The 130,181-nt window shown below is 44.9% G+C and overlaps 2 protein-coding genes and 1 long non-coding RNA gene across 7 annotated transcripts; 2 read left to right on the forward strand and 1 right to left on the reverse strand.

The window, feature by feature from the left end:
- Window positions 1-9,490: 9,490 nt before the first annotated feature.
- SAE1 (SUMO1 activating enzyme subunit 1) lies at window positions 9,491-39,625 on the reverse strand. 2 transcript variants are annotated; one of them, XM_077285514.1, is made up of 9 exons: window positions 39,389-39,625; window positions 37,541-37,652; window positions 32,981-33,154; window positions 30,807-30,949; window positions 24,371-24,470; window positions 19,525-19,630; window positions 13,055-13,199; window positions 10,033-10,102; window positions 9,491-9,943 (listed from the first exon to the last, which is right to left on the reverse strand). In XM_077285514.1, the coding sequence occupies exons 1-9, from the start codon at window positions 39,478-39,480 to the stop codon at window positions 9,848-9,850; spliced, it is 1,038 nt and encodes a 345-aa protein (XP_077141629.1). In that variant the 5' UTR covers window positions 39,481-39,625; the 3' UTR covers window positions 9,491-9,847. The 2 variants fall into 2 exon arrangements, with proteins under 2 accessions (XP_077141629.1, XP_077141630.1); XM_077285515.1 differs by having other exon boundaries at window positions 39,254-39,438.
- A 3,000-nt stretch (window positions 39,626-42,625) lies between these two features.
- ZC3H4 (zinc finger CCCH-type containing 4) lies at window positions 42,626-71,282 on the forward strand. Of its 4 annotated transcripts, none has more exons than XM_077285517.1 (14): window positions 42,626-43,055; window positions 55,553-55,763; window positions 55,953-56,063; window positions 56,195-56,402; window positions 56,573-56,718; window positions 57,777-57,870; window positions 57,967-58,085; window positions 59,193-59,294; window positions 59,645-59,756; window positions 63,893-64,002; window positions 64,426-65,198; window positions 65,289-65,509; window positions 67,922-68,158; window positions 68,543-71,282. In XM_077285517.1, the coding sequence occupies exons 1-14, from the start codon at window positions 42,958-42,960 to the stop codon at window positions 69,919-69,921; spliced, it is 3,921 nt and encodes a 1,306-aa protein (XP_077141632.1). In that variant the 5' UTR covers window positions 42,626-42,957; the 3' UTR covers window positions 69,922-71,282. The 4 variants fall into 4 exon arrangements, with proteins under 4 accessions (XP_077141632.1, XP_077141631.1, XP_077141633.1 ...); XM_077285516.1 differs by having other exon boundaries at window positions 42,626-43,042; XM_077285518.1 differs by having other exon boundaries at window positions 42,627-43,024.
- Window positions 71,283-84,085: 12,803 nt separating this feature from the next.
- Window positions 84,086-91,106, forward strand: LOC143805824 (uncharacterized). Its single transcript, XR_013221339.1, has 3 exons — window positions 84,086-85,644; window positions 87,291-87,379; window positions 90,569-91,106. It is a non-coding gene; the product is annotated as an uncharacterized LOC143805824 (long non-coding RNA).
- Window positions 91,107-130,181: the final 39,075 nt, after the last annotated feature.

Consider the following 130,181-nt stretch of genomic DNA (forward strand, 5'->3'; position numbering starts at 1 on the left):
CGCGTGGCGAGTTTTATGTGTGGTGCCTTTTGAGTATGTGCAAGTTTTGTGTGAGGCAACTTTTGCATGTGTTGCAACTTTTGTGCATGTGGCAATTTTTCTGCGTGTGGCAATTTTTCTGCGTGTGCAAGTTTTGCGTGTGGCGAGTTTTGCACGTGTGGCGAGTTTTGCATGTGGAGAGTTTTGCGCGTGGCGAGTTTTGAGCGGCGACTTTTGTGTTTCTACTTTTATGTGGCGAGGTTGGTGTATGTGTGGTGAAATGTGCACTGAGGGTGGTATATGTGTTCGAGCACGTGGTAGTGTGTGGCGCATTTTGTGTGTGTGTTCATATCCCCGTGGTGGTGTGATTATCCCATGTTGGGGCCCCACCTTAGCAACTGTACAGTATATACTCTTTGGTGCCATCGCTGTCATTCTTTAAGTCCCCCTTGTTCACATCTGGCAGCTGTTAATTTGCCTCCAACACTTTTCCTTTCATTTTTTCCCCATTATGTAGATAGGGGCAAAATTGTTTGGTGAATTGGAAAGCGCGGGGTTAAAATTTCACCTCACAATATAGCTTTGACGCTCTCAGGGTCCAGACGTGTGACTGTGCAAAATTTTGTGCCTGTAGCTGCGACGCCTCCAACACTTTTCCTTTCACTTTTTCCCCATTATGTAGATAGGGGCAAAATTGTTTGGTGAATTGGAAAGCGCGGGGTTAAAATTTCACCTCACAACATAGCCTATGACGCTCTCGGGGTCCAGACGTGTGACTGTGCAAAATTTTGTGGCTGTAGCTGCTACGGTTCAGATGCCAATCCCGGACATACATACATACATACATACATACACACACACACACATTCAGCTTTATATATTAGATATACCTGTGTGTCATCTCACCTATATATAGTATATATCTGTGTGTCATCTCCTGTATATAGTATATACCTGTATGTCATCTCCTCCTATACATAGCATATACCTGTGTCATCTCCTCCTGTATATACTATATACCTGTAGGTAATCTGCTCCTGTATATAGTATATACCTGTGTGTCATCTCCTCCTGTATATAGTATATACCTGTATGTCATCTCCTCCTGTATGTAGTATGTACCTGTATGTCATCTCCTCCTCTATATAGTATATACCTGTGTGTCATCTCTCCTGTATATAGTATATATCTGTGTGTCATCTCCTCCTGTATATAGTATATACCTGTGTGTCATCTCCCCTGTAAATAGTATATACCTGTGTGTCATCTCCTGTATATAGTATATAGCTGTATGTCATCTCCTCCTGTATTAGCCCTCGTTCACACGTTATTTGGTCAGTATTTTTACCTCAGTATTTGTAAGCTAAAATGGCAGCCTGATAAATCCCCAGCCAACAGTAAGCCCACCCCCTGGCAGTATATATTAGCTCACACATACACATAATAGACTGGTCATGTGACTGACAGCTGCCGGATTCCTATATGGTACATTTGTTGCTCTTGTAGTTTGTCTGCTTATTAATCAGATTTTTATTTTTGAAGGATACCAGACTTGTGTGTGTTTTAGGGCGAGTTTCGTGTGTCAAGTTGTGTGTGTTGAGTTGCGTGTGGCGACATGCATGTAGGGACTTTTGTGAGATGAGTTTTGTGTGGCGACATGCGTGTAGCAACTTTTTGTGTGTCGAGTTGCATGTGACAGGTTAGTGTAGCAAGTTGTGTGCAGCAAGTTTTGCGCATGGCGAGTTTTGCGCGTGGCGAGTTTTATGTGTGGTGCCTTTTGAGTATGTGCAAGTTTTGTGTGAGGCAACTTTTGCATGTGTTGCAACTTTTGTGCATGTGGCAATTTTTCTGCGTGTGGCAATTTTTCTGCGTGTGCAAGTTTTGCGTGTGGCGAGTTTTGCACGTGTGGCGAGTTTTGCATGTGGAGAGTTTTGCGCGTGGCGAGTTTTGAGCGGCGACTTTTGTGTTTCTACTTTTATGTGGCGAGGTTGGTGTATGTGTGGTGAAATGTGCACTGAGGGTGGTATATGTGTTCGAGCACGTGGTAGTGTGTGGCGCATTTTGTGTGTGTGTTCATATCCCCGTGGTGGTGTGATTATCCCATGTTGGGGCCCCACCTTAGCAACTGTACAGTATATACTCTTTGGTGCCATCGCTGTCATTCTTTAAGTCCCCCTTGTTCACATCTGGCAGCTGTTAATTTGCCTCCAACACTTTTCCTTTCATTTTTTCCCCATTATGTAGATAGGGGCAAAATTGTTTGGTGAATTGGAAAGCGCGGGGTTAAAATTTCACCTCACAATATAGCTTTGACGCTCTCAGGGTCCAGACGTGTGACTGTGCAAAATTTTGTGCCTGTAGCTGCGACGCCTCCAACACTTTTCCTTTCACTTTTTCCCCATTATGTCGATAGGGGCAAAATTGTTTGGTGAATTGGAAAGCGCGGGGTTAAAATTTCACCTCACAACATAGCCTATGACGCTCTCGGGGTCCAGACGTGTGACTGTGCAAAATTTTGTGGCTGTAGCTGCTACGGTTCAGATGCCAATCCCGGACATACATACATACATACATACACACACACACACATTCAGCTTTATATATTAGATTATATTACATTTATATATATTTATACGATTTACATTGCATAGCACTCGTCCGTATTACAGTCTAGTGTGACTCCGGCCTTTCAGCCAGTCAAATACAGAATGGGGGGAGGCTCCTGCTGCAGACAGTCGTCTTACAGCCAGTCAAATACGGAATGGATGGGGGTGGGTAAGATTGGCCACGCACATTATATAGCAGTCAGCAACTTTGTCTCAACTCCTCATAAACAACTGCTGACAACTAGACGATCAAGTGTCATCGAAATTTGGAGATTCAAACCCCACATACCTATGGAAGAGAAGCTGTCAAAACCCTCAATATCAACGCTCAATCTTTTTATTCTGCTGTGAGATACTGTAGATCCGGCAGGGACGTTCTCCAACCACCTTATGTAAAACGCATGCACGCTCGGCCATGCAGAGTGTGCACGTATACAGCTGTTAGTAACACAAGCGTCCCTCTTTCTGCAGACAGCACAGGACAGACAAGAAGATAATTGGGGCATATTTATGATCCTGTCTGAACTTTCGACAATGTAAGCTTAGTCTAGACTAATTTAAAGGGAACCTGATGTGATGAAGATGGTCTCTGATCAGCAGAGGGGATGTTAGAGTGCAGATCAGATTGATATGCCGTACATTTTGTGAGAAAACGTTTCAGTAAAACTCGCATGTTATTCACTGACATGCCTTAAAGTTTTAAGTATAGGAGTCCAGTGGGCGGTCCTACTAGTAAGGACTGCCCACTGGACTCCTACATACAAACACAAGGGATTTTTGAATAAATAAAATACAAGTTATATAAGACTGTAGGAAAAGATTCAATATATCATTCTTCTCGGCTGCTCCTTCTCTCTATCATGTGGTCCACATTGCTTATGTAATGTGAATAGGTTTCTAGGAATCCCACCATTTTTTTTTTTAAATATCTGTATTCAAACAGGTCTCATCCCATATATCAGCCCCGTGTAAATACAGGTGGAAGGAAACCACGGTCTCGCCAGATGTCGGCCCAGCAGTTAGAAATGTTAAAATACTTTCATTCCTTTTTTTAAATAACAAAATTCAGCTTCCATTGTAGTTTAATCAATAACCTCAAAAATGGATTCCTCTAATTTGCCCAAGTGTAACAGATATTACATCTCACAAGACTCAAGAAGACTTAAATTATGGGCAGGAGCAGGGAGTTGTTTTTTTTTTTTTTTTTTACATAAACAGCACCACACTTGGCCATGTCCGGTATTGCAGCTTAGTTTCCATTGAGACAATAGTTCAATACCACACACATTGTTGTATTATGTACATATTGTATCTAATTTATATAGAGAAGGTAAAGGTGCCAGAATACGTCATATATAGAACACTGCTGCTGTTTGGGGAAAAAAAAAAAAAAGTGCCCCAAAAAGTAAACTTTTTAATAATTTGCTATAAACTTTACAAACAATGTAAAAAATGCTGCATGTGAATCCATCCCAACAGGGCGGCTAGGAAGGGGTTTCTATATTAGAAAAACAGGGAAGCTCAAGAAATATGTCTCCCCCTCTCCTCAAATCTCTGGTTTTCTGCTTATCAAAGTCATGAATTGGGTAAAGGTGCAGGTTTCAATGTTCAAGCTTGGGCAAACAGGTAACATATTGGAAAAACATGGCTGGTTACTTCCGAAAAAACAAACACCAAAACAGCGCCCCATCTGTGTACAGGTTATATGTGGTATTGCAGCTCAACCCTGGATGAGATGGAGAAGAGATGCAAAACCAGACATAACTTATTAACGTGTGGTGCAAATTTTGGAAGAAGGACTCCTCTAAAGGAACGTATAAAGATACGTGGCTACTAGTGATGAGCGAACATGCTCAGATAAGGTGTTATCTGAGCATGCTCGGGTGCTAACGAGTGTCTTCGGCATGCTCAAAAATTAGGTTTGAATCCCCGCGGCTGCAAGTCTCGCCACTGTTCGACAGTCGCAGGGATTGCCTACCAAACAGACAATCCCTGCATGTGTTGCCGCTCTCTAACAGCCATGCGATATGCAGCTGCGGGGGACTCGAACATATTAATTGAGCACGCCGAAGACACTCGGTTAGCACATGAGCATGCTCAGATAACACCTTATTCAAGCCCATTCGCTCATCACTTATAGTTGCCCAAAGTTTCAATATATAATTTCCTGCCATGACAATATGGCTGCAAAGATGTGGAAAAGGAATATGTGTCCCAGCCGCCAGCCTCAATCGGCGCCATTGGTGGCGGAGCGGAGCGCTCAGCACACGACCCTTACGGCTAAACAATATGAAAATTACCAGGCGAGGCATAATGTTCCCGCGGCAGACAGCCCGCCTACGTCTTTGCAACTAGACGAGGGAGCAGAATTAACCTGTCTTTCGAGAGAACAGTGAGTCACGCGTAGAAGACATAAGGATTCTTTAACCTTACATAGCCCGACTCCATTACATACGGCTGGGGGATTCGGAGCAGCCATGATGAGGACGGAATGACGACAGCGGCGGCAAAAAGGAGGCGAGGAATCAAAACGGTAAATGTGACGACGATCGTGAAGTCTCCATGGATGATCGGCGGGTGCAGCAGCCTTGGAAATGCGGAATATTCATCTTTCCAAAACTCATGTTCATTCCACCGCTGGCATCATTCCTTAAAATATTCTGAAGGATAGTTGGTTAGGTTTTCTTGGCCACCAGTTGACATTACGTTTTGATAGCAGGCGGCTACATTTACCCAACAATGCAGACGAGCTGAAGGCTGCTATCAAAGCAACCTGGGCTTCCATAACCCCTCAGCAGCACCACAGGCTGATTGCCTCCATACCACGCTGCACTGATGCAGTAATTGATGCAAAAGGAGCCCTGACCAAGTATTGAGTGCATTTACTGAACATACATTTCAGTAGGCCATTTCGGATTTTAAAATCATTTTTCAAGCTGGTGTTATAAAGTATTCTAATTTACTGAGATAATGACTTTTGGGTATTCATTGGCTGTAAGCCATAATCATCAACATGAACAGAAATAAACACTTACAATACATCACTCTATATATGAGATTCATTTTTTGTATTGAAAAACTGAAACATTTACTTTTTGATGATATTCTAATTTTGTGAGAGGCACCTGTATAGTTTTAGCTAAAGAGCATTTTTGCAATTGGGTTTCAATAAACATTTTGCCTTCTACAGCCATTGTCTGGTCTTTTGCTGGCTACAGAATGAGATAACTAAGAATCCATCAGTGAGCTCCCACAGACAGGAGTTTATGACTAGGGGTGCGTGCGCCCGTAGACTTTTTCAGATGAATTCCACATGAAAAAAAGCACACCGTGTACGTAACCTTTACAGCAAAAAAAAAAAAAAAAAGGTAAGAAAAAGTATAAAACATATGCACTGCAATGTCAAAACGACTTGCTGTGCGTACATTCTGTCTTATTGAGCTTCCTCCAACTACTCTGAGAGCCGTGTAGCATCTATAGAAAGTGACTTCCGCTTGGAACTCACAAGTATAAAGTTACAAAATTAAAAAAAAAAAAAAAAAGCAAGCAGCAGAAAAAACAACCAGAACACAAAAGACTAAGATGCAGGAAAAACACTGCCTAACAGACATTGTGGGCATATGTCAGGAGTACATGCACACAATGTCTTTTTCAGGAGGATTCAGCTCCGAAACTCTCCTGAAAAAGCACTGGCGAAACTCAAAACAATGAACACATGCATGTCTATGTAAAAAACACTGGCCTTTCATATGTTCAGACTTTTGAGCGTTTTTTAACCTCTTCCTGTTTCCAAAGATGCAAAGTGGTTAAAAGAAATGACCCGACTGTTCCTCAGGCGTTTTCTGTTTGGAAGACGTTCCTAATGGAAAGACTACAAAAATGCCACAAAGACACCCAAGGGTTTATTGTACGTCTTTTTGAGACTCCTCGTCTGATATTACGCTATGCTTTATTCATGAATTAATGGATTTCCAAAACACGTTAGAAAATCACCCAATGTAAAAAAACAAAAACAAATAAACCCTAAAAAACTAAAAATACAATATAAATAATAATTATAATGTCTCATGTCCATTTGAAAAACTAATTTTTCATCTCTTCCAAAAAATTGTATTTTTGAAAACGACGAGTATTGTAGGTGAAACCCCTTTAGGAAAAATGGCATTTCTTTGGGGAGTTTTTAGCTTCCTAAAGCGGTTTTCAAGAATTTTTCTCTCCCTGAAATATATATTTTTGTTTGGATAGGACAATGCCTAATTTGGAGCAGATTCCTTCAGGAAACGCTTAGGAGATGCGGCGTGTGTGTGTGTGTGTGTGTGTGTGTGTGTGTGTGTGTGTGTGTGTGTGTGTGTGTGTGTGTGTGTGTGTATATATATATATATATATATATATATATATATATATATATATATATATATATATATATATATATATATATATATATATATATATATATATATATATACACACACACACACACACATTATACACACACACATTATATATATATATATATATATAGCAATTTTTCAGGCAATTTTTGGAACAGATCAGCTTCAAAAGACTGTGCGCACACATCCTTATCTTCCTTCTCTTACGTTCCTCTAAGCGGATATATGACCGCAACGTTCAGCTCTTTCATGTTGTCAAAAATCCGCTGAGAGGAGCTCAGAAGAAGAAAGATGAGGTTATAAACGCTTTTAGTCGGAAGGAGCTCGCTGACGGATCCTCAGTTAACTCATTCTGCAGCCAATAATAGATCATGGAATACAAGAACTATAGAAGGCAACAAACGCACATTTTTTAATCAAAGCCAAAAAGGGGCGACAAATCCAAAAAGGAGGTCAGACAGAGCACAAAGTGACTGCATATTCTCCAACTCAATGGCCCAGTCGGTGGTTTCGCCAAAATGCTGTTTTTCAGGGCTACAGGCAGAAGCCATAACAGAGACACTGTTTCATGCCAAAGACGCAATGTGAGCCGGCCTTCGGCAACGCCATCAACAGCAGATTGGTGGTGGTCCGCTGTCCCTTCAGAGAAAAACAAAAAATTGAAAACCCCTAGGTACACTGACCAGAATTTTTTTTAAAATTAATTTTGCAGTTTTCCAGTACACACAGCATTTTTTTTTTGCAGTATCTCTGAAAAGTTGTTGCAGTTTTGCCCCATTCCCTTCCAATTGGATTTTCAATGAAACGTTTTAGGAGCAACTGTAAAAAGGATCCGTCAGCAGGTAAAAAGTGGCCAGGGTTTGGCAATACCTGGTACTGCCCTGCTCTATGGCCCCATCTGCTGCACCCAATGTACTAATTTATATGGACATTGCCAAGGGGGCGTGGCTTACCGGGTAACTATGCAAAGCAGCCAAAAGACACGTCCCTTAGAGAATGCTATGAGCGACGGCCCCCTTGGGTAAAGGCCACCAATACCTGGATATCGGGCGCCCTAAATAAAAAGACCATAACTCCAACCCCTGCTATTCTCACAAGCAATGATTGCAAAGCCCCCCTGTGCGAATATGGGAGTGCGGGAGTCTGCCACCAGCGCTGCACTCACTGTCTGAACATGAGAGTGCGGGAGTCTGCCACCAGCGCTGCACTCACTGTCTGAACATGGGAGTGCGGGAGTCTGCCACCAGCGCTGCACTCACTGTCTGAACATGGGAGTGCTGGAGTCTGCCACCAGCGCTGCACTCACTGTCTGAACATGGGAGTGTGGGAGTCTGCCACCAGCGCTGCACTCACTGTCTGAACATGGGAGTGTGGGAGTCTGCCACCAGCGCTGCACTCACTGTCTGAACATGAGAGTGCGGGAGTCTGCCACCAGCGCTGCACTCACTGTCTGAACATGGGAGTGCGGGAGTCTGCCACCAGCGCTGCACTCACTGTCTGAACATGGGAGTGTGGGAGTCTGCCACCAGCGCTGCACTCACTGTCTGAACATGGGAGTGTGGGAGTCTGCCACCAGCGCTGCACTCACTGTCTGAACATGAGAGTGCGGGAGTCTGCCACCAGCGCTGCACTCACTGTCTGAACATGGGAGTGCGGGAGTCTGCCACCAGCGCTGCACTCACTGTCTGAACATGGGAGTGTGGGAGTCTGCCACCAGCGCTGCACTCACTGTCTGAACATGGGAGTGTGGGAAGCTGCCACCAGCACTGCACTCACTGTCTGAACATGGGAGTGTGGGAAGCTGCCACCAGCACTGCACTCACTGTCTGAACATGGGAGTGTGGGAGTCTGCCACCAGCGCTGCACTCACTGTCTGAACATGAGAGTGCGGGAGTCTGCCACCAGCGCTGCACTCACTGTCTGAACATGGGAGTGCGGGAGTCTGCCACCAGCGCTGCACTCACTGTCTGAACATGGGAGTGTGGGAGTCTGCCACCAGCGCTGCACTCACTGTCTGAACATGAGAGTGCGGGAGTCTGCCACCAGCGCTGCACTCACTGTCTGAACATGGGAGTGTGGGAGTCTGCCACCAGCGCTGCACTCACTGTCTGAACATGGGAGTGTGGGAGTCTGCCACCAGCGCTGCACTCACTGTCTGAACATGGGAGTGTGGGAGTCTGCCACCAGCGCTGCACTCACTGTCTGAACATGGAGCGATTTTGCTCCCATTGATGGTGGTCTCACCCTGACCCATTCAGAACACCATATCCATAAGATCCTACTCTGGAGCATAAGTCTGCGTTCACACAATTACTATTTACAGCACATTTTCCTGCTGCAAAAAACCCAAACATGCTGCATAAAAAAAAAAAAATGACTTTTGTTCCCATTTGTGTCAATGGGTGAAAACAGCTTCTGCCGCTATCTCTGCAGATCGTCATGTAATTTTGGGATACTGATGGGGCCACCTGAGCCGTGGCAATGTATTATAAATTTAAGGATAAAGACTCTTCATTACGATTTTTTTTTTTTTATTATTGAAAATGAAAAAAAATAAAAATCAGAACAGCAAAAATACAGCCAGTTATATAAAAAACATCAGGAAAAAAACCGCATTGCGGATGATGCGACATTTCAAGGTTTCCCAGAGGCCAGAACACATTCCACTTTCCTAGAGCCGATGTTCACCAAAACCTTCATTCGGCATCTTTATTGGAGAATAAAGAGACCCGGAGAGAACGTCGCGGCTCGGCGTCGTGTTTGCAGTTTTTGTTATTCCTGTAGGTGATGACCTGGGGGGTGCAATAAGGCTACAAAAAGTGGCGTAATATTGGTCCGAGCGTCACACATCTCCCCATTCACCCTCAGCGATCACCACTTGGCCCCCAAACAGTCCACAATGCCGCTGCTCTTGAGCCCGTCGAAGAAGAAGAAGTTATTATGTGGGGGGTCCCGCTGGGAAAGAGCCTGTCCACGAGAAAGAATAGGAAACATAGTAAGTGACCCACCGAGATGCTGGAGGGTCCGAGTCTGGATGTGTTGTGTGCGCTCAGTACCTTGACCATCTCTTGGCCCAGAACACCACCTACGACCGCACAGACGGGAGCCATCTCAGAAAAACAATAGCTGCGGGAAAAGGAAAAAACAAAGACAGAATTACAAGGGGTACATATCCCCGGAAATGTGTGGTAGTTGCCGCTCGCACCTACCTTTAGATGAAGAAGTGGCCACACGAGCCCTAACTATAGCCCTGGCTATAACTGAGTGTGCACGGTAGAGTTGAGCAAAGTGGACATGTCAGTAGACCGTGGCGGCGCCCTATGAACCGCCTCGCACCTGCTCCTTTAATAGTAGGATCAGATGGCGCAGTGTAATGATCAGAAGAGGCGCCTGGGATGGAGGAAGGTCGCAGGGCTCTGGACCGGGCCAACCATGGACTACCGACATGGCCACCGGTGAGAAACTGGTCTGCAAATCCATGAATATGTATGGCTTTTGCTGCAAATTTTCCTGGTTCTGTGTATAGTTATGGAAGAGGCGAGCTCGAATACTACATTTGGGTACTCGCGGCTGTTTGACAGCTGCCAGTTTGTTGCGGCTGTCGAACAGCCGTGAGACATGCAGCCGCGGGACTCGAACATAGTAATCGAGCACGCCCGGATAACACCTTATCGGAGCACGCTCACTCATCACTAACTTGTTACCTCTCCCTCAGGATAGCCTCCATTGACCCCAAGGGAAACAGGAACTTTTATTCAGGCTTCTACCTGCTCACCCATTTGGATGGCGGCACTATTTTTCTTCAAAAAATTATGCAAAATTGAATGACAGTGTCCGTAATTGTAAAGTGATGGGTGCCGTTTTCACGGTGCATCGAGTGCCCACCTTCAGATAATATATGGGTATGGGGGATATAATGGAGACTCTTATTGGTGAAAACTGCAAAAACTACCCCAGCAGTGTAAAATCCCACTACCACCAAGCCCCCCAATACTGAGCCCTTTTCACCCCTCTGCGCTCACAAACAGACAGGGGTCTTGTCGCTGCGGAGGGCACTTGTTCCTGTGGGTATCACACGCACGGCTGGACACAATTACTGGTATTGTAGTGGGGAGTGATGCCGTACGAGCGCCACATGTGGCCTGGCGCTCACAGCTGGGATGATGAGACCTTACATGACGCCGTACGGTATTATTATCATCAGGCGATATTACAGTGTGTAATGCTGCACCGCGGAGCAGGACAGTTATAATATAGAGCTTTCAGCAGCAAAACGGTGGAAAAATGAGTGCATTTTGTGCGTTATGGATTAGCTGCTTCATTTCATTCATTGCCGTATTTAAAGGGGACCGGTCAGCATTAACCCTTTGGATAGAATACATCATGACTTTAAACGATACTTTTAGTGAAAATATTCAAGGAGCTGCACTTGTCGGGACCAGGAGGAAGACGTTTTACTCCCTGACTGCAGGGGCGGAAAGAGCTGCAAGAAAGCAGAGAGTCTGCTACTATGATCAGTCCTCCTTTATGGCTTTTTAGTTACCCCCGAGGAGGGCAGGAATTAAACTGTGGTCATTTTATCACCAAATATACAAATCATTATTTTTATATATATATTTTTATTGTAAAACTTCAAGCTATTATAGAAAATTGCAGGAGGGTGCACATGATTGCAAAGTGCTGGGTGACATTTTGACAATTGGCTACTTTTGGAAAATTTGAAGGCTATGGGCGAATTATGATGACGTGTTTTTAGGGCATGTCAGAAGTATTCGGACCGGCTGCAGGTCTACTAAACCAAACTCAACAGGCTCATATACAGTTATGGAGCTGCCGAGTCACGTGGTCGGTTCTGGACATCGTGGTCCGCACTCGGGCAGTGAATATCCAAGTGTGAAAGTTTACTTCTTTCCCCAACTCTATATATATATATATATATATATATATATATATATATATATATATATATATATATATATATATATATATATATATATATATATATATATATATATATATATATATATATATACACACACATATATACACACACACACATATATATATATATATATACCCCAGAAATAAATCAATAAAAAATGCACTGTTAAAAACAGGCTAAGATACTCCAAACTACAATAATATACAAAGAGAAAAAAGGGAGTACAAAACTGCCCATGTATAAAAAGTATATCAATTATTTTTTAGCTATCAATATAATCATAAAATCACCACATACATGATTGTAAAAAGATTTTTTCAAAGACAAAGAAAAATATAGTGAAGGACACAGAACAGAAAAAGGTCTGACACAATTGCATATATCAAAGGACTGGGAAGTCAGAGATCATAGTATATATTCCATATTACACCGCTATCTAACCACCATGAACATAATCAAAGTAAAAGAAGCATAATGCCAATGTGGCTATATCCCTATACACGTGACTGAGGTGTAGGCAGTGCAAATCCTTATATCAAAATATAATCTCACCCAATGTCGTCCAGGCAATAGGTCAGACCACGCAGCCCCAACGCGCGTTTTGCGTGGGCTTCCTCTGGGGGCTGTGCAAAGGAAATGCGTGTTGGGGCTGCGTCCTCTGATATATGCAATTGTGTCGGACCTTTTTTTTGTTCTGTGTCCTTCACTATATATTTCTTTGTCTTTGAAAAAATCTTTTTATAATCATGTATGTGGTGATTTTATGATTATATTGATAACTAATAAATACTTGATGTGTATATATATATATATATATATATATATATATATATATATATATATATATATATGTATATATATATATGTTATATTTTAATACATTTATGCTACTATAAATATAATTTATGTATATATTATATTTATAGTAACATATTTATATTAGAATAAAGGTAGATATTATGAAAACAATTTTAATGAAGAAAAAGAGGTGTGTATGTGTATATATAATATATATTATATACATTAGAATACAGGTAGATATTATAAAAAAAAAAGAAAACCATATATGGTACATCCCTGTCCTTTATTGAGGGGCTTTGTGCGGCCCCTCTCAGAATCTCTTTGGGGTGGTATACCTTGCAAAGTCTTCGGCCAGCAGTTCGGGGTTGACCCCCATTGAGTCCAGCAGGTCGTTGCGGATCTGCAGTAACACTTCGCAGTCCCCCTGGAAGCTGCCGGGCTGGGGGTCTCTTCCCTTGTCTGTGCGGAACTTCATTATAACTGTAGAGACAGTAAGGATGGGATCACTAGATTATAGGAGAGAGGACATTATATTTTACCTTTACAACTGGAATAAAGCAGATTGTGGAGATATTCGGATCCACAATGAAGGGACTTCTTCCATTAACTCCGAATTCCCAAATAGGGTATGTGGAAGAGAGGTTTCTATAACCAAGAACCCCTTTAATAGAGTGTCCCAGCCAGTCACATTCAGCTAGATCAATGTGGCTGTGACAGGGACCCCCACTTGTCCCACCAGGCTGGAAGACTATCACTACAAGTTAGAATGGAGCTGTGGTCTTGTGGCTGAAGGATTAGGTGTCCCTTGTTCTCAAGATTAGTGATCGGGCTTCCCATTCATCTATCCAGTAGGCTTCTGGCTGGAATATCCCTTTAAAGAATTATCCCCATCCCCATAGATGGATATTGTTGGATAGAGATTGTAATAAGAAGCACTTTTGCAATTTACTGCTTTTTAAAACATGCAGCCGTTCTGGAGCTAGTAACACTTTTCTTTATGGCCCGTTGCCTAAGCAACCGACCACCCCTGCCATTTTGCCAGAAAGCACCATGATGAAGCTGGCCAGGATTAGGAGGTAACGTCACGCTCCAGCGATCCTGATCCAAACAGTGCTTACAAGCTCAAAAGAAAACAGGTTGGAAGCGCTGCACACATTTTGCTGTCTAGCAGCGGTGGTCGGTCTCCTAAGCAATGTGCAGTCATCAAAAGGAAAATGTTAATATCTCAAAGACGGTTAAATATGTTAATAAGCGGTAAATGGCAAAATCACTTGTATTTAGAAGCACCATCCATCTATGAAGATGGAAACATCCCTTTTAGGGACTTTGGCCCATTCAATTTCCTAAATCCAGAAAGTAATGGGCCTCATGGGTTCATATGTTGACGTGATCAGCCTTTTGGACGTATCCATCCTAGACTATTGTCTGGTGACAGCCTCCCCTCCTCCCCTGCAGACCGATTCTAGACACTGGCGGCTGACAAATGCAAATTTTACATATGCGGACGGAAATTCTGAGCCGCATTTATCATGAGAGATGGTGGAGATAAAGTCCCTGACGTGGGAGACCACCATCGTCTCATAGCCGCTGGATCCAGAAACAAACAGGAGGCAGCGTGCGGGGGTCTCATGGCTGCACTGCCCCCTACTGGTAACAGAAGAGGCCGAGCCTATATATAACTGCATTACAAGCAAGTCATCCTGTAACTTTAAGTATTAAACATTCCAACCATTACTTTAAATCAAGAGCCTTTTTCTTAACAAAAAGAAAATCTGGGTATAAGGGGAAAATTAGATTCATTTGTAAATAATCCAGATTTCATAATGGCCCCCGGAGTGCCTAAAAGGGGCCGACATCTTACATTTCCTGCAGCTCGTTTGTCAGCTTCTCTGTACAGACAAGGACAGAATGTGCAGAGCCATCACAGAAGCTAGTGTACGCAGCTCTCCTGTCACTCCCTGGTTATTTTAGAAAGGGGCTAAACAGAATCAACTCCAAAACACTACACAAAATCTATGATCTATATTTTGAATTGATTGACATTTAGTCTTGCCGTCAATTGGCTTCTCTTCCCCTGCCCACCATATGCGCGTGGCTGACTGAGCGTGCACGAGGCTTCTATGGGGAAAAAAAAGGGTAAAGACGCCCGTACATGTCACATCAATGACATCTATCTCCCCCATAGACTGACCGCTCAGCTCGGCCAAGGGCTCGTGTGGTCAGTTCAGAAGACTTTGCTCCAATTTGCAGCTGCCATAAAGCGCACACCTCCTCCCTCATGATCTATGCCAAGGAAGCATAAAGTTTTCCTCTCCGAGGGCCACATTGCATCACTTCCAAGGGCCACAATAAAAGTTAAAGGTCATTTCTGCCTCCTGGTTATAAAGGCCTGATAGATTGGAGTCCAGAAATTGGAATCTGCTCCTAAGGGAAGAATTGGGGTTCCCTTTCCCCCTACACAACACTCCGGAAGAAGGGGGCTGTGAGGCATGTGGCTCTGCCTTGTAAACTCAGCAATGGGGAGAGCCACAAACACCGATGTTAAGATCTACGGGCTGGACATAGATCTGTCTGAGAATTTTCCTCCAGAGCTTATTTTAATGCAAGGACGGTGTTACCAGTGTGAGACATGTAGATGTGGAAAGCAGGCTGTCAGCCATTACATGTCTCACACTGGTAACACCTCCTTCCATTTACAATAAGCTCTGGAGTCTTGGGGAGATCTATGTCCGGCCCAGAGATCTTAACATCTCATTCACATATTAAGAAAAATGTGGATTCCTCAGGAATAAGACATCGGATCACAGATATCAAGGTATCATTGTATTCACCTTCCTATGACCTACATGTCCATATAGACAGCTGAGGAGGAACAATCCTACTGACACATTCCCCTTGTCTATGGAACTAACCACAACTAGAGGAAAGGTAAACTGATTATTTTTTCCCCCGGAGTCTATCATTTTTGTATTAATTGCAGAAGAGCAGCGAGGTCCCGGGACAATACATCCACACTCCGCCCTGCGCTCAGGTTTCTCGCCCCTCTTGTTTATGCTCATCTTTACTGTGACCGGGATATTATTCATTGTTCAAGTGAGAGGAAAAAAAATAATTCAGGACACATGCCCAAAGCAAATAAAGTAATGGAGTCTGCTGGGAGGGAGTGGTGGCATCTGTCTTATCGCTTCCCCCAAGGCTTAGACGACAGCAGCGTGAGGGCATCCAAAAATAACAGCAGCTTCTCCGGCTCATCTTCCAGAAAGGGCAGGTCCCGACCCCCCGAGCACGTGCCGTCCCCACCTCGCCCGCTGCACAGCCATCCTGCAGAAACAATGGAGGCAATATCTGCCTGCAGAGGCGAGGGGAGGCAGCGGGCACGAGCCTGCAATACTGAAGCTTGTGCGGTGCAAGAACTCTGCTTGCTGTCAGTTCATAACATTCTGCAGAAGCTAAAACTCCATCCATTGACTTCTATGGGGCTCAAGTGCTTGTTCTATGGATGTATCTGAACATCCGGACATCTATTAAAGTAACCACTTTGAAACATCTTTTCCTACAACTCGGCAGTTCCTCGGTTATTCCTCCTGGAAAATGGGTGCTACCCAGGTCATTCATCTACACGCTTCCTCACTATCCAGTCACAACTAAGGGTGTGCGTAGGGACGCAGCCGCTGCACAAGGGGAATCGGACCACCCAGATCATTTATTCATGTATTTCCTGGAGGAATAACAGAGTGATGCAAGGAGAAAAGAAGAGCTGACAGTTCACACTGCTCTTAGGGTCCTTTAAATATTATGGGTGGCACATCCCCGTAAACCAGGAGAGATGCACGTCCATAAACGACCCAAAGCTGCAGTTGGATGAATGAACTTGTCGTCTGATCGCCGCCATATTTACACAGACCAATGATCAGTATTGGTGGCAGGATGGAGGCTCTGGATGACCTGGTGTAATATTCAGAACGTGGCTCGGAAAAAGCAGAAATGGCCCAAATATTCACATACATTTGGAAAGTCAATCAATGGAATAGGGTCCCGACCCCCTATACCTCCGCGGCAAGGCCGAGGCACTGAGCATGCCCAACCTCCGCTCCATCCCATCTCCTGTGGCTGTACAGGGAACTCGGATGGTGGGTTGCCATTGTGAAAAAAAAACATAAAAAAAAAAAAAAAAAGCTGCTGCCGATGAAGCTGTAGGAGCAGCGGTTACATAGACCGGTCAAATCTGCTGTACTGTCCTAGAATCGCTGGTGCTCTCTCTCGCCCTGCCTGGACTTGCTGGGCGACAAAAACGCCCCAATTGATCCACTAATATAGACACCACTGGACCACAGGGATGGGTGTGAAATTTTGCTCAAACCTGAACCTGGAATTACCCTTTAAGAGCTTGTGGAGCGAGAGCGGCTGAGGCTCGGGAGGAATGTCCGTCCAACCCGTACCCCTCCTGCAGGTCCCAGCACAGGAAACCCAGAATAGCGGAGCAGGTGCACGCCACACCCGGGCCTGGCAGAACACAAGGACGCCCTTCAGCTTCGTTTCGGAGTCCAGTTGCCACGTGGGGGTGGAGTGGGCCTGGCAGACGGCGGCAGGAAGGAAGTTTTATAAACATGGACAAACATTATGATAAGACAAGAAAAAAAAACCTTCGTATGTCAGAGCTTCAGAAATCAGGCAGCAGAAGGGGGCTGGATACCAAGGAGCATACACTGCAGCTCTGCCATACGCCCGTCCTACAGAGATGGCACCAGAAGGCCCAACAAATGCCCCACACTGGCAGCACATACCTGCAGCTTATCCAGCTGGATCCTACATTGGGCAGTGTGGGGTTTCACTTAATTTGGGAACCTATGGGCGACATACGCTACCATATACTACAGAGGCATACTTCACACATCGTGAGAGCTTATCCACTGATTTGTATGCGATATCAGGTTCTGTTCTGACATTTTGTGTTATTCCACAGTGTTGGAATATAAAGTACCCACTGCTCCAGAATCCAGTGGTGGCGGCTTTACACCACTCCTTCCGACACTCGGCATTGTGCTTGGTGATGTAAGGTTGCATGCAGCTGCTCAGCCATGAAGCTCCCCCAGGGGTGCAGTTTGTGCTGATGTTAATACCAGAGGAGGTCTGATGGGGTCATCACTTAGCGACCTCGCCCTCTAACTTTACGTGGTAATGATTAACCCCTTAACCAGTTCAAGACTGGGACATTTTCACCCCAGGCATATTTTTGGGATTTTTCGCACATGCACTTTTAACAGTTCTAACATTTTTTTTAAAATAATTTTTGCCACTTTCTACTATTGTTCTTTGCAATATATCTTTCATACCCCATTTACCATGCAGTAGTATTAAATTATCATCATAAAAGAGATTTATGTGTCACTGATCCCTGCAGGCAGGAGCACGATGGGCTGAAGCCAGGAGAGTCACCTCCCTCTATCAAACACTTTCAATGTCGTGATCGCTTTTGAGTGCAGCATTTAAAGGGTTAAACTGCAGGCAACGGTGGAGACTCTGCTGCCAGCAGTTGCGGCGGGGGTCCGGGCTGTTTATCACCTGCAGCCTTTAGCCGCCATCTTTTCGACAATAGTACTTACAACATCATCGTGACTAGTAGATCAGTCATGGTGCTGGAAACAGCAGCCCACTTCTGATGGGTATAGCCGTCATTAAGAGGTTAAGAGATGCACCCCAATACTTTTTATCCACATAGTTTATCAGAACATTGAAATACCACACAAACGTATAATTCGACTCTGGCAAGTAGCCAGCACCCCCTGAAATCTATTCTATACTTTCAGGATGACAGATGCCCCAATGTGCCACGGACTTGGTAATAAAAGTGCCGTGACCATCACTAATCAGACCAAGAAATACCAGCGTCCTAGCCGAACCGAGTAATACCAGAGACCTAGCCGAACCGAGACCTAGCCGAACCGAGACCTAGCCGAACCGAGACCTAGCCGAACCGAGACCTAGCCGAACCGAGACCTAGCCGAACCGAGACCTAGCCAAACCGAGACCTAGCCGAACCGAGACCTAGCCGAACCGAGTAAAAGCCGAGACCTAGCCGAACCGAGACCTAGCCGAACCGAGACCTAGCCGAACAGAGTAAAAGCCGAGACCTAGCCGAACCGAGACCTAGCCGAACCGAGACCTAGCCGAACCGAGACCTAGCCGAACCGAGACCTAGCCGAACCGAGACCTAGCCGAACCGAGACCTAGCCGAACCGAGACCTAGCCGAACAGAGACCTAGCCGAACAGAGACCTAGCCGAACAGAGTAAAAGCCGAGACCTAGCCGAACAGAGTAATAGCCGAACCGAGACCTAGCCGAACCGAGACCTAGCCGAACCGAGACCTAGCCGAACCGAGACCTAGCCGAACCGAGACCTAGCCGAACCGAGACCTAGCCGAACAGAGTAAAAGCCGAGACCTAGCCGAACAGAGTAATAGCCGAACCGAGACCTAGCCGAACCGAGACCTAGCCGAACCGAGACCTAGCCGAACCGAGACCTAGCCGAACCGAGACCTAGCCGAACCGAGACCTAGCCGAACCGAGTCATAGCCGAGTCCTAGCCAGTTTTGTGGTCAGAATACACAGGAGGAAAAATGAAGTTATAACATAGCAGCCATAGGAGGAAAAATGTAGTTATTACATAGCAGCCATAGCCATTTAAATGCATGGACGTCCACCAGACTGAGGATCGCTCTACGTTGGGGACTTTCTACTGAACCCTCCTTAAAACACTATATAAAAAAGTTTTCTTTCTAGAAGCTCAGTATCATCTAGTACTTACCTTGCAAGAGGAAATAGTCGGCGGGCGTTTTCTTGAGCGCAGCTTTGGCTTTCTCGCTGTTCCAGTCGATTTCCAGGGCGTCCTTCAACTGGCAGAACTCTACTTTCTGACAAGGACAAAAAAAAAAAAAAAAGCGGAGAAGTTTTTGAGTCGCGCTGGGAATGTTTTCTCGGGAAAACTTGAGCTGACTGTCATTTTTAAGCAGAGGCCTCCCCTCCCCTTTGCGCCCCCCTCTCAGCTCTTTAAAACATTTAGACAGCGAGAGGAACATTGATTGGGGCCGCTGCAATGTCACTGGTGGATAATGAGACTGAGCGTTCCCGCGGCTGAGGACATCGTGCTCTACTTTCTCTTAGACTTTGTTTTTCGCCAACTTTATACAGTTACAATTATTTTTTGACAACTGTGACAAATTTTTGGATAGAGCAGGGGGTCTTCAGCTGGCCACCGGCACAATGATCAATATTCAACATCGTCATTGTTTAAAAGGGGGGTGGCCCACTATTGATAATCCATTTATATTAGAAGGGTCTTTGGACTATAAAATGATTGCCAAGACTCTAGAGATCAGCTGCAATCAGGCAGCAAGGGTTAGTTATCCCTGCAGCGCCTCCGCAGGGAAAATGAAGAACTGCACGCGGTTTTAATCTAACCATGTAATGCTGGTCCTCCAGAACTGGTCATTGAATGTTCAGGATCTCAGGATCGGTGGGGTCCCAGCAGTCAGACCCTCACTCATAAAAGACTTCTGTGGGAAAACCCCGATAACTGCATAAATCAGCAGAATTATCTGTGCATCTTTCACAGGGAAAAAAAAAAAATCCAAGTGACTTTTTCAGTTCAATTCAACTTTCCTTTCATATTTGACGAGCTCCTCTCGACCTGCGCTGACATAATCCCCCCAGATACAACAAAGCCGCCTCTGTTCCCCGTCCGGCTCGGCCCCCAGGTGGATTGACCTCTTGACTTGAAACCTGCTGCTTTAATAGTGAGGATCGGGGGCGTCTGTGAACGTCTTAGGAGTGTACGCGTCGGCAAACAACAGGTCTGCTAGACGCTAATGAAGCCCTATTGTGGATGACAGTAGCCCGGAGGAGAACTCGTCCAGACTTCACCGGCCGGGTGACACAGGATCCGCCTCACTGGGAAAGGTGAACCAGTGTCATCGGTAATGATGCTCCCAAGATGAAGGTCAAGATTACCAATGAATGAAGATTTTTACCAGGAGACGGCGGAACATAATTATCGCTATATTGCCTCATTAAGATGTGATATGACAACACAACAATTAACACAGGAACAATTACTACATTTTTTTTACTGCAAACTGAATAAAAAAAAAAAAAAAAAACCCTACAAGATAAAGGGTTTGTCCTCTACTAAGTATTAGTCTACAGCAGGCCCCAGGATGGTCTTAAAGTTATATAAAAAAAGATATTCACACTGGATCCCCGCTGTGCCTCTGCAGTTCCCCAATGGTCTACTTACTTCCTCTCCCGGCAAGGAACTTCACATGACTGCTGCAGCCAATCCACGACCACTGATTGGCTGCAGTGGTGAAGTTCCATCCAAGTTAGAAGGCAAAGCCAAGATTCATTTCTGGCCGTGATGGAACAGTACCGCCATCGATAATCGGTGAGTGCTGATTGGCTGCAGCAGTCATGTGATGCTACGAAGCAAGTAGACTGGCGGGAGACATGGCGGCAGTGTTGAGAAACACCAGGCTTACAATAAGGTAATTTGTGGTTTTAATTTATTTTACAGTTCCACTGTATTTTTTCTATTTGACCTCCGGATTGTTATCACTAACGTCTGTTCCCTATGTGCAGTAAAATACTGAGCGGTCGCCGTCTTCTGCTGTTCCTGATGTAGCTCCATTGTGACCTGCCGGATCGCTCCGGTGTTGGCTAGGTGGACCGGAAGCCACTTCTACTCATGGAGAGCCAGAACGAGGATCTCATAGACTTACACTGAGCTTGTGACTGGTCAGGAGCTGTGTTCACAAGATGCCGGAACGGGACCGGTGGGACACCAGGAAGAGCAGAAGACTAAGGGCAGGGGACAGAAATTAGTGAAATAAATAAAAAATTAATAAACACTGGAGTGGTGCTGTAAGTCCGCCATTGGGCCTTTTGCAGAATAACATTTTATTAGTGGTCAACCCCTTTAAAAGTCGGTCAGTTCTTCTAAAAGGAGCATTTAGGCTACAAGCCAGGAATCATTCCCAGCACGACATGTGCATTTTTCTGCAGAATATGTTGCATGGCTGCTGCAGATTTCTCACATTCAATTGCAAAGTGTGAAATATAGATATATTCAGATATAATCTTCTGCAGATGTATCACGTGAAGACCCACAGGAAAAAAGAGAAGAAAAGATGGAAACTCGGGGCATTTTTAAGTGCACTTTTAGTAACATTTTTGTTACATTAGTTACATGCATTGGCTTATAAAATTTTTCAGGTTTTCAAGACTAGAAGGAAAAAAATGACAACAAACCATAGTCATAGTCAGAGATGCTTGTAAAAAGACAATCCTCCTTCACTCCCCCCAAAAAACAAAGCACCAGATTAAATGCTATGTATAAATCCAACCTTAGAGGGGCTCTCCAGGACTACCGTATATTAATTTGTTACTACGTGGCTGAGAACTGACATGCAGATGATTGCAAACTACCTGATTGTTCTGTCCAGCGCCGCTCTCTGCCGGCACAAAGCGGTCACTCATGGCTCCTGACGGCGATTCCGTGGCTTCCGCGGACGTCATTTCTGGGGCGTAACTGCTGAAGTCATGCTGATTGACAGGGTGTGATTGCTGACGTTATGCTCACTGACAGCCAGATCCCCGCAGTTAGGCAGAAGGGAGTCAGCTGTCAATGAGCATGATATCCGCAATCATACCCTGTCCACAGCTCCCTACTGCCTAACTGCGGGGAGCCAACTGTCAATGAGCATGACGTCAGAAATCATGCCCCGTCACCAGGAGCCCAATAGAAGAGCTGCGAATTGCTGGCAGGAGCGGTCAGTGACTGTTCTGAGCCAGCACCGGGTAGGACAGGCAGGGAGTTAGCAGCTACCTATCTCTTACTGTTTTGGCTCATAGTAAAATAAATAATTTAGTTCTGAACATCCCCTTTAAGAGCCTGGTCAGGATTACATTAAAAAAAAAAAAAAGTGTTCTGTCTGGTACCGCAGCGCTGGTGAAGTGAATACTATCATAAACCTGGGGAGTTTTTGCTGCCGATATACAATGCATTATCTCCTTGAGAGCTAATGATTGAGCATGTGGAAATACAATATGCCCCATCCTACCATTTCCCATATCTACAAACAGGAGACAGTCAGGACACCTGCATGCAGAAGATGGTCCCACCAAATTAGTGGGTTTGGTGAGGTTCATCTGACATGTATGGCCACGTTTAGCTGTTTAATATGGAGCGATTTAATGGCCAGATAATATCCCCAGCGGCCATCCTCACTTGCATGTACTGTACATAAATGATTGGCATTAGTAAGTAAATTGCTTCATTAGCTGCTCATAATTAATTACCTGGGCTATAAAATAAGAAAAAAAATCCATTACAAGCTCCATCAACAGCAGCTTAATGACAGTTTCTGGGCAGCAACTTTACTTTCTATAGAGCACAAAATAAAAAAAAGCAAAAAATAAATGAAAAAGACAAATCTGTATAAACAGTAGATTTGCTGACTACACAATGAAAAGTTTGAGGGTTTTGCTTCTCTAAGCCAATGTGAGCGCGGTTACTCGTCCCCTGTAATACATTACTAGTGTGGAATAAGCAGTACGCTGCCGCCGGTCCGGAGCCTCTAAATTTAATAATGATGTCACCCCTGAAAATCCCCAAGATGGACTCCCAGCAATAACACAGGTGAGCGTGCTGCGCTCCACGAGACTGTCAGTCTTTTCAAGCGTGCGAGCATCGAGGGAGTTACGGCCCCGCCGAGACAAGCAGCTAAATTGCAAAATGTTCCGCCACCATTGTATTCTTCCAGGCGGCGCGCTCGCTCACCAGTGGGGAATAACACACACATCCCCCGAGCGGTTCTATAATTTAAATATGTCACTTTGCGAAAGCCGTCAAGTAAAAATGAGCTCCTGTTTGCAACACATAAGCATTCGCAGCACCTAAGGCGTCCTAATTGATGTCGGAGAGGAAGAAATTAATGAGGGGGGCGGCGCTGTCCTTCACTGCGGAGATTACATAATAGTACCGCCAGATAAAACTTTCACGGAGTCTACAGAAGAAGGCGACGGCCTCATCCGGTGACCGCAGACCCCCCCATTACGGCCTTCATCAGTCATCTGTGAGCAGGTCGGACCGCCAAGGAATTTTGCCTTCGGGTTTCTCAAGTCCTCATTCAGTGAGCACAATGCCGTTCCGCTAATTAGAGAAAATCAATACTAATACTATCACCTTAACCCCTTAACGTTACAGTGGGGGGGAGGAGGGGTAATTTACCATAGATGGAGAGTAGGTGGAAAAGATTATATAAATCATAAAATAAAAAATGGCGGAGCAAATTATAAGTCCACAGAATATCTATCATGTTGGAGAATTTCCACCTCCAGTGGATGTTCACGCACAGGTCTCCGACCTCTCCCTCCCAAGGATCAACAGCGCTAGCAGGAGATCTCGGAAAAGGAAGCAAGTCATAGAAGAGTGACCTGTCAGTCATTGACAAGAGGCCGGCGGTGGGCGGAGAAAGAGGCCGGAGAGCTGAGAGTGCAGGCCAAGCCCCCCACATTTAAGGCTCATCTGCACAAAGATTAAGATATGGATTTCTAAAAAAATCAATGTGAGGTGGGCGCGCTCTGGCACTTCTTACCTTTTTGATCATTGTGCTTTCTGCAGCATCGATCTTCGGCTTTTTAGCTTCTGGGCCGTCTTCAGACTCCTGACTGGTTTTTGTAACTTTCATCTTCTCCCTGAAATATTAGGATTTTTTTATGCTCCGTATAAATCGAGAGGTTTTAGAAAAATCTAAATTGAACAGTTCTAAGAAAATAAATTACAACCCCAGTTCCAAAAAAGTTGGAACTCTCTGCAAAATGTAGAGAAAGCAAAAATGCAATGATTAGGAAATCTATTATCGCCATATTTTATTCACAGCAGAACACTGAACAGATAAGTAGGTGAACGATGGACAATTTTCCAGTTCAGTTGAAAAAATTAACTGATGGCAGCAACAAATCTCAAAAAAAAGTTGTGTCCGGGCCGTGTCCACCCTTGTGGTGCCTCTACTCTTTTTAAGAACAGTCTAAAAACATCTAAGTAGTGAGGAGACAATTGCTGAAGTTCTGGGAGAGGAACATTGTCCTGTTCTGGTCTGATATTGGATTCTCGCTGATCCACACTTCGGGGTCTTCATCAAATTTTTCGTTTCTTAATGCACCAAGGTTTTTCTGTTGGTGAAAGGTCTTGACTGCAGGCGGCCGGTTCATCATCTGAATGCTTCTTTTGTAGAGACATGATAGATGCAGTATGTGGTTTACCGTTGTCTTGCGAAAATATGTAGGGCCTTCCCTGAAATAGACATTGTCTGGAAATAGCAGATGTTGCTTTAACAACTCTATATAATGTTCAGCATCGATGGCGCCTTTCATAACAAGCTGGATGGTCCCGTTCCTCGATAACAAGGTGGATGGTCCCTCTCCTCGATAACAAGCTGGATGGTCCTTCTCCTCAATAACAAGCTGAATGGTCCTCCCTCTCCTCGATAACAAGCTGGATGGTCCCTCTCCTCAATAACAAGCTGGATGGTCCCTCTCCTCTTGAATTTGCAGGATACGGCATCCATTGTTTCCATAAAGAATATCATATTTGATTCCTCAGACCACAGAACAGTTTTCCATTTTACTTCAGTCTATTATAAATGATCTTTTGGTCTAGAGAAGATGGCAATGTTTCTGTATTGTGTTGATGAATTGCTTCTTTGCATAATACAGGTTTAATTTGCATTTGTGGATGGCACAGAGAACTGGGTTCACTGACCATGATTTCTGGAAGTATTCCTGAACCCATGCAGTGATTCTCGTGTTTAATGCAGAGCTGCCTGAGGATCACAAGCATCCAATACTGACAGTTGGCTTTCTCCCTTGTGCACATGTATTTCCCCAGAATCTCTGAATCTTTTAATATTATGTACTGTAGATTGTGGGATATTCATAGTTTTTGCAATTTTAACTTTTTATAAAAAAAAAAACTGGCTCACAATTTTTAGACGCAGTAGTTCACGGATTGGTGGACCTCTGACTACCTTTGCTTCAGAAAGACTCTGCCTCCCTAACATGCTCTTTCTATACCAGTTTTGTTGAGAATTGACCATCCAGTCGTTTTATATCAGTACCACTTACTTTTTTCAGCCTCTTGCTTACTCTGTCCCAACTTTGAGATGTTTTGCTGCCAGCAATTTCTAAATTAGTTAATTTTTTCAAGTGAAATGGAAAATTGTCCAATGTTCAGCTTCTAATTTGTCGTGAATGAAATATGACGAGAAGAGATTTCCAAGCCATTGCATTCATGTTGTCTTTGCAATTTACTCAGCGACTCACCTTTTTTTTTTTTTGGAATTGGGTTTGCACAAGACTGTACCCCGAGCTATGATCATATACTGTGTCCCCCCATTTGAAGGACAGCGCGAGTACCCCACAGGGCTATGGCATGTACCTAGGATAGGTACACAATTGAGTAACCCTTTCCTATCCGTACAATATACTGCCATCCTTTCCCTGCTGTGCTGGGTGGCTCCAAAGATTGGTAGATGCATCGGTGACATGGAGATATATAGCTGTATAAGACCATGACTCGATGACGCTTATCATAAGCACGGGAATAGAAAAACACGAGTGTAGACTGTCCAGTCCTGCATCCATAGCCACAGACATCCACAGCGCGAGAGTCTGGCAGCCTCATCTATACATCACAGACCACATGCCCCTGTAAGAAATTAGCCCCAGGGGGTCACACAGTCGGGAACACATCGGGACCTTATTGGAGTCAGTGATCGCAGGGGAAGGTGAGAACAGGACACCGACCATCACATCACGGGACCCGGCGCGTCAGGGTTTATGTTCACAGACACAAGATATCAGGCGCATCACCCACTAAAATATTTAGGGAGTTGAAAGAGATTAACCCCTTAAGGCTGCGGCTAGTTTTAGTCTTAAAAAGTTCATTCTCATCATCAAAAGTGATCCCCTATTCCCAGAATCGATGATAGCTTACAGATCGGTGTGAGGGTCCGTCCACTGGGACCAATCCTAGAGAATGGGGTAGGAAGTGGGGTCCAATCGGAATGGAGCAGACGCCACATTAACTCTTTACATGACCGTCCAGAGGTAAGCGAGGGCTGTGCTTGGCTTCTGACAGCGGATCTATAGAGAATAAATGTCGGCTCCCCTTCTCTGGATTAGTGGGGGGCCCTGCCGGTCTGACCCTTCCCGATCTGCAAACTATCGATCCTTTTAATGCTGGGAATAGCCCTTTAAGGATACTGTACATACCTTCCTTGATTTATTTTAGTCTATTTGAATGGAAATCCTGGTATGGGGTTTTTTGTTTTTTTTTGCAGTTTTATTACTTTACTAAAAACGTTAAAAAAAAATATATATTTGACTTTTTTTTATTTAGAAGTAAATTAATTTTCTGGGGCACACAGGACTTGTGAATTCGGCAGAGTTTTTCTCTCTCCCTTTGCTGCAAGGTAAAGTTAATCACATGTCAACTCTAACCTCTCAGGGAGTAATTGTGGGATCACAGAAAACCTGGGCTTTTACCAGTTGAAAGGCTGTAAAAAAATGATGGCTACTTTTTGTAGAAACAGCTCCACTCCTGTCCAGTGGCTGTGTCTGGTATGGCAGCGGAGCCCCATTCACGTGAACAAGGTTGAATATAAGGAGCGGCTGCAGTACCAATCACAGCCCGTTGACAAAAGTGGAGCTATTTCTGGGGAAACAAAAGGAGCTATTAAACAGCTTTTCTCACTAAATAGCATGGATCGGTGTTGGAGCAGTGATTTCTCTCCATCAGTCCCATGAAAGTGTACAGGGCAGTGGCTGAGCATGCTCCATTTACAGGAGGGATCCCTGGACTTAGGATTAGTGGGGTCTCAATGATCACTCATTATGTATTATACCATGTATTTATTGGAAAAACCCCAATAATGTCAAAACGTAAAAGGTGGACATTTCATACACCCTGGACCATCATGAGATCGGCATCACAGGGCCGAATCAGACGGGGTAGATTACGGCGTACTATGGACAGACGGCCAGGAGACCCCGCTGCATCACTGCACACTTCTCCAATTTGGTAATGAGAAGAGTGGATTTTGGGAGCGCTACCTCACCCAGCGAGCTAAATTCATCCTAAGAAGGCCATTTCAGAATATCTGCTTGGCAAATGGACGGTCCCTTTAAGTTGATTAATAACCATTTCTTAGCTTTTTATGTATTATAATATGGGAGGTGGGATTGCCCTTATGTCAGACTGTCACCACTCAACCAACCAGTCCTACTAATGCTAATATGAGACCTGATGAGGCTGGTGTACCTACCGTGAAAATCAATGTAAGAATGGCTGTGTAATTCTTTCTGAAAGTTTAAACTAACCCCCACTTCCCACCATGTGAATGACAATTTCTCAGCGTCCCACCTCCCTGCTGAAATCTCACACTGCTCAGTACAAGCTGCAGCTGTCAGTCCGGCTGGGTGGATCGAGACTGTCTACACTTGGACTCTCCCACACTTTAACTGGACTCAATATCCTCATTTTAATATTAGAATTACACACCCATGCGGACATGGTTTTTCACAGTAAGTACACCAGTCTCATTAGGTCTAAGATATCCATTTAATGATGTATGAGGTTTGTAGAGAAAATTCTGGTGACAAATCTGCATTGGGTTCAAGAAAATATCAGTCTAGCCCTGTATGTTACAAAGTGGAAATATTAACCCCTTCACCCCCGGAGCTTTTTCCGTTTTCGTTTTTCGCTCCCCTCCTTCCCAGAGCCATAACTTTTTTATTTTTCCGTCAATTTGGCCATGTGAGGGCTTATTTTTTGCGGGACGAGTTGTACTTTTGAACGACATCATTGGTTTTAGCATGTCGTGTACTAGAAAACGGGAAAAAAATTCCAAGTGCAGTGAAATTGCAAAAAAAGTGCAATCCCACACTTGTTTTTTGCTTGCCTATTTTGCTAGGTTCACTAAATGCTAAAACTGACCTGCCATTATGATTCTCCAGGTCAGTACGAGTTCATAGACACCTAACATGACTAGGTTATTTTTCACCTAAGTGGTGAAAAAAAATTCCAAACTTTGCAAAAAACAAAACAAAACAAAATTGCGCCATTTTCCCGAGACTCGTAGCGTCTCCATTTTTCGTGATCTGGGGTCAGGTGAGGGCTTATTTTTTGCGTGCCGAGCTGGCATTTTTAATGATAGCATTTTGGTGCAGATACGTTCTTTTGATCGCCCGTTATTGCATTTTAATGCAATGTCGTGGCGACCAAAAAAACGTAAATCTGGCGTTTCGATTTTTTTTCTCATTACGCCGTTTAGCGATCAGGTTAATGCTTTTTTTTTATTGATAGATCGGGCGATTCTGAACGCGGCGATACCAAATATGTGTAGGTTGGGGTTTTTTTTTATTGATTTATTTTGATTGGGGCGAAAGGGGGGTGATTTAAACTTTTATATTTTTTTTATTTTTTTCACATTTTTTTTTACTTTTTTTTTACTTTTGCCATGCTTCTATAGCCTCCATGGGAGGCTAGAAGCAGGCACAACGCGATCGGCTCTGCTATGCAGCAGCGATCATAAGATCGCTGCTACACAGCAGAAATGCCGGTGTGCTGTGAGCGCCGACCACAGGGTGGCGCTCACAGCCACCGGCGATCAGTAACCATAGAGGTCTCCAGGACCTCTATGGTTACAATGTACAAGCATCGCCGACCCCCGATCATGTGACGGGGGTCGGCGATGCGCTCATATCCGGCCGCACGGCCGGATGCGGTAGTTAAATGCCGCTGTCTGCGTTTGACAGCGGCATTTAACTAGTTAACAGCGGCGGGTGATCGCGATTTCACCCGCCGCTATTGCGCGCACATGTCAGCTGTAAAAAACAGCTGACATGTCGCGACTTTGATGTGCGCTCACCGCCGGAGCGCACATCAAAGCAGGGGACCCGACATCTGACGTACTATTACGTCAGATGTCGGGAAGGGGTTAAAGAAAAGTGATAATCCGGTTTCAGAAAATATATGTTGTAGATGCCCTCAGTGCTGAGCCGGCTGTCCATCAGTGCTGGGACGTGGGTGACTGACGCCACGCCGCTATGACTGAAAGCCGGAGGCTGCTGGGAGGAATAAAGTTAAATCCCCCCCATATATCCAGGCTTCTGGTGCGGCTGCACTGATGTAGAACGCTGATAACCCAATAACTGCAAGTTAAAAGTGTTTAGGAACATGACGGGTTCACTTTAATGAGCTTTGAAATATCAGGGAAAAAACAAAATTAATCTACAGACCGAACCCAAGAAAACAAAAAGCAAGAAGAGCATACACCCTGAAGCAAGCAAATGGTAACAGGACATGTAAACAACATCGGGGGACTTCGTTATTGCTAATTTGAGTTAAAAAAAAAAAAAAAAAAAAGCATAAACGCCATCCCACCACGACAAGGTGAACCCATATAGGGGCGGTCCTACCTGCCTCTGGTATTAAAACCTTACCTTCTGTCAAACGACCTCAATGTGAAAAAGAGCAGAGCAGGACAGGGGCCTGACGGACCCCCATCCAAGGGAAGATATATAGATGAAATATTTAGCTCAGAAAAGATGGAGCCATGCAGCTTTGTGCAAAAAAATTACAGCAAAACCAAAGAAATGAGCCGGACTATAAGTTGCTATATGTGCAAAGTGTAAGAGTTCGTGTTTTGTTCTTGGGTATTGTCTGTGAAATAGTCACAGTGTGAACGTACTCTTAGACTTTGCACCTATAGCAGCTTACAGTTGGGCTCATTTCTTTGGTTTCTCCTCTACAGTTTGGCTGGTGGAGTGAGGCATCCCCAAGCTGACAATACTGTATGGACGGAGGTGCGATCGCCTGAAATATCATCCCCGGCAGTATAAAAAGAAAACATGATTGAGACATATAAATGGAAGTAGCCAATCACCGGGCACAACTTGCCATATCCTGAATCAGCACTCCTTACAGACATTTTTATTAGCACCTTTAAGAAAGGAGGTGGCCGAACTTACTCAACAAACTCATGTGCTCCGAGGTCAGCAAACGTGTATCCATGATAGCCAAAAACATCCCCCATGAAGAACTTGATGCCTTTTTTGTGGCAGATCTGGTTCACCTTGACTAGGAGGTCCCGGGAGCAGCAGGTCAGACAAACCTGGAAGCAGAAACCAGACAATGGAGCTGGATGTGATACATATATTACATGACATGGCGGGACATCGTCACATCAAGATGCAAAGGTCTCGAGAACAACTCTGCTGCGATCTGGCCAAACACTGTGACCCCCTGCCTTCCAGGACACTTCCTGTTGTTGATCTTTATTTCCTCCTAGACACAAAAATCTGGCACCAAACTGGAAAAAGGAGCAGGGGCTTTATTATTATTATCGAGAAAGACGTCCCTGTCAACACTTGTAGAGTATGGACTCGGAAAATGGTGCTTCCTCCCATAACAATGAGCGGCCACCATTGTTCTCTCCGTGCACAGAGGCTGCACGTGCGCACAATTAGGACTTTCCTTCTACTTCAGAATGAGCTTTTCATTGCTTCTAATAAGGGGCCAACATGTGCAACCTTTTATAGATTAGGAAGTCACATTTACAGCAATGCCAAAAACAAACCTGAGAGCAGGTCGGGATAGATCCCAGAAGGCGAATAGTCAATGCAGCAAGAGACCTGCGTAATGTTATGTCATCTATGACCTGGAGCTTTGGAGATATATTTTGACATGAAATTTTCAGAAGATGTTGGTAACAAACCATCCAATCCACACAAAGAAATCAAACGATAGATGTCCATAAATTGTGTGTATTAATGAGAAATGACACAGGGAAAAAGTATTGAACCCACTTACTGATATGTATTTAATACTTCACACAAAAGCCTTTGTTCGTGATGAAGCTTCAAGACGCCTCCTGTACGGAGAAACTAGTCGCAGGCATTGCTCAGATGTGATTTTAACCCATTCTTCCACACAAACACTCTTCACATCCTGAAGATTCCGTGGGCTCCTTCTATGATCTCTGAGATTTAGTTCCTTCCATAAATTTTCTATTGGATCCAGGTCAGTGATCGGCTCGGCCATCCTAGCAGCTTTATTTTCTTTCTTTGAACCCATTTGAGAGTTTCCTTGGCTGTGTGTCTGCGATCATCATCTTGCTGAAATGCCCACCCTCCTATTACCTTCATCATCCTGGTAGATGTAAGCAGATGTTTTTCAATGTCTCGGTACATTTGTCCATTTATCCTACCTTCAATCACATGAAGTTTTCCAGTGCCGTATGCAGAAAAGCAGCCCACACCATGATGTTTTCACTGATAAACTTCACTGTTGGAAATTGGTATGGTACTTTGGGGGTGATATGCAGTGTGTGGTATTATGGCATCCAAAGAGTTTAATTTTGGTCTCATCTGACCGGACTATATTCAGACTATATATATTTATATACACACTCACTGGAACCTTCAGTAGTTTATAAATTCCTCTGTAACCAATGCTACAAGTATGTTTTGCAACAATAAGGTTGCGAAGGTCTTGAGAAAGCTTACTGGTTTTACCCTTGATGAGATGTGCTTTGTGTGGCACCTTGGTAATGAGACACCTATTTATAGGCCATCAGTTAAGCCAGCTGATATATTATTTGTCATTAAGTCGCAGGATTGGTTTCCAATCACTGACAGATTTCAGTTAGTGTCATGACTTTCCATGGCTTTTTGCTTCTCTCTTTCTTCATGTGTTCAATACTTCTTCCCTGTGTAATTTCTTATTACAATTGACTGAATTTAGGGACATATATGATTTGACTCCTCTGCCTGTGTGGATTGGATGGGTTGTTACCGACATCTAGTGAGAATTTCATGTTAATAGCACTTTTAGAAATATATTTACTTAGAAAATTGGTGATGTGTTCAATACTTATGAGTGCGGTGTTTTTATAAGGAAAGTGTTCCATCCACTCTCTGGACAGTGACTGACAGGAGTGATAAACTAAGTTTCCATTGTATTCTTTCAGTCCACCTAGTGGCCAAATGGTGCGGAACTTTTTTTTGCCATTTTGGCTTCTAGGAGGCCCCTATGGTTGTAATATGAGGCCCTTACATAGAGCAGCACATTAAGGTGACAGATGGCGGCAGCGGAGGATTTTATGCACAGTATGTATATGAAATGAATGGTGGATAACACTCACTGCATCAAAATCCTTAAAGAAGTCCTCTTCCTTCTCTTCAATGTTGTCTTTATTGACGATGACCTCTACCATGGGGTTGAGATTCTGCGCCCGCTCCAGAGAAGCTTCTGCCCTGTTACGACCCTGGGATCCAGTGGGGATCAGGAACTGAGCGTGAGAATTCTCCGAGGATACCTGAAATCACAGCCTGCGGTCAATATACTGACGGACAGATCGGGAGCGCTGGGCGCACATCAGGACCAGTAACATGAACCGATCACATTTTTACTGATCACATTTCCTTATTGCTTGTGAATGGGCATCCCACATCGGTCGCTATATGGGGTAATAACCCTGCAAAGGATCCACTAATCCTGGGGATTCCGACATTGTTTTTTCATGATACATTGTCCTTTATGTTAGTGCTAACTGTAGGTTAATCTGTTTTGTGATTGTTTAATATGGGAAAAAAAATTAGAATAAGCAATATGCAAACTTTTCATTTACAACCGTGCAAAATGATTGATAAATACCATTCCCCTCAAGTCTACTGTACAGCAGCATCATTGTTCTTTAAAAAAAAAAATTGTTTTTAAAATTTGGTTAGGATTTTAGACGGTTGGAAATTTGGCAGCAATTCTTGCATTCTCAAGGAAATTGTATAAAATTGATTTATTTTTTGGAGCAAATTCAGTACTCGTGTGATTTTAAAAGGGGTTTACAAGTCCTCCCCACCCATAAATAAACCCATCTTTATCAACTGCACCCCTAAAAATATTCAAAACCTCAAAGAGTTTGCAATTCCTGTGCAGAACGTGAAGAATTAGCAATGAAATAGGTTTTGTTTTATTCCCCACTAAATTGTAGCTTGAGCCCCAAATTTTCAACTTAGTGTGGTAAGCATTTTTACACCACTGGCGCTTCAAAGAAATGCTTAACATTGGCTGCAAAAATTATTATTTTTTCACTTCAAAATGCGGTTTTAGCCCCAAATTTTCTAATTCTCGCAAGAAGTAATTAGGGGGGGGGGGGGGGGGAGTGATTCCCTCCCCCCCCCCCTCCACAGTATTTTAAGCAATTTCCCCTGAATGGGTTAAGCATGAAAGGCACGCCATTTGGAGAGCAGATTTTGCAGAAATAGGGAACCTAGTTTCATTTGCAGAGGTAGCAGAATAATGGACGCTCCCCGTAGGGGACGCTACACCCTCTCCAAGGAATTCAGGTTATATAAAATTGCTTAAAAAATAAGCATCAATGAAATGAAAAGTTAAGGGAATTTTTGCCTACGGGACTGGTACAATATCCTAGGAGCGCAGGAAGCCACAAGGAATGTAACATTTCCTTTCCTGCCCTATTTTGGATCTGCTACTGGGAGGGAGACCATTAATAAAAGTATTTCTGAGAATTGCTGATCAGACAATTCCATAACATTTTTATGTACCAGCAAACCATGGCGGCTCTTGTGGTCTAAGACAAGTGTTACTGAAAAGCTAAGAGGGCCCCCTTGTGGCAGAGATAAAGAACACACCATGTCCAGGACTTGGCCAGTGACACCTGGATGTTCGCACTGCAGAGAGGGGAATCCGTACAAATCTAATAATGAGAAAAACTGAAATCACCTTGAGGAGCATAATAAAAAAAAAAATTTAGTTGTGCAAGTGTGAACACCCTCTTATAATTTGGGATGTCTGTGTTCAGAATTAGCCAATCACATTTGCCCTCATGCGACATAGTAGTCAGTACACGGCTGCCATCACTCACAGCGCTTCTGATTAATCCCATGTAAAAGTTTCATTGTTCTGACATTTTCTTAGCAGCATGATCTGTAAACAGCTTACAACACAGCAAAGGGATCTCATTGCTAAACGCTATCAGTGTAGAGAAGGATGCAAAAATGTTTCCAAATCATTAGATATACCATGGAGCACTGTGAAGACTCATCAAGAAGTGGCTTGAATATGGCACAACAGCGACATTACCAGAGCTGGACATACCTCAAAAATTGATGAAAAGACATGAAGAAAATTGGTTTGAGAGGCAGCCAAAGAGGCCTAACAGCAACATTAAAGGAGCTGCAGGAATTTCTGGCTAATAATGGTTGTGTACTACATGTCACAAAAATCTCACATATTCCTTATATATGTGGCCTGTTGGGTATTTTACCAAGGTGGAAGCTTTTCCTTACAAGAAAAAAAAAAACATCCAAACCCAGCTATGTTTTGCCAAAAACTACATCAAATCTGTCACAAGCATGTGGGAAAATGCATTATTGTCTGGAGTCCAACGTAGAACTTTTTCACCGTAATTTCAAAAGGTATGCGCAAAGTCAACAATGTGCATCACCAAGAGAATACCATACCCACAGTGACGCATGGTGGAGGCAGTATTATGCTTTGGGGCTGCTTTTCAGCAGGTGAAAAAAACTGAAGCTTTAGTCAAGGTTGAAGGAATTGTGAACAGTTCCAAATAGTCAATTTTGCATCAAAACCATCAGTCGCCTGCTAAAAAGCTAAATATGAATTTCACTATTTAGCACTACAACGACCCAAAGCGACCTCCAAATCAAGAATGGCTTCACCAGAAGAAGGTTGCAGTTTTGATATAGCCCAACCAGAGCCCAGACCAAAATCCAATAGAAAATCTGTGTGTAACCTGAAAAGGGCGCTGTACACAGGAGATTCCCTCACAATCTGACAGATGTACAACTGCAAGGAAGAGGGGGCAAAGATTACCAGTCCTAGCTGTGCCGTGCCGATAGACCCCAACCCAAAAAGACTAAAAGCTGCCTGAAATTCACAGGGAACTTCAACAAAGTATTAGCTTAAGGATGTGCAAATTTATGCAACTACTTTATTTTAAGTTCTTTATTTTTCTTTTTTAACCTGAAAAGATTTCAGTTTATTATTGAATACATTTGGGACAGATTATAGGGGAAATTAGAGGTGAAACAGTTCTGAAATAATTATTCTTGGGATTTTATTTTACAAGCCAAAAACTGGGCATTTTTCATCCACTGTACAAGGATGGTCAGATTACCTACACTCGCAATAAGCAGATATTTGGATGGGAGCAGCATCTTCCTAAACTAAAGGAAGACATCAAAAATGGGGTTTCAGTCTATAACAAAATCTCACTCTTGTAAAACTTGCCAAAGTTACCAAGAGGTGCACGAATCTCAACACTTCGGGAGTTGTTGACAATTTTTTTTTTTTTTTTACTTTTTGTAAGATCCATAACTTTTTTGTTTTTTTCAACCACCTATGTGGTTTTACCCACTTCCTTCCCTCCCCCCAAAAAAATCCAAACCACCATGATCATTTCCACCATTGTCCTTTGGGTTTTGTTTTGTTCTTATGACGTTCACTTTGTGGAAAAACTAGAAAGTTGACTTTTTACTACAGGTCTGTGGGGTTATGGTGATACCTATTTTTTTTTCTTACTTTTTCATACAGTACAGACCAAAAGTTTGGACACACCTTCTCATTTAAAGATTTTTCTGTATTTTCATGACTATGAAAATTGTACATTCACACTGAAGGCATCAAAACTATGAATTAACACATGTGGAATTATATACTTAACAAAAAAAGTGTGAAACAACTGAAATTATGTCTTATATTCTAGGTTCTTGCAAATTGTCTCTTCAGAGAGGAAGAGGACTAGAACTCTAGTGCCACCTATTGGAGGTAGCAATCCTAACAGTCAATGTCGACCCCTTAACGAGCCTTGTCACATGACTTAGGATAATAGCCAAACCAGAATCTCAATTTGCAGACACCGTGAGTTTCAATTTTTCCCCATTTTGGTGCTCAAACAGTTTATTTTAGTAGCTCAGACAATTATTCAAATTATGCATAATATATATATATAAAATTGTCTAAGGGGTGCTTCTGCCTTTCTGTCGGAAGCTACCGTCATGGAAATCCCACGTCGTTGATTGGACTCGCCAGCTGCCTGTCATGGCTGCCGCGACCAATCAGCAACGGGCACAGTCCGATTAGTCCCTCCCTACTCCCCTGCAGTCAGTGCCCGGCACCCGCATACTCCCCTCCAGTCAGTCAGTCACCGCTCACACAGGGTTAATGCCAGCAGTAACGGACCGCGTTATTCCACGGGTTACGCACTCCGTTACCGCCGCTATTAACCCTGTGTGACCAAGTTTTTACTATTGATGCTGCCTATGTAGTAGAACACGTGAACACTAGATGTTGTCAAGGGGTTACAAAACTTGGTGCATTTTTTGCCTGTTTTTGAACTAGAATCTATGCCGGCTTTAGGGAAGATTTCTGGCAATTTCTACTGTAAATCTTTTGGCCACAGCACGCCTTGCTAGGTGCACTTGTCAGCCAGCGTCAAAGTGGGTGAAAAAGAAATAAATAAAAAAAAAATGGAGAAAAAAAATAAATAAAAAAATAGACATTTTTGTGCATTAGCAGAACTGACATCAATCCTCCTACAGTTTGACTGATGCCACCAGGGCAGAACATTTGGTAAGGTTTTAATTTCCCAAAAGCTTTCCGATCTCATAAAGGGTAGGAGAATATAAGGAAATGTGTATACAATAAATCACTCGGTACTTACCTCCTTATGATCCATCATGGTCAGACCCTTCACTCCGGCCAAGATGAGGTTCTTAGCCACTTCAGCGCCCAGTCCTCCAAGCCCGACCAGGAGGACCTTAGATGTCCTAAGTCTGCAGAGGAGAAAAAAAAAAGGTGATTAGTTTGAGGAATCCAGACCCCGGATACCAAACATAGGATACTCCACTAGTAAACCTGGCTCCCCTCCAGCTCTTCCCCCTCATCTCGGAGGTGGGCGCCACAAGGGGATTTCTTTTGGAGCATGTGAAGCTTCGAGGAGGCTTCCACATTTTTAGACATGATGATCTTCAATCTAATGGTCCCATGCCCTGAGTTCACACCGTTGTCACATACGTCGTTCACTGCTCCTTGGGCCGTTTTTCAATATTACCAATTTGGCAGAAATGATAAAGGACAGATTTAGGCAGCGGCTACACAATATGGTCAGGGGGCGATGGAGCTGCTGGCCAGTGTAAGAGCAGCACTTCCAGCCTCTACTGGGGAAAAAAAAAAAAGCTTGTAAGAGCTGCCTAGTTTCAGTCACCGCTGCTACACCACAGAAGTGGTCAGTAACCCAGGCAACAAGCTTGTAAACAATAAAATCCCTCCGTACTCCGAGAACAAAGTGGATTTCTAATGTCAAGCAACATGGAATAAGTCACAGTGCTGGTTTAATTCCCGGACGCTGGCCTCGAAAGATCCAAGGAGTCGGCCATCTTTGATTACAAAGGAAATATTGCGGCCAAGAACCTCTGAAGTAGCAAGAAGTAAGATGCAAAGAGGCGATGATGTAAGTAATAAAGCACATTTACACCTGCCCATAGCTGGAGGGTCTTTCCCAAAATCCCACGTTACCCCCTTATCCTTGGGTTACGGGGAAATCTCGCTGATCGCTGAGACCCACAATAATCCCGAGATCTGGAGCCCGAGAGCCGGACCTGGCAGTAACATCCTGAATGTAGTAGAGATGCTCAACCCCTGATCTTGGGACTAGTGGGGGTCTCCGCAGTCAGACCCCCAGTGACCAGAAAGTAATCCCATACATCACGGATTGGGGATAACTGGTAATTTATGGAAACCCCTTTATGGCGGGCATATGTAATGCAAACCTTAAAGGGGTTGTCCGGCCTCTATGTGACTGCAGACTTGAGCATCCATCACGCACACTGTCCGCTGGGAGGATTCTCCAGAACCAGGAGGTCACATGACCACTAGTATACTATTTGCTTATTCCCGGCCACATTCCGACTAGACGTCGCTCAATTCACCTATATTACGTACGTCTAGTCGGCACATCACATCCTTGTGTGCACCCCCAGAGAATCCTCACAGCGGACAGCGTGCGCATTGTGAGGAATCAAGTCTGCAGTTACACTAAGGCCAGACAATCCCTTTAAAGGAAACCAATCCCCTAAATACCAGCTTTTCATACAATTCGGATGTACGAGGGTCATCTGTAGAAAGTGCAAAAACTGTAGCCTAGTTGCAGCCAATGACTTCACGGGAGGTTATTTTTTATTTTATAAGGGGGGGTGCACTTTATTTAAAAATGGGGAGGTCAAAAAATAAATAACCCCTTTAATAAAATACAAAGAAAACAAGATCACCCTGACAACCAATCAGAGAACAGCTTTCATTTTATATCTTGCTCTTGAAAGATGAAAGCTGCGCTGTGATTGGTTGCTATGGGCAACAAAAGCGGTAGACAGGTTACCCAGTATCGGAGCCCGGCAGCACAGCCTCCTCCTCAGTGAGCACATGTACAACCTGACGATCGGTCACTGCTGCAGCCCATCACACGCAGCGCAGCATGAGCCCCCGTGTGCCTGCTATACAAGATTACAATCACCTCCTCTGAGCCTCCAGCCCCCAGAGGCGGATCTGCCGGTCATACTGCGCGGCCTCCTCCTCACTGATCACCGCCTCCTCCTTTTCCACCATCTTTTCCCGGTCCACACACACCGAATGAATGGACGACAAAAAAGGGGGCGGGGTCTGTTACGTCACTACCCGCCAGCCGGACACGTGACCTAACCCTAGCGCCCGCCTTTTCCTCTCTGTGTCACGTGACTGGTTGCCGCGTTCTGATTGAACTCTCGAGTGGTCGATCCGTGTATGGGGTCATTGCGATGTTGATGACCAATCTGCTGAAAAGCGTGGCCTTAAAGGGGAGCTCCACTTATGTTTTCCATTATAGACCTAAAACTTGTACTATTTATTAGTAAAAAAGTGTCTGAGCTACTTTTCCATTAGTCCAAGTCTTAGCATCAAGTTCCTGACTGCGCCCTCTGGCGGCAACCCTGGGTACTGCATGCAATATGACTATCTGGAATTTCCCGACTATTTATCCATAAATGTGGGAGTTCGGAATGCTGATCGCGTGCCGAGGATTTATTTATTTCAGTACGTTTTTTATTTTCTGTAAATTCCATCATTTAAACTCCAAGACGCACCTAATTTCTGTGCTGTAGTTTTTTTTTCTCCCCTTCTCCTAAGAGCCATAACTTTTTTATTCTTCCTTTTTTTTCCAGGACAAGTTTTAGCTTTGGATGAAATCTCTCATTCACTGAAAAATGGGGGAAAAAATCCATACGTGATGAAGGGTGGAAGAAATAAAACCCAAGTCCGCCATTATTTATTTATTTTTACGGTGATCATTGTCCGTTAAAAGTTACAATTCTCCGGGTCAGTACGGTTACAGTGATACCAAACTTGTATACTTACACCTTGTTCACATGATCAGTATTTGGCCAGGATTTTACATCAGTATTTGTAGCCAAAACCAGGAGAGGAACAATCAGAGGAAAAGTATAATAGAAACATATGCACCACTTCTGTATTTATCACCCACGGACGTTTGTGAAACCCGGAGGTACGTCACAGTCCATATATAATGATGGCTCGTCCATGTAAGGGGTTAATGAAGGGTTCTGGTTCTAGCAGGAAAATGGTTAGCAGAAAGTTTCTACAATCCTGTTCTTTATGTATCCATTCCCCACAGCTGTTAAGATCTCTGCTTGCTGTCACTGAAACAAGAACATTCATAGTTGTGTGCAGCACGAGTCCTAATCACATGACTAGGAGAGGTTTTATCCACTGACAGTAAAGAGTTAAAATTCCTATTCAGTGACATCAAGCAGAGATGATGAAAAGAAGGTGACAGCTGTTCACACTGGGCGCAGCTTTACTATCTGATCCCTATGATGGTGTTGTGTTATTTAACCACTTATATGCCACTATCAAGCTTGGACAGCTGCAGTTTAAAAAAATAAACTAAGTGTGCTTTACTCATCCTCATTGGGTCCAGCACTGAGTCTCCACACTGCTCCAGGTGTCTGTTACTGCCTGCAGTGCAAATGTCCCGTCGACACCCCTGCAGCCGATCATCTCTGTCCATGTCCGATTGACTGCAGCATTGTCAGAGCTGCAGACAGGAACAGACACTGGCAGCAGTGATGTAGTCTTAGCGCTGGACCTGGGGAGGGTGAGTAAAGAATGTGTTTTTTGCTTCTTTTTTAAACAAACTGCAGCTGCAGGACAGGGATTTTTCCAGAAACATAAAATGCCTTTAAGAGGCATATTGCAATACAGCGCCCATCGCCTCTACGCCACACAGTCACTGGGAATTGGTTGGTTAGCATTGGTGATAAGGTGTTATCTGAGCATGCTCGTGTCCTAATCAAGTATTTTCAGCGTGCTTGAAAAAAAATGCTTGAGTCTCCATGGCTGAATGTTTCCCGTCTGTTTGACAGCTACAAGACATGGAGTGATATTCTAACAAACAGGAATCCCTGCATGTGTTACAGCTGTCGAACAGCCACGAGACATGCAGCCGTGGAGACTCGAGCACTCTGAAAATACTCGATTAGGACCTGAGCATGCTCAGATAACACCTTAGCTGAGCACGCTCGCTCATCACTAGTGGGCATATATCTTTGTACTCTCACGGAAATAGTCAGATTTTTTTGTATGAACTGCAATACTGAAATATTTTAATATATATATATATATATATATATATATATATCTCCTATGTTGGGTATCACCAACCCGTTGCATCATAATACCATTGTCATTACACAGTGAACACTATAATAACATAACCCAATAATAACACTGGAAGATTTCCATTTTTCCACCATTTCACCTACATTGGATTTTTTTTTCCCTTTTTTTTGTTAACAAAACTTTATGGTAAAATGAATGGTGACATTCAAAATTACAGCTTGTCCTTTGAAAAGAAAAATCCTCATACAGCTTGAAAAAACAAACAAACTAATGCTATGGTTCTCGGAAGAAAAAATTGTAAGAGCAGAAACAAAATTGCTCTGGAGTTGAAGAGGTTGTCAGGCTTGTGACTCCTCACACTGTGTGGATTCTCCGATGCTGGGAACGTGGCCACAAGTATGTGCTTTGCACGCATGCGGTCACCTGCCGACTAGACGTGTGCGGCCTCACATAGTACAAGTGAATGGAGCGAGGCCGGACGTCTAGTCGGAATGTGGCCACAAATATGCAGATCAGTCTTGTGGTCACATGATCCTCGCAGTGAGGAGTCACAAGTCTGCAGTCACATGGAGCGACCCCCAAGCCCAGAAAACCCGGAGTGTCGCTGATAATACACTGCTGTTATATAAAGCTGCACAGGACAGGTGGAGATCGTTTTTCATTCTAGTTTCTGAGGCGTTTTTTATAAGAACTCAGTGTGAACACACCCTTGGGAACAACAATGCGTCTGCCTCATTAATGTGCGGCCTCGGCATGTACTTTTAGATAGTTGTCCGCTCTGAGTCGAATAGACGCCACGCTCGCCACCATTTTGAGCTACTAGTTCAACAGGTTCGTTGCTGAGCCCTCAGCCCGCCGTCACACATGACCTTCCTCGACCAAAACTTTTTTCTAACTACAACGCCCAGAATTCCTTGCGTCCTGACGTCATCCCAACTCCACCAATCGCCCTTTCCCCTTTCCCTAGGCTCCGCCCTACAGCGCTCTCCTATTGGTTCCCTTCCCATTCTGACCAATCACGACGCTCCCCGCCCCCACTCTCCGGAAATAACCGAAACGTGCGTCACGTTCGGAGAGCGGCCTCGGTTGGCTTTGTGACGTCACCGGCAAGAGCCTCCTCCTCTCAGTTCTCCGCGGTCGCCATCTTGAGTCTGTCGTCTTCTCACTGCGCCACGACACACGGATTCACCTTCTCCCGGGGAACTTGCAGCCCCTTCCAATCCCCCCATCTGTCCTCCTTCCCCACCCCTCATACCAACACCACCTCACCCGAGGCCGCAGTCTGTAGAGGGGCCGCAGTGAGCCCACCTGACCGCCGTGTAACAGTGCAAACCACACGTGGATTCATGTGATGTAGCCAAGTGACAATAGTCTAATGGTGTAATATGGCCGTGGAGGGCACCAGTGTCCATGAATCCTCCTCCCCAACATCAAACCATGAAAGTGAACACAACCTCCTCTTCCTCCCCGCCGAAAGGTCGAGTAACGTGCCAGTGTGTGTGTCTAGAGTAAGCCTTGTGTCCGCAGGTGTGGGGGGCTGGGCTGGGCTGAGGGGGCTGCCTGCCAGCAGGTAATCTGTGCCATTCTGTCATGTCTGTGTCCTTCCCGACACATCTTTATAGTCTACTGCTCTCTAGTAATGTCTGAGTATAACCTGTCATGTCTAGGGGGCTGAGGACACCCCCTTTAAGTCACCCCCTCCCAAGTCCACCCCTTACCCCCCCCCCCCCACTCCCTTTAATTTTACATTATTCTATTGCCTTGTCGTGAAGGGGTTAAGTCTTGTAACCTGTACTCTCTTTGTCAATGTTGTGCTGGTACAAAAAAAAATGCTGTGAATGATCTGCGGGAGGCGCTACACGGGCCATCTTGAGTGGCGCGAGCGGGGTCTTATTTTCCAGGAGATGGGCCCCCTTCCGTGTCTTCACAATCTCCGCTTCCTGTCCGAGCCGCTAAGACTGGCCCGTGTAGTCCGGAGACTTTGGTCGCATTTTATACAGGTGAGATTTGGGAAAAGTCAACTTGGCGGAACTTGACCCCCAGCTTTATGACATGCAACCAAAGCCGCCGCCTTGTGCCCCCCTTCAACCCTCCCGGGCTTTAAAGGGGTCCTCTAGTGTTACTGATTGTGAATCCAGCCATTGTGGGCGAGGAGAAGCCCTTTAAATGTTACTTTTTATGATGTGTTTTCAATATCCGTCCCAATCGCAGGGTCCCCTCATCTGACCACCTTATGTGAGGCCGGTCGGCTCAGATCAGGGGACCGTGTGACTAAAGATGAATAATTTGATTTGTGCAGAGGTGACTGGACGCCAGACCAGGGGAGCATGAATCAAATCGCTCATTTGTCCCGACAGCTAATACTCCTGAACCATCTATATTTGGGCATGTGTTCCCCATTGGGGAGAGGAGAGTAAGCCGCTGCCAGAAACACCTACTCTGTAGTCTTCTGAGAACAGAAGGATCAGGCTTTGAAATTCAACATGCCCCATCCTTGTTTCCCACAGTCAGGAGAGACCCCCGTACACATGAGATGTTTGGGCGACCAAAGTGTAATGTGTTAGGGAACCTTAACGCATAATTTTTATTTCAGAAATCATTACTACACATGAAGATAAACTTTGTAATAGATCTTATCAGAAAAATCTGCTTCTGTCTCCTTCTGGACTGATCAGTCATTCACAAAATTATCAGTTCAAAGTCTTTACTTTAATGTGATGGGAGATAGCAGTGACTGGTAGACTGTGGGGAGGGAGCAGTTAAGAGGCAGAGCTCCTCCGTCTTCATAGAACCTTATCAGCACCAACTGCCATATTTTATCTCAGTACTGTAACAATCTGTTTTACCAAATACAGAGTGTACTCTTGAATTGGGAATGAACAATCAATCCAAGAGGAGGAAGAAGCAGATATCTGTGATATGAAATATTACAAAGTATGGAGTTCTCAAATATAAATGAAACGAGGGTGACTGTTAAAGTCCAGTCTGTGGACAGCATGGTATAGAGCGGGAAAAGCTGAGCAAAATGATATATAGCATTGTAGGAAAAGATTTCAGTATAACTCGTGTTTTATACAATGAATTACCTGATGTTTGTATACAATTGAGTCTCGCAGGCATTCCTTGTAGTGATTGACAGCTGTAGGAGTCCATTGCCGGTCTTACTAGTGATTGACAGCTGTAGGAGTCCAGAGGCTGGGCCTACTAGTGATTGACAGCTGTAGGAGTCCAGAGGCTGGGCCTACTAGTGATTAACAGCTGTAGGAGTCCAGAGGCTGGACCTACTAGTGATTGACAGATGTAGGAGTCCAGAGGCTGGGCCTACTAGTGATTGGCAGATGTAGGAGTCCAGAGGCTGGGCCTACTAGTGATTGGCAGATGTAGGAGTCCAGAGGCTGGGCCTACTAGTGATTGGCAGATGTAGGAGTCCAGAGGCTGGGCCTACTAGTGATTGGCAGATGTAGGAGTCCAGAGGCTGGGCCTACTAGTGATTGGCAGATGTAGGAGTCCAGAGGCTGGGCCTACTAGTGATTGACAGATGTAGGAGTCCAGAGGCTGGGCCTACTAGTGATTGGCAGATGTAGGAGTCCAGAGGCTGGGCCTACTAGTGATTGGCAGATGTAGGAGTCCAGAGGCTGGGCCTACTAGTGATTGACAGCTTTGTCTGCACAGTGATAACATGGAAGACTGTCAAACAGTGGACTCCTATAGCTTTCAGTCACTAGTAGGACCACTCACTGGACTCCTATAGCTATCAGTCACTAGTAGGACCGCTCACTGGACTCCTATAGCTATTAGTCACTTGTAGGACCGCTCACTGGACTCCTATAGCTATCAGTCGCTAGTAGAACATCTCACTGGACTCCTAAAGCTATTAGTCACTAGTAGGATTGCTCACTGGACTCCTATAGCTATCAGCCACTAGTAGGACCGCTCACTGGACTCCTATAGCTATCAGTCACTAGTAGGACCGCTCACTGGACTCCTATAGCTATTAGTCACTTGTAGGACCGCTCACTGGACTCCTATAGCTATCAGTCGCTAGTAGAACATCTCACTGGACTCCTAAAGCTATTAGTCACTAGTAGGATTGCTCACTGGACTCCTATAGCTATCAATCGCTAGTAGGACTGCCCACTGGACTCCTATAGCTATCAGTCACTAGTAGGACCACTCACTGGACTCCTATAGCCATCAGTCACTAGTAGAACTGCCCACTGGACTCCTTTAGCTATTAGTCACTAGTAGGATTGCTCACTGGACTCCTATAGCTATCAGTCATTATTAGGACCACCCACTGGACTTACAGATGTCAGTCACTACTAGGACTGCCCACTGGACTCCTATAACTATCAGTAACTAGTAGGACCGTCCACTGGACTCCTATAGCTATCAGTCACTAGTGGGACCACCCACTGGACTTACAGATGTCAGTCACTACTAGGACAGCCCACTAGACTCCTATAGCTATCAGTCACTAGTAGGATTGCCCATTGGACTCATAAGCACCATGTATTTCAATGAGTAAAATGCAAGTTTTGCTGAAACTAATCTCACAAAAATATCTGTCGATTTGCTCGTGTCTATAACTTTCTGGCTGCAGATCAGAGGCCCATTTCCATCATGTCGGGTTCCCGCTACCTTCCTCCTGTGGCATTAATGTGTTTGGCAGTCGTTATTGCTCGGCTACATACTCGTGGTGTATACATTGCATTATCTGGCAGATATGTAACCCTCTACTGTCCTGATTCCTTGCTGACGGAGGAATATGTGGTGGGGATGACTCCGGGATGGATTACATCCTCTTGGCACGCTCAGACCCCTATATGGCCATGTGTCCATGCCCTTTATATAGAGCGGCAGGCGATTTCTAGCAGTGTGATCACTAAAATAGCTGCAGATCATTACCTGGATTGTCAGTGCCCACCATGGCAGGGTCACTAGCATTATGTGCCCAGGAGTCACCCATCTACAGTAATGATCCTTGGAGAAGCAGTGGGCAGCATGTGGCGCAGGGTGTTGGCACATTTGCTTCCTAGGTTTATCTGTTCCTGGGAAAGCTGGGAATGTCTGCCTTCATAGCCCCGTCTCCAGCTTTTCCAGGTGAGCCTGGTCGTTATTGTGCGGCAGAGTCTCCGGTTTAGGTTTGTGTCAGAGGCTTTTGCTTGGCTGATTTCACCCCTGGGGCCTCAGGAGCAGTGGCCTGCTATGTGATGTAATAGCAGTGCAATGCTGAGGCCTGGTGTAAGAGAACAGGAGGGCTTTGTCATTGGAGGCGGCCAGGCCGCAGCAGGAAGGAGTGAGAATAATCAGGAGGGTGTCATGTTTGGAGAAAGGGGTTTTCATCGGATTCTGGACTGGACGTGGCTCTGAGCTTTAGGACTGCGCTGTAGAAAGGAAGGACGCTTTGTCACATATCGCTGCCTGGCTTTTGTGATCTGTCCAGCTGTAATTTCAAGACCCCCATACACATTAGACTAAAGTCGGCCAAACTCAAAAATTATCTAAGATATTTCGAGGACTCCCGACTATCCACCAACAGAGAAGGACCCAGCCTCCTGAACTTCAGCTTCCAATCCTTATGTTTGGCTCGGAGATATGTTCTCTATGAAAGTGCCACAGTCCGAGGTCAAGAACAGCCCAGTGCTCCTGTGCATGGGTGGGGGGAGATGATTCTCGGCCCAGCGATCATTAGACTGATGGCCATCTTGTGTATGGCGAGCTATATGACAGGCATATTAGGGGCTAAAGGATTTGTCCAGTTCAAAGAAGTCACTTGCTAATGGTTGGGGGTCTGACCACTGAGACCTGTATCAGTAGATTGGGAGTGCTTTATCCCTGCAGGGGAATTTTTATCTCCGTTAGAGACTGAGTGACAAGTCGGACTCCCAACCGGCGCTCCATTCTTTCTGTATGGGGCAGCGCCCAGCATCCCTATAGGCAGTGAATGGAGCATTGGTCGGGCGTGTGCACTGTCGCTCTACTCTAAGGTTCACATTGCGTTAGGGCACTCCGTTTAGCGCATACGCTAGCGGATTGCGCTAACGCAATGTCCCAAAAAGGATCGTGTTTGGCGATCCCGCTAGCGCAGATGCCCGATCTGCGCTAGCGAGGAACGGACCTCGGACACTGCAAGCAGCGTTCGAGGTCCGTTCGAAAATAACAGGACATCGCTAGTGCATGCCAAAAATGGCATGCGTCAGCGATGCGTTAGCGACCCGTTAGCACATTGCGGTCAATGGGTGCGCTAACGGACCCGTTACATAGCGTTAATTGCGACAATTGCGCCATGTAACGGAGTCCGCTAGCGGACACTAATTAACGCAATGTGAACCTAGCCTAAATGTGGTTCCAACAAATAAACCTTCCCCGCTCTTCTAATTGGTGCAGTTGCCAGCAGTCGGACCCCACCGATTTAAAAAGTTATCTCCTACAGCAGGGGTAGGGATGGCCCTCGATGACCTTTTATCCGCCCCCTGGGGCAGATTTCCGGAGACCACAGTGTTTGGGCCGGCAGCTGTATTTTGATGTCTGCCGGCCCACTGATTTCTTCTTGCTCTGTAAGTGCACATAATATTCACTGCTGAACGCCTTGGTGCTTGCAATGAACGGTTAGGTCCAGACCCCAGTGCCAGTATGTACTGTGTGGGCAGAGTTGGCGTGCAATTTGTACTGCCTGGAAGGGTTGTATAAATCTCCAAATGGATTGTCAATCTTTAGAAAAATGATTCCTCACCTCTGCTCTACAGAAATGTTGATTTATGCCTCCTTATTTGTTATCTGAGAGATAAGCTGCAGTCATGTCCAGTGGTCCCTTATCTACCAGTCCCTAGAAAACAAACAGTTGAGTGTGTTTGGGGGGATATGGGGTCAGCCCCCTTATTTGTCTTGGCGTTGACTTGTTTAGTAAAAGTTGAAAATGTTTTGAGTTGGTGCATGGCAGCAGTTTACCTTGGCTCCTCGGTCATCTCATCCATATCACCAGCATAGTGTAGAACAGCCTGGATAGTTCTGTTCTTAAGTTTGGAAGTTATCCTCCATTCATAGGATAGGGGACAACTTTCCGAGAACCAGTCCTGAGAATCAGGGCTGAATGCTCGATCATACGAACTTTCGCTACATCCATTCTGTATGATGTCGCTGGAGAGAGCCGAGCCTGGTGTGTGGCTGGTCTTTGACAACACCATGATCAAGCACTGCTTCATTGTTTTGGTTCTTTTTAGAGCGCTGCTTCTCTTCTATTCTAATTTACTGAGATAATGACTTTTGGGTTTTCATTGACTGTAAGCCATAATCATCAACATTAACAGAAATAAACATTTGAAATAGATCACTCTGTTTGTAATGACTCTATATAATGAGTTTCACTTTTTGTATTGAAGAACTGAAATAAATTAACTTTTTGATGATATTCTAATTCTGTGAGAAGCACCTGTATATCGTTGTTTGTGCGACAGCTGCCTCATGTGTGTTCCAAAGTGATCTAACCAGTCACCAGGTGGCTTGTGATGAGGCCCGGCTCACAAGGGGCAATTTGGGACAGTTTGTTTTTTTTCTTTACTAGGAGTGGAGGACACTGATGCCAGGGCAGTACAGTAGCCCGGCTACCTGTCCAACAGGTATCATATACCGGTCTGACAGTAATCAACATGATTCCCCCAACCCCACGCACAATACTTGCTGGGCGTCAGGTAACGGTAGCTATGTGCCACCCAATGTGCAACTGTCTGATGCCCAGCGGGTCTTGCTGACGACTATCGGACCAGGGCACAATACCTGCTGGGTGTCAGACATGACCTCAGTATCTGTTCAGCCCTTAGGGTACCGTTACACAGTACAATTTTGATCGCTACAACGGCACGATTCGTGACGTTCCAGCGATGCATTTACGATATCGCTGTGTATGACACGCTACTGCGATCCGGATCCCTGCTGAGAATCGTACGTCGTAGCAGATCGTTTGAAACTTTCTTTCGTCGTCTAGTGTCCCGCTGTGGCGGCATGATTGCATTGTGTGACACAGGTTGTATACGATGTGCGCACAGTAACCAATGGCTTCTACATCGCAAATACGTCATGAAATTATCGCTCCAGCGCCGTGTATTGCAACGTGTGACCGCAGTATACGACGCTGGAGCGATACTTATACGACGCTGCAACGTCACGAATCGTGCCGTCGTAGCGATGAAAATGGCACTGTGTGACGGTACCCTTAAGTGCACAAACATCTCTGCCACCCCAGTATCTGATTGGAAAGGAGAGTTTGCCCTGGCAGCCTTATTAAGGTTATGTTGATGTGAGTTTTTTTTTACCCACAGCAAAAATTTTAGCAGATTAATCTCGTGAATAAGGCTGGTTTCACACTTGCGTTTTTGGCCGCTGCGTTTTAGCGCTAAAAAACACATGCGTTTTTTTTTTCTATACTTAACATTAAAAACGCATGCTTTTTTTGCATGCGTTTTGACGCGTTTTGCAACGCATGCGTTTTTTTATGTGTGCGTTTGTTTGCAGAAATGCAACCTGTAGTAATTTCTAGCGGCGTTTTTTTGCCGCAAAAAAACGCATGCGTTTATTCGCGGCAAAAAAATGTATTGCTGTCTATGTAAACGCATGCGTTTTTAAGCACATGCGTTTCTATAGAAAAACACAAGAGAACACAAGAAAAAACAAGAAAACCCTAAACCTAACCCTAAGGTTAGGATCCCTAGTAACCCTAGGGATCCTAACACTTACCCTAACCCTAGGGACCCTAACCCTAGCCCTTAGGGTTAGGATCCTAACCCTTAGGGTTAGGATCCCTAGGGTTACGGTTAGGGTTAGGATCCCTAGTAACCCTAGGGATCCTAACCCTAACCCTAGGGATCCTAACCCTAACCGTTAGGGTTAGGATCCTAACCCTTAGGGTTAGGGTCCCTAGGGTTAGGATCCCTAGGGTTACTAGGGATCCTAACCCTAGCTATTTCTGTTTATAGTGGGTTTTCTAGTTGATTTTGATGATTGGCAGCTGTCACACACTTCTCAGCATGCGTTTCAAAAACGCAAACGCAGGAAAAAACGCATGTAAACGTGTCAAAACGCCGCGTTTTTTTCTGCATGCAAAAACGCATGCGTCTAAAAAACGCAGCGTTTGCACGCGTTTACATGCGTTTTTTCACCACATGCGTTTTTTTTTTTAAAAAAAACGCTGCAGATCAAAACGCAAGTGTGAAACCAGCCTAAGAAAGTAACAACCCATTACAATTGGAGATATAACTGCATGTGGTTTTAATGCATTTTTGACAGGGCAAATCCAGGGGTAGATCCCGAAAGAAAGCGTAGTATAGAGGACAGAATTTACAGGTGCCCTGTGTGAACCCTGACATGGCGAACTGTCTGCTATATGGGATGTTGTGGCCAGGCATGGCGGACTGTCTGCTCTATGGGACATTGTGGCCGGGCATGGCGGACTGTCTGCTATATGGGACGTTGTGGCCAGGCACTGCGGACTGTCTGCTCTATGGGACGTTTTGGCCGGGCATGGCGGACTGTCTGCTCTATGGGACGTTTTGGCCGGGCATGGCGGACTGTCTGCTCTATGGGACATTGTGGCCGGGCATGGCGGACTGTCTGCTATATGGGACGTTGTGGCCGGGCATGGCGGACTGTCTGCTATATGGGACGTTGTGGCCGGGCATGGCGGACTGTCTGCTCTATGGGACGTTGTGGCCGGGCACGGCGGACTGTCTGCTCTATGGGACGTTGTGGCCGGGCACGGCGGACTGTCTTCTATATGGGACGTTGTGGCCGGGCACAGCGGACTGTCTGCTCTATGGGACGTTGTGGCCAGGCATGGCGGACTGTCTGCTCTATGGGACATTGTGGCCAGGCATGGCGGACTGTCTTCTATATGGGACGTTGTGGCCGGGCACGGCGGACTGTCTGCTCTATGGGACGTTGTGGCCAGGCATGGCGGACTGTCTGCTCTATGGGACGTTGTGGCCGGGCACGGCGGACTGTCTGCTATATGGGACGTTGTGGCCGGGCACGGCGGACTGTCTGCTCTATGGGACGTTGTGGCCGGGCATGGCGGACTGTCTGCTATATGGGACGTTGTGGCCGGGCATGGCGGACTGTCTGCTCTATGGGACGTTGTGGCCAGGCATGGCGGACTGTCTGCTCTATGGGACGTTGTGGCCGGGCACGGCGGACTGTCTGCTCTATGGGACGTTGTGGCCAGGCATGGCGGACTGTCTGCTCTATGGGACGTTGTGGCCGGGCACGGCGGACTGTCTGCTCTATGGGACGTTGTGGCCGGGCATGGCGGACTGTCTGCTATATGGGACGTTGTGGCCGGGCACGGCGGACTGTCTGCTCTATGGGACGTTGTGGCCGGGCACGGCGGACTGTCTGCTATATGGGACGTTGTGGCCAGGCACGGCGGACTGTCTGCTCTATGGGACGTTGTGGCCGGGCATGGCGGACTGTCTGCTCTATGGGACGTTGTGGCCGGGCATGGCGGACTGTCTGCTCTATGGGACGTTGTGGCCGGGCACGGCGGACTGTCTGCTATATGGGACATTGTGGCCGGGCATGGCGGACTGTCTGCTCTATGGGACGTTGTGGCCGGGCATGGCGGACTGTCTGCTATATAGGACGTTGTGTCTGGGCGCCTTGTGTTGTAGGGTCTGCGCTCCTCATTCTCCCGGTCTTCTGGCAGCGCAGTCGTTTAGTCGTCTCGTTGATGGATCGGATGGGAAATATTGAATGTGTTTTCATTGTTGCATTGTTAGGAACAATAATATTATTTCCTGCAGGGAGGAATAGCTGTGACCTCTGTGCATTGTAGGTGAAGTGGTCGTAGAGCTAGGGGCACCATCTGTAGCCAGCAAACATGCTAGGAGTTGTCTTCCGCCATCGCTGCAGCTCAGGAGGGGTTAATCCAGTTCTGCTGACTTCTGTGCTTGTAAAATGGCAGCCTGTGGGGGGATGGGCTTCCTCTGTCCACAGAGCTTGCCACCTCCCAGGGCTCCCAGCACAGTCCCTGGCTGTCAGCTGTTTAGCATGAGGTTAGTTCTGCATAGCATCCAGGATGATGAGCCTCCTCCTCCTCCGCCCACCCTCCATTTTAATGACTAGTGTTTGCAGATGTGAAGCCTCGCCCCACGCCAGACGACCTTTGAACCAGCTTCTCCTTTCTTCTCTTTAATCCCTCCTTCCGACCTGCAGCATTGCTTTATTTTATATATTTATTTATTTTTTGCCATTTTTCCCCTCCTCCTTCAAATCTAAGAACCAAGAAACAAGCCCCAGATATCTAACCCCGTGATTGCCCAATCCTGTAGCTCCTGCACTGATCACCCCACTTTCCGCCTTTTTTTTTTTTTATGTTAACCATTGCCGTCCTGAATCTGGTGTAATTACACCCCCCCATGTTTTTCTCCTTCTCCCCCCCATAACTGGAAAATCAAGAAGTTGCTAAACCCCTTATGTTATTACTGTGACACTGAGGATGTGAGTATGTCTCCCCCCCCCCGAAACTGAAATGTCTTTTGTCAGCAGCAACACGTCTGTGCGAAGCTCCCAACGTCGCCATCCATGCTAAGCACCTACGCAGTGACATGTCGCCTTCACTATTGCATGCAGCACTTCGGGGACAGATTGCAGCCTGTAAATCTGCACCCAAAAAAAAAAAAAAAGAAAAGTATTTCTTAGGACCAGGCGTATGGCGAGGCTATATATAGAATGCCTCTAAATAGACCTCCACAGGACCCCTCAGAGGGAGTCCCCTGGTTGTGGGGGGCTCAGTCATTTATAGTATGACCCCCATCAGTGCAAGTCTTGATCTTCTCTATCTTATATCTTTAGTTACATGTAAGGGGGGGGGGGGCTAGGAAATGTTTGCTGCAACTTGTCACAAGACTCCCTGCATTAACCATGTGTGTGCCGGAGGCTGTCTCGAGAACCCCTCCCTCCCTTTTTCGAAATGTAATCAACTTGGAGTGCGGCAGCCATCCGCCACTTCGATTAAACTAGCCTGAGCCTTCAGCTGCCGAGGCACAAATAAAAAATAATTGAGGATGTAACGTCGGCGAAAAAGCATTTAGAATTGACTGTTGCAAAAATTAAAAATATAACCCTCATCAGCCACGGTGGTGTTGAGAGTTGTAGTTTTGCAACAACTGAAGAGCTGCCGCACATAGTTTGCAAGTAATTAGTCTTATAGTTGTGCATTCAAGGTTTTTCTGAGTATTTTTTGGGGAATGTAAACCTTGGTGTCAGCCTTATGTTTAGCAGGTATGCCAGTAAAAGGCCCGGCTGTGTAATTTGTGCATTCATAGGGCTTCAACGGAGGCCAAAAGAAAGTCTGTTGTTAGGTTGGTAAATGTTATTTTTCTTGTATTGCTTTTTTATGATTGTGTAGGAACTTGTAAAGAAAGCGTGACCTATGGGATATATCGGGTGTTTTCTCATTTGTGCACATGTCCGAGCCGTCTAACTTATACCACTGACCAAAAGATGTGTGTATAGTAAAAATACCAAGAAGTTGTGAGCAGGTATGTAGATAGATATTTATACACCTGCTCCCTACTTTTCGTATTACCCATGGATCAGCCTAGAGCCGGCCTGGTTTCTGCAGTTCTCAGGGCTAACATATGGCTATTCTCCGCTGTAATCTGAGTATACGGCAACGTCCGCTGCCGGATATATCTGTAATGGAGCACACACCGGTGGACCCGGCCTCAGAGCTTCTTTTCCGGTAGTTTTAGTATTCCCGGCATGTACTCCGAGGATTAGATGAGCCAGCGAGTACCCTGAGTGCCTGTAATCTCATCTGGTGGAAAAGCGCAGTGATCCCGGCAGCCCGTGGAGACGTTCCTCTCTGTAGGGTTGCAGAGACTGCCATGCTGCTAATTAAACACAGGTTCTAATATGTTCGCACCGGGCAGAACAATTTGCCTAATTTTTCCTGTAATTGAATGGCTTTTTTTAAGTTGAAGTAGAGACTTAAAAATGAGCCTCAATAGTAGCAGTGCCCACATTTATTAAAGAAGGACTTGGATACTGTTGGGGGCTCGGAGTGGACGGGGGGCTGTTCTCTAGATCGGTGAGGGTTCGAGTAAGTTGCACATTGCCTAGATGATAGATGAAAACTTAAAATCTTGCTGAAAACCTTTTATTGGGCTTTTGTGCTGTTTTTTATTTTTTAAACTTAACGGTGGGGAAGGGATTCTCATTGAAGAAAGTAATAAATAATATATAGCAGTTGGAATCCGCCACTAACTCCAGCACCGCTTGTCCGCTGGATCGGAAATGGTGACTACCATTCACATTGACCTAACAGTGAGTCACCCTGGTGGTCCAGGCGTCATCACGTCCCATCTGGCAGAGACAGAGAATAAGTATTGTTTGTTAAAATCCATTTAATTGTCTTACGTGGGGGCAACGATCAAGATCACCAATCCGGAATGGATCAACAGTGCACATGCGCACTACTGCTCCATTCATTTTCTCTGTATTTTTGGAAATAAGCGTGGTAAAGTGTCTTCCATGATATGAGGCCACATAGATGTCATAGAGGGTCTCCCATTCGCCCCTTAATGGGTTGTCTAGTGAAGATAATTTGATAACTTGAAGGCCGCTGGGGTCTGCACCAATCAGCAGAACGGGAATTTCTATCCCCAGTAGAATGGAGCAACCCGACCGCCGGTCCATTCCCCCAGAGGGCTACCGAGCACTGAGCTGAATGGAGCAGCGGTGGAGCATGCTCACTTGAATTAAAGGGCCTCATCCTGGCGATCAATTTGGGTCCTGATCTATAAGTTATCTATTTTTACTGGACATCCCCTTTAGCGTTGATGGGCCCTGTTTGATGAAAAAAGTGGTGGTTCATAAGCCCGATCTTCTCTGATGTAGATAGAAAGTAATGAAAACTGGTTTTATTTGGGCATGATTGACTGTTTTTTTTTTTCCCTTTTTTTTTTTTTTTTTTACTTTTTTCTAAACTTTTTATTTTCTCCCATTACAGGGAGGACGGTGAGTTAGAGGAGGGTGAACTTGAAGATGACGGAGGTGAGGATGCCAGCCACGATGTCCCCGAGCCGCCGGCCCCAAAGGAGAAGGAGGAGAAACATCACAGTGAATCGGATGACGAGAAGTCGCATCGAAAAATGAAAAGAAAACGCAGAAAGGAGAAAGAGAAGCGAAGAGCAAAGAAGAAAAGAAAGTCTAAGCACAAGGTATATAGAAATGGTGGAAATGATCAGAGAGCATACGGTGCGCGCTCCTGTACAGCTGTCTGACCATTATAACACCAGTTCAGACAAACTTATTTTGCAGTTCATTTATAAACTGGACTGACCGCTGGTCTCTTGACCCAAATGTTCAGCCTCATACTGTATACAATATGTTGATCTTCTGTTCCTTAGCGTCATGCATCATCTAGTGAAGAATATTCTGACTATAGTGATGACTCGGACTTCAGTCCTAGTGAAAAACTTCACCGCAAATACAGAGAATACAGCCCCTCATATCCTCCGGTAAGTGCAGTCTTCCTCTTAGTGATACACATGTTTTTGGGGGGTTTTTTTGCCTATAGGATACTACATGTGTCAAACTTCATTTAGTATATAAGTACCGTATTTTCATTTCTTTATTTTAACATCATCAGTCGTACTCCCATAACACCCCACCTCCAAAGAAGGGCTACCACAACATGGACAGCAAGAGCTACGGCATGTACGACGAGTATGAGAATGACCAGTATGGGGAGTATGAAGACGACGAGGGGGACGATATGAGTAAAGATGAATATGATGATTTTGCAAAGGAGCTGAACCAATATCGAAGGGCCAAAGAGGGCAACCATCGTGGTAGAGGTAAGCGACAGTCTGCACAAACTTGTGGATGAACGTAGTCGGCAGGGTCAGAACTGTAGGACCTCTGACCATGCTGTAGTCATCAGTCTGCTAAGATTTGTAGTAATAAATATTGCTGAATATTTAAGGTTTAATTAAGTAACTCCATCATTTACTTTTTTCCCCCCCAGGAATGAGAGGAAGGATTAAGTTGATACGAGGTCGGGGAAGAGGGATGATGCGTGGAAGAGGCTTCAGAGGGAGAGGCAGCAGAGGAAGAGTTTACTCTGGAGAGGAACACCAAGATGATGAGGAGATGTACGATGAAGAAATGGAAGTGAGTGGCACAATCATGTAACAGGACATGATAACCCTGTAGATATGTGTCCCCTTTATTTTATATAATTGCCTCTAACAAACAGGAACGTCAGCAGATCAGAAGCTACTTGTGGTTACAGACAGTGCAGCAAACATTTTAAGTTCAGTCTCTTACGTCAAAAAGGTTTTAATATTTTATATTTGCACCGATTGTAATTTTCCATTAAGTAAATGGTACGTAGAGCATCTATCACCAATCTGGCTGCACCTTTTATTTCAGAAAACAATAGGCATCCACACATTGTTGATTTTTAGTAATTACCATCTGTTCATGAGGATCTATCATCAGTTTAAGTAGCTTATACTGGCCACATCGTCGAATCGTGGGTGCAGAGCTGAATGAAATGTATTTTTCAATTTCTCTTCTCCGTTACGAAGATATTAGCTTGTCAAGTTTAATTTATAAGTTCAAGGAAGTGTTACCAGTGATTTTTTTTTTTTTTTTGTCTGGGTGCGGTTATTTTTTCACCTCATGCTGACACCCGTTGCTTATGATTGGTCAAAGTCATGCAGGGGGAAAAAAACAAGTCAGAAAGAAGCTTAAGGGTGGCTTATGCAGTGTGAGACGTGTATTGTCACACAGCCCTGCTATCCTCTGTACTCACTGTAGTGTGTAGAGTAGTACAGCAGAGCTGACAATGTCCTGAGGACTGCAAGAGGTGTTTGCAATAACGCACAGCTCTGCTGTATTCCCCCCTCACTGACTGCCCTGAGATGAAAACTTATAGCGGTGTTTGTAATGACACACAACTCTGCTCTACGCTACACAGTAGGTGTAAAGATCACAGAGGAGAGCAGGGCTGTAAGACAGAAAAAGGCTATTGTAAGCTTCTCTAAGCATATATTTTTGTTTTTTTTTCTCCTTGCATGATGCCTACTGTTTGATTGGTCAACTTCTTTCAGGAGAAAAAGTAACCACCCACATAGTAGAATAACCCCCTTTCTAGCAACAGTCGGGTCCAAACTTCCAGGTTGTGATATTCTGGCATTAAGCTAATTGTATTAAACTGTTCCCAGTATGCTGACGAGGAGATGATGGGCGATGAAGAGTATGATGACTACTCAAAAGAGCTGAACCAGTATCGCAAGTCTAAAGAAGGCAGAGGTAGAGGTAAGGTTTTGCTTTATGACACATGTAATAAAAGAAATGAGAGACTGCTGACCAGAGTTATGGATTTGATAACATTTGTATTTCCCAATCTTTAAGGCTTTTTTAGGCCCCGGGGCCGAGGGCTACGTGGACGAGGATACAAAGGCATGATTCGTGGGAGAGGAAGAGGCAGAGGGAAAGGAAACGATGACGATGATTACTACGAAGAAGACGGAGTAGGCGGAATACTTTTCTTTTTGCTTATCTGTTGTAATTAAAGGGCCAGTTAAAATTCCCAGTTCTGAGAGTCAGCGCTTACCTAATCTTCCCAGTGTCTTCTGATACTGCTTTTATTTTTTATATTTGCAACTTCTCATTTACTTGCAAGATAAGTGATCAGTTGCTGCGTTTCTCAGCATCCGAACCCCTTACTAATCGTGCGTACCCCCTTTGAGTCGAGTCTGAGTGACGCTTCTCTTTTCAGAGTCTGTGAGCCGAGTACACAGACACACCTAGTATAAGACACACCTAGGGTTAAACAACAGAAAATAGAAAACATAATATTTCATTCTAATTACAGCTGCCCTGGTAATGTAACAAAGTGCAGGGGTTAATGTCATGAACGTTGGTGGCCTAGGGCAAAAAAGAGGTGGTAGAAATGGGGATCATACCTGTAGTCTAATGTACAGTATATTGTGGGGTTGAAATAAAGACTATTGTGCATCAAATACCATCCTTTTACTTTAATAGTCTTGTTCCTAAAGAGCACAACTAGCTTTATTGTGGCATCACCTATGTGCTAAGATAACAGATTGCTGCATGGTTACCGGACATGTGAACTCAGCCTAAAGCTATGTCAACACGCAGCATGTGTGTTTTTTTTGTTTTTTTTTATTTTTTTTCTGCAGCCTAAACTTGTTTTCTTGGCAGTCTATGTTTAATACAGTGAGTTTTATTCACCAAAAATGCTGCAAATCCCGTTTACATGTTTTGCACTTTTTCATTGTTTTCTGTGGATGAAAAAAATGCCATAAGAATTGACATGCTGCAGATTTAAACAACGCTGCAGGGCTCATTCAGTAAAAAGAAAAGTGGGCATGAGATTTCTGAAATCTCATAGCTTTTGCAGGTACTGTAAAATGCAGCTGTCTATTTGAATTTCGCTGTGGCTTCTTCCAGGGGCACACACTTTTTTAGGAAGATGTTGTTTCTTATGCATAGAAATATGCAAAATATGTCTATATTATACTCACACGAAGATGGGATCTAAGGCAGCACAAATATTCCACTTGGTAAAGCCGCACATAGTGATAAGTCTTCTCACAATCCTCTTTGTTGTTCAGGACGGAGGGATGTACAGAAGTGACTATGACAAGTCGTACCATCGGCAGGACAAGAAAGGGAAGGTGATCTGTAAATACTTTGTGGAGGGCCGGTGTACCTGGGTGAGTACAGTTTTCTTTGAAGACTTACTTCAGTAGAGTGAACGTCTCTTATGCAAAATTTACCTAAATAAAGGTGCAAATTTCTAATTACATGGCTTTTCTTTCACTGTAGTCCACCGATCAGTACTTGGAAATAGTGTATTCTCTGTTAGGGAAATCATAGACGTGCAAAACTTACACGTCATCGCTGGTTTGCTTCCTACCTTAAAGGGTAGTTTGTCAAAGAGATGCACATGAGCGTCCTGCTCGCCTCCAAATGTAGAACATAATTTTTTTTAAAGATTTTTTTTTTATACATAATGTAATGCAGCTGTACTTTTCTTTCCTGATTGCAATTCTATTTTTTGCAGAGGGAACAGTGTAATTTCAGCCATGATGTGGAAGTTCCAAGACGCCGTGGACTTTGCAAGTTCTATATGACGGGTTACTGTGCAAGAGGAGAAAGCTGCCCGTACATGCACAATATCCTTTCTGAGATGACGGGATGCATGGATGTTGTGTATGTCTGTAAAATGTATGGCGCTGATTCCCCTCCGCTGGTGCTGGCTGTGTCATGCAGCCGTCACTTCAGCTCAGATTGCATCAGCTTAACCTCTTAAATGCCATGGGAAAGTCCATTGGCTTTCACATGACACAACTGCGTCATTCCATGTCAAGTGAACCAATGATTTTTACCACTATGTTTTTAATTCTTTTGAGATTTTATTTGGTAATAGTGTGTCAGAGAATGCAAAATGTGAAGAAGAAAAAATTCTAGATATTTTTTTAAAACTTTTTATTGATTTTCAAAGTTCGGAAAAAGTGCGAATTTTGGTGTTGCCTGCCTTTACATTTCTTCCCATAACTCAGGCTAGAAAAGAGATAGAGAAACAAAATGAACACCATTCTACTCCGAACTGTGCAGGCTTTCACCAGATATGTCACAAGAGTATCTTTGATAATATTTTGCCTATGCGAACGCAAGCGCAAAACTTAAAAACACATTTCCGAAATAAAACTACATATGTGCCTGCTATGCTCCTAGCCACATCTGTACCAAAATACAAGCTGGGATCGTGATGGGATCATATTTTAAAAAATAAAACTATTACAGTGTCAGTTCAAAAATCTTGATTTCAGATCTGTTCAGCCTGTGGTGTAGAAGTGTGGGGTCCATATTTACCAAATAATCCATGATTTTTAGATGTTACGGTATTATTTTATTATGTTACCACTTAGAAGCAGGAGAGGACAGAGGAGAAGCTTTGTTAGGGCTGAGGATGACCAGGGGTAGACGGTGACTGCAGAGCAGATGACAGGCCGGCAGCTCGGGCCTCCACAGACCGTATTCACACCAAATCTTAATACCCATGCAACTTCTCAAATGGAGGGAGAAAAATACTCTTAACATCCAGCTCATGTATTGTACAAACCAGGACTACGAAGAGGAGGAGAGTTTGTTATAACATCAGTTACAGGAAGCAGAACCCATCACAGGGACTCGGCAATACCGGACTGTCATCCCATGTAGTGGAAATAAAGACAGTGACGTCCATGACATGGTAGAAGGCGGCACAAGATCGGCAATGGATGACACAACTGGTTACGTGACCTGTGAATATGATTAGCGCTGACGGCTACTGGACTCTCCAAAGATTGTGAAAATGTAGACGTAGAAGTGACTTTTCTGCACCTTCTGGTCCAGCACCGTCCTTTGTGTATCCAAGAAAATCAGACATTGTAAAAGTGAACAAAAAACAGATATAACTCAGGTGGAGCCATGACAGCCGCACATACTCTGACACAGAAGGAAACGGCCATTGCTAGTTAGCCCTTATGGGCAAGATGACATTTCATCCTCTAGAAGGGATACATTGATGATAGGCCAGTGTAAAAACCTACTATTAATTGTTTGATTAGTTCATATTTTATAGAAAGAGGATTTAACTACTGGACTATTCTTCTTAAACACTTCAGAAATTACATGTTTAGTGATATAGTAGAAAAAAAATTGTTCCATGTATAAATAGGTGGTAGAAATATTGGTTCTTTTAATCTTGTTTATACCATATAATTAGGATCAGGATGTATTTAGAAAATCACACTTGAGGATGTGATCACCTTTTATCTTTTGGCTTGTTCAATGAATTCAGGTTGAAAATGCTGAGCAAGTTGTTATGATGATTAAGATGTATTTATTCTGGCACTTCGGTATTTGTTTTTTGTGTTTCTTTATTGTTACATATAAATGTTGAATGCAATAAGTTGTAATTTGAAAAGAAAAAAGGAAGAAACACAAACATAAAATCAGATGAATCAAGGCTTAAAAAAAAATACAAATTTGATAGATCCCAAGTTGAATCCCTGTACAAATATAAACAAGGACACAAGTAACACACATGCATGTTTTCACAATTAAAACATACGTTTTTTTCAGAATTGCGCATCAAAATTTTTAATTTGATTTCTCCAAAACAAAATATAAAGAAACATAGTCATAGTCAAATGAAAGCCGCTATCGTTCTGAGAAAAATGATGCCTCTCCCACCTCTATGTCTTAATTCTAGCCCGAGATATGATAAAAAACGTAAAGCCATACCAGGCCAAAGTCCACGCTTTTTCAAAACTTTAAAAATCTGTAAAAAATTAACTGATGAAGAAAAAAATTCTAATCTGTTAATTTGTAATTAACTAAAGTTGTACTTCATAAAAACAAAAAATAAAAAAAATCTAAAGACGTAAGGTAGAAAAAATATTCATATTTGGATCACTTGAAATGGAATGACATACATATATATATATATATATATATATATATATATATATATATATATATATATATATATATATATATAATTGTCCCTAAGGGTCACTTCCGTCTGTCTGTCTGTCCTGGATTTTCATTGGTCACGGCCTCTGTCTGTCATGGAAATCCAAGTCGCTGATTGGTCGTGGCAAAACGTTCACGACCAATCAGTGACGGCCATAGTCTGGCAGCGAAATATCCGCTGCTTTACTGCCCTGCAGTCAGCGCTGAGCGCTCACACAGGGTTAATGCCAGCGATAACGGACCGCGGTGTAACGCACTCCGTTAACGCAGCTATTAACCCTGTGTGACCAACTTTTTACTATTGATGCTGCCTATGCAGCATCAATAGTAAAAAGATCTAATGTTACAAATAATAATAATAATAAAAAAAAAGGTTATTCTCGCCTTCCGATGTCGCGTGCTGTCCTCGGCAGTGCAAGTGGCAGGTTCCGGTGCCAAGGATGCTATGCGAGAAGGACCTGCCATGACGTCACGGTCATGTGACCGCGACGTCATCACAGGTCCTGTGCTCATACCAACCCTGGGACCGGAAGCTGCCGCGTGCACCGCACACAGGCGCCAGAACTTCAAGGGGCCTTCGGAAGGTGAGTATATGTTTATTTTTTATTTTAAGTTTTTTAACCACGCATATAGTGCCCACATTGCTATATACTACGTGGGCTGTGTTACATACTGCGTGCTCTCTGTTATATACTACATCTCTGTGCTATATACTATGTAGCTGGGCAATATACAACGTGACTGTCCAATATACTACGTGCTCTGTTATATACTACGTCGACTGCAATATACTACGTGGCTCTGTTTTATACTATGTGGCTGTGCAATATACTACGTAGCTATGCAATATACTACGTGGCTCTGCTATATACTACGTCGCTGACCAATATACTACATAGCTGTGCAATACACTATGTAGCTATGCAATACACTACGTGACTGTGTTATATACTACGTGGCTGTGCAATATACTACGTGCCTGTGCAATATATTATGTGGCTACGTTATATATTACGTGGCTCTACTATATACTACTTGACCTGTGCTAAACACGACGTAGCTGTGCAATACACTACGTGGCTATGTTATATACTATGTGGCTGTGTTTCATACTACGTAGCTCTGTTATATACTACGTAGCTATATTATATACTACGTCGGTTGTGTTATATACTACGCCACTGTGCAATATAGTACGTAGCCTGTGCTATATACTATCTACATATTCTAGAATACCCTATACTTTACGTTGAGGAGGTCCTTAGACCTCTTTCACACATCAGTTTTTTGCCATCAGTGGCAGTCCGTCGAATTTTGAAAAAAAGGATCCGGCAGCATCAGTTTTTTTCTCATAGACTTGTATTAGCGATGGATGGCCTCACGTTTCATCCATTGTTTGCCGGATCCGTAGAAAATTTTGACCGGCGGCTGGAGACAACAGACAAAGTAACGTTTTTTGTATACGTAAAAAAAAAAGGTCAGTGACGGATCCGTCGCTTGCTGGAATGGAAGCCTTATGGTGCCAGATCCTTCAAATGACAGAATTCGACGACGGATTCAGTTTTTTTTTTCACTGAGCATGCTCCGATCCAATTAGCCAACTCCTCTAGTCGGATCCATCCAAAAAACGGATCCGTCGCATCAGTTTTTCACAATCTGCGACGGATCCGTCAAGCCAACGGATTGTGACTGACGGCAAAAAACTGATGTGTGAAAGGGGCCTAAGTGACCATTCGGTGTGAGAAGGATTGTACAATGCTTGTAGTTTCTTCTCCTTAACATTTCTCACATGATTTCCCGTGTAAGCTCTATCACACTACAGGCAACTGTGTCAATGGCGATGAATGCATGTTCTCACACGATCCGCTGACCGATGAGACCCAGGGATTGCTTGATAAGGTAAGATGGTGGGATTTTTCATTCTATTCTGTGCAGTTGATTGCCTTGGTTATCGGCCTCACTGCAGTCTTGGAGTGGCCGGTTTCTTAGGCACGGACAGCGGCTCTGAAGATGGCCAGATCACTAGATCCTCCCATGCTGTAGTGCTAAAGCATCGTCTGCTAGCAGCCTGGGAGTGGGCTCAGTTCAGACCGGTGATGCGGCCATGCCATGCTCTGGTCCAAAGGGTCAATATTCAGGAGCACACTCCTCTGCAGACAATAAGACGGGAGCGGTGCTTCTGAAGCATAAGAGCAGGCAAATCAATTAAGCATACTATTCCTTAATATACAAGTGTGGGTTCACTGAAGGGAAGGCCTTTGCTTGAACCTCTATGAGCCTGTGAGATCTGTGATGTACTGACAGTACGTTGTATCTCATCAGATATTAGCTGAAGACGCAGAAGCTGGTGCCGAAGATGAGAAGGATGTGGAGGAACTAAAGAAGCAAGGAATTAATCCTCTACCGAAACCACCACCTGGAGTCGGCCTCCTTCCTACACCTTCTGCTCCAACAGGATCGTCTGGGTCTTGTGAGCCATTGTCCCCAACCTCTTTTCCACCTAACGCACCTTTATCAACATCTGACAGTTCTAGCTCTGGACCATGTCCTGGAGGGCTAATTCCAGATATACAAATGCCTGGAAGTCCTTTGTCAGGAGGCAGTGTTCAAGGAGCTCCAGGGCCAATTCCCGAAGGCCCTTGCCAAGTTATTGGAGGTCTCGGTGGTCCCATGCTTAGTGGCGGTCCGATGCCAGCTGGACAGATGCTTGGTGATTTTATGCCTGGTATTCCAGTCCCTGAAGATCCAATGCCAGGAGGCCCCATGCACTCGATGCATATTGGACCTGATGAAATCTTTCCACCTGAAGGCCCATTACCTCCTTACCCCGGCGGCCCTATGCATCCCTACCCAGGAGGACCCATGCCACCTATGCCAGTAGGACCTGGAGTTCCAATCATGTCCCCAATGCCGCATGAGCTTGATCTTGCAATGCTTGGAAGCCCTGAAGATGGAGGCCCACCACTGGACCTAATGCCAGGAAGTCCTGATGGATCTGACCTTATGGATCCACAGATGTGCCAACGAAAAATACCATCACTGTTTGAAATTGTGGTCCGTCCCACTGCCCACTTGGCTCACAAACTAGGTGTTAGGTGAGTGATGGTGAATAACAAGTCCTTGTATTATATGTAGATAGGAAACTTCAGCATTTTAATATATCATTTTTGTCATGATTTTTTTAGGCCACCCGGGCCACCAGACGGACCTACAGGACCATCTCCACAAAGATTTCCTGGCCCCATACATCATGAAATGGGTTTAGAGGAAGGTCCCCCTATATTGCCTTATGGACCCGAAGAGGTCCCTGAAATGATAGTTGATGGTCCTCCTCCCCCAGACTTCTATGGTGAATATTATCAAGACCCCAGTTTGGAAATTGACCCTAACATCATGGGAGACACAGGTATGTGTAACCTTTCAAGGTTAATTGAAGAACCTGAGGGTTATTTGACCGACATCTGTAGTGGATGGATACCGTATATATATAAGTATAAGCCGACCCGAGTATAAGCCGACCCCCCTAATTTTGCCACAAAAAACTGGGAAAACTTACTGACTCGAGTATAAGCCTAGGGTGGAAAATGCAGCAGCTACCGGTGAATTTCAAACATAAAAATGAATGTTCATTATGGCCCCATAGCTGTGCCATATAGTGCTCTGCACCATTCATTATTGCCCCATAGCTGTACCATAGAAAGCTGTGCCATATAGTGCTCTGCACCGTTCATTATTGCCCCATAGCTGTGCCATATAGTGCTCTGCACCGTTCATAATTGCCCCATAGCTGTGCCATATAGTGCTCTGCACCGTTCATAATTGCCCCATAGCTGTACCATATAGTGCTCTGCACCGTTCATTATTGCCCCATAGCTGTGCCATATAGTGCTCTGCACCGTTCATTATTGCCCCATAGCTGTGCCATATAGTGCTCTGCGCCGTTCATTATTTCCCCATAGCTGTGCCATATAGTGCTCTGCACCGTTCATTATTTCCCCATAGCTGTGCCATATAGTGCTCTGCACCGTTCATTATTGCCCCATAGCTGTGCCATATAGTGCTCTGCGCCGTTCATTATTTCCCCATAGCTGTGCCATATAGTGCTCTGCGCCGTTCATTATTTCCCCATAGCTGTGCCATATAGTGCTCTGCGCTGTTCATTATTTCCCCATAGCTGTGCCATATAGTGCTCTGCACCGTTTATTATTGCCCGATAGCTGTGCCATATAGTGCTCTGTACCGTTCATTATTTCCCCATAGCTGTGCCATATAGTGCTCTGCACAGTTTATTATTGCCCGATAGCTGTACCATATAGTGCTCTGCACCGTTCATTATTGCCCCATAGCTGTACCATATAGTGCTCTGCACCGTTCATTATTGCCCGATAGCTGTACCATATAGTGCTCTGCACCGTTCATTATTGCCCCATAGCTGTACCATATAGTGCTCTGCACCGTTCATTATTGCCCCATAGCTGTACCATATAGTGCTCTGCACCGTTCATTATTGCCCCCATAGCTGTACCATATAGTGCTCTGCACCGTTCATTATTGCCCCATAGGATGTGCCATAGAAAGCTGTGCCATAGAAAGCTGTGCTGCTGCTGCTGCTGCAATAAAAATAATAAAACACATACTCACCTTTCTTGCTTGCAGCTCCTCAGCGTCCGGTCCCGGCGTCTCTCCGCACTGACTGATCAGGCAGAGGGCGGCGCGCACACTATATGCGTCATCGCGCCCTCTGACCTGCACAGTCAGTGCGGAGAGAGGGAAGACAGAGCGGCGCCCGGCGTGTGGAACGCGGACAGGTAAATATGTAATACTCACCTGCTCCCGGCGTCCCGCTCCTTCCCCCGGACAGCTGGTCTTCGGTGCCGCAGCCTCTTCCTCTGTCAGCGGTCACCGGCACCGCTGATTAGAGAAATGAATAGGCGGCTCCGCCCCTATGGGAGTGGAGTCCATATTCATTTCTCTAATGAGCGGTCCCACGTGACCGCTGAACAGGGGAAGAGCTGCGGCACCCGGAGACCGTGGGACGGGCAGGGGGAACGTCAGGAGCCCCGGAAGCAGGTAAGTATACCTCAGCGCCCTCTCCCCCTCACCCGCCGACCGTGACTCGAGTATAAGCCGAGAGGGGCACTTTCAGCCCAAAAATTTGGGCTGAAAATCTCGGCTTATACTCGAGTATATACGGTAGTTATAATCTGTTAACATATAGGTACATGCACACATAGTCAGAATCCCTTGGATGGTCGGTGTATGCCCAAGTAAAAAACGAAAATGACAAAATCTCCTTGTCCTCAAGGGAAAAAAAGTGACTTTGTGTTAAAGGGAAGCTGTCAGGAGGTTTTTGCTATGTAATCTAACAGCAGCATGATGTAGGGACAGAGATTCTGATTCCGGTGATGTGTCATTTAGTTTACTAGGTGCAGAAGTTGTGACACAATCTCGAATGCTGAGCTGTGTATAACTCCGCCCACATCACCGCTGATCAATGTTGGGGGCGTGGTTGGACTAGGAGGCACGAGACTCCTAGTCCTGTAGTGATAATCTCCCTCTGAGAACACTAGTTTTATTGAAACAGCAAAACACAGCATAGTAAGTGACACATCGTGGGAACCAGGGTCTCTGCCCCTACATCAAAGTGCAAAGTACAAAGTGTGTTCTTTGCTGCATGATTCATAGGACATATGATTGTGCTGTTTCTAATATGACCAGAATTTGTTCCCTACAGGCTACCATTGCCGATTTTATTCATGTACAGACAGGTAGGAATTTTTCCATATTTTCCAGTAATACAATTTCTTTTCCCGACTAGGTGTCTATGAAGACTATGGCAGACTACAGGAAGACCCCCGACAGTACCATGAGCAGCCTCCAGAGCAGGGCTCAGAAAATCCCGAAGCCCCATCCTCTTTCAATAAAGTCAATATTCCTGACTTTTTGCCCTCTGCCCAGCGTGCCCTATTCCTGCGCATCCAGCAGAAGCAGCAAGAAGAAGAACGGGCAAAAAGGTCGGCTGGAAGCTCCCTGCAGGAAAAGGACAATGAAGAAGGTGATGAAACATTCTGTATTTTTTCTTTCTTCAAGTTTTATCAACAAAATAGCTATAAAATAGGAGAAAAAGGGGCAAAAGTCTATTAATCTCCAGTGTATTGGTAAAGAAGGGCACCTGCTGGAGAGTGGTGGTACTGCACCTGTGTATTGGCTTACAGCCTTATGCCGTGAAGTCAATGTCCGTATATTATTATTAATATTATTATTATTATAGCGCCATTTATTCCATGGCGCTTTACATGTGTGATTGTAACATATCAGATATAAGGTCTATCCTACATGATAACACATCAGGATTTACCTGCTGTTCCATGGTGAATGAAATGGCACTAGTCTGCTATCTGCTCTATGTATTAATCTCCGTATGCTTTATTTTCCGCAGGTGATACTGGTAACTGGTACTCCAGCGATGAGGAGGAAGGTGGAAGCAGTGTGACTTCAATACTTAAGACTTTGCGGCAACAGTCTTCTAACCGCCCGGCTCAGCAGGTCCCCGCAAGAGACCCTGGTGCCAGTGGTCCCGTTGATACCCGCCTACAAAAGAGTCAGGGAAACCGTCCCACAGATCCCCGTTTGTCTCGTGATCCCCGGATTTCACGAAATACCGATTCCACCCCAGCTGAGGCAGGGCTCAGTGCCCCAAGGTTGGCCAGACAGGCGCCTCAGTCGAAACAAGACTCGCCAGTTAGTAAGGTGGCTGCGGACGATGAAGAAACTGAGAGGTTTCTGCGTGATAAAACTGCTAATATACCCTTAGATCCTCTCCCTGGGCAGACATTACGAGACCCACGCAGCCAGCTACAGCAGTTCAGCCACATCAAAAAGGACATAAGTTTGAGTAAACCAAGTTTTGCCAGGACTATTTTGTGGAGTCCTGAAGACCTTATCCCACTTCCCATCCCCAAACAAGACTTTATCCCAGTGCCAACCGCATTACAGGCTATGCCAGTTCTTGATCCACGGCTCAACCGTCCAGCCACGTCTGCCACTCATGACCCCCGTCAGCGGGCATCTGCCCCTGACGCACCAGCACCTAATTCAAGCCTCCCTGACTTCGAACTGTTATCTAGAATTTTGAAGACCGTCAATGCCGCCTCTGTGACACCAAGTCCTGCGCCAGTCCCCACCGAGAAACCTTGTGATCCCCGAACTCGTAAACCGCCTGCTGACCCACGGCTGCAGAAAGCAACAGAGCCTCCGAAACCCCCCGAGCCCAGCCAGCCCCTTCCAATATTACCTCCTACGGAAAGCACACCGACAATTGCCCCCTACGATCCCCGTGTGCTGAGTGCAGGCGGGTTGAGCAAGCCTAGCGGTCAAAGTAATGTTCTGAGCAACATCAGCTTATACGACCCCAGGACGGGGGGCAGCAAGACCTCGACCGAGGCTGTGCTGAGTGACGTGGCATCAAAGGGATCGGAGAACAAAGCTGCCAGCAAATCAAAAGAGCCGCTGTTTGTGCGGAAGTCTGCTCTCGACCAGCCAGATGCCGACAAGCCAAATTCGGAGCCTGCCACGGATCGGTACAACAGTTACAATCGGCCACGTCCTAAGACCCAAACTGCTTCTGAAAGCAGCCAGCCCGCTGTCCACAACCTCCCCGTCCCACCCGTCTACGGCTTGGTCAAGCAGGCTGCAAAGTCCGGCAGCGGCAGCCCCTTCGCAGGCAATAGCCCAACGCAGGAAACTGAGCAGGACGCTGGTTCCTTGAAGGATGTTTTTAAAGGATTTGATCCCACGGCATCTCCATTCTGTCAGTAGTGTTCATACCATCCTAACCGATTTATATATATATATGTATATATATATAAATATATTCCACTACTGCTTATGTTAATCCTTCTGTATATACTCCGAAAATGTAAAGTTTCGGCACTCTGTTTTTAATGATTGATCTGTGTCTTGTTTAGTGACTGACGCTTTCTTTTTGTACATTATTTTAAAAAGTTCCCTTTATCCGCATACATCCGTATATATATATATATTTCAAAGAACAAATCCACTTTAAGAAGACCTGTCGGCTCGCCAGACATGTTGGTTTTAGTAAATTTCCATTCTCCATAAAATGACAATCCTGGATCATTTTTCCTGGAATTTTGCACTTTACAGTACCTTCTGGAAATGTATGGGAAAAAAAATTGACTAGAAGTAGTTTTCATTCCCTATATCAGTCGATACATCTCTAAAATGCCTGGCACTGCATGGGAAGCGTAACACTATTTTTTTTATATATATATATTTCCAGGAGGAGTAACACAGGGGCGGAACAAAGCAAATCATAGGAACAGATGCGCCAGGATTGTTATTATAAGGCCAATGCAAGGATTTACTGAGTCAGGCGAGCCGACGCGTTTTCTTTCTTCCCAGTATGTGTAGTCGTCCTCCTCCGTGGTGTCACATAGTGTGAACAGGCAGCTAAGTTCCTAATTTACTGTACAGAAAGCCGGTTATGTTCTCTCATCTAGCTCCGATATTGCTCTACTCGTCTGTCCCACCAAGCGGGGATTTTGTGAGAGGCTTGGCCGTGACAGACGTTCCACTGTACATATATATATATATATTTATATATATAAATATCATTTTTATACCACATTTATGTATGTGCTATATTCTAGAAAGACGAGAAAATCGACAAGACCAAAAAAAAAAGTATTTATGATGAAAGCCGTGAAAACTTGCCATTGGAGTATTGTATAATGGTTTATTTATGTCAATCCGACCTAGCGCCTTCTTGTTAATTTTTTATTATTTTTTTTTTTAATCATGTCCTCAAAATACCTGGAGATGTTTTGCAAATGAATGCCGACTTCAGTTTGAATCTCTTATTCTCCATATTGGTCAGGACTCCATATAAATCTGTAGGATCATTTACAGTCATGTTGGTTCTCCTGCAGTTTCTTACAGCTCTCTGTACAGGGTCAGGGTGGGAAAAAAAAGGTTAATCTGTGGGTATTTTGACATTTCCTTCCTTCTATCATGTGTATAGGCCATAATCATCGTAAGTACATATTTTCAAGTATTAGGGACAAAATGGTTCATGTATTAATAGCTAATAATGCGGTGTCTTGTGTAAATATCAGTGAGCGATCGCTGCAGAGAATAAATGGAATTTTTCATACTGATCTCTTATTCCTTGTGACTTCATATTGGATTTGTGTGATCTATATTTAGTGTTTTAAAATGTTATCTCTGATCCCCAAAAAAACCTCCTAGATCGGGACTCTGAATGGAGCGGTGTTGCGCATGCTCGACCTCAGCCCCATTAATTGTCTGTGGTGCTGCCCGCTGAAAGCAGAGTGAGGCGCTCGGCTATTTGCAGCAGTCCCATAGACAATTGATGGGAGGCCTCCGCTCTACTCCACTAGTGGTCAAACCCCCAGTGATCAGCAAGTTATCCCATATCCCACTGATAGTGGCTAACTTATTATTTCTCCTTTGCCACAATGGGGGACACAGGACCGTGGGTGTATGCTGACACTAAGTAAATACAAAAAAGGTCAGCTCCTCCTCTTCAGTATACACCGCCCACTGGCTCCGGATAGAACCAGTTCATGCTTGGTGTCCGTAGGAGGCACACTGGGATCTGCCATTCAGACCATACTGTTTTATTTTTAAACCTTTTTGCGCAAGAGAGAGACTAGGGCGACAGACCCGTTCAAGGGGCTGATCTCCCCCAAACAGGCGAGCACGGCGAATGTTGCCTCCCCGTATCCTCTCCTGCGACGTGGGATGCCAGGCCTGAGCTATTTTAGTGGCGACAGTTCCCTTCAGGGTGCCGATCTCCCTGCACCAGCAACAGACGGGAGCAAGGAGTGTCTCCTACATGTACCCCCTTCTGAGCCAGGCCACAGCCGGACAACCTGCCCTGTGAAATCCTAGGGGAGCCGAACCCTTAGGATACACAGATGTTCTCCATCCCCCCCCCATCATGGCGTCCGTGCTGCTCCCAATGCACCACCACTGATGGAACAGGGAGCTGGACGGTCCCTCTCCTCCCTCTCAAAAGGGATGGTGGATTGAGGGTTCCTGCACTGTCACTATTGCAGCCCTGACCTGAGTGCAGAGTAGCAGCTCTGCCCATCGCCTCTCCTGTTGTCGGGGGCCATAATTCACCACCCAGCAGGCTCAGCATGGCAAGGTCCCTCTACCCTTGTGGTCCGGCACTGCACGCTTGAGGACAGAACTCTCAGGGGCACTGGTCCTGGGTAAGTGCTCTGCCACACTTCCCTCAGGCTTCCCTCCCATTTTTTCCTCAAGTGCTTTGCTGTTTTTCAGCTGCACAATTGGCTTCCTGCAATATTTTGGGGGTTAACAGGGATACAGCATGTCTCTACCTAAAACCTCTAAAAAGACCACTAAAACAGTGTTTTTCACTTCATGCACCTCCTGTCAGGCTGCGTTACCAAGTGGGCATACTGCTCCGCTCTGTCAGGCTTGCGATCTCAAATGCGCTCAGGAGCCCCCCACCGCGACCGAACCCACGGTGACCAGTCCCCCTGAGTGGGCCTTGTCACTTTCGCAATCAATGGCTTCTTTGACTAACGTCTTCGAGTCCCTCCAGGACCATGACCACTAATCTATCTGTCTCGGAGAATTCCCCTACATCAGGGGAACCATCGGCCTGCAGGGGCCGTTCTCACTTAAGGTACAGACAGGCATCGAGGAAGCTGGTACATAGCTCGCTCCCCAGGCCCTCTGGAGCTTCGGCGTCCGTTAGCTCTTTCTCGCTCTCCCTCTCCAGGAGTGGACAGCGAACATGACTCTGAATCTGAGTCGGATGGGCCCCTTGACCTGGAGTCCCCAGGTTATCAGGCTACTGTGTATAGTCTCAAGGAGGCCTTTAACCAGTCACTGCAGGTCGATGAAAAGCCTATTTCGTCACACTTGGATACTGCAGTGTCTTTTAAAAGGTCTAAACGTCATCATAGGGTGTTTGCCAATCACCCTGAGTTTCAGGACATAGTCCAGAGACATAGGGAGCACCCAGACAAACGCTTTGCAGGTCAGATCGTTGGAGACAGATATGCTTTCTCCCCTGACCTCCGCAAACAATGGACGGAATCTCCTCCAGTGGATCCTCCCGTATCACGTTTATCATCCAAGACTCTTCTGTCCCTACCAGATGGATCATCCATTAAAGATCCCACAGATCATCTGATTGACAGCCTCGCTCGTTCAACTTTTCCATCTGGCTCGGCACTTTTTCCCTCTTTTGCAGTGACCTGGGTAGCCAAAGCAGTGGCTTACTGGGCAGATTCCCTGCATAAGGCCATACAGAAGAGTGCTCTTCCTTCTGAGGTAGCAGAGTTGGCCAATCAAATTTCTTTGGCCGGTGATTATTTAGTAAATGCCTCGCTGGATGCGGCTAATTGCTCTGCGCTTACAGCTTCCAATGCAGTAGCTATTAGAAGGGCACTATGCCTGAGGAACTGGCGAGTGGACTCTGCATCTAAAAAGTCCTTAACATCTCTTCCTTTTCTCAGTGGTCGTTTATTCGGAGAAAAAACTGGACCAATTGATTTTGGACGCTGCAGGCGGGAAGAGTAAATTCCTCCCCCAGCAAAGAGTTAGGTGTCCTATCCGCCGTCAGCTGCAGACATGTTTTCGGTCCTTTCGCAGCAATTATGGGTGGTCCTCGACAGCTAGTTTCCCCAGTCCGGGACGCCCCGCTCAGAGGGACAAGAGTCCTCAGTCCTCACGCAAGCTCAACCACTCGTGGAAGGGCTGCCCCAAGCAGTCCAGATCTGGGGGATCCAGACCCTTCAGATCCTCGACTAAATGACTCGCAACCTTGCCCAGACGACACCATCAGAGTAGGCGGCCCCCTACTCCTCTTTCGATATGTCTGGCTCGCATTCGTTCACGACGAGTGGGTCAGAGATATGGTGTCCTTCGGGTACAAAATAGAATTTTCTTCTCCTCCTCCAACCCGATTCTTTTCTTCCCGTCTACCCGAGGCGGGTACGCGGGCTCGGGCTTTTTACCAAGCTATTGAGTCTCTCCGCCAAGATGGGGTCATTACCCCGGTCCCAGAGAATGAAAGGTTCCAAGGGTTCTATTTAACCCCTTCACCCCCGGAGCTTTTTTCGTTTTCGTTTTTCGCTTCCCTCCTTTCCAGAGCCATAACTTTTTTATTTTTCCGTCAATATGGCCATGTGAGGGCTTATTTTTTGCGGGATGAGATGTACTTTTGAACGATACCATTGGTTTTACCATGCCGTGTAACAGAAAACGGGAAAAAAATTCCAAGTGTGATGAAATTGCAAAAGAAGTGCAATCTCACACTTGTTTTTTGTTTGACTTTTTTGCTATGTTCACCAAATGCTAAAACGAACCTGCCATTATGATTCTCCAGGTCATTACGAGTTCATAGACACCTAACATGTCTAGGTTATTTTTTATCTAAGTGGTGAAAAAAAAATCCAAAGTTTGCTAAAAAAAAATAAATAAAAAATTGCGCGATTTTCCGATACCCGTAGCGTCTCCAATTTTCGTGATCTGGGGTCAGGTGAGGGCTTATTTTTTGCGTGCCAAGCTGGCGTTTTTAATGATATCATTTTGGTGTAGATACGTTCTTTGATCGCCCGTTATTGCATTTTAATGCAATGTCGCGGCGACCAAAAAAACGTAATTTTGGCGTTTTGATTTTTTCTCTCGCTACGCCATTTAGCGGTCAGGTTAATCCTTTGTTTTTATTGATAGATTGGGCGATTCTGAATGCGGCGATACCAAATATGTGTATGTTTGATTTTTTTTTTTTATTGTTTTATTTTGATGGGGGTGATTTGAACTTTTATATATTTTGTATTTTTTTTATATTTTTAAACACTTTTTTTTTTTTTAAATTTTGGCATGCTTCGATAGCCTCCATAGGAGGCTAGAAGCATGCATAACTCGATCGGCTCTGCTACATAGAGGTGAAGTACAGATCACCTCTATGTAGCAGAAATGTAGGTGTACTTTGAACGCCGACCACAGGGTGGCGCTCAAAGCAATCGGCCATCAACAACCATAGAGGTCTCAAGGAGACCTCTGGTTGTTATGGCAATGCACCGCTGACCCCCGATCATGTGACGGGGGTCAGCAGTGCGAGTACCTCCGGCCGCGCGTCCGGGAGCGCTAGTTAAATGCCGCTGTCAGCGCTTGACTGCGGCATTTAACTAGTTAATGGGCGTGGGCGGATCGCGATTCCGCTCGCGCTCTTTGCGCGCACACATGTCAGCTGTACAAAACAGCTGACATGTCGCGGCTTTGAGGTGGGCTCACTGCCGGAGCCCACCTCAAAGAAGGGGATCTGCCAGCTGACGTACTATTCCGTCAGCTGGCAGAAAGAGGTTAAACCTGTTCACAGTACCAAAGAAGGATGGTCCAGTCAGACCCATCCTGGACTTAAAGCTTCTAAACAGATTTGTCAGAGTCTGGCATTTCAGAATGGATTGCCTCCGTTCTGTCATCTCCTCGATGGAACGAGGGGAGTTTCTATCCTCCATTGACATTCGGGATGCCTATCTTCACATCCCAATTTTCTCCTACGCCTCATTGGGGGACACAGACCGTGGGTGTATGCTGCTTGCCACTAGGAGGACACTAAGTGATACAAAGAAAGTTAGCTCCTCCCCTGCAGTATACACCCTCCTGCTGGCCCTCAGCTAACCAGTTCTTGCTTAGTGTCTGTAGGAGGCACTTGGGTCTGTTTTCAGACCCCAACTTTATTATTTTAATTTTAATTTAAATTTTTTATTCAACGGAGTGAAGGGGGCGACGGATCCTTTTTTTATGGGACCCGCTCTCCCCCGAACCAGCAACAGGCGAGCACGGCGAGTATACCTCCCCGTCCCTCTCCTGCGACGTTGGAGCACGCCAATTTTTACTGGGGCAACGGGTTTCCATCTTTGGTCCCGATTTCCCTTCCCCCTGCAAGACGGCGAGCACATAGAGCCTGGCTCTCATGTTCCTCTCCGGGGGCCCGACATACAAGGCCCACATTACATGGCGTTGCATACTTGCGGCTAGAGCCCAAAGGGATTACAGAAGAGGATGGAGCGCGCAGGTACAGGGGGACCTGCATTACAGGACTGAGAGTATATCAGGAGTTCCCCTCCTGCGCTCCAGATCGCTTTGCGGCCGCGCCGCCGCACACCGCCGGGCAGGCCGGAAATTTAGTCCCCGGCTTTTCAGCCGGAGTAGGCCGCAGTGGCCTCTATGGGGCAGGCGCCGGCGGTACTTGCGGCAGAGCCCCTGGGGACAGGCGCCGGCGGTCGGGAAACTGCGGCGGTTAGCGTCGCTCCGTTGCGGCCGCCGCGCATCGCCAGGCAGGCCGAAAATTTAGTCCCCGGCTTCTCAGCTGGAGTAGGCCGCAGTGGGCAGATCCCTCCCACGGCCGTAACCCCGCCCCCTATATCGGCGCTTCTCGTGTGGGACGAGAGGCGCCCTGCAGATCTCGGGGGGCCATTCTTCCTCACGCTGCCTGCGTGGAAGATGCGGTCCTGGGGGTGCCACTGGCCGGTACGCCAGCGGCAATCATTCGGCGCGCGGCCCGCCGACGCGCTCCACCGGCAGGCTCCAAAAATTTAGTCCCCGGCTTTTGCAGCCGGACTAGGCCGCAGTTGAAATCCCTTTCAGGGGCGAAGGTGCCTTCATGGTCCCGATGGGCTGAACTTCGTGGATGTACAGAAGCCCCCCTCCATGGTCCGGGCAGCCCCCACTATCCCACCACTGTGAAAGCGGATGGCACAAGGAGGCGGACGGTTCCTCTCCACCTCCCTAACAAAGGGATGATGGATTGAGGTTTATCTCTCTATCCCTGCACCGTCCACGCTGCAATACCCGACATCCGCGGCGGCTCCATGCCGGGACGCGCACCGTTGGTAAGTGGATCCTGCCAGCAATGGGCTTCTGCAGCGGGATATTGACAGGCAGTCTCAGACTTCCCTGTGGCCACCTCCCTGAGGTAACGCTCCAGCCGGCTAACAAATTTAGCTCCCGGCTTCGGTTGATGTGTAGTCCGCACCCCAGAAGCGCACCGTGTCGTTCCCTGGCGCTTAGCGCCTGACGCGGAAGCGCTCAATTTTCTCGAGCAACGGGTGACCACCCCTAACTTCTACGCTGACGCCGGCTGCAGAAATTTACGCCCCGGCTGGGGCCTATTCATGGAAGTTTCGAGGCTCCGCCCACGTCGTGCCTGTGGCTCCGCCCCCTGAATTGGCGCTTCTCGCCCGCTGCGAGATTTTACCTAAACCCGCATGACTAGTATTCCTGGTCTTAAAGTCACACGACCAGTATTCTCTGGTCTTAAAGGCACGTGACCAGTATTCCCTGGTCTAAAGGCACGTGACCAGTATTCCCTGGTCTTAAAGGCACGTGACCAGTATTCCCTGGTCTAAAGGCACGTGACCAGTATTCTCTGGTCTTAAAGGCACGTGACCAGTATTCCCTGGTCTAAAGGCACGTGACCAGTATTCCCTGGTCTTAAAGGCACGTGACCAGTATTCCCTGGTCTTAAGGGTACGTGACCAGTATCCCCTGGTCTTAAAGGCACGTGACCAGTATTCCCTGGTCTTAAAGGCGCGTGACCAGTATTCCCGGGTTTTAAAGACACGGGACCAGTAAGTATCCCCGGGTCTTAAACGCACACGTTCAGCATTCCCTGGTCTTAAAGGCACACGTCCAGTATTCCCTGGTCTTAAAGGCACACGACCAGTATTCCCTGGTCTTAAAGGCGCACGACCAGTATTCCCTGGTCTTAAAGGCACACGACCAGCATTCTCTGGTCTTAAAGCCACACGACCAGTAATCCCTGGTCTTAAAGGCACACGACCAGTATTCCCTGGTCTTAAAGGCACACGACCAGTATTCCCTGGTCTTAAAGGCACACGACCAGTATTCCCTGGTCTTAAAGGCACACGACCAGTATTCCCTGGTCTTAAAGGCACACGACCAGTATTCCCTGGTCTTAAAGGCACACGACCAGTATTCCCTGGTCTTAAAGGCACACGACCAGTATTCCCTGGTCTTAAAGGCACACGACCAGTTTTCCCTGGTCTTGAGGGCACCATGACCAATCCGAAACTGGTCATAAATGAGGAGCCCTCTGCCGCTGATCCCAGTTTATCCCAGTGTAACTAGTTCCCTCAGCCTAAACTCCCTCGTAGAGCTTTTGCCATCCAGTCCGGATATGCGATTCACTGGACAGAAGCCTCTACGTGGGACGCTATGCCTGGTCTGATTTTTAAGGGCGACAGGCACTTTAAAGGGCGCCGGTCTCCCCACACCATCAACAGACGGGCACTCGAAGGTCCAGGCCTAACGCCAGACAACCTGTCCTGTCCACCCGGAGACCTGCACTCTGGATGTACAAAGGCATCCTTTTTTCGGGCGTCTGAGCACCCCCCTCTGCATCACCAAGGCGAATTTCCCTCTCCACTTCCTTGTTAAGAGGATGGTGGATCGAGGCTCCTAATTTTTAACTCTGCAATGACCTGCTGGAAGCAGCGGCGCATTCTGCCACTCGGCAGATTAACCGGGTACAATCTCCTGTGGTTTACCTACCAGTATCCCTGCCCGATATGTCCTCAATTAAAAATGCCACGATCTGTCAGATAGCACATCTGGTTTGTTCCGTTTGGCAGCTACGGGTCCAGCCCTTTAACCTCCCTATCCGCCACATGGATTGCTAGAGCAACGGTCTCCTGCTTGGAGTCCTTAACTACTTTGATTCACACCAGTATCCCTTTCCTGAAGACAGTTCAGCTGGTCAATCATATTTTTGAGCGGGAGACTAACGAAGAATCGTACGTTTCCGCAGCCCCGACCAACAGTAAAAGGGTTGTCCAGGACAGTCTAGATCTAAGGGATCTTGGTTCCTAAAAGGGGGAACGATAAGTAGGACCGATCCCAGACCTCAAACTTCTAACAATCTTTTCACAAGGTTCTTTTTCTTCTTCGAATGGAGTCTCATCCGCTCAGCCATTACTTCAACAAAAAAGGTGCAGTTTCTGGCATCCATCGACATTCGGGATGCCTAACCTCTTCAAAAATTCCTCTGCTTTTCCATTCGTGAACAGCATTTAAGTCACGACCTTGTTCTTCGGCCTTGCTACCGCATCCAGGGTGTTCGCAAGGGTCATGGCGGCTGTCATCTTGCACCTAGAGGTGTGGTCGTCTTACCCTGTTTGACCGACTGTTTACCCACCCTTGCAGGACTACGCTAAGTCGTCTATATCACTTGCGATACCCTCTCACCTGGGCTGGTGGCTAGACTTAGACAACTCCTCATTTCCAGCCCAACAGATATCCTTTTTGAGGATGATCCAGTATTCTTCCAGAAGGGTGGTAAATCTCCCTCCAGACAAGGTCATGGTTTCTCAACAGGGAGCTCGCGCTCTTGCTCACTCATCCCCTCATTTCATTCGATTTGCTGGGAGGGTTCCAAAAAAAAAAAAAAAAACGGAGACGACAATGGAAGCAGTTTCCTTTGCTCCGTTAGTTTTCAGCAAGTCAAGCAGCCTTTCAGACGATAGTCTCTGAGCTCCTTCTTCATCCGGAGTTTTTTCTCCCGGTTCCATGGTTACTAGTAACTTCCAATGCCAGTCCTCTTCTCCCGATCATTGCTCTGGAGATCTCAAGGGTAGTCCTATAGTAGGTCCACTCCTTATGGCGGGTCAACCCATCCGAATTCAATTGGACAACGCCACGGCTGTGTCATACGTCAATCATCTAGCGAGTACCCACGTTCAAGCACCATGGCCAAAGTACCTCACATGGGCCGAGATCTATCACTCGGTGATCTTGGCAGTACATATCCCAGGAGTAGAACTCTGGGCAGCGAACATATTTAGCCGTCAGGGTTTCACCTCAAGTGAGTGGGAACTTCACTGGAAGTATTCCATCAGACCCGCCTTCACTGGAGCTCTACAGTTGTAGCTCGGATGGCGTCCTGACTGATCGCCTGTGTACTGGAGTTTGTTGTTCGGCCTCGAGATCCAGGAGCCTTCGCACTGCATGCTCCGGTTATTCCGTGGTACCAGTTTCCACTTCCGAAAGCTTTTCAGAAGCAGAAAGGGCCCCAGTGATCCTCGGAAATCCGCACTGACCACGTCAGTTCGCTTGCGGAGCTGGTAGCTTTCTGTCTTTCTGCAACAAAACTGCAAGTAGGGACCACCTCGCAGGATGTTTTTCACATGTAGTTCTTCCCTATTGCATACCGTTAGATCATTGGGATCTATTCTATTAGGGAAGGTTGCCCCCTTTTCTCTCGGCGATATCCTCATCCTGACGAGTCTTCGGTGCTAACGGGTCTTTTCAGACTTTTTTCTCTTATTTCCTTCAAGGCAAGGTTGTCCTCAAGCTTTCCCTGTCCCTAGTTACCAAGGTGGTATTGTATTACTACTGTCATGAGGGCATAGTTCTTCCCTCATCTCTTTTGGCACCACTCCACAAAATGGAATGAGGTCCCCATATTCCGGACAGAGCAAGTGCTCTGAGTAGGTATGTCTTGAGGACGGCGTCCTTCCGAAGGTTGGACACTGTATCTTGGGTTTCCTACCGGTAAGAGGAAGGCTTCCTGACTTTTACAGGAAGGGTTTGGCCGTCTCCATCGGCCATTTAGCCTGGTGTATTCTTTCACCATCCAGGAGTCCTTCCGTGTTAGATGGCAGCCTATTTTCCCGTCTATCGTGGGTTCCAGGCACCAGGCGTCAACAAGACACGCCTGCAAGCTTGCGGATTCGTCCAGTCCGCATGCATTCTTGAAGCATTATAATTCCCAGACTTCCACAGATGTGACTCTGGGCAGGCGGACTCTGCAGGCCGCGGTGGAGAACTTGTAAGTAGCAGTTACACAGAGCCTGATCTGACGTTGTCCCCACCCAGGGACTGCTTTGGTACGTCCCACGGTCTGTGTCCCCCAATGAGGCGTAGGAGAAAAGGAGATTTTTGTTTACTTACCGTAAAATCTTTTTCTCCGAGCCAATCATTGGGGGACACAGCTCCCACCCTAGTATTGGCTTATGCTTGTTTTTACAATCCGATATGCTATACTCTCATATATAATATGACATGCTGTAAGCTAATATGTTGTTACTGATCTCCTACTGCTTTTTGCACCGAACTGGTTAGCTGAGGGCCAGCAGGAGGGTGTATACTGCAGGGGAGGAGCTAACTTTCTTTGTATCACTTAGTGTCCTCCTAGTGGCAAGCAGCATAACACCCACGGTCTGTGTCCCCCAATGATTGGCTCGGAGAAAAAGATTTTACGGTAAGTAAACAAAAATCTCCTTTTTCCCCCTCCACCAAAGATTTCTTCACTTTGCGGTTCGAGGAGAATATTTTCAGTTCACAGTCTTTCCCTTTGGCCTCGCCGCCGCCCCCGGGGTATTCACAAAGGTCATGGCAGCTGCCATGGCCATTCTACACACTCAGGGCTTAGGGCCCCTTCACACTGTGCAATCAAAGTCTGAACGAGCGTTCGATTTGTGACGTTTATCCGTCCTCGTTCCGAGGTTGCAAAGTGTGACATGGCGTTACGATCTGCGACGCAGCCCAGCATCGTACGATGTGAAAGAAAGAGCAGAACTTTCTTTCGTCGTAAATGTCTCGCTGTGGCGGTCGAAATCGTAGTATGTGACGGCGGTCATACGAGCTCGTAATGCGACTACGTGGGTTGGGCTTCCGCATACCTGTCTCCTGATTGGGCGTGACGTTTTAGCACGCCCATGCTGGTAATACGTCACGCTCGGAGTCGTAGGACTATGGCGGTGTGAAGGGTAGCGTACGATTGCGACGCGTGACGTTCACATCGCAACTACGTCAGAAAAAGCGTTAACATCGTAGAGTGTGACCGCTGGCTACGAGCTCGTACTGCGATGTCGAATATGACGCAAATGCGTCGTAATCGTAGCAGAATCGACCAGTGTGAAGGTACCCTTAGTCCTTCTGCCTTATCTAGATGACCTACTGATCAAAGGGCCATCTTTCCAAGCCTGCGAGGAGTGCGTCCATCCACATTTCCTTGGATACTCTTTCTTGGCTTGGCTGGTTAATCAACCTGAACAAGTCCTCTCCTGTTCTGGCTCAGCAGATTACCTTCCTGGACATGATCCTGGACACTTCCAGAGGGTTGGTGATTCTCCCTCGGGACAAGGTCCTAGCCCTTCAACACGGAGTCCGGGAGCTCTGTCATTCACCTCCTTGTTCCATTCGTTTCGGCATGAGGATTCTCAGGAAGATGGTAGCCGCAATGAAAGCAATCCCGTTCTCCCAACTCCATCTTCGGCCCCTGCAACACGCATTCTTAGATGCATAGGAAAAAAGTCCTTCCCTTGATCATCCATGTCGACTGGCCCCTCGGGTCAAGCAGGCACTCCAGTGGTGAACTCCTCCGGTACTCCATCCTTAAAGGGAAGTCCTTTCTCCCGGTCCATTGGCTGGTGGTCACGACTGACGCTAGTCTTTTTGGCTGGGGAGCTGTTTTTCGTCATCACACTGCCCAGGGCAGTTGGTCCCTGCAAAAATCTCGTCGTCCCATCAATGTCCTGGAGATCCAAGCGATTTGGCTGTCCCTGCGTCGGCTCCTAGCAGGCCGCCCCATCCGTATCCAGTCGGACAATGCCACACCTGTGGCCTACATCAATCATCAATGAGGCACTCGCAGCAAAGCTGCAATGCGCAAGGTGGAACACATCCTTCACTGGGCCGAAAGGAACCACTTGGTCATATCGGCCGTTCACATTCCAAGAGTGGAAAATTGGGCTGCGGATTTCCTCAGCCGTCAAGGCCTGGTCTCGGGAGAGAGGACTCTCCATCAGGAGATTTTCCAGCAGATCTGCCTTCGCTGGGGTACTCCGGATATAGACCTGATGGCTTCTTGGTTTAATGCCAAAGTACCAGAGTTTGTGGCCCGATCCCGGGACCCGAGAGCCATCGGGGTGGATGCGCTAGTCCTCCCCTGGAGTCGCTTCCATCTTCCATATCTGTTTCCCCCCCTTACCCTTGATTCCGAAGGCCATCAGGAAGATCAAGGCGGAGGGGGTACCGGTGATTCTCATTGCCCCAAACTGGCCACGCCGAGTGTGGTACGCAGAACTAATTCAATTGGTCGCAGACGTTCCTTGGCGACTCCCAGATGGTCCTTATCTGCTTTCTCAGGGTCTGATTTACCATCAGAACTCAGGGGCCCTGTGTTTGATGGCTTAGCCATTGAATCCTGGCTTCTGACTCAAGCGGGTTTTCCCGCAAAGTAGTTTCCACCATGATCAATGCTCGAAAGTCGGTGTCGGTGCGTATCTATCATCGGATCTGGAAAATCATCTTCGACTGGTGCAGAAGCAGAGGTCGTCCTCTGGTCAATTTCAACATTCCCACCATTTTGGAATTTCTTCAGTCCGGTCTGGACTTGGGTCTAGCGCCGAGTTCCCTCAAAGGGCGGGTCTCGGCCTTGTCTGTCCTGTTCCAGCGTAAGATCACTTCCAAACCCCAGGTGAAAACATTCTTCCAGAGCGCCTCTAGACGTCTGGGACCTTAATTTGGTCCTGGGTGTCCTACAAGAGTCTCCTTTCGAGCCGTTGCAGGACATCTCCCTATCTCTCCTTTCATGGAAGGTTGCCTTCCTTGTAGCGATTACTTCGATCAGAAGAGTCTCGGAGTTAGCTGCTCTTTCCTGTCAAGCTCCCTTTCTGGTTTTTCACTGTGACAAGGTGGTCCTCAGACCGTCTCCGTCCTTCCTTCCTAAGGTGGTGTCTTTTCTCCTTAATGAGGATATCGGACGGCACCTTTTCGCCAGATGGATGCCCTGTTCGTGCTCTCGGCAGGACACTGGAAGGGATTGGCCGCTTCTAAGTCGACAATAGCCAGATGGATTCGGTCGACTATTCAAGAAGCTTACCGCGTCAGAGGCAAGATGATTCTAGCGGGGATCAGGGCACACTCCACTCGGTCAGTAGGCTCTTCGTGGGCCATTCAGCATCAAGCATCTCATTGGAACGGCACCAAACAAAAGTTCCAGCATCATCACCTTGCCCAGTGCAGATTTGTGATTCCTCACTGCATGACTTTCATCCAGTCATCAACAGTCCACGATTGCTTTTCCTTAGCCCATTGTAACCTTGTTTTTTTTCTGTTTAGATGTTAATGATGGCTTTCGTTTAGCTTTTCTGTATATAAATCCCAAAAGCGCAATTTGATCACATTATATAGTGGAAAAAAGTTTGAAAAAATGCTGACTAGTCTGAACAAAAAACGTTTATATGAATTCATGAAAAAATGCACAATTGCAAATGTACTAACAGTGCGGGGGAGTAGAATTGGTTAGACATAGCTTACCTAAGATACTGGCAGAGCATTTAGTTGGTCAGGCATTGTTCAATTTCGCACAATGGTCACTTCTTTACTTTTACACCTTGGTAGGACATTGAGTTGATAGGGCATTGTTCACTTTCACACATTGGTCGGCCATTCTTTGCTTTTACACCTTGGTAGGGTATTGAGTTGGTAGGGCATTGTTCACTTTCACACATTGGTCGGCCATCTTTGCTTTTACACCTTGGTAGGACATTGAGTTGAAAGGGCATTGTTCATTTTCACACTTTAGTTGGTCGGGCTTTGCTTACTTTAACACATATCACTAATTTAATTAAACTGCTCTAGTCCTAATATCCAGCTCATGATTATGGTATAACTTTGGAAAATTATAAAACTAAACGAGTTTCACATCCTGCTTTTCTTCACTAAATACTCTGCAAGAACTGATGGCATTTTTTATGCTTTTTTTTTTTGCACTTATTGCTTTCTATGGGTGAAAAAAAGGCTGCAAAAATGCTGAATCAAGTGATATGCCGCAGGTTTTTGTTTTAAAAAACAAAACAGTATTTATTGATTTCATTCACTTTTATAGCACCGTTAATTCCATAGCACTTTACCGACATCATCATCACTGTCCCCATCGGGGCTCACAATCTAGATTCCCTATCAGTATGTCTTAGAGCGTGGGAAGAAACTGGAGGAAACCCCCGCAAACGCGGGGAGAACATACAAACTCCTTACAGATGTTGTTCTTGGTGGGATTTGAACCCAGGACCCCATCGCTGCAAAGCATCAGTGCTAACCACTGAGCCACCGTGTATCATATATTGCAGCTTGGCCTCATTCACTTCAATGAGGATGAGCGTCAACACCAGGTAGTGCATATTGGTGCTGCATATAGGAAATAAAAGCAGATTTTCTTTTCTCCTCCCTGATAACCTATGGAATTTAGATGTATCAACTGTTTCAGATTCGTTTCATGGCTGAAAAGTCTGCAGGAAGAAAATAGAAAGTAAATGACTGGACGGACCGGACTGACAAGTCCTAAGGATGGAAACACTATTTGCTTTGGTTTTTTTCTAGTCTCTTTCAGGTTGCGTCGGTCTGTACTGCTGGCAGTGCTGTGTTGTGTCCATAGTGTGAACGCGGCCGACTGCGAGAACTTGGCTCTACCGTAATTAGTTCTGGGTAAGAAAGATTTACTTTACTCTGTTGGATTTTTTTTCACTGCTACTGTTCATTTTGGTTGAGGAGTAGAATGGACGTTTAAAGTCAGGTAGTTTATAAAGTTTACTAACTTTTTTATTTTTTCGGTAGGGGAGTGTTTTTTCAACTAATTTTTGCTTTTTAAGTTTACCCCATTCATTGTGCAGCATAATTGACATTACTTTCTTTTCTGGGTCGGAATGAATATGGAGATACTTTGTGTATTTTTTTTTTTTTTTTATGATTTACTACTTTTGCACAATAATAATGCCTAAATGCTATAGTCATGCTGTGGTATCTAGTGGAGCCATGCTCTAGAGTCTCCGCAGTAGCTGCAGATTCTTGGGGCATGTGTTCACAAAGTCTTTTTGCTGAGATTTTGGAGAGGAAACTGAACAGAAGCTTTTGAGTTTGACTTCTGCTCCAAAAAGTCCTCAAAAATCTCTGCGCACCTACCCGAACAGCATGGTCACAGGGGTCTGCAGCTCCAGCAGGAAGATAAAGGAGCCGCCGGGTATAAATAATGGATCACACTGTAACCACCGCAGTATTTATACACTACATGGTCAAAAGTATTGGCGCACACATCTTAATTCAGGTTCATCACTCAGCCTCATTGCCACCGCTGTGTAAAATCCGGTCCGTCTGCTCCTTTATGAAAGAACGGCCGGTGGTGCAGAGCTCACTGATACCAGCGCGGTCCTGTAATAGCAGCCACCGGGGTAACAAGTCCATCCATCACATTTCTTCCCTCTTAAATCTTCCCCCATCATCCGTGAGTGATATTATTGAGAAGCAGCAACTCAGCCATTATTAGATATTGTGGAAAATTGTAGCTTCCTTCTTTTGTGGGAACAGTTTGGGGAAAACCCTTTTCTGTTCCCCATGACTATGCCCAGCGCACAAGGTCCATACAGACATGGAGGGGGAAGATTAGTGGAAGAGTTTGGACCTCAACTTTATTCAACAGAATGGGATGAACTAGAATGGAGATTGTGAGCCCGGCCTCTCCCCAACATCATGGTCTGACCTCACAAATGCTGTTCTCTATGAAGGGGCAATAATCCCTCGGACATCTCCATGATGTTGCAGAAAGTCCTCCCAGAAGAGCGGGAGCTGTTATAGCTGTAAAGTGGGGACTGACTCCATATTAATGTCTATGGATTTAGAACGTGATGGTATAAAAGATCCTGCGGGTGCAATGTGTGCGTGTCCTAATACCTTTGTCCATGTTGTTTTCTGGCAGTTAGACTTTGTTTCCCATCAGTGTTCTGTACGTTTTGAGAATGGACATTACACGGACCCAGACAAGCACACAGCCATTTTTGTAGCTGATCCGAGAAAGCATCAGTGTATGCCCTATTGTTCGTTTTTGTGGATCAGATTCTGCCATTAAAGTGCATGGTAGACGGAAGCAGTCAGCCGCATGTGAACCTTCCTCATAATTGACAAGTCTGCATCGATGCTAATGAGACCGGTCCATACATGTTACTAGGAAGACGGCACACACCAAGACCTGTACGTTTATAACATTCATGACATTAGCAGTGGCTTGATTTCTACAGAATCAATTTGCTTTTTATTTTACCGTTAATTGCAATTATGATGATTTGACTTTATTTTTACAGCTTCTGCAATCAGTTGGTTGGACTGTCCAGCACTTCTGCGTTGTGCTGCACTTACCATATAGACCTGAAGAGGGAGCTCTTTCCGTAGGGTATGTGCACTATGCAATATAAAGTATTTATACTATACATAGGGTATGTACACTGTACGACATAGGGTATGTGCACTGTACGACATAGGGTATGTGCACTGTACGACATAGGGTATGTGCACTGTACGACATAGGGTATGTGCACTGTACGACATAGGGTATGTGCACTGTACGACATAGGGTATGTGCACTGTACGACATAGGGTATGTGCACTGTACGACATAGGGTATGTGCACTGTACGACATAGGGTATGTGCACTGTACGACATAGGGTATGTGCACTGTACGACATAGGGTATGTGCACTGTACGACATAGGGTATGTGCACTGTACGACATAGGGTATGTGCACTGTACGACATAGGGTACGTGCACTGTACGACATAGGGTACGTGCACTGTACGACATAGGGTACGTGCACTGTACGACATAGGGTACGTGCACTGTACGACATAGGGTACGTGCACTGTACGACATAGGGTATGTATACTATACAGCAGGGGTGGGCAATTAATTTTGCCATGGGGCCGCATGAGAAATTGGGATGGTTTTAGAGGGCCGGACTAATATAATTACCGTATTTTTCGGACTATAAGACGCACCGGACCATAAGGCGCACCCCAAATTTGGGGTGAAAAATGCAGGAAAAAAGTTTTTTTATCAGATGGGGGGTCCGTCTTATTGTCCGAATTTACAGTATCTTACCTGAAGGCTGGCGGTGGCAGAGCAGGGTCACAGGAGGCATGGTGTCGGCAGAGGTGGGGTGATGCGGTGTGGCGTGCACCTGAGCAGGGTCCCTTCCTGCTTAGGTGGGCGACGCCACCGCCTGGTGTCCATGGGGGGATTGCAGCAGTGGTGTGGCGACGGTAGAGGTGTGGCATGGCGTGCGCAGGGTCAATTCCACCGGTGAGGTGACGCAGCGGCCCGGAATGCAATGTGAGCAGCAGAGCCGGGTTGAATATCGGTGGCGGCGGCGGCCATGTTCCCGAGGCCGCGCGTGCGCAGATGGAGTGCTCTGCTTCACGGGGATTCAGGAAAATGGCCGCGGGAGGCCGCGCGTGCGCAGATGGAGATCGCGGCGGCCATTTTCCTGAAGCCGAGATCTAAATCTGCAAACTCAGCTTCAGGAAAATGGCCGCCGCGATCTCCATCTGTGCACGTGCGGCCTCCCGCGGCCATTTTCCTGAATCCCCGTGAAGCAGAGCACTCCATCTGCGCACGCGCGGCCTTGGGAACATGGCCGCCGCCACCAATATTCAACCCGGCTCTGCTGCTCACATTGCACGTGACGTACAGGGCCGATGCGTATGAGCTCAGGGCCTTCACTCCAGCCGCCAGCGGTCCTCCTCAGAAGCGTCTGGCGGCTGGCCGAGCGGTGCCGGGGGCGGCTGTCAGAAGTGACAGCTAGCTGGCGGGCCGTTTAAAATCATCAGGCGGGCCGGATGCGGCCCGCGGGCCACATCTTGCCCAGGTCTGTACAAAGCCATCCATAACCGTTCTCCTCCATATATTTCCAAACTAATCTCTCAATATCTTCCCCCACGTTATCTCTGGTCCTCCAAAGACCTCCTTCTCTCCTCCACGCTTATTCGCTCCTCACCCAATCGCCTCCAAGACTTCTCCTGAATATCCGCCATCCTCTGGAATTCTGTGCCTCAACACGTCCAGTTATCCACCACATTTGGATCCTTCAAAAGTAACCTGAAAACCCACCTCTTCAAGAAAGCTTACAACCTGTAATGACCACACAGCCACCTCAACACAATCTGCGCTAGTGCAACCCTCGACCTACTGTCTCCTTCCCCATAATCCTGTAGAATGAAATCCCGCACGGGCAGGGTCATCTCCCCTCTGTATCAGTCTGTCATTGTTAGTTTTGTTTACTGTAAGTGATATTTGTATTTTGATGTAACCCCTTCTCATGTACAGCACCATGGAATTAATGGTGCTATATAAATAAATAATAATAATGTGCTCTTGGTGCCATGTGTTCATGGTGCCATGTGCTCTTGGTGCCATGTGCTCTTGGTGCAACGTGCTCACGGTTCCATGTGCTCCTGTATTCTTAGTTCTATGTTTTCTTGGTGCCATGTGCTCTTGGTGCCATGTGCTCTTGGTGCCATGTGTTCTTGGTGCCATGTGTTCCTGGTGCCATGTGTTCCTGGTGCCATGTGTTCTTGATGCCATGTGTTCTTGATGCCATGTGTTCTTGATGCCATGTGCACTTGGTGCCATGTGCTCTTGGATCCATGTGTTCTTGGTGCCATGTGCTCTAGGTTCCATGTGCTCTAGGTTCCATGTGCTCTTGGTGCCATGTGTTCTTGGTGCCATGTGTTCTTGGTGCCATGTGCTCTTGGTTCCATATGCTCTTGGTTCCATATGCTCTTGGTTCCATATGCTCTTGGTGCAACCTGCTCTAGGTTCCATGCGCTCTTGGTTCCATGTGCTCTAGGTTCCATGTGTTCTTGGTGGCATGTGCTCTTGGTTCCATGTGTTCTTGGATCCATGTGTTCTTGGTGTCATGTGTTCTTGGTGTCATGTGTTCTTGGTGTCATGTGTTCTTGGTGCCATGTGTTCTTGGTGCCATGTGCTCTAGGTTCCATGTGTTCTTGGTGCCATGTGTTCTTGGTGCCATGTCCTCTTGGTGCAACCTGCTCTAGGTTCCATGTGCTCTAGGTTCCATGTGCTCTTGGTTCCATGTGCTCTTGGTTCCATGTGCTCTTGGTGCCATGTGCTCTTGGTTCCATGTGCTCTTTGTGCCATGTGTTCTTGGTGGTATGTGTTCTTGGTGCCATGTGTTCTTGGTGCCATGTGTTCTTGGTGCCATGTATTCTTGGTGCCATGTGTTCTTGGTGCCATGTGCTCTTGATGCCATGTGCTCTTGGTACCATGTGCTGTTGGTTCTATGTGTAGGTGCCATAAGCTGTTGGTTCTATGTGTTGGTGCCATGTGGTCTTGGTACCATGTGCTCTTGGTACCGCCATGTGTTCTTGGTGCCATATGCTCTTGGTTCCCTGTGTTCTTGGTGCCATGTGTTACGGCACATGAGTGACAATATTTATTAATAATTCACAAAGCAAACAATTACACATCATTATCCTACATTTCTGGCACTTACTGACTACTATAGTTAAAATTACCTTTTTTTCCTTAGATACTGTTGTTTTATTTATTTTCTTTTATTCCCAGAACTGTACATGGCGAAATTCAGAAAACCTCTATTCTTTGCCGAATCGTTATCCCGTTCTCCATTTTCAAAGCTCAATCTAAGTGAAAAGGATGACTTCAACGGGACGCTATTCTCCACAGAACCTTGTTCTTTTAGATCCATGTGCCTGCAGCTCGGGCAGAGTCTTCAGCGGATGACGCTTTCCGTTCTCGGCCTCCTGGTTGCGTGCAGTGACATTTTTCCTGCTGGCCCATGTGGTCAGGGTCTTGTATGATATCGCGGAGTCGCTCCTGAACTTTGTGCTGTCAGCGTGTAACATATTTCGGCTTCTCATCATATGCTGCTTCGCCATCTTAGTCTGGATTTGGGATGTTTTATTCTTTACCCCCGGCCTGGTTTACATTGCGATTGACGTGTACACTGTCATCCTGCATGTAGTATTTCAGATATGCCTTATAATATTACTTATCATCGGTGTGACACTTTTTGCTGCTATAGCATCGAATGCAAAACTCGATCATGTATTGGTGACTGCTGATAATAAAAATGGAAACTAAAGATATCTGAAACTTCTCCCACCAAAAAGTCAGTAAATATAAGACTTTGATGACCTTAGAGTTGTAGTAAAATTTTGGTATTGCTGCCATGTTTTCTAACTGTTTCTGGGAACTGAGGGTGACAACCATACCGTATGAGTATTTGTGTATGGGGTGGGTTGTCAGGCATTTTTCTTTTTACTCATTTCACCAAGGACCGAAAGGTCTTAAAAAATTCCTATTAGGGATTGATATTACTTTCCAATATGGAGGATAACCGTAACCTCTGACACAGGACATTGCTCCAGTGAAAGCTTAGAAGACATCTGGGAGTAAGGAGGAGAGCTCGTTCTTTTTCAAGGGTCTTATCACAGACGCTGTTATGGCGATTGCGTGGATGCCGTTATTGGAGGGACGCTAGCGACCTGAAACTGGGGTACTCAGAAATGGTGCCCCCTAAAAGCCTTTTGACTTTTTTTTTAAATGAAGTATGGTAATGGTTTATTCCAGTAACTTAGAGGGGTTTTCTGTTTTCGGATAACCCCAGCCCCCCTGGCTGCAGTTTTTCTTGGGGTGTTTTAAAGGGCTTTGCTCTCCCTCGCTGAGTCTTTGCCTTTGCTCTCGGTTCACAGTTTCCATCCAGATTTCAGAGCTGATGACAGCCGATCTATGGCAGTGCCAGGTGTCAGACTGCCGACTGGTGTCAGACTGCCGCCGATCTGATACCGGAAGCCCGAAAAAAAACTTTTCGTTATTAATTATCTTAGGGCATGTGCACACGTTGTGTTTTTGTCTCTTTTTTTTTTTTTGCTCAGTTTTGTCATCAAGCCGGTAGGATTTCCTAGTATCAGTAAAATGAATGAGATGCACACGCTGCTTATTTTTTTCCTATCAGATTTACATCCACGGTGTCTCAATTCTTGCAGGGTTTTTGCTGCAGATTTCATCTATACTTATGAGCGGGGAGACATTTGTAACAAAACCGCATACAATAAACGAGGGTATTTTACTCTGCATTTTTCCTGCCAACACATCAGGATTTGCAGAAGAATTTTCTGCTATAAATCCTAAACGTGTGCACATAGCCTTACGCAAAAAAAACCTTTGGTTTTTAACAATTTCATGCAAAAAAAATGCTTCATCGCCGCATGATGAAAAGTATGGTGCCTCTACAATTGGATATTGAACCAATAGATGCAACCTTGAATGTTTCTATTCACTGACTGCAAGCAGACATACGGAAATGATGAAGGATCAATATAGAAACTTCAGTAGAAAGCTGTAGATCTATTAAATGTACATTGCTGCCAGTGGTCTCTTAGGTCAAAGGGTCTTACATTTTCCCCTTATATCTGTGACATTTACATTATATGTATTCTGATTCCATCTTGGAAACATTTAATAAAGTACCAAATCCTGATGGATCCACATCGTCATGTGTTATCTAAATACTAAACAAATTGCGCCAAAAATTCCTTAAATGTAGGCTAAAAGAAAAATCTTTCTTTGTTGCCCACAGCAACCAATTAACAGCACACCTTTCATTTTTTGAGAGCAGGTTGAGAAATGAAAGCAAAGCTCTGATTGGTTGCTATAGGCGACAAAGGCAGCAGGTCTATGACCGTTTTCATAAATGAGGCCTAAGTGGTCATGAATCGCCCCCTTTTGTGTCATGAATAAAAGATTTTAAAGAAAGTTTGTCAAAAATTGTTAAATGTGTCAGCAGTAATAGCGTGAATACTATTCTTCTAGATAGTTGTGCCCATCATGTCTCTCTTGTTTTGATACCTTCTGACCTCAAGTGTCCTTCAGGCCTCCATGAGGCTGGTATAAGTCAAAATACCTTCTTTTTTTGTGTAGAACAGGAGAGTGAAGTACAATATTCTATACAGAGGCTTTCAGAAAAAATAAACGCATATGGTTCAATATATACTTTTTTCAAGATGGGCACCTATGGGCAACGTATATGCCTATACGGTGGTATGTGCCAGAGCCTTCTTTCAGAGCTAATCTTCCCAACGCACATGTCCAAATGAAGGCTTAAATATGACATGAAATCACCACATGCCCGAAACCGTTATTTATTAGACTTATAAGGTCGATCTACTGCTCTTTACATGGCAGACGCCGGCTGTGCAACTCGGCCAGCGGGACGCCGGCTGTGCAACTCGGCCAGCGGGACGCCGGCTGTGCAACTCGGCCAGCGGGACGCCGGCTGTGCAACTCGGCCAGCGGGACGCCGGCTGTGCAACTCGGCCAGCGGGACGCCGGCTGTGCAACTCGGCCAGCGGGACGCCGGCTGTGCTACTCGGCCAGCGGGACGCCGGCTGTGCTACTCGGCCAGCGGGACGCCGGCTGTGCTACTCGGCCAGCGGGACGCCGGCTGTGCTACTCGGCCAGCGGGACGCCGGCTGTGCTACTCGGCCAGCGGGACGCCGGCTGTGCAACTCGGCCAGCGGGACGCCGGCTGTGCAACTCGGCCAGCGGGACGCCGGCTGTGCAACTCGGCCAGCGGGACGCCGGCTGTGCAACTCGGCCAGCGGGACGCCGGCTGTGCAACTCGGCCAGCGGGACGCCGGCTGTGCAACTCGGCCAGCGGGACGCCGGCTGTGCTACTCGGCCAGCGGGACGCCGATGGAGCCATTCACTATAATGAGGCAGGTGGAGTCACTTTGTAATTTGTCTGGCGTCCGTTCAGTGTCGACCTTTTTGAGACAGGCCCGGAAATCCTGTCAATTGCGCATTTGTGCCCGCCTTTCGGGTCTGCAGATTAAGACACGACTGAGCCACTAACCTGTGACGTGAAAGTAATGTGAACCCCGACTGATTCTACGGAGGAAGCCACAGCTGTGCAAGCACATATTTGGAAAATAGCCTTTATTTAGTTCTGCCAAATATTTTTGGGGATCCAGAAAGATTTTTTTTTTCCATTTTTCTTTTAGGTTTCATAATTTAAAGTGACTTCCAGCATAAGTATAGATGTCACAAAATTTGTAATGAATGTCCATTCAATTTAAAATGGCAGCACTACAAATCTATAAAGATATATCTTTGTGGAATGCCATTTTAGAGGTATTTTTATGATCTTCCTTCACAAGGCCTGCACATAGACAATGGGCCAGCAAGGGCACCTTTTATTCTAGGCCATGCCAAGTGCCCAGTAAAAAAAAAAAAAGTACGGTATGTTTGGTATCATATTGCACAGGAGGAATAGGATAATGTTTTCTGAGATCATTTTGGCAATTAGCAATGCTGTGTGCAACACATGTTTGGTTTAAATTATAAATATTTATTTTTATTTTCTTTTTTAAACACTTTGTGCATCCACATATCACTGCCTCCTGATCTTCCGTTTAGGTGAAACGCGTTGAGGTGTGTTAGCCAGTATATACTATACGATGAGTATCTCTCCTCATTTTCTGTTATCATCTATAAATATGTAATGTCAGCTAATAATTAGGGTGAATATTACTTTTGATTTTTTCTGCCTTACATGTATGACATGGCTACCAGACTGGACCTCATCATTTAAACATTTTTCTTGGAAAATAGGTATCTATAGGGTCTCCAAGGGTCAGCCGCTGTGGAGTGGGGGCGCCATATCCGCTGACCAGTAGGGCGCCATCTCCCACAACTAGGTAGGCATTGATATCAGCAGGGAACAGAGATAGTGAGGGTGTTTTTAATTAATGAGCACTTTTGCACTTTGTTGTTGTCCGTGTCTTCCACCCTGCCATAATTTGTATTTCAGTCAACATCGGCTTTTTTACAATTCCCTATCTAACTTTCCTGTTATGCATATTTGATGGCCCAAATGAGACACCAAATTAGGGCGCATATAGGAGATTTAGGGTCAGCCGACGTGGAGCGGGGGTGCCATTCTCGTGTATGTATGTATGTGTAGCGCCCCCACTGCCGCAGGGCCGAGGGGTACCCGGTACCGGGCCTCTGAGTCTCTGCTCTGGGGTTGTCACGGCGGCTAGGCCCCGGTCCGTGACCCTGCCGTGGGGCGCACAGGGGATTACTAGGAGTGGATGATGTAGATGGGGGTGAGGCTGTAGTAGTGCGGTGCAGTAAATAACGAGGACACCAGGTTGCAGTCTCTTTACTGAAGATCTCTGGGTCCTCAGTCCGGAATACGGTTCACCAGGCTGCGCAAGTCCGGCCGGTCCAATGGCACCTCCAGAGTTCTCTTCACAGGTGGAAATCTGTGCCTTCCTGCTAGCGCTATGTGTTGTGGTCCTTCCCTGCTGTGCTTACGGAAAGTCCCCACAACCGTTGTGTCTGTTTCTTAAGTTCCCTCACAACTCGATTAAATGATGTTCTTCTAATCCTCCGTCCCTCCCTGATGTTCTGGTTGGGACGGCACCCGTTTGACGGGTAGGCTCGGAGCTCTTCCGGGACCCTAGAGTCGCCCCTCTCCACAAGGTGCCCCCCAAGACTTCATAGGTGATTTGTGTGAGACAGCCCGCCTTAGACTGACTGTCCTGCCGCTGTTTAGAGTATTGCTTGAAGCTGAATGTTATAATACTCCCTCGGCGTTCCGGCCACCGGTAGTGCGCCTCAGTAGGGTGTTGCTCCGGTCTTACAGCACGACCCCTACTGGTATTCTCCTATTGCTTGATCTCGTTTCTCACTCAGCACAATCTATCTCGCTTCTAGTCCTTTCTTGGGCCCTGCCGCTTCCCGGAGCTGGCGCGGGCCCGTTACGTTCTTTCCAATGCCAAGCCTCTGTCAGGATCCCACCCCTGACAGAGACCCTACTGTATCTTCCCCTACAACACCCTCTGCCACAAGGTGTTGCCTGGTTCCAACCCAGTCAGCTTTCTGACTAACTTCCTGCCTGACCCCCAGTTTACCCACTATGGTGGGGAGTGGCCTAATGAATAGAACCCTTAGCTCCCCCCGGAGGCCCAGCTGTGAAATGTATTGGTGTCTGTGATACCTGGTCAGATGAACTCCTTCAGTGCCATCAGACGCACCATAGCTCCCCATAGTGGCGGAGCCACAGTACTGCAACGACCAGGACTCTGGGGCGCTGCATATGTATGTATATATATATATATATTATATTATATTATATTATATTATATTATATTATATTATGATTCCCCAGGTCAGTATGAGTACACAGATACCAAACAGGTATAGTTTATTTTTAATTTGTATGGAAAAAAGTTTTTGTGTTTTGTCGCCAATTTCCGAGACCCATAACATTTCCAGTCTTTGGGGCCTGGGGCTGTGTGATGGCTTATTTTTTGCTCCCCGAGCTGATGTTTTTACTGATACCATTTTGGGGTATATATGATTTTTGATCGCCTCTTATTGCATTTTATTGTTATGTTGCGGCGAGCAAAAAAATATTAATTCTGACGTTTTGATTTTTTTCTCGTTACCCTGCTTAATGATTGGATTAATTTATTTAATATTTTGAAAGATCAGACATTTATGAATGCAACGATACTAAATATGTGTATTTTTTTTTAATTGTTTTATTTTCAAAGGGGCAAAAGGGGGTGATACATTTTTTTTTTCTCATTTATAAAACTTTTTTTTATTTTTTTTTTACTGAGTGTAATAGTTCCCTTAGGAGATTTAAGCTGCGCTTGTCTGATCACTTAAGTAATCATGGTCTGCTATGACGCCATGAGGTGGCGTTCACCAGAGTATCGTAATGACAGGCATGGGGGTCATCTGCAGACTCTCGGCTGTCATGTCAACCCATCGTCGCCCCGTGATCATGTGACATAGGTGCCGTTGGGCTGCCGTAATGCTGCGCTTATGGTCGGAATGTGTAAAATCTTGCTGACAACAGGATTTAACAATTAAACATCCCTGGGCCGAACTCCGATCCACCCGCGGCTGTTAAAGGTACATGATGACAGATTAAATCAGCTGCTATATGTGGGGACAGATGCAGGTTCAGCGTTTGAGCCCACATCAAAGTCAGGGACACGACATATGACGTAAATATAAGTCAGATGTTGTGAACGGGTTAAACACTGTTATTTTCTGATGCCACATTCTCTTTAAAAGAGCTGTCCATTACTTTGATATTGAAGAGCTATCCAACACCCCCACAGGTCAGCTGTTGTCAGCTCAGCCAGATACAGACAGTGTATAGAGCCGAAACAGCACACTGCCATATACTGCGTAGTGGCCGTTCTTTGGTACTGCAGCTCAAACCCCATTCCCTTTAATAGGAGCTGTCATATAAGACAGCTTGTGGATACAGCTCACCCTATGCAATATATGTGTGTTGTTCAATCTGTTTTCTTTGTCCAGGTAAGGCTTGTGAGGTATCAGGCAGCTTTAATCAAAGGGATCAGGAAGGTTTTTCAAACCAGCAAAGTGAATTAAGAGCAAAAAATTATTTATTGTGACTTCATTAAAATAATAGCATGGGCATAGAAAAATATGACACATCTGACCTGTAAAGAAAACTGACAAGTTTCAAGTCTGGCTGACTCTTAACCTGCAATTACTCTACAATTAACAGTCAGCCAGGCTTGAAATGCGTCAGGTATTTTTAAAAGGCCCATGCTAGTATTTTAATGAGGTCACAATTCAGATTTTTTTTTTGTTTTTAATTAGTTTTGCTGGATTGAAAAACCTTTGTCATCACTTTGATCAACAGGAGCTGAGCCGCAAAACACAAGAAAAACTACTATGGAGTTCACGGAGCTCTGCTGTTTTACTCCTCATGTCCGCCTGCCTTGTGATCTTGTATGATTGACTTTGACAAGGTGCCAGATCTTGACCACCCACCATTCTGCTATCCATGTCCCATCCGAAGGACATGCCATTAATACGTTACTACTTTACGCCATCGATTACTCTATCTGCTTGTTTCATATTTTACCCTTTTTTTACAATTACTGTGAGTTCACATTGATTGAACGTCTCAATGACCAGAACCCTATGGATTCTGGAATATCTCTATGACATGCCCTTTTTTTTTTAATTATAATACCCCACAAAGACCATTATTGTATTCTCCCCCATACTCACAAAAAATACTACTAAATACCATGGGCAGCATGATGTCTCCACAGTGCCTGGTGGCACTGGGGTCAAGGATTTGGCTTCAACCAAGGGCAACAATGGAGAAAAATTGATCAAAATATGTGTACATTTTGCATCGGGAAGTCTGATGACAGATCTGCTGTATACTTTTGCATAGAAAATATTATTGACTTTTTTTTAGGCTTTGATACATGAATTAATCAATTAAAATACAGCAGCATCATGGAGACTCACAAAGGTCACACCCAGCCTATATTACCGGGATGGACACTCATCCAAGAGAAAAAATCTTACATTTGGATTATACAGCCTATACTACTGGGAGGGAAACTTTTACAAGGGAAAAATCTAAAATTTGTATTAGGCTGGAAACTGCACATCAGGGGGTCTAAATATGAATGACGGAATGAAGATTGCAGACTGGAAGTTACTGTAATGTTAATTACGTAAGATAGCCGAAGGTCCATAACCTTTAAATATAACCTTCTAACCAGTGCATGACCTATTTCCTCATAGTTTTGATCTTTGTCATTTCCACTCCCATAAGATGTATTCTCATCTAATGAAACTATAGACATTCATCTCACTTCTTGTCGCGGGCAGGCTAACACCTCTCCAGGTAGGCAGCACATCAGTAAGTCTATTCCCTATTCCTGTATATAATGGATCTCTGCAGTGTGGGAACTATAGAAGGACCAGGACTCATGATGCAGACATTTCCTGAATGTATGGAATATATGGTGGAGTATTGCATTCAAAGCTGCGACATTGTAGATGACTTCTAGATTTTATGGTTATCGGTACACTATGGGGGGTTAGGTGATCCACAGTAATATCATATCAATCACTTCTATAAAAGAAGTTAGTTCTCAGTGAGTCCTACATATAATTCTGCAGCGTTTTGGACTCTGCTAATAGACGCAGTTCACCAGTGTCAGACTTGTGTACCAACGACCCCCCAGTAACATTGACTCTTGGGTCCACAGTTTCGCTATATACACTATAATATATAACATATACTGTAATATACTGGGCAGTTTGTTAAATGAATAAGAAGCTTACATAGTTAATTGCATCAACTACTGTTTATATTTTAGGGCGGGGGGCTGTAGGGGGATTCTCCTCTTTTCCTGAGCGCCACTCCAAGTCTGCTGTTCATTCAGCACCCCTTCTTTCTATTGACTAAAGCTCAGTGGAATTACTAACATGTCCTTTGGCTTAGGATAACAATGTACATTCATTCAAACCAATGATTTAATGAAAATTTGCGTTAGGTTTCATGCACATTAGTTGGAGCATTTTGGGTCATAATACAGTGCAGACAACTAGCCTTGAGCAAAAAAAGACTCACCAGACCCGGATCCAGCATCTATATCAGTGATCCTTATCTGCTGGACCAAAGCTCTGAGAACTTCCTCCTTCCTGACAGCATCTTATAAAGTTACATAGATTGAAAAAAGACACCGGTCCATCAAGTTCAACCTTTCTCCATTTCCTACTGCTAGATAATTAACAACCCACAGTGCCATTTGTCATAAGAAAAGCACCCAGCTCTTTTCTAGATGCACTTATAGAATCTGCTATTGCCAATTACGGTCTGGCAATCCACAGTCTGACTGCTCTAACTGTACAAACCCTTTCCTATCTAGAAACTAGAATCGTCCTTCCCTCCACATGTAATGGATGACCCCTGGTCCTTTATAGGGTCCTTTGAAGAAATGTCACTTGTTAGTCCTTTGTATGATCCACACATGTATTTATACATATAAAGGAGATCACCTCTGAGATGTCTTTTTTACAAGCTAAACAAGCTGAAATTTTCTAACCTCTCATTATAGGAGAAGTCTTCCATTCCATGTAACCACTTAGTTGACACCTTTGAACTGATTCTAAAATGTGGAGCACAAAACTGGATCCCGTATTCTAAATGTGGCCTTATAAGTGATTCATAGAGGGGTAATAATACATATGGATTGCGGGATTTTATCTCTCTTTTTCCAGGACGTCCCTCCTGACAGCACCACTAGGCGTTTGTCCTTCTTATCCTTGATAGGGACAGGAACACAGAAGAGGTTAAATATCCCCTCCCCACCACCACCCTTCAGTGTTTTTCCTGTCCCTATCAGGGGCAGACGCAGGAGAGAGAGCCCGAAGATTAACGTTACCTGGTGCTGGAAGGTATCAGGATCCGGTGAGCAGGAGGCTCTCGGAAGCGGCCATATCCCTCCTTAGGGGGCTCTGGGCAGGTGGAGTACCAGTACATGTTGGACTCCACAAATACCGCTGATTCCGACGGCGGTCCCTCAGCGTGTCTGTTGAGCTGTGGGCTCCCGCTGGCTGCCTCATCCCTCCACAGGGGGCTCTGGGCAGCGGCTGCTACTGCGGTGTCCCGGCTGCTGACGCCTCAGGTCAGGACTTCCGGGTCAGGAGGCGCGCCGGCGGTGAATTCCGGGGCCGTGGTCTCAGGATACCAGTGCGGCCGGACGAGAGTTATGGCCGGACAGCATCTCCTGGACTTCCGGCACCCCACGTCATCAAAGGAGGCGCGCCGGTGATGTCGTCCGGGGGGGGCGTGGCCGGGGTCCCGGCTTCATGATTTATGACACTCCATATTGGCCAGGGCGCGCCGGGCAGGACCTGGAGGCGGGTCTTGGGATTTCTAAGTCGTCATGGCGCCGGGTGCGGATGACTCCATACTGGTCAGCGTGTGTTCCAGACGGCACATGCGCAGTACGAGGGAGCATCGGCAGCACCAAGATTGATAGCAGCTGAGCTCGGAAGGAGGACGAATCAGATGTCTTGAAGCTGGATAAGGCCGACTACTTAATGACGGATATCTGACAGCACACCTGACTTAGTAACATGGAGGGTGCTAATCGTCCTGACGTCCAGTCCTTAGAGTTGTCCACGGACCACGTGAGTTAAAGTGGTAGGGGTCACTTAGCTGGGCTTTAATCCTATAGCTACAGGGCCTTTCTATATTATCTTTTACGACAAGGACATCCCTAAGCGTCCCACTGCAACCACTAAAAAGAAGGGTAGCAGATGTCCATTATATAATGCCAGACTCCAAGAAGGTCATGACAAGAAGCTATGCGAAGCATGTATAGCAAAATTGCTTAAGGACGAACAATATAAGGACTATGATCAGGGATGAGGTTCAGGCTACTGTCTCAGCGTTAGTGCCACCCCAATCCTCTTATCCTAAAAGGCCCAGATGGGACATGGACCCAAGTTCAGAAGAAGGAGAGATATCAGGATTCTCTGATCAGGACTCCGTTGAGGGCGAGAGTTCTTCAATACTACTTCCAGAGGAAAGGAAAAGATATTTATTTTCCTCCAAGAACACTGACATGCTTCTGCAGGCCGTTAGAAGTACCATGAAGGTAGAGGATTCCACAGAACCATTGTCAATTCAAGATGAAATGTTTGGTGGCCTGAGAGCTCGCAGGAATAGGGTGTTTCCAGTTAACAACCACATAACAGCTATGATACTGGAAGAATAGGAAGACGTGGGAAAGACACTAGTCGTCCCTAGGGATTTCAAGTACCGTCTTCCCTTCGATCCGGGAGAGACTAAGGTATGGGAGTTCATACAAAAGATAGACATTCCTGTAGCTAGAGTTTCTAAAAAAAACCAGCCATCCATTTCGAGGACTTATTGGGCCTAAAAGATCCAATGGACAAGAGATCGAAGGACCTCCTTAAGAAAGCCTGAGAGTCATCGGCAGCCATCATGAAGACAAATGTAGTAGCCACCTCAGTAGCCAGGTAGATGAGCTAGAAAGTCATATTAAATGCAAGGCTCCCAGGGAAGAAATTTTGAAATCTCTACCGTTACTGAGAATAGCAACTGATTTTATTATTATTATTTATTATTATAGCGCCATTTATTCCATGGCGCTTTACATTTGGGGAGGGGTATACATAATAAAAACAGGTACAATAATCTTGAACAATACAAGTCGCAACTGGTACAGGAGGGGAGAGGACCCTGCCCGCGAGGGCTCACAATCTACAAGGGATGGGTGAGGATACAGTAGGTGAGGATAGAGCTGGTTGTGCAGTGGTTTATGGAAGATGCATCAGCAGTCAGTCCGTTTTGCAGCCAGAAATAATGCGCTATCAAATGCGGCAAGACGGGCACTATGGCTAAGATCTTGGACGGGGGATACCCAGTCAAAGAACAAACTCTGTTCAAATCCATTCTCAGGCCTCCATGTATTCGGACCAGTTCTAGACGAGTTGCTCGAGAAAGCATCAGATAAAAAGAAAAAACAAAAAAGATGTCGTCCTTTCCAAGGACTCTCTCCCACCCTAGACAGGACTATAAAGGAAAGGGGAAGTCCGGCAGATGGAGCTACCCTAAAGGTGGCAGGGGTAGAGGCTCCTTTCGAGACCAGGCTTCAAGATCCAGCAGACAATGACGCCTAAGGTATAGGGGGAAGGTTGCAGTACTTCCTGTGGAGCTGGCAGGACATTACCCAGAATTCATGGATTCTGCAGATGGTCGCCCAGGGGTACAGAATAGAATTCACCCAGGTACCTCCCAAAAGATATTGCCTAACATGTACCATGTCTCCAACGGTCCATCAAAGGCTTCTAAAAGATATACAAGAACTTACGGAACTACAGGTCATAGTTTGAGTACCCCAGTCTCATCGCTTCCATGGACATTATTCCAGTCTGTTCTCTATAAAAAAAAAAAAAACAGGTGGGGAATACCGTACGATAATAAACCTAAAACCATTAAATCCGTGGGTAGCTTACAGACACTTCAAAATGGAGTCTCTCAGAGCAATCATCCCATTAATAAGAAAGGACTCAGTAATGAACACGCTAGATCTCAAACATGCTTATTACCATGTACCCATCCATGCCTCACATCAGAAATTCCTCAGATTTGCAATAAAAGATCATGGGGAAATACATCATTTCCAGTTCCAGTGCCTGACTTTCGGTCTCGCCTCTGCTTCACGTATATTCACAAAACTCATGGCAGAAGTTATGGCTTCTTTGAGAGAGAAGAACATTCTCATCGTCCCGTACATAGACAACCTTTTGTTGGTAGCAGACTCACCACAACAGATGGAGGAATCACAGTAACCACGTCACTCCTGCAGAGACTGGGGTGGCTAATAAATTTTAAAAATTCAAGTCTCAAACCAGAAAGGAAGAAAACATTTCTGGGGGTACTGTTAGACTCCGAACAGGAATACTCATTCCTTCCAGAGCAGAAACAACAGGCAATCAGGCGAGAGATTCAGGCACTAATGAAACGGAAATACATATCCATCAGGAAAGCCATGAGGCTTCTAGGCCTAATGACTTCATGTATTCCCAGCGTACAGTGGAGTCAGTTTCATTCAAGGGTCCTACAGCGGCAGGTCCTCTCAGTATGGGATGGCAAGAAAGATTCACTGGACAACATAATGTTATTACCCGGAGAGGTAAAACAGTCCCTGTCATGGTGGACCAATATAAAAAAACCTCAGGGAAGGAAGACCCTGGAGGGTGTTTCCATGCATAAACATCACCACGGACACAAGTCTCAGTGGCTGGGGAGCTCACATAGAAGGACGTTACCTTCAAGGAACATGGCCCAAATCCATACGCAACAGTTCCTCAAACTACAGGGAACTCAGAGCCGTTTGGGAAGAGCTAAAAAGATGCCAAAAGGAGTTACACGAATGCCATGTCAGGGTCTTCTCGGACAACTCGACCATGGTATCCTTCCTTCTACATCAGGGAGGTCCGAGGCACTGTCACTTGCAGGACCTAACAGAGTCAATATTTTCCTGGGCAAAAACCAGGGTGAGATCCATCACAGCAGTCCATCTGAAAGGCTCAAAAATCAGATAGCAGACTTTCTCAGCAGGGAAAAGGTACAACCCTCGGAATGGTCTCTAAACGAAGACGTCTTTGTTCAGCTAACCAAGCAATGGGGCACACCACAAATAGACTTATTTGCCTCAAGGCGAAATGCAAAGACAAAATAATTATTCTCGTTAGATCCAAGAGACAATCCAACAGAGGTAGACGCCTTGGCTCAGAACTGGGATATGGAGCTTGCTTACGCTTTCCCACCACTTGATCTAATACCGAGAGTCCTAAGGAAAATACAGGAATGTTACACATCAGTAATCTTAATAGTCCCATACTGGCCCAAAAGGGGCTGGTTCTCCCTATTGAAGTGGATGGTGTTGGAAGATCCAATTCTCCTACCATCAAGGTGTGACCTTCTAATGCAGGGACCGCTGGTCTATCAGAATCTAGAGATGCTACAGCTTTCAGCATGGATCCTGAAAAAGAGATCCTGAGATCAAAAGGTCTGTCGGAATCAGTCCTCTCAACCATGCAAAAAAGCAGGAAGACGGTGACCTCGGCCATATATCTGAAGGTCTGGAAAAAATTCTGCTCACAGAGCAAAAGTCCAGTATCCATCACTCAGGGTCCAAATATCCCTCAGATCCTAAATTTCCTTCAAGCAGGCTTCGATAGAGGTCTGAGACCTAGTACATTAAAGGTACAAATTTCAGCCCTAGGCTCATTTTTTGACTACCCAGTAGCCGATCATCCCTGGGTGGTAAGGTTCGTTAAAGCTACGTATTAGGCCCACAATGCATAGTTCAGTACCCCCCTGGGACCTCAGCTTAGTTCTAAACAAACTACAGAGAGACCCATACGAACCTCTAGACCAAGCGGACCTAAGATCCATAACATTCAAGGCAGTCTTCCTAGTTGCAGTAACGTCAGCAAGACAAATAGGCGAAATCCAGGCCCTGTCCATAAGAGACCCATATTTAAAGATCCAGGATGACTGTATTATCTTAAAGTTGGATCCTACATTTCTTCCCAAGGTAGTGACTGACTTTCACAGAAACCAGGAAATCGTGTTACCCACTTTCTGCCAGAACTATAACAACGATAGAGAACGTTCTCTTCATTCATTGGATGTAAAAAGGACAGTACTACAATACCTAAATCTCACAGAGGGCTGGAGAATAGACTCAAATCTTTGTCCAGATGGCAGGGAAGAACAAAGGGAAAAAAGCTTCAAAAGCTACTCTAGCTAGATGAATAAAAGCTACCATTTGTGCAGCATATGTCTCGGCGGGAAAGACTCCACCAGAAAATCTTAGGGCTCACTCACTGAGAGCAATCTCGGCTTCGTGGGCCGAAAGTGCTGGGGCATCCATGGACCAAATATGCCGGGCAGCAACGTGGTCTAACCTAACATTACAAGCTAGACATTCTGTCAAACCAACAGACGTCCTCCAAGCGGTAATCCCACCCTATTAGGAGTTATTTGGTATTTTTCCTGGTGTGTGCTGTCAGGAGGGACGTCCTGGAAAGTAGGAATTAGTCCTACCGGTAATGGTGTTTCCAGGAGTTCATCAGCACCCCTTATTTACCCTCCCTTGAGTTTCCCATCTGATATGTGATATGAACATGTGTTAGAGTGGAAGTTTAATAAAATTGTGTTACATCCATCCTGGTGTGGTACTTTGGAAAATCACTGAAGGGTGGTGGTGGGGAGGGGCTATTTAACCTCTTCTGTGTTCCTGTCCCTATCAAGGATAAGAAGGACAACCTCCTGGTGGTGTTGTCATGATGGACTCCTAGAAACACCATTACCGGTAGGACTAATTCCTACTTTATATACCCTAATATCTTTTTTGCTTTTGCGGCTGCTGCTTGACATTGAGTACTGCTGCTCATCTTATTTATAATGAGAGTACATCCACACGGTCATTAATAATGAGAATAAAAATATCTGTCTGTCTATCTGTGTAATGGAGTGTGGGTTGGACAAATGTAAAAGAGGAGGTTGGACAAGAAATGACATCACAAATCTTTTTTTTTTGTTCAATAAGAGATCTTTATTAAGGTTTCAAAAACGCATACAAACCCGCATCAAAACGGCGTAAAAAAAAGCCTCAAAAATGCACCTGCTTTTTCTGCCAAGAGGTGTGGATTCAGTGCGGAAAAATCCGCAGGCAAATCAGCAACATGTGCACATAGCCTTATACTGATTTTTGTGGTCCCCACTGCTGATCCTTATGATCAGGGTCGGATTGGAGCACCAGGACACCGGATGATTCTCCGGTGTGTCCGAGTCCTCGGTGGGACCCCGAGCAGGATGTAGAGGGAGCCCGCTGGTTTTCAACTGAATATGCATACAAGGATAGGTAAGGTAAGAAGAATTTTTTTTTTTCTTCTGTGAATGCATCATGATGTGGGGCCATGACATGGGACCTGGGGCATGGGGCCAGCGGAAGGGAAATTGGGCCAGGACAAGGGACATGGGGCCAGCTCAAGGGACATTGGGCCAGCACAAGGGACATGCTGGTTCCATTTTTTAACATTGAAGTCCATGGTCAACTTTTTTGCCAATGGATTGCTGCTTTATCCATTCTAACAGATCATTATCGGACATGTGAACATAGCTTAAGGCTGCTGTGTGGTACAGTATCAAATGCCATTACAAACTCCAGATAAACCACATGAGCCGCATTACCAACATCCAGATTTACACTTACCTGCTCACAAAAACCAACATGTTGGTTAGACATGACCTATCTTTCATGAATCCGTGCTAGTTGTCAGTTACGTTATTATCTGCAGTTGATATTTGTAGGTCATCTCTTGTAATGCCCTTTCACACTACTGATGTCAAACTTACCGGACGGTAGTTGCCTGTATCCACCTTCTTACCTCTCAAGTGTTGGTGTGTCAGTCATCCTCCAATCATGTTGCACCAACCCTGTTACAAGAATCTACGAAGATAAGATACAATGGTCTGTCAATTACTGAGCTCAACTCCCTCAGTATCCATGGATGAATACCATTTCTGGCGCCTCTCTAATTTTTATTCTCAGCGTAATGTCATCGGTGAGGCGCAATGGACATATGACATCGCACCAGGCCTATTAATCAGAAAAATGTAATTAAAATGGTAATTAAGGCACTCCTGTGGATGGTGCCCAAGTAGGATCTTATCCTATATAAACCTTGTAGAAAACTTGGCACTCAGGTAAATGTTGTAAGAAGTTTTCTATAAGGTTTGCTAATCAGAAGAGGCACCAGGGATGACTCAGGAAGGAGGAAGTTCTCAAGGCTCTGGTCCAACAACCGGCGACTACTGACGTGTGCGGAACCAGGGTCCTGCAAATCTTTTCACTTAACTCTACACAAAAAGGAACCTTAGTATGCATCTTATTGAGACCACTTTGTTCTTAGTGAGGTTCTCTTTCATGGATGATGTCAATAAGAAGGAAGGATAGGGAGGAATAGCTCATTGCCAACTGAGCACCTCTTGGTGGTGGACTCAAGTTTCCAGAATGTTATGATTTTTTTCTGGTTTCGTTCTATGAGGCTATGTGCACACGTTATGGATTTGGCTGCAGCTGTTTTCCATGCGTTGTACAGTAGCGTGTTAACCTATGGAAAACAAAATCCGCAGTGCACATGCTGCGGAAATTTCAGCGCGGAAACGCTGCGGTGTATTTTCCGCAGCATGTCAATTCTTTGTGCGGATTCCGCAGTTTTACACCTATTCCTGTATAGGAATCTGCAGGTGTAAAAACGCTGTTGAAATCCGCAGAAGAAACGTGGTAAATCCGCAGGTAATCCACAGGTGAAACGCAGGGCGTTTTACCTGCGGATTTTTCAAAATCTGAGCTGAAGAATCCGCAACTTCTGCACATAGCCTGATTGTCTGCAAGGAAGCTAAGGAATTGGAGCTGAATGTGTGACTATTGATCTCTGAGCGCCATCTCCTATAAAGATAAGGTACAAAACTGCAAAGAACCTTAAAATAAATCTATTTGTTGGAGCTCTCGATGGAGTTTGGGTCCTATTCGAAATGTTTCTAAGGGACTCTTTGATTTCTCTGAATGTCCCTGGTGATGATAATTCATTTATGTCTTACAGATATAACCATATTCCAAGGTTCCTGACCTATAAAGTAACAATGACCAGAGAGAGGAAAATGAAGTATTTCACACGGCCAAGTACCTTTGGAAACCTGTGGATGGAATTCCATGAAAGTTATGGTCATGTGAAATATTTGTTGTTGGACTTTATCATGATATTGAGTAACATCCTTAAAATTACTTCTGACATTTTGAAGATTTTATTTGATGTTATTGAATTGAAAATTCATCTTGTGCTGACTGTACTGAACCTAATTTGGATGATCATAAAAATATATCTTGTTATGGAGATAACAATAAGAGCAACATAGAAAGACAAAAAAAAAACAGCTATGAGAGAAAGGACTTTACTGTTCAACTTGGGAACCGATGAAGACAGGAAGGAGCCTGAGACGATGAAGAAAAATTATGGACAATTTGATCAAAGCTAAAACCTTGTACATTCAGAAAATGTAGAGTTGGATTTAACCAAGAGGAATTCTAGAATGTTTATCCAGGATAAGAAGTACTACATACATACCTGGATCAATACAAAAAACTCTGAACTCTGCCTACGTACTGTTCTGGGAACCTATAAATGTCAACTTTTGAGAAGGGACATCAGGGAGATTCCAGATGGGGAAATACAAAGTGGCGTACGCAGAGCAATAATATAGGTCTTTGTGCTTGCATGCATATATATATATATTTATACCGTATATACTCGAGTATAAGCTGACCCGAGTATAAGCTGACCCGAGTATAAGCCGACACCCCTAATTTTGCCACAAAAAACTGGGAAAACTTATTGACTCGAGTATAAGCCTAGGGTGGAAAATGCAGCAGCTACCGGTGAATTTCAAAAATAAAAATAGATGCTCCATACCATTCATTATTGCCCCATAGATGCTCCATATAAAGCCGTGCCATATATAATGCTCCATACCATTGATTATTGCCCCATATATTATCCATATATAGCTGTGCCATATAGAATGCTCTGCACCGTTCATTATGGCCCTATAGATGCTCCATATAAAGCTGTGCCATATATGCTCTGCACCGTTCAGTTTGGCCCCATAGATGCTCATCATAAAGCTGTGCCCTATATGCTCTGCACCGTTCAGTTTGGCCCCATAGATGCTCCTTATAAAGCTGTGCCCTATATGCTCTGCACTGTTCATTATTGCCCCATAGATGCTCATTATATAGCTGTTCCCTATATGCTCTGCACCGTTCAGTTTGGCCCCATAGATGCTCCTTATAAAGCTGTGCCCTATATGCTCTGCACCGTTCAGTTTGGCCCCATAGATGCTCCTTATAAAGCTGTGCCATATATAATGCTCTGCACCGTTCAGTATGGCCCCATAGATGCTCCTTATAAAGCTGTGCCCCATATACAATGCTCTGCACCGTTCATTGTGGCCCTATAGATGCTCCATATAAAGCTGTGCCATATATGCTCTACACCGTTCAGTTTGGCCCCATAGATGCTCCACATAAAGCTGTGCCATATATGCTCTACACCGTTCAGTTTGGCCCCATAGATGCTCCTTATAAAGCTGTGCCCTATATGCTCTGCACCGTTCAGTATGGCCCCATAGATGCTCCTTATAAAGCTGTGCCCCATATACAATGCTCTGCACCGTTCAGTATGGCCCCATAGATGATCCTTATAAAGCTGTGCCATATATGCTCTGCACCGTTCAGTTTGGCCCCATAGATGCTCATTATAAAGCTGCCCCATATGGAATGCTCTGCAGCGTTCAGTTTGGCCCCATAGATGCTCATTATAAAGCTGTGCCCCATATACAATGCTCTGCAGCGTTCAGTTTGGCCCCATAGATGCTCCACATAAATCTGTGCCATATATAACGCTGCTGCTGCAATAAAAAAAAAAAAAAACACATACTCACCTCTCTTGCTTGCAGCTCCCCAGCTTCCGGTCCCGGCGTCTCTCCGCACTGACTGATCAGGCAGAGGGCGCCGCGCACACTATATGCGTCATCGCGCCCTCTGACCCGCACAGTCAGAGCGGAGAGACGCCGGGAAGACAGAGCGGCGCCCGGCGTGTGGAACGAGGACAGGTAAATATGCGATACTTACCTGCTCCCGGCGTCCCGCTCCTTCCCCCGGACAGCTGGTCTCCGGGTGCCGCAGCCTCTTCCTCTATCAGCGGTCACCAAAACCGCTGATTAGAGAAATGAATATTCATTTCTCTAATGAGCGGTCCCACGTGACCGCTGTACAGGGGAAGAGCTGCGGCACCCGAAGACCATGGGACAGGCAGGGGGAGCGTCAGGATCGCCGGGACTAGGTAAGTATGCCTCAGCGCCCTCTCCCCCTCACCCGCCGACCCTGCCACAGACCGTGACTCGAGTATAAGCCGAGAGGGGCACTTTCAGCCCAAAAATTTGGGCTGAAAATCTCGGCTTATACTCGAGTATATACGGTGTATATATATGTATATATATATATATATATATATATATATATATATATATATGTGACCTGACCCCCAACATACACCATTTTAATCACAAATAGTACATATTGACCCCTTCCAGCATAATACGGATACTCGTAAACTAATTAGAGGTGCTGGACCAGACCCTATACAAAGACAGCTTGAAAATATGCTTCTAAGACCAGTCAACTCTGAATAAATGTAGACCATAATTTGAACCCCTAAATAGAAATCCTAAAAACTCCAGATACCAGAGCAGACAACCCTAAAAAAACACAAGCCATAGACAAAAGACATCCTGTTTTTAGACACTGGGTCAGACCCCCTTGTAAACAGACATCAAACCCCAGTACAGACCCTTATGAAGACTCAATTTTCCCCTTTATAGACTCCAGACCAGAAGTTCACTCCCAGGACACTCAGTATTAGGACATTGTCTGGAGCATGCTTAGGAGTTGAATAAGAGCACAGAAGAAGGAAGAAGTGACGAGAGGTTTGGGAGCTCCAGGGAGATTTTCTGGCTCTTGGAGAAGTTCTGAAGATCACTGTTTTATTCGGGAGTCTCCTGGACATTCTGTGAGATTTAGTAATTAATGGAAAACTGCAACCCCTGAAGAAAATCTCTGCATTACACGTAAAAGGTATCATACTTTGCCCTGATGAGGGGCAATACTCCAAAACACTGTGTCTGCAAATTGAGATTCTGGGTTGGCTTTTATCCTAAGTCATGTGGCAAGGCTCGTTGAAGGGTCAATATTGGCTTTTAGGATCATGCTTCCAATAGGTGGCACTATAGAGTTTGTCATCTTCCTCTCTGAAGAGGCAATTTGCATATTTAATTTTTCAGAGGAGCATGCATGGCCTATAAGTCTCCTCACTCTGACATGCCAGGCCTGGCTTGTCACTCTCCACAAGGAGAAACGTTACCCCTTAGATCTACGTAGCAGATCTCTAACACCAGGAAAACGTACACGCTACCAACTATTTCAGTGTCATATAAGTTTTTGAAACATTAATAGAACTTTGGTCTAAAGACAATTTCCCTTTAAAAACATTAAAATGTTCTATACTAGTAAATCAGCCAGGGTCAACATTTGGATATTAAGTGTTTGTACAGAGATTCTTCGCTGTAGTGGACATTTTTTTTTTTTTGCAAAAATTAAAACCAGAAAAGCAGCCATGTTGGTTGTCGCATGTGAACTAGCTTCTTATGTTCTATGCACTTTCTATGAATAACTATTTATCAGTTTTGCTATTCATTAATGAGCTAACTGAAGGATTATCTAACTGGTACATATTACTTTAAAAAAAAAAAAAAAGCGTCCAGCTTTGGATCCTCTTGGAATGATTTTCTAGTCTACATCATATATGAGGATGTTTGGGAGCAAGTTGAAGTGACTCATAACTTTTTCAGTCTTTTTGGTAAAAATATTATTGCCCGTAATATCTTTCCTCCAAGTTTATTGGGGTATTTTCTTGGATTTACGGCAGCCTTCCTTTAATACTTCATCAGTTTTTACAATGCATCACATCATTTTTTTTTTTACTTTCAAACTCCTATATAAAATATATATTGCCTAGTGCACCACTTTGTACTTGAGACAACTTGAACTAATTTTTCTTCTGCCCTTACTATCAATGTTCTCACTTATCCTGATCCTAAGCGGAACCATTTATCTATTCTTGATGTTGTATTATCTATTCTCTCAATTAAAAGACATTTGGAAAGAAATAGAAGGGCCCGGCTACATCATTGTGTCCTCTGTGGGCTGTTATGTAACACATGCATACAATAATGTATTTTCCCCTCTTTAATGTGGCATCTTATAGATTCCTATTACAGATGAGAGAATCGATTCACGGGACAATGGTCCAAGGCCAACATCTTTATTCCGTTGCCCTGCGTACCCCCTCCGACCTGCTGGCTTCTTGGATGCCACTTCTGATCAGTAGGCCCAGATGGATCCATGTTGCACCAGGAAAGGCTCTGGAGACGTCAGTAGATAGGCGGAGGTTCGCAGGGCTCCCATCTGGCGGCCATGGACCACTGTTGTGGGCTCTGGACCAATGTCCTGTGAATCGTCTCACTCATCTCTAATTTCCATCCATGTGAAAAGGGCGCAATATAAGCACATAGGCCCTGATTCTTAACACTGGCATTTTGTATGCCAGTCTTAATAAACAGAGTGCTAGAGTAAGATGCGAGAAGTTCATTAACAGGTGTATGTCTCTTTAATTTGGCACATCTTTCAACTATCATTCGCCACCGCCAGAAATGTAGTCAATGAAAGGGCTGGCGTACATTTCTGCAGTATTTGATGTCACTTTTGTAGCATAAATTATGGTGGATATATTGGGGACGCTTGGCCATAACCCACCCTGATGAGCTCATGTTTTTTTTTTAGCCTATTAAAAGTGACAAAGAGCTCATAAAATGTTCAACTAGATGCCAGGAATATATAGCCATTGTGACATGGTTTGGAATGAAAGTACACCAGCCTCTTCAGGTCTATCAATTAATGTATACCATGTGCATTGTGATATCTGATCACAGACTTAATGTACCCTTTTGCTCCGAATTATTTTATTCCAAAATGCAAAGTTAAGCTATATACTTCATTAAAAAAATCTATCATATTGTGTTAGTAGGATTGGTAAATTGTGTAGTTTGACAATAGAGATAGTGATAGTTAATATTTGGGACTAGTCCACAGTGGACAGGGGTAAGTTGAAAGAAAAGTAATGGATTTCCTGTCAGGAGTTAGATAGGGTCTGGAGTGCAAAGCAAGTAGACCTGTGACACTCACGCCCTGACTGGTTGGTGTGAGCATGGGGGTGTGGCCAGGGCCAGTTTTAGACAAAGTGGGGCCCTAGGCAAAGTTTAAAATGGGGTCCCAGATGGTAACATATTGCACATCACACAGAAGCATTTTTGTTGTAATTATATGCGCTGAGTTCAGGTCGCTATATTAGTGTGATTGACAATATTGAAATTGTTCAACGCTTATTTTCCGGCCTCTTTCCACTGTCTGAGAAAGAATGATGGGGACAGAATGATCACTAATAGATCACCATTCAGTGTCATGTTATCAGCAGCACATCTACCGTTTACACCGGCGATGTGCTGCTGAGAACAAGGATTTTTGTTCCGGCATAAACAATCCAATCACTCGATGAATATGCAGCACTTTACTTGTTTAGTATAATGCACCCCATAGTCCTCCACATAGTATAATGTGCACCACAGTCCTCCATATTGTAAAATGCACACCCCATAGTACTCGATATAATATAATGTGCCCCATAGTCCTCCATATAGTATAATACACTCCTCAGTCCTCCATATAGTATTATACACTTCCCATAGTCCTCCATATTGTATAATATACTACTCGTAGTACTCCATATATTAAAATACACTGCTCAGTCCTCCACATAGTATAATACACTCCTCACAGTGCTCCATATAGTATAATGGACTATGGAGTCATCCATGTAGTACAATTCACTACCCATAGTATAATGCACCCCATAGTTCTTCATATAGTATAATGTATTCCCCATAGTCCTCAACACAGTATAATGCAGCCCACATATAGTATAATGCATCCACCTCAGAGTATAATGCAACCTCCCCACAGAGTATAATGTAACCCCCCCATAGAATATAATGCAGCCCCCTCATAGAGTATGATGCAATTACCCCTCATAGAATATAAATATAATACAGCCCCCCATAGAATATCATGTAGCCCGAATAGAATAGAATACAGCCCACCTCCCCAAAGAATATAATGTAGCCCCATAAAAGAGTATGATGCAATCATCCATCATAAAATCTAATACAGCCCCCAACAGAATATAATGTAGCCCCGCATAGAATATAATACAGCCCACCTCTTCATAGTATATAATGTAGCCCCCCATAGAATATAATGCAGCCCCCCATAGTATATAACCCAACCTCCCCCATAGAATATACTGTACCCCCGATAGTATATAGCACAGCCTCCCCATAGAGTATAATGTATAATGTACCCCCCAAGTATATAACACAGCCTCCCACATAGAATATAATATACCCCACATAGTATATAACACAGCCTCCCCCATAGAATATAATATACCCCCAATAGTATATAACACAGCCTGCATAGTATATAGCACAACCCGCATAGTATATAACACAGCCCACATTATATATAGCACAGCCCACATAGTATATAACACAGCCCGCATAGTATATAGCAGAGCCACGTAGCATATAGCACAGCCACGTAGTATATAACACAGCACATGTAGTATATAACCCAGCCCACGTAGTATATAGCACAGCCACATACAACCCTTGGCAAAATTATGGAATCACCGGCCTTGGAGGATGTTCATTCAGTTATTTAATTTTGTAGAAAAAAAAGCAGATCACAGACATGGCACAAAACTAAAGTAATTTCAAATGGCAACTTTCTGGCTGTAAGAAACACTAAAAGAAATCATGAACAAAAAATGTGGTAGTCAGTAATGGTTACTATTTTTACCCAAGCATAGGGGAAAAGTTATGGAATCACTCAATTCTGAGGAAAAAATTATGGAATCATGAAAAACAAAACAAACAAAAAACACTCCAACACATCACTAGTATTTTGTTGCACCACCTCTGGCTTTTATAACAGCTTGCAGTCTCTGAGGCATGGACTTAATGAGTGTCACACAGTACTCTTCATCAATCTGGCTCCAACTTTCTCTGATTGCTGCTGCCAGATCAGCTTTGCAGGTTGGAGCCATGTCTTAGACCATTTTCTTCAACTTCCACCAAAGATTTTCAATTGGATTGAGATCCGGACTATTTGCAGGCCATGACATTGACCTTATGTGTCTTTTTTCAAGAAATGTTTTCACAGTTTTTGCTCTATGGCAGGATGCATTATCATCTTGAAAAATGATTTAATCATCCCCAAACATCCTTTCAATTGATGGGATAAGAAAAGTGTCCAAAATATCAACATAAACTTGTGCATTTATTGAAGATGTAATGACAGCCATCTCCCCAGTGCCTTTACCTGACATGCAGCCCCATATCATCAATGACTGTGGAAATTTGCATGTTCTCTTCAGGCAGTCATCTTTATAAATCTCATTGGAATGGCACCAAACAAAAGTTCCAGCATCATTACCTTGCCCAATGCAGATTTGCCATTCACCACTGAATATGACTTTAATCCAGTCATCCACAGTCCACGATTGCTTTTCCTTAGCCCATTGTAACCTTGTTTTTATTCTGTTTAGGTGTTAATGATAGCTTTTGTTTAGCTTTTCTGTATGTAAATCCCATTTCCTTTAGGCGGTTTCTTACAGTTCGGTCACAGACTTTGACTCCAGTTTCCACCTATTCGTTCCTCATTTGATTTGTTGTACATTTCCTGGTTTGGAGACGTATTGCTTTAAGTTTCCGGTCTTGACTATTTGATGTCTTCCTTGGTCTACCAGTATGTTTGCCTTTAACATCTTTCCCATGTTGTTTGTATTTGGACCAGATTTTAGACACAGCTGACTGTGAACAACCAACATCTTTTGCAACATTGCGTGATGATTTATCCTCTTTTAAGAGTTTGATAATCCTCTCCTTTGTTTCAATTGACATCTCTCTTGTTGGAGCCATATTTCATGTCAGTATCTCCAAGGTGTGATCACTCCTTTTTAGATGCAGACTAAAGAGCAGATCTAATTTGATGCAGGTGTTCTTTTTGGGTATGAACATTTACAGGGTGATTCCATAATTTTTTCCTCAGAATTGAGTGATTCCATAGTTTTTCCCTATGCTTGGTTAAAAAAAAGTAACCATTACTGACTACCACATTTTTTGTTCTTGATTTATTTTAGTGTTTCTTAAAGCCAGAAAGTTGCCATTTGAAATGACTTTAGTTTTGTGCCATATCTGTGATCTGCTTTTTTCTACAAAATTAAACAACTGAATGAACATTCTCCAAGGCCGGTGATTCCATAATTTTGCCAGGAGATGTAGTATATAACACAGCCCACGTAGTATGTAGCACAGCCACGTAGTATATAACAGAGCCCACGCAGTATATAGCACAGCCACGTAGTATATAACACAGCCCACGTAGTATATAGCACAGCCCATGTAGTATATAGCACAGCCCACATAGTATATAGCACAGCCCACATAGTATATAGCACAGCCACGTAGTATATAACACAGCCCACATAGTATATAGCAAAGCCACTTAGTATATAACACAAACCACGTAGTATATAGCACAGCCACGTAGTATATAACACAGCCCACGTAGTATATAACACAGCCCAAGTAGTATATAGCACAAGCCGCATCCCCCCGAGAATGGCCCCACAGTCCAGTACTCACTGTTATATTAAAAAAAAACACTCTCCTCGTGCCCGTGCTGCTCCTTTCTCAGCTGCTCCACTGCCTGGCACACAGTGCGCGATGATGTCATCACGCAACTGCAGTGTCAGAGGCAGAGCAGGGAATGATGGGAGAGGGAGCGTCAGCTGACGCTCTCTCCTCCATCATTCTCCATTATTGCTTTGAACTGTGCCAGCAGACGCCGGTATAGTTCAATGCGGTGGGGGAGTCGGCGCTGGTGGCAGGTGGGCCCCCCTGCCTCACAGGGGCCCCATAGCGGCTGCGTGATGTGCCGCTAGCTGGGGGCCCCTGGGGGAGCAGGGGCTCTAGGCAGCTGCCTGGTCTGCCTGCCTCTAACGCTGGCCCTGGGTGTAGCCCCACTGTGCCACAAACCAGACTACCCTGGAAGGGGCATGACTAAGCAGATACCTTGGTGTTCACTGGAGCCTCTGATGGTGAGGTCAGGCTTGTGCGGCAGGTAGCTGCAGGTACCACTCCAGGGAGGTGTCTGGCTGCGGCTGCTGATCCCACTGGGGGCAGAACACTGGCAGGTAGGCGGTCACGGCTGAGACACTGGCAGGCGAGCACGGCTGAGACAGAAGGGACAGGAACTGACTCGGAAGGCACAGGAACACGGGCAGGTGTGAGTGATATATGGGAACAGGTAGAGAGCAGTACACACTGGAGGAGCAGAGACTGATTCAGGGAGAACAGGAACATGGACAGGTATGAGTGATATATGGGAACAAGTAGGGACCTGTTCAGACAGTAAGGACAAAGGCCCGCGAGGTGCGGAACAAGAGTGGGGCAGAACCGCAAGGAGCAGAGCAGGACCGCAGGGCAGAACCGCAAGGAGCAGAGCAGGACCGCAGAGCGAGAACAGATCGGAGTCGCAGAGTGAGAACAGATCGGAGTCGCAGAGTGAGAACAGAGCCGCAGAGCAGAGTGGAACCGCAGGGTGAGAGCAGAGCAGAGCTGCAAAGTGCAGAGCAGAGCTGCAAAGTGCGCAGCAGAACAGGGCAGAGCAGGAAGGAGTGAACACAAGGGAAAACAGCAGAATAGGAAAGGCTACTGACAGGGATACGAACAGACACAAGAATAGGACTAAGTTCAGACAGGGAACAGAACAAGGCAAGGAACAAGGACTCAGACCAGGGTACTAAGCCCCACTGGGTGGCTGACACAAGAGTAATAGCAGGACAGGACCTGTCACCTCAGCAGCAAGACACTGACTGAGGAAATAAGTTGCTCAGGCAATCCTCTAGGGATGGCAATTGGCTGGGGACACCTTAGGAAGGTGCACACTGACATTACAAGAATCAAGAAGTGCCAGGGCTGCCACCCTAAGCACACAGCCAGGAAGAAAGCAAAGAGCAAGCAGGAGACATGAGGCACACAGCATGGAGCCAGCAGCAGACAGAACTCACAGTATGGCTCGGAGTAGTGAGTAAGTTGGTGTGTAAGGCAGGTGGGGGATGGGAGGCCATGCAGTAATGCTGGCAGGGTTGTTACAAGACCTAAGGTCCAATATGAGTTTAATTTTGGGTGGTGTCTCTAAGCAAGAGGAGACCAAAAGGAAAAAGATAGCGAGTTCCAAAACATAAGTGAGTAAGAGACAGAGTGATCTACCGTAAACAGGCCCTGGGAGAGGATGCCCAGCCATAAGGCTCAGAGTTTATAACTGTTGAAGGTAATGGGCCTAAACAGGACTGAGTACGTGAGACGAGTAAATTGTTCAGGCGCGGGAGTTCCAGAGAGTCAACCTTACTTGCCATATTGGCACCCTTAAGAGGGAAAGAAGATGCTGAACCGTGGGACAAGTACATGACTCTTGCTAAATAGGACTATGGTGTCAAGCTGGGTTGTGGTGAAGTAGTGGGAAACAGAGAACCAGTAGAAATAGTAAAGAGGAAATGTGAAGATAGAGGATAAGAGAGTGGAAAAGAAGGAAGGAAACTGTGGAAAATGCTTGGAAGTGTTGATTAGACTGTGCACCCGCTATCTCTTGTATATATTCCCTACCAAAAACACCTGGTCCTGGCAAACCAGCAACATTGGTTACATGCGGCCTGCACGAGCGTAGCGTCCTCACATCACAAGTTGACACACCCAGCCAGGACCCCATCTTCATCTAGTGTGCTGGGGCGTGAAAAACGAGTACCTCACCCATTGCTACAGCCCAGTACCACACTACATCTACTCGGACGGTGAATGTCTGAAGTGTGAAACCAGCCTCGGAGATAGCAGGCGCGAGAGGGAAGGGGTAGTACACAGATCTGCGGTGGACAGGAGAAAAAGTATTCTTGAGGGCATAGAAAAAAGGCCATAGGAAAGGAAATAGTGAGTTCTACGCATACTGTAGTTCTACAGCACTTCGAACGCTGTTGACTTAGGACCCCTTCTATTGACTAAAGCAAATGACGCTTGGCTTTAGAAAACCCAATGTACATCCATTAAGACCAATGAGATGACGACAGGTAGGAAGCGGCTTGCCGAACTCTGGTGACCTCACTGTTGGACCTGCAAATCTTTTTGCTCAACTCTACTCAAGACGGAACCATATTATGCACCTTAATGCGACCTCTTGATTCTGCTTCACTTATGGTGTCGACAAGGGGGAGGATAGGAAGGAATAGCTCAGTTCCACATTCGAACCTCTTAGTTGTGGATGCATGGTTCCAGAATGGTATTGTTCTATAGTGTTTCTCACTTCCTATTCTGAATGTTTTTATGGGATCTTTTGATTTCTGTGAATGTCTCTGGTGATGTTAGAAAAATATTTATAATTGAGAGTCCTCAGTGGTTGATACCTTTTAATGGCTAACTGAAAAGATGGTAACAAATTGCAAGCTTTCGAGACTACATACGTCTCTTCATCAGGCAAAGTCTAAAACAAATTCTGAAGAATCACATATTTATGCACAACATAGTATAGGAAAAAAAAAAACAAAAAAAAACAAAAACAAAGGGAGAGGGGGAAAAAAAAACATGGATAAGCCAGGTGACATGAAGCAGAATTACCATGGGTGATAAACAGTTACGTCCATGAATATTGGGCCAATTCTTAGATAAGGATTGTTTTATTGTCCTGTGACTAGGGTCTGTTGTGATGACCCCACATGGTCTGATGGGCAAGTTCCTTAGTTGTAGTTAGTTGATGTAAAAAGACATAAATCCGTGTGACACATTCATTCCTGCATTTAGAGTGTCAAAGGTCGTCATCAGTTTATATTCCCAGACTCTCCTGTCTCTCTGAGGTCGCCTCAGAAAGACCTTTTTGAATCAGGGCTACCATCCAAGAACAATTGAAAATCAGATCACAAGAGCCACCAGAATATCAAGGAATCACCTGCTACATTACAAAACTAAAGAAGAAACTAACCGGGTACCTCTAGTAGTTACCTACAATCCAAATCTGGAGGTGCTAAGGGGAGCTGCACGGAAATTACAACCTTTACTGCAAAAAGATGCCCGCTTACAATCCATTTTTCCAGACCCCCCACTACTGTGTTTTAGGCAGCCCCCAAATCTAAGAAGCATCATTGTCAAGAGCTCCTTGTCCTCTCCAACAGCTGCAGGTACTTTTCCTTGCAATCAGAAAAAATGTAAAACCTGTCCATTTATAATGACCACGGACAAGATAAAGATCCCCAACTCACATCAGGACTACAAGATACCAGGTACATTCAGCTGCGTCACTTCTAATGTGGTGTACCTAATTATTTGTACTAAATGTCCAACTGGGGGTCTGTATGTGGGGGAGACAGGGCAGAAACTGAGAACAAGGATGAACTCTCATCTCCATACAATAAGAGAAAAAAGAATGGATCTACCTGTGGCAATACATTTCTGTCTCCCAAATCATAACATTATGGACATGAAATTACTTGTATTGAAAGGTAATTTCAAAGCACAGAGAGACAGGAGAGTCTGGGAATATAAACTGATGACGACCTTTGACACTCTAAATGCAGGAATGAATGTGTCACACGGATTTATGTCTTTTTACATCATCAACTAACTACAACTAAGGAACTTGCCCATCAGACCATGTGGGGTCATCACAACAGACCCTAGTCACAGGACAATAAAACATTCCTTATCTAAGAATTGGCCCAATATTTATGGACGTAACTGTTTATCACCCATGGTAATTCTGCTTCATGTCACCTGGCTTATCCATGGTTTTTTTTCCCCTCTCCCTTTGTTTTTTTTTTTTTTTTTTCCTATACTATGTTGTGCATAAATATGTGATTCTTCAGAATTTGTTTTAGTCTTTGCCTGATGAAGAGACGTATGTAGTCTCGAAAGCTTGCAATTTGTTACCATCTTTTCAGTTAGCCATTAAAAGGTATCAACCACTGAGGACTCTCAATTATAAATATTTTTCTATCTACTGGCTAACACGGTACCAAGATATATTTCTTTCCTGTATCAATCTGGTGATGTTAGTAATTTATTTATGTATTTCAGATATATTCCAAGGTTCCCGAGCTGTAGAGTAACTACAATGAACAGACAAAGGAAAATGAAGTATTTTACACGGCCAAGTACCTTTGGAAACCTGTGGATGGAATTCCATGAAAGTTATGGTCATGTGAAATATTTATTGCTGGATTTTATCATGGCATTGAGTAACATCCTGAAACAAATGTCGGCCATTTTGAACATTTTATTTGAGGTTATTGAATTGCCGATTCATTTTGCACTGACTGCAATTAATATAATTTGGATGATTATAAAAATAGCTCTGGTTATTAGGTTAAGGAAAACAGCAATAGACCTTAAAGAACCATCAGAAGTGCAAAAGAACACCCCCAATATTGACAGAAAGAACATTACTATTCAAAATGGAATGGATCCTTTGGATACCCGTGCAGACCGGAAGGAGCCTTGCATCATGAAGAAAAATTCTGTGCAATCAGAAAATGTAGATATGGATTTAAAGAATAGGAATTCTCAAATATTTAACCAGGATAAGAAGTATTTAGCTGAAAATCCATGCCTGTCAATTTTTAATCTGGAACATCAGGGTAATTCCAAATGGGGAAATACAAAGGGGCACCTGGAGACCAATAATTCAGGCCTTTGTAAGGGCATTCCCCTATATCTAGGACCGGATCCCCTCACATATTTGACTCATAAATAGTACATATGACCCCTTCTAATATACCTCAAACTGAATAGAGACCACACATCATAACCCCTACACAAATACAAGCCCATCAAGAAATAGTTTCTCCCAGATTCCCTAAACTAATAGAGGCACCAGACCAGACTCTGAACACAAGACAACCTAAAAATATGGTCCTAAAACCAGTCAACCCTAAATAAATACAGACCACAAAATGAAACCCTTAAAAACGTTCTAAGAAATATGGATCCCAGATCAGACATCTTTAAATACACAGACCCTAAACCAATGCCTTCCTGTTTTTAGACCCTGGACCTAACCTTCTTGTAAAAAGACATCAAACCAGATCCCCCAACATAGTTTACAAACCCCAGTATAGACCATCATGTAGACTTCAGTCTCCCCTTTACAGACCCCAGACAAGAAGTTCAGATACTTACCACTCCTTGTTTTTGCACTTTGCTTCACTTCCGGGACACTTGGTGTCGAGAGTTTGTCTGGAGCGGTGCTCAAAAGTTAAGGAAAGAACAGAAACGGAGAGGATAGGTGTTGGGTTCTTGGGAGATTTGCTGGCTCTTCGAGATTTCCTGAACATTTCTGCTTTATTCAGGAGTCTCCTGGACATTCTGGAAGAGTTAGTAATTATTGGAAAACAGCAGCTCCTGAAGAAAATCTTTGCATTACACGTAGCAGATCTCGAAGATGAGGAAAACGTACACCCTAAGATCTATCTGACCAGTCTCAGAGAAGAATATCAAATATTAATAGAACTTTGGCTTAAAGACAATTTCCCTATAAAAGCATAACGTTCAGCCTTGGCCAAACTTTTGCTTATTAATGTTTATTGTTGAGGCCATCTTTTCCAAAAGAGAAAACAAGAAATGCAGCCATATTGGTTGTCGTTAGTTTCTGAGTTGTTATCCAACTGTTGCATCTTAATTTTTCTGAGAAGGTCCAACTTTGGATAAACTTGGGTTAATCTACTACTCTACATTATATATATATATATATATATATATATATATATATATATATATATATATATATATATATATATATATATATATATATTATATAGGGAAGCTTAACTTTTTCTGTCTTTTTGGTCAAAACTTTATTGCCCATAATAATATTTCTCCCTGAGTAGTAATGTTTCTTAGGGTATTTTCTTGCCTTCCTTTAATACTTCGTCATTTTTTAGGATGCATCACATCATGTTTCTCTATCATTGTCCCTACAGAATATATATTGCCTAGTTTATCTTTATGTATTTTTCAGAATTTGGATTTCGTTTTGCTTCTGCCTTCTCTATAAATGGTCGCCTTAATCCTGATTTGCCTTTTGTGTGAGAAAATACAGTTCATTCATTAGAAATGAGATGATCTTCAGTATCTTCAGTATCTTTTGCCTCCAGCAGCGACGCTGATTGATCTGACAAGCTGACATGAGGCCAGATAGACTTTGAGGGGCAGCAGGCGATCAGTACTATTGTTGGGGGAGGATCTGAAGTGACCCTTCACGGTTGACTCAGTGATTTTCAAATTGATCCACAGGGCATTGCCGACAACTGAGAATGACCACACGGAGACATGTCTCTGTTTGGGGGGATCAACGTCAAATCCCTAATCCCGTTTGTGTCATCTCTTTTATAATTTTTGCAGATTATACTTCAGCCAATTAATATAAGAACACGCTCACAGTTCTTAACCTATAAGAACGCAGGAAAACTGGAAACTACATATATGGCCGTGTCTATGTGGCATAGGAAAATAACATAACAGCCTGTACATCAAGGTCTCGTAGAACAATACACCCTTAGTCTCATATCTTGTTCAGGTTGAAACAATCAAGGTCTCATAACAACTATGAACTTTAGCCTAGTAACAGAATTTTTCTGAAAACAGCAAGATGGAGTCGAAAAGCACAAAATGAAGCCCGCTTTAATTTTTCTTAGTTTGACCCTTCACACTATGTTTCACCTGGGCAAGACACAGTCTGTAGAGGGCCTATATACAAGAACAGTATATGGGCCGTCTATTAATGTCATCAGAAAGTGATTTTTTCTCTTATTTAATTTACCAGTAATTGTGAGCTATAAAGATTATTAGCTCATACTCTTATGTGCAATGTAACTGATAGTAAGAAGTTACTTTTAAGATGGTAGTGGGCTCTTTAAACTCTTGGGTATCAGTGCAACTACACAGATTGCAACAATGGTATGTCTGTATCCCAGTGGCATTACTTGGGGCCCCAATGCAAAATTTTCAACATGGCCCCCAATTGTCACATGTCTTTAAGAGCAGTGGTCTCTTTATATTGGTCAATGGACATTTTGGCACACTAGGCTCCATGGCCTGGGTGCGATTGCAACCCCCGCACCCAATATAGTTATGTCCCTGTCTGCCCCTGACTTTCACTAGTGGAAAATTAAAGCACTTAAAGGGAACCTGTCACCTGAATTTGGCGGGACCAGTTTTGGGTCATATGGGCGGGGTTTTCGGGTGTTTGATTCACCCTTTCCTTACCCTCTGGCTGCATGCTGGCCACAATATTGGATTGAAGTTCATTCTCTGTACTCCGGAGTAGACGCCTGCGCAAGGCATTGCCCTCTAGTTTGCATAATGAATACCTGTACATACTTAAGAAAAAAACACTTCTGCAGGCAGGTTCTGTATAGATGATGAATGTGTATGTGCTGTATTATGATGGATATGTATGTGCTGCATAATGATGTATATGTATGTGCTGTATAGATGATGAATGTGTATGTGCTGTATAGATGATGAATATGTACAGTACAGAGCAAAAGTTTGGACACCTCATTTAAAGATTTTTCTGTATTTTCATGACTATGAAAATTGTAAATTCACACTGAAGGCATCAAAACTATGAATTAACACATGTGGAATTATTTACTTAACAAAAAAGTGTGAAACAACTGAAATTATGTCTTATATTCTAGGTTCTTCAAAGTAGCCACCTTTTGCTTTGATGACTGCTGTGCACACTCTTGGCATTCTCTTGATGAGCTTCAATAGGTAGTCACCTGAAATGGTTTTCACTTCACAGGTGTGCCCTGTCAGGTTTAATAAGTGGGATTTCTTGCCTTATAAATGGGGTTGGGACCATCAGTTGTGTTGTGCAGAAGTCTGGTGGATACACAGCTGATAGTCCTACTGAATAGACTGTTAGAATTTGTATTATGGAAAGAAAAAAGCAGCTAATTAAAGAAAAACGAGTGGCCATCATTACTTTAAGAAATGAAGGTCAGTCAGTCCGAAAAATTGGGAAAACGTTGAAAGTGTCCCCAAGTGCAGTGGCAAAAATCATCAAGCGCTACAAAGAAACTGGCTCACATGAGGACCGCCCCAGGAAAGGAAGACCAAGAGTCACCTCTGCTTCTGAGGATAAGTTTATCCAAGTCACCAGCCTCAGAAATCGCAGGTTAACAGCAGCTCAGATTAGAGACCATGTCAATGCCACACAGAGTTCTAGCAGCAGACACATCTCTACAACAACTGTTAAGAGGAGACTTTGTGCAGCAGGCCTTCATGGTAAAATAGCTGCTAGGAAACCACTGCTAAGGACAGGCAACAAGCAGAAGAGACTTTTTTGGGCTAGAAAACACAAGGAATGAACATTAGACCAGTGGAAATCTGTTCTTTGATCTGATGAGTCCAAATTTGAGATCTTTGGTTCCAACCACCGTGTTTTTGTGCGACGCAGAAAAGGTGAACGGATGGACTCTACATGCCTGGTTCCCACCGTGAAGCATGGAGGAGGAGGTGTGATGGTGTGGGGGTGCTTTGCTAGTGAACATATGGAAAGAGAAAAGAGTAGACTAAAAATGGTATGCACAACCCAAAAAAAATTGTAAAGACAATCACTGATTCCAATAAGCAAAAAGCACCTTTATTCAACTCCTCAAAAAACACATTTAAAAACATTTAAAAACAAATGTACAATGCCTATGCCCACCATATCCCATAGTAAATAACAATCCCATAAATAGGGAAACGATAGTGTCCTACCCTGGGTCCACCTGATCACATGTGCTATCCTGATAAAAATGTGTCTATACAGGCCACAAAGGACTCATCCACCCTATGCCAATATGAGCTGCTGTTCACCATAAAATAATGAAGAAGTAGGAACATACATGCAATGCATGATCCTAAAATAAAGATGTAACATGCAATGTAACCGCTGTAAATACAACCTGTCCTACGTCAATTCCGGTATATGGAAATGCAGCAATGTCCAAGGGCACAAGGCACCACAGGGGTAAAGTCCACATGGAATCAAGGAGCGGGGCAGTACCAAAAATGGCACCAAGGTAGGAAGAGGGGATAGGGTGGGAGCGCACCCCACGCGTATCGCTGCCTCTGCAGCTTCGTCAGGGGAAGTGCTTTGCTAGTGACACTGTTGGGGATTTATTCAAAATTGAAGGCATACTGAACCAGCATGGCTACCACAGCATCTTGCAGCGGCATGCTATTCCATCCGGTTTGCGTTTAGTTGGACCATCAGTTATTTTTCAACAAGACAATGACTCCAAACACACCTCCAGGCTGTGTAAGGGCTATTTGATCAAGAAGGAGAGTGATGGGGTGCTATGCCAGATGACCTGGTCTCCACAGTCACCAGACCTGAACCCAATCAAGATGGTTTGGGATGAGCTGGACCGCAGAGTGAAGGCAAAAGGGCCAACAAGTGCTAAGCATCTCTGGGAACTCCTTCAAGATTGTTGGAAGACCATTCCCGGTGACTACCTCTTGAAGCTCAGCAAGAGAATGCCAAGCGTGTGCAAAGCAGTCATCAAAGCAAAAGGTGGCTACTTTGAAGAACCTAGAATATAAGACATATTTTCCGTTGTTTCACACTTTTTTGTTAAGTATATAATTCGACATGTGTTAATTCATAGTTTTGATGCTTTCAGTGTGAATGTACAATTTTCATAGTCATGAAAATACAGAAACATCTTTAGATGAGGTGTGTCCAAACTTTTGCTCTGTACTGTATGTGCTGTATACATGATGAATGTGTATGTGCTGTATAATGATGGATATGCATGTGCTGTATAATGATGGATATGCATGTGCTGTATAATGATGAATATGTATGTGCTGTATAATGAGGAACCATGCTTTTTGGCCACAGCACAGGTGCACCGAGTGCCTGCGCTTGGTATGAAGAGTCATTTTGTGCTGACACAAAATCTTTCATGGGCAGTGCCAATGTCCAATACCCTAATATTGTGATTTAAATTATCTGCCCTGGTAAAAGTTTACACGCCATAAAAAAAAAGGGTAACAGAGTGTTCCAGAGCCTGACACCTAATACATGCTGCCCTAACCATAGACAGCATGCATCAGGCACCGGCTGCATGAACACAGACAAGTATATTTGACTCTGAAATGCTGCAACGTTTCAGAGAAAATAATACTTTAAAAGCCACCGGTGACCCAGACCACACTGTAGACTAGTCAGACAGGTGGGTCCGTGGTGGCTTCTACCTGCCCGCTACCCTGGATTGACAGGTCTCTTCCTATACCTGCATGTAGGCAAAGACCTGTCACTCCAGGGCACCAGGTGGGGAGAAGCTGCTGGGGACTGAGCAGCACTGTAGACTAGTCGGACAAGCAGGTCCTTCTAAAGTATGTTCTTCTCTGAAACGCCGCAGTATTTCACAGTCAAATATGCTGTACCTGGTGAGATAATACAGCCAGTGCCTGATACATGCTGCCCACAGATTGGGCATTATATATCAGGTGTCAGGTTCACTTTAATAACATTTCTAAAGTCGACATCACCTACCGTGTAGAGCAATAGGGTAACAATGTTCTGAACTTTTGACTTTCAGGCCCTATATCTCACCATCCACTACTGCGTTGAACGTGAGACTACCATAATTTTATAGACAATCATCTTGGCTATCTCATACATACATTTGACTTACAACTATTTAGCATATGATTATATGTGGAGCTACTGAAACAGACTAAGGGTACCGTCACACAGTGCCATTTTCATCGCTACGACGGCACGATTCGTGACGTTGCAGCGTCGTATGATTATCGCTCCAGCGTCGTAGACTGCGGTCACACGTTGCAATACACGGCGCTGGAGCGATAATTTCATGACGTATTTGCGATGTAGAAGCCGTTGGTTACTGTGCGCACATCGTATACAACCTGTGTCACACAATGCAATCATGCCGCCACAGCGGGACACTAGACGAAAGAAAGTTTCAAACGATCTGCTACAACGTACGATTCTCAGCGGGGATCCGGATCGCAGTAGCGTGTCAGACACAGCGATATCGTAACGATATCGCTAGAACGTCACGAATCGTGCCGTCGTAGCGATGAAAATGGCACTGTGTGACGGTACCCTAAGGGACCTTTATAAATGCTTAGGAAGCCTCTGCAGGTGTTTTTTGTTAATTATTCTAATTTACTGAGATAATGACTTCTGGGATTTCATTGGCTGTAAGCCATAGTCATCAACATTAACAGAAATTAAACACGTGAAATAGATCACTCTGTAGTGACTATTTAATATATGAGATTCACTTTTTGTATTGAAGAACTGAAATAAATTCACTTTTTGATAATCTAATTTCGTGAGAAGCACTTGTAGATTTGCAGCAGACAGGGAAAAAGTATTTTGGACGGGACAGAAAAAGGCTATAGACAAAGAGGGAGAGTACAGTATTGGAGCTGTGCTGATACATGAAGACAGCAGCATCTTGGAATCACACAGACCTCACATCCAGCCTGTATTACTGGAAAAGACACTCACAAAATAAGAAAAGTTGCCATTTTTAATAAGCTGCAAACTACATATAAACGGGTCTGAATATAGATGAAGGAATGCATTTTGCTGGTTTAGTTCAATTTTATTAACTAAAGTTAAGCACTCACACGTGTGAGAAATCATTTTTTCCCATGTCACAGGTTACCAAAGCCTTGAAATGAAACCACCTCAAAGGTACACGCACTATGTTACCTACTTCCTCATAGCATAATGTTTGTGATGTCCACTCCCATCAGGTAGTTTATCTCTTCTTTGCTCTATAAATGTTCTTCTCACTTCTTATCGTGGGCAGGCTAACACCTGGCTAGGTAGGTAGCACATCAATAAGTCTATGTCTAATGCCTGCCCATAAAGTGTCTATGGAAGAAGTAGTCCGCCTTGTGATCTGCACACGCACCGCTCGTCTACTGAATCTATGCAGTGCATAGGGGATTGCATTCAAAGCTACATGGTAGGTGACTCTTTAGTGTTAGTCTTTATGGTTATCATTTCATTATGGAGGGTTACAGTAATCCATGGTAATATCATACCAATCACCTCTATACAAGAAATATATGTTGTTTATATTGTCATCAAAATAATGTCCTGATCTGAAAGGGCCTTCATGACCTGTTAATACATTTAGTTCTTGACTCCCCCTTTTTCCTCTCCACTCCTCTTTTTTTTTTTTTTTTGTAATGCTGTGGCAGTACAAGGCTTTGCTTTATGCAGGACAAATTGTATTATCTCTTACCTCTGCTTTGGGGTAATTTTTGAGCATATGTAATTTTTGGGTATATGTATATATATATATATATATATATATATATATATATATATATATATATATATATATACTAGATGGCAGCCCGATTCTAAAGAATCGGGAGTCTAGAATCCATATATACTTTATTTATTCAAATGTAAGAATAATACAATTAATAAATAATAGTAAGAAAGAACAAAAAATAGCTGCACTCACCAGCTCTTGACAATTCTTGACAGTACGGCACATTTCTGATTGGTCGCTCGCAGCAGGCGGCAACCAATCAGAAAAGTGCCGCGCACCACGAAGGCATATATCTTTGTCCACCCTGAGCGGGTGTAGGACGCTGGTGACGTCATTTATCTCCGGACAAAGCCACGGAAGTTGGCACAAATTGCCGGAAGTAGTATTCTAGGCAATTATATATTAGATTTTAATGTTATCAGTGTTTACCTTTGAACGTTTATATTGTATTGTCCTGTCACCAGCCATGTGTACGATTATCGGCCGAAAGCCTCTCTGGAACCAATAATCACCCCATGTAAAGGTATCTTTATAAGTTAAAGATTCAGAATACTATGACTTATATCATATCCTGAACAGT

Source organism: Ranitomeya variabilis, chromosome 2 (assembly GCF_051348905.1).
Source record: "Ranitomeya variabilis isolate aRanVar5 chromosome 2, aRanVar5.hap1, whole genome shotgun sequence".
Taxonomy (NCBI): domain Eukaryota; kingdom Metazoa; phylum Chordata; class Amphibia; order Anura; family Dendrobatidae; genus Ranitomeya; species Ranitomeya variabilis.

Excerpts from the sequence above, each read along its gene's own strand:
- SAE1 (XM_077285514.1), bottom strand. The coding sequence starts at position 39,480 with ATGGTGGAAAAGGAGGAGGCGGTGATCAGTGAGGAGGAGGCCGCGCAG. Across the intron at positions 33,155-37,540 it reads CCATGATGGATCATAAGGAG|GTATCCTCGGAGAATTCTCA; the intron begins GTAAGTACCGAG and ends CTGTGATTTCAG. Across the intron at positions 30,950-32,980 it reads TCTTTAAGGATTTTGATGCA|GTTTGTCTGACCTGCTGCTC; the intron begins GTGAGTGTTATC and ends TTCTGCTTCCAG.
- ZC3H4 (XM_077285516.1), top strand. The coding sequence starts at position 42,933 with ATGGCCGTGGAGGGCACCAGTGTCCATGAATCCTCCTCCCCAACATCA. Across the intron at positions 56,403-56,572 it reads GGGCAACCATCGTGGTAGAG|GAATGAGAGGAAGGATTAAG; the intron begins GTAAGCGACAGT and ends TTTCCCCCCCAG. Across the intron at positions 59,295-59,644 it reads TGGAGGGCCGGTGTACCTGG|AGGGAACAGTGTAATTTCAG; the intron begins GTGAGTACAGTT and ends TATTTTTTGCAG.